This window comes from Eretmochelys imbricata, chromosome 16, assembly GCF_965152235.1.
Source record: "Eretmochelys imbricata isolate rEreImb1 chromosome 16, rEreImb1.hap1, whole genome shotgun sequence".
Taxonomy (NCBI): Eukaryota; Metazoa; Chordata; order Testudines; family Cheloniidae; genus Eretmochelys; species Eretmochelys imbricata.
In genome coordinates, this window is record NC_135587.1 from 16,999,212 (window position 1) to 17,118,457 (window position 119,246).

General features: G+C 45.1%; 3 protein-coding genes across 11 annotated transcripts; 2 read left to right on the top strand and 1 right to left on the bottom strand.

Moving 5' to 3' along the window:
• The first annotated feature begins 1,256 nt into the window (after positions 1-1,256).
• On the top strand, positions 1,257-69,350 carry PRRC2B (proline rich coiled-coil 2B). Of its 6 annotated transcripts, XM_077836105.1 has the most exons (33): positions 1,257-1,398; positions 14,543-14,637; positions 18,479-18,646; positions 20,541-20,718; positions 21,107-21,209; positions 22,175-22,247; positions 25,117-25,260; positions 25,949-26,190; positions 26,689-26,810; positions 27,322-27,464; positions 28,133-28,223; positions 28,775-28,967; positions 29,382-29,697; positions 34,443-34,627; positions 41,034-41,241; positions 42,382-42,604; positions 43,355-45,421; positions 47,569-47,768; positions 48,778-48,923; positions 51,659-51,800; positions 52,493-52,575; positions 53,244-53,435; positions 53,584-53,778; positions 54,208-54,294; positions 55,305-55,409; positions 55,924-56,116; positions 56,764-56,861; positions 57,589-57,716; positions 59,345-59,585; positions 61,513-61,689; positions 62,413-62,504; positions 63,164-63,245; positions 64,589-69,350. In XM_077836105.1, exons 3-33 carry the CDS (start codon positions 18,532-18,534, stop codon positions 64,727-64,729), a joined length of 6,705 nt encoding a protein of 2,234 aa, XP_077692231.1. In that variant the 5' UTR covers positions 1,257-1,398; positions 14,543-14,637; positions 18,479-18,531; the 3' UTR covers positions 64,730-69,350. The 6 variants fall into 6 exon arrangements, with proteins under 6 accessions (XP_077692231.1, XP_077692230.1, XP_077692234.1 ...); XM_077836104.1 differs by lacking the exon at positions 14,543-14,637; XM_077836108.1 differs by lacking the exon at positions 14,543-14,637 and having other exon boundaries at positions 59,345-59,459.
• Positions 69,351-70,295: 945 nt separating this feature from the next.
• POMT1 (protein O-mannosyltransferase 1) lies at positions 70,296-88,757 on the top strand. Of its 4 annotated transcripts, XM_077836081.1 has the most exons (20): positions 70,296-70,583; positions 71,305-71,451; positions 71,815-71,921; positions 72,694-72,744; positions 73,524-73,670; positions 74,420-74,531; positions 75,990-76,055; positions 76,690-76,783; positions 77,579-77,734; positions 78,988-79,118; positions 82,170-82,265; positions 82,919-83,011; positions 84,059-84,155; positions 84,243-84,335; positions 84,860-84,980; positions 85,380-85,477; positions 86,144-86,257; positions 86,910-87,036; positions 87,533-87,710; positions 88,043-88,757. In XM_077836081.1, the coding sequence occupies exons 2-20, from the start codon at positions 71,330-71,332 to the stop codon at positions 88,215-88,217; spliced, it is 2,178 nt and encodes a 725-aa protein (XP_077692207.1). In that variant the 5' UTR covers positions 70,296-70,583; positions 71,305-71,329; the 3' UTR covers positions 88,218-88,757. The 4 variants fall into 4 exon arrangements, with proteins under 4 accessions (XP_077692207.1, XP_077692208.1, XP_077692209.1 ...); XM_077836082.1 differs by lacking the exons at positions 70,296-70,583; positions 71,815-71,921 and having other exon boundaries at positions 71,368-71,451; XM_077836083.1 differs by lacking the exons at positions 70,296-70,583; positions 71,305-71,451; positions 71,815-71,921; ... (3 more) ...; positions 75,990-76,055; positions 76,690-76,783 and adding an exon at positions 76,534-76,647.
• UCK1 (uridine-cytidine kinase 1) lies at positions 86,444-97,325 on the bottom strand. Its single transcript, XM_077836085.1, has 7 exons — positions 97,206-97,325; positions 93,747-93,906; positions 91,871-91,967; positions 91,493-91,635; positions 91,290-91,384; positions 90,003-90,051; positions 86,444-89,712 (listed from the first exon to the last, which is right to left on the bottom strand). The coding sequence occupies exons 1-7, from the start codon at positions 97,302-97,304 to the stop codon at positions 89,525-89,527; spliced, it is 831 nt and encodes a 276-aa protein (XP_077692211.1). The 5' UTR covers positions 97,305-97,325; the 3' UTR covers positions 86,444-89,524.
• Positions 97,326-119,246: the final 21,921 nt, after the last annotated feature.

A 119,246-nucleotide genomic window follows, 5' to 3' on the forward strand; every position in this document is an offset into this window, starting at 1 on the left:
TGTGCCATATCTTGTGTGTGACAAATCTCCACTGATAATCTCTCTCTCCTCCCTGACTGTATATGCCTCTTGATTTGCTTTTCCCTTTTATTATTATTCCGGGGCCTGATCCTGGATGCAGAGCTCCCAGTAACGTTGGTGGAAGCCCCAGGGCATGGCCCAAATGGTGGCACTGTGGGGGAGGTACAGGTAGCTAGAGAAAATAAAGCTGTTGGGAGGTGATGCTGGCTCCAGCAATTTGTGGCATTTGTGGGAGGGTCTGAAGCCCCATCAAGGTCAGGGAGCTACGGGCAAGGCTGTGACTCCCACAAACCCATAGCTGAGGTGTTTAGGGGGCGGTATCTTTGCCAGCTTGGGAACTGATTTAATGTGTAGAGAGAGGGGTGAAAGAGAGAGAAATTCCCTGGCTTCTCACCTTACTGAGAAACTGCTTCATCCTTTGCACATTCTGGGCTTGATCTAAAGCCCTTGAAGACAAGGGGAAGACGACGTCTCCTCTTTCCCTAATTGCTTCCTCCTCAGCTTTCATCCCATACCTGCCGCAAATGAGAAAGGGGGAAGTCTGATATTTCCCTCTTGACTGCTCCTTGACCAGGCCTCCTCCTGTTCAGCCCAGGTTTCTCTCTCTTGTTTGCATGCACATCTAATCAGGGTTTTTTATTATTACTATTATTTAAAGCAGGAGAATAATTTCTGCCTGGCTGTAAAGTAATCCTGACAGCAGCAAGGCTCAGGGATCCTAGAGCTGTTGCTGCTGGAGCCTGGCTTGGCCGGACCAAGCTCACAGGCTTTCCTCCTGCAGTCAGTTTGATGGTCTGTAACCATGGCACAGACTGTGCTGTCCTCCCCCAAGATCCCTGAGGTTTTGGAATCAGACTATAGAGAGCTCCCCAGAGCAGAGCCTGGGGTTAGACAGTTGTGTGGGCCCCTCCCCATCTCTCCTGTTTCTCAATCATTCTTTCCCCTTTTTTCTTATCTTTGACTCTTTAATCCGCTTTCATTCTTTCTCCTCCTTCCCTCCTCTCCTCTCCGGCACGCTCCCTCCTTTCTTTCCCTCCTCTCTTTTTGCTTTCTCCCTCCACGCCTCTGTCATTAACCCCTCTGTGCAGCGGGGCGCCTGGCTTTCCCCCGGGGTCCCTGCAGGTGTCGCTGTCCGGTTTGCAGGGCTCTGGCTGCGGGATGAGTTGCTCACTCCAGGCCGGGGATTGACAGGCCGGGCGGGCAGGACTGGAGGAGGAGGGGCGGGTAGACACAGAGAGGCAGCCAGCGAGCGAGAAGCCGCAATCCAGCCAGCGCCGCCTCTGCCTTTTCAATCCGCAGCCATCCGGCTCCCCGAGCCCCCATCTCCCCTCCGGACTCGGCTCCCCAGGCAGACCCGGCTCCCGACAACCACCACAGGTGGGTATTGGGGCCGGCTGGCAGGGCGGAGGGGGTTTATTCGGGAGGGGTTGGGGCGGCGGGGGGATGGGACCAGGCAGCCCTAAAATGGAGCCTGAGCCGGAGGCTGCCTGGAGCCCTGAAGGAACCACCCCTCCCCCCCCCCCGTTTTGTCTCCGTTTCAGCCCCCCCTGGCTCTCGAACCCACTGTGCCTTCTCCCCCCAGCCTGGAGCGGGGTGCACGCCCTGCCGCTTGGCCGAGCCCAGCCCCCCCGGATGCCGCTTGGCCGAGGCCGGCGGTGCCCGCTGTTGGCCCAGCCCGATCCCCGTGTGCCCCGGAACAGAGAATGGGGGGCTTACCCCGCCGGGGGGCTGGGGTTGACGCCGTGTGGGGCGGGCAGGGCCTCTGGTCCGCCCCAGCCGAGGGGGCTGTTTAAGTCTGGAGCTAGCCTGTACGTCGGTGGTTTGGAGTCTGCAAAAACCAGTCGGTGATGGAGCCTCCCTCCGTTAATAGCAGATGCGGGGCCTGTTCGGCCACCCCCACGCCTGGCTAGGGGGGAGAGGGGCTTAGAGGTGGGGGGGTCGGTTTCCAATTTCAGATCCCTAATAAATATGGGGGTGTGTGTGTTTTAAACCCGTGTTTAGCCCCATTGTTTTGGTTCTGCGCTCCGGTCATGGGAGGCCTGGTCTGTGTGTGTGTTTTGCTGCTGCTATTACAAACTGCTGAACCCTCCCCCATTTGGGATTATAAAACTAGACATGCTACAGAGCATCCTGCCCACCCCGCATTGCTCCGCTACGGCACAGACAATGGTGTATGGAATAGTTTAATTGAACAGTGTGTGTTTGTTATTAACTAGTCGATTTTTGTTTTTCTTTTCTACAAAGGCGGTTGAAAATAGAAATAACTATCTTGATTTTACAGTGAAAAGATTCTTGTTGCAATGTATGTTTCAACACAACATTTGGGATCTCAGTTTCGCAGCCCCGATTGTTTTGTTGTTGTATTTATTGTAGCTGTGCAAAGACCAGACTAAGAGCTGAAATGCAGCTTGTGGGGGAGTGTTTACTGTGCAGCTTCTGAGGCTGTGAAATGCAGTGGGGATGTTTCTTGTGTTTTGATGCTGGATCTTGGAAGATGCATATGGTTTTTAAAAATATATATATTTTTTATTAGCAAAGAATTTGCAACCTCTGGGCTCTTGGGGCTTTGGGCTGGAGGAGATGAAAATCCTGAAACAGGTCTTGGCTCGACATGTAATGTTTTTTCCATGCATCTCATTAGAGTTTGTGGATGTTTTGGTTAGCAGAACTGTGTGGGCTTTGGTTTGAGTGATTGCAAACATTCTTTGATCCTGAGATTTGGGTTTTGTTATGAACATTTTTCTTCTTAGCTCTTTATGTAGAAAAGGTGATAGAGGAGCAGAAATTTTGGAGGCAGTGATTGTATTTGATGGATTAATACTTTCATATAATGAAGCATTTTAATTTTAATGGTACTAGTGTTTGGTATTATATAAACAGGCTATGTAAATATTTAAGGCCCTGTGTCTCTTTCAAGAGACATGGGGGGAGGATGGCCATTGATCCTGAAAGCTTCGATACTCCCTCTTCAGTACTAACAGAGGATGCCTCTCATCTTGCAGAACTGAGTCCTGATTAAGGATTTATAAGTTAGTTTAAAACTTTCATTGCAGTAGTGCCTAGATGCCTCAACTAGATCAGTCCCCATTGTGCTAGGCACTGTACAAATATAGAAAATGACAGTCCCTGTCCCCAAAGAGCTTGCATTGGAGTGTTGGCATCTGACAGGTGGATTTGCCAAATATAAACTTGGAGTCAAAATGACCTGGGGCAGAGAGGTTGAAAGTGGTGGGTGGTGCTGCTCTCACTGTGCTGTCAGGCCAAGTCCCAGAGTACTTAACAACTTTTAACTGCACTTTTGCTTCTATAAATGAATGGGCCCTGATTCTGTAAGGAGCTACAAGTGGATGAAACCTTGGGCCTATACAGAGCCCATTGAAGACAGTGATGTTCTGGGTGGGTGGAACGGTCATGTTGCTCCTCACAGGACTGAGATCTTAGAGATTTTTTTCCATTTGTTTTTATATTTTTGAGGTGTGAAGGATTAATAACAGAACTTCATTGTCAATCTCTATTTTCATGATGACCTGTCTGAAATGTGTTTTCTCTTTAAGGCCTATGAAGGTGTTGTCAGGTTAAAAATTACATTAAAAAAATCCATAGAGGATTTTGCGAAATTTGAGGAATTAAAACTAAATTTATCTTTCACCATTGCTTCTGAATTTTTCTTTTTGGACTTAATTTGGCTTGGACATTGAAGATAAGCTGCTCTGTGTCCCTTTTTAGTTACTTTCACTGTTTGGTTCTCTACCCTAGTGCAGTGGATGGACACATTTCAGGACAAATTTTAAATGGAAATAAAACAGTTTTTTGAAATATATAAAAATATGATTACACAATTTTGTTTTCATTTAAAGCATAGTCCTGAGATGCAGCTGGATGGAGAGTTCCTTTTATAACTCCAGTCGGGAATTTAGTCTGTGACTTGTGGTTTTATTTATTTAACGTTTCACAGAATCTATTTTGAGTAGAAATGGCTACATTAAAGTTTTCATAATTCACTGAATATTTTATTTTATTTTATATTTTATATTCTATTTTATATAAAATATTTTATATTTTATTTATCAGACTGGGATAGTGTTAGAGTCCATGTTTGCACTGTGCCCACTACCATGGGGCCTGATCTCTCTGGTTGGAGTATTTGAGTGCTCATGTAATATAAAAATCTCTAAGATCTCTGTAGAGTGCTGGTATTTTTGCATAGCCACCAACAGCATATTGGGTCCTGCTCCTGCAAGTTGTCCCACATGAAGTACAGCTTGCCAGATCAGGGCCATAGTTTTGAGTGTCGCAGTAGGACCTCTTGTGCATCTAACCTTTGAAATACAATGTGTATTCTATTGTTCCTTGCAGAAATAATCAGCTATTTAGGGTTCACATTGATCAGTTGCCCAAGATTTCCATTGTACTTATCCAGGTAATTTAATGTACTGTAGGACCAGTAGGGTTAGGACTCAAGTTGCAGTAGTACTTAAATCATGACAACCTTATTATTTATTATTTTTTCTCAGTACAAAGAGATCTCACTGTAGCAAGACTTCATTTTGTGACTGCCAAAATTTAAGGGGTGGGTGTCGGGAGGAACTTCTAGGATAGTAAATGTTAATTTGAAATAGGGGAGGGACGAATTTTTAGAATTGCAGGAGTGGGTGACCCCCTTCTCCATTCCATCGCCAGTGGACTTTCCATTTGTTCTGTCATTGGGCAAAGGAAATTTTGTCCCAATTTTATTTTTTTGTTCTTCAGATAATCATACCTTCTAAGTGGGTTTTGGTTTTCATGTAGCACTGACTCATTCCTCTAATAGGTTAGTAATCTCACAGCTCCCTAGCTTGACTAGCTTGTCATTGGGAACAGAAAAAACATAAATGTAGGTCTTTCAGATAATTGTGTCATGGCCACATAGAAACATTCTGAACAGGTAAAAGCTGGTGAACTGTAAATCTCTTCTTCCTAAAAACAACTTTTTGGATAGCTATTGAAATAAACTGACTTTTCATTACTAAAACCAACATAATCCACTACCAAAAGTTTCTTCCAGTGGAAGATGTCTGCAGATTTGTGACTGCAACACAAGTTTGTTTGGATAAAACCTTTTTTCAGAGAAGAATAAATGTGGATAAAGCAGAGAGCTATAATATAATGTTATAACTCACTGAAACATGACTTGGTTTCATTACGAGAGATTGTCAGAAACTTCTTATGTAGCATTCAAGAGCTCTGTGTGTGTGTACATGTAGGTTTAGATTAGGAAATCGTTTTTTGTCATGCTGGTGCAAAGATAAGGGAGCTGTATGTTTTGCATTAAAATTGTTAGAAGGTTTGTATGTGTAAAACTTGAATTTGTCAGGAAGCTGTAAGACCACATCTATAGTAGCCTGAGCCTTTTCCACTAACAACAGTGCTTTTGTATTTGACTGTGGAACTGGAGGGGGCTGGAATCTCTTGAGTTGCTGTGCTAAAAGATCTATAGGTACAAGACAGCAAGGAAACTAGTGCAATTTTGGAGCTGCAAATGCAGAGGCATGTGGAGGTGATCATCATCCCCTGTGACTCTGGTGCAACTGCATCTCGAATATAGTGTCCAATTTTGAGCACCTGTATTACCAGGGAAGTGCTGACCAATTAAAGGGAGCAACAAAAACTCTTAGAAGGCTGCAGGCATTGATTTAGGAGGAAAGATTAAAAGGGCCGCACCTTGGCTGAGTGTGGGAAAAGGTGATTACAAAGTTATCAGAAGGATGTAAAAATCAAAGAGAAAAAGGAGTTCTTTTGGGTGGTACATAAGGGAATAATTTGGAGCTATGGGATGAAATTAAGGTGGGGGACTCTGGGAAATCTTTCTGATAGGGAGATGAGCTGGTAGCTCTTGACAAATCATCCATTGTCACTATCAGGAAGACTTACTCTATTGTATGCTGATGCTTGACATGAGTAACAGGGCTTGTGGTTGGCTGGAAGGGGATGTTTGAAGCCTCCCAGGAGTTTCAGATCTATAGCAGTAAAGCTAACAGACTGCAGAGTTAACCCATATGGGGGAATCCTCCTGTGTAGCTGCACAGGACTCTTTTCCAGTGGAGCTGGGATAGATCTACCGCAAGGAGTAGTTCGGGACAGGGTTTAGGAAGCTTGCTTTGGATATGTATGTGTCACATACTGTTCATGAGCTTCCTGCATGCCTTTCTACAGTGGGGATTTAGTGCCAGGGCTGCTGCTATGTAGATTTGTCAGGTATCTCCACCTATGTGTGGAATAAGGGCAGGTGCAAATGTGCAATAGGCTACTCCAGTCTTGAGGCGGGCTGGGGGCCAGGGAGGAAGGATTTATCTCCTGCTGTGCCAGCATTTGGGCCTAGGCAGTTCACATGTCTCTGGTTCATTATGCTTTTCTGAATTTACAGAAAAGCAATGCCCCATCAAGTCGTATTCTGGAGGGTTTTCTTCATAGCCATAAGGGTCAAGAAGCTTAATTTTTGGAAAAACTGAATATCAGGCCCCCAACTAACCAGGGGCAGTTTCTTGCTGGTCATTGATGAGTGCGCCCATGATACTGTGCTAACTGTGTTATTGTTCTGTATTCAAGCGAAATATAGCATTTTATCATGCCACATGATTATACCAAATACTGAGGGCAGTGTATTGATGAGTGCAGCCAAACCTGCGGACGCGGCAAGTAAAGAAACCGGCCCGGCCCAACAGGAACTTTCCCTGAACAAGCGGCGGACCGGCTTTGAGAACCACTGACTTAGATCCTCTCAGTTTTCGTATCTGTAAAGTTGATAGGATGCTTACACGCCTTTGTAAAGTGTTTTGTAAATCCACACATGAGAAGTATGAATATATGGGTGAGATGTTTCTCACTTTCTGTCCCGCAGTGCTCAGTCCAAACGTCCTGCATACAGAACACAGCTGCTTTTCAGAAGACCTAAGCAGGGAATTCATTATTCCAAGCACGTTAAAAGTGCTACTCACACTATAATATGATCACTTATTTCCTTGTGGTCTGTTGCCTTTTCCCTATTAAGCACTTTCTCTAATTCATGGTTGATAAAAATCAATCATTAATTTTTAATTTAAATTGGATTTTTTTAAATTTAAATGAAATTCAAGTTTATTTTTAATATATTTTTCAAGTTTAAAAAAAGTTGAAATTTAAAATTAAATTTGAAATGGACAACTTTTATTAAGGCTTTACTTTATTATAATCTACTAACATCATCTAAATTAAACAAAATTATTAAGCAGTACATGTTTGCTACCAAATTTTAAAGAAAGTCAAACCAGTGAACTGATGGAAGAAGTCACTGGTTAAGTACCTGGCGCCCAGAGTTTGCTGAAGTGCTAAACCAGTCTTTGACAGCAGTAGCCTCTTTTGGAGGTGCAGAGAGAATAATTGCTTCATTTTAGTTTATATAACTAGTTCAGCTCAATGGCTAATTCATTCAAAGTTGAGAAACTGGGAGTTGAAAAAGAAAGAAAGTTTGTTTTCTCTTCCAACTATGAATACAAGCTAGGCATGAAAGGATGAGATCTTCTAGTTCTAAAATCTTGAAGGACATGAACATAAAAATGGCTATCCTGGGTCAGATCAATGGTCCATCTAGCCAAGTGTCCTGTCTTCCAAAAGTGGCCAATGTCAGGTGCTTCGGAGGGAATGAGCATAACAGGCAATCGTTGAGTGATCCATCCCCTGTTATCCACTTCAACAGATTTGATGAATGTGGGAAACAAGAAAAAGTTGATATAGAGAATGATTTATTCATCTCCTTGCCAGTGCAGTATTGTTTCCTACGGTACACGTACTAGTACTTTGTCCTATCTAGTTCTAAAGGTGGTAGGCAATGGGACTCCCACCATTTCCTGTGGAGATGATTTTATATTCAAATCAACAGGGACTTAACAAATCCACTCAGCAATGACAAGTAAGAAACTTTCCCTTGTATGTATTTTTGTTGGGGACTTGGCCTTTAATCTCTGCGGATTTGAAACTTTCTTTTTTTGTCTTTAGTCATTATGGTTGTGAATGTAAGTCAATTCAGTGTAGTCAGGAGACAGCCTGAGAGGGTGGAGGGTATAGGCTACCTAATATCCAAATCCTGTGAAGCTGAGCTCTTTGGTCTATAGGAGTGGTGGGTCATATCCTTGACATGGACTCCCAAAATCCTACCTCAGTTGTGTGCAGAGGAACCAAATTGATTTTGTGGGGCCTCTAATGATCCCTTTCCCATTTGTCCCAACCCCTATTGTGCTAGTGTCATACGTGATAATTTTCCAGGCTTGTCACCTACTGAAAGACGCATCAAGAGTTGTGTTTTATTAGTTTACTACTAGCTAAAATTTGCGCTGTCCCATGGGTGTAGTAATTCATAAAGTTGGGTGGGGGGAGCTGAGAACTTCAAAAATTAGACTGAAACTATTCTGAACAAAAAGAGCTGTCCGCTATGCTTGTAGCTATTTCCATCACTTCACATTGACTTACGACATTCTAGGTTTCAGAGTGACAATTCTGAAATCTCATTATATCGGTTTTATTTCTCTCTCTATGCCATAAGTGCAATTATTGGAGTGTGGCTTGTCTGTCTTCAAAACATGCTCTTCCCTAGGTTAAGTGAATGCTTCCTCTTTTCCCACCCACCTCAATATACTGCCGTACTTACAGACTGGTACCTCATACCTCTGGTCTTCAGCATGTATCAAGATCTCCAAGGTGACACTGCATGTACAATGAATATTATGGACGCTACATTCAAGGCCTCCATAGGGCTTTAGCTAGTGCATGGGCTTTATTTGTGTTTTGATGTTGGAGATGTTGTTTTGTTGTTTTGTATTCAGTTACTTAAGTAGACCAGTTTTATCATAAAGCACCTGGGTTACTTAGCTGAATAGACTCTCTCTGTAATGATTTTAAAGTAGAAGGAAATATGTGGGCTCCATGTGGCAGACTGGGAGAATTTATTAGCTTAAATTATTGCATTTTTAAAGTTGACTTGTCAGTCGTGGAAATCACTCTGTGACTCTGAGTTGATGATAGGTGTAACAACCTGAGCAATTGTGCACCTGTCATAACTTGAGATCAGTTCATGCTCACTTTTAGTTATGGGAGCGCTCCTGCTGCCTTCAGTGAACTACTTGCATGGGGAAGAGGAGCAGGCTTTGGTCCATTGTCTCTATTTTAGATTTTCATACAGTGTGATTCTCTTCTGAAGGACATTGTTGTCAGATACACAACAGAACTACCATCTCAGTATTTCTCTCCTCTTCCATTTTTCTTTACAACCATTGCTCCTTCATGGATTTTTCTCCTTTTCTTTCCTACCCAATAGTCCCCATGCTTCTGAGGCCTCAGCAGTGAACAGTTAGTGTGATATTATTTATAAAACTATAAGTGTTTAAGGTCCTTTGGAAGGGGCACTGTAGTGAGAATCAGGAGACCTGAACTCTCTTCCTTCTGCAACTGAAGTGACTTGCCCAAGATCACACAACACTTCCCTCTGTGCCTGAGTTTCCCAAGGGATAATGATACTAACCCTCCTCTGTACATCACTTGAGATTCCAATAAGCGCTAAATATTGTTTGTTATTGAAATGTTCAAATACCTAGATACCTAATTAAAAATATTCTATAGTCCATGTGAAATCTGGGGTTAAAGTACGGTGACTCCATCCTAATAGGTTGTGTGGGAGAAGCTTATAAATACAGGAGGTGCTCAGCTTGGTTTTAATTTGTTTAATCATGAGACGTCCTGTCCTTTTGGTGCTGAGGGAGTGAGGCTGTTGCATCTCCATGAGCTCGTCCCTGCGTGTTCAGCTGTCTCAGGAGTTTCAGCAGGGCAAGGTGGAAGGCAAATGACTTTTAGAAAATACAGTAGTACCTGTGCTGAGTCCTCCAGGTGTTAGCTTTGAGGGAGCTCAGAGCATACATACAATTGTAAGTGTAAACATTTGCGCTTAAATAACACTCCTCTTCTTTGCGCTTTAAAGACAGCTTGCAAAACCGTAGGTCACTTCCCCAGGTACAAAAGGAAGAGGGTGATAAGTCTGACTTGTCGAAGTCACAGGTGGTTCTCACTTGACTGAGCTACTCTGTCCTTTGTGGTTTGAGTTCTGAATGTGAAATGTGTGCTTGTTGCATTTGTTTCCATTTGGGCCTTGCTAGCTCGCACTAATCAGATGGTTTCAGAAAGTCACAGCTTCTAGCCTAGTAATGTTTCTTATGTGAATAAGATTTGTCAGAGGTTGGTGTTGGGTCCAGTTTTATTTAACACCTTCACTGTCTAGATGAGGACATAAACCGCATGTTACTGACATTTGCAGATGCTGCTAAATTGGTCCATTTTATCAGACATCCCACCTCCAGCAGTAGCCAATTCCTGATGCTTCAGAGTAACGTGAAACCCCTGTAATGTATCTGCCCAACTGAAATTAGAGGGTAAGAGTCCCCCTTTCCTGACACTCTGATAACTAGGTCATTCCTTAAAGCATGAAATTCTTAGTGCAGGACACTAGTTCTTTTTCCCTGCAAAACTGAAGACTGGTCCAGGTCTACACTTTTGTACCGGCTTAGCTTTGTTGGTCAGGGTGTGTGCGTGGGGGAAAAACACACCCCTTAGAAACCTAGCTATGCAGACAAAGCCACCAGTGCGGAAGAGGGCTTCTGTTGGTGTAGCTAACATTGTTTGGGGAGGTGGTGTTCTTATACTTGGAGAACTCCTTCTTTTGGCATATGCTGCATCTACACTACAGAGCTATGCTGGCATCTGCTCAGTAGTGTGCCATAACCTGAGTTCCTGACTGATTGATTGCTCTCAGGGAAGGAAGGATGGACCTTGAAATCTCTATCTCAGGATCTTGTATGCACCTCTTTCTCTGTATGAGCTACAGACCAACTCACAGGCTGGATTTACCTAGCTTTTCCTCTTCATCTTAGCCCTCAATTACTGGAGGCCAGGGCCTTCCCATGTGTAATACTGTCTGTCTAGTCCTTGTGGAGAAGCAGGATCCTCAGAGGTTACTAATGGACCTGCTGTGCTTTTTGTATAGATATTGGCATGCTCCACTGCCAGACTCTTCAGTCTGCGCAAGTAACCCTTTATTGCTCAGGTGGAAGGTGGGCTGTGAATCAATGCACACAGACTTCTCTTCTCAGTCACAAGTTTGAGACATTGGCCAGTAATGGATGTTTCAGAGGAAAGTGCAAGAAATCCCATGGTGAACAACGATGGAGTCATTTGCTCATAAGGGAGTTTTGTTCCTGATGCACTCAGTTGTCATGAAACATGAGGATTTACATGCTGCTTTATACAAACAAATAAAAAAAACCCACACAAAACAAAACGGATGTTGTTATGCATGTCCTCATTAACAATATCAATGTCTATCCTTTTTTAATCCCACTAATCTATTATCTTTATTATTTTGTGGCAGTGAATTGCAAAGTTAGGTATGCACTGTGTATAAAGGTATTTCCTTTTATCAGTTTTCAGTTAGTTGCTTTTGAGTTTCATAGGCTGTCCCCAGGCACTTATGTTATGAGAGAGGGTAATTAGGGGCACCCGATTTACCTTTTCTGTACTATCTGTTATTTTGTATACTTCTGTCACATCTCCTCTCTGAAGTGAACAGTCCCAGTCTTTTCAATCACTCATCATACAGAATTCCCTCCATGCCTCTAAATCATTTTGATTGGTCACATTTAAGCCGCCTCCATTTCTGCAATATCCTTTTTGAGCTATGGTGACCAATACTGCAGGCAGTATTCCAAGTCAGGTCATACAGTTGAGATGTAAAATGGCATTGTAATGTTCTCAGTATTATTCTCTATCCTATTCCTTATGCTAGGTTTTATGACCAGTGTTGTAAACCAAGTAGAGGTCTTTGTTGAAGTGTCCTGATGTCCAGGTTCTTTTCTTGTGTGATTATACATAGTTTAGAACAGGGGTTCTTACAAGAAATTTTTTGATGGCCTCAGAGTGCGACCACCAACTCTTGCTGGAGGCTGCTCTGACAATTTTTCCTAAAATATTTAATTAACTTCAGGAAAAGCAAATAAATATGCACCTATCCAAGTCCAAATCATTGTAATTTATTTATGTAGGTTTTTTGGCAGACAGTAATAATAAAAATAATGTACAGTTGTCTCTATTCTTTACTTGACCTAAACAGAATAGAAACAAAATAAGGTGCTTTGCACAGTCTTGTCTTTTTGTTGGTTTCTTTTACTTTTTTGGCTGCCCCTCCCCCCCCTTTTTTTAAAGACTTGCTAGCTAGTAAGGCTGCTGCTGTGAAAACTGTTATTTGTATGTATCACTTTTCACAGCAGACTTACTAGTTAGCTGGGAGGCAGTGAAAAGTGATATTAACGAACATACAAATATTGCTTTTCACAGGAGACTTATGCAGCCCCGCGGGGCAAGCCAGGGGACAAATTAAGCTGTGGATGGAGAGGAGGGTAGGGAGGCAGTAGGAGCCTGGGGGGGTGGGACGGGAAAGACCCCAGGACTGGAGCTCGAAGCCTGATGCCCTGCGGCCGGAGCCTGATGCCCACCGCTCCAGGGCTGAAGCTGGAAGGTGGGGAATTCTCACCAGCTGCCTGCTCCTCTGGCATTTGTGGCTCCAGTGGAGGTCAGGAACCAACCCCTGCTGGCAGCCCCGGGAGAGAAGCCACTGCCCTCCTCCCTCCCTTCCTCAATCACTGCCCAGGAGGCTGTGGCCGCAAGAAAAGCCTCTGGTGGCCGCATTTGAGAAACGCTGGTTTAGAACTTGGTGGTGTGTCTGAAAGTAATTGAAAGTGTGCAATACCTTCCATAAATCTGTTTGCTCAAATGAGGCATGCTAACTTCCAGGTATTCCATCTCTATTGAGATGTAGTGAATTAAACCTCAGCAGCTCAGTCTTCCTCATACAGGTGCTCACAAAAAGCCCACCAGACACTTCTGTATGGCAAGAATGTTGCTCATTGGCTTTGTTTTCAGCCCAGAGGTTTCTCAGCACCAATAGATCAAGCTTTTAGTGCTGGCACTTTCATTACAAGTTCCCCCCCACCTGGGGAAATTTCCTTACTAGATGACATTTCATCGTGATGTCAGATCATTTGGGGCAAATAACCGAGGGAAAGGATGGGAGAAGCAAGTACTCGACTCTCGGCCTGTTTTGATAAGTATAAAGGAAAGTCAGTCGCGATCAGAACTACTGGTGGCCCACACCTCAACTTCAGTGTCTTGCATGTTCTGTGATTTAAAGCAGCATCATTACCTTAGTTGGGTAGAACATGCTCAGTGGAATGGGAAGTAGGCAGCACTGATGCCTGGATGCTGAACGCCGTGTTTAAGGCTGGTTGCTGGCCAGATTGCTGGCTAGTACAGCACAGGTTTTCATCTAGTGATCTGAGTTTGGTGTAACTGTTTGAAGCCTGGGGAGCCCTGATTTAGACAGACATCTAACAGAGTGTTCTGTTTCTGTTGTGACACTGGGATTTTGTAGTCTCTTATTATCATTTATTATTTGTATTACAGAAGTGCATAGGGGCCAAGCAAAAGTAGGGGCCCACTGTGCTAGTCATTGTACAAATACACTAATAGACAGCCTCTGCCCCAAAGATCTTGTGATTTAAATAGACAAAACACAGAGGATAAAGGAAAGGGATATATAACACAGATATAATTATTTAATTGGCTTCTATCGTCTTTCTGAGCAAGACCATCCAATAAAATGGCTTTTTTTCCCTCAAGATTAGATATTAGAGTAGGGAAATGTGGGTGTTTTGAGATCTTGAGTTCATTGTAACTACTGTATCCTACGTTAATGGCCCCAAGCAGAGGCCAAAGTAAAGGGCTATAGTCAGGCAGCCAGCTTTCAGGTGTTGCAGTCAGCAGGTGCCAGCTGGCTGCAGCATGGGTTTTAATAACCATACCGGAGGGTAATTCATTTCTTCATGTGTTTGGATTTTATATGGGAGAGCTTCAGTCCACCAGGCTGGGAAATCTTTTAAGATGCCCGTCTGGATCCCAACTCTGTCTGTCTGATTGGAAAATACAGTTGTCTCAAGGTAGCTTTTGGAGTTACAGCCAGGTGCACTCTTTCCAATGTACAGCAGAGGACCCAGCTGGGTGAGCAGAACCAGAAGAAGAATTTAGCAGGGTAAGTGGGCAAAAATACTCAGTTTCTATGGCCTTTGCACAGACCTTAAGGTCTGAGGGTCGGTGTTTGTCTTCCGTCTTAGATGGAATGCCTGTCAGTTTTGTTCAGATCAGCAGCTGTCCTGTAGCAGGGTCACTTACAGTAAGAGGGGAGGCAGTGTGGTCAGTGGTTACAGCAAAGGTCTGGATGTTAGGAGAATGGGATTCTGTTCCCAGTTCTGCCATTGGCTCGCTGTGTTACCTTGGTTAAGTCCCTTCACCGCTCTGGGCCCCTATTTTCTGTTCTGGTTGCATCCGATGAAGTGAGCTGTAGCTCACAAAAGCTTATGCTCAGATAAATTTGTTAGTCTCTAAGGTGCCACAATTCCTCCTGTTCTTTTTGCAGATACAGACTAACACGGCTGCTACTCTGAAACCAGGGTTAATGATACTTAGCACTTTGCAAAGGTTGGTTTGAGATCTGAGCTGAAAGTCGTTACAGTAAGTACAAAGTACTCTGTAAATGTCACTTGTCGAGATTCTGACTGTGGTTGCTCCATAAGGCTTGACAACAGTCTTTTCCTAGCATGCTCCTAAGTTCTCTGCTTTGAAGTGGTTGTTTGTTTCTCCTTCATCCTTTTTAATGATACGAGATGTGATCAAGAGGCAGCTAAGACTCAGTTACATAACTCGTTGCTAGGGTTTCTCTTTGGCAGATCTACCCTGTTATCTCTTTGCATGCTGACTTTCAGGAACGCAGGGTTTTTCTGTTAAGCAGCCAACTCCCAAGCCAGCGAATATTTCCCCCCCCACCACCATTATCATTTAAAAATTCTAAATGGGTTTGAAAAACGTTATTGCTCTCATTAAAGTGAAGGATTGATACCTAAACTGCAGAGTGGACAGGTGTTTAGCAGACTTCCACCTCAGAGGGTTTTGCTTTAATACACCTCAATCCTGATCTCCAACACGCCTGCTAAAATAGTCCCGGGGTCCCACAAAGCATTGCTAGTACACCACAGTCCTGATTTACAGCATCGCCTCTTATTCTACTCCAGTCACAGGGCTCCCTACAGCTCTGCCAGAGCAAACAGAAAATATTATCCTCAGTCCAGCACCATATTGCCCTCCACACTAATCGGGACACAATTCTCCTTTCCTCTTTCATGCCTGTCCTACTAATAAAATACTGTGGAAATAAGGGAGGGACCATTGTTTTCTTTGGCAAAAGATGAACGTCTGAGAAAATACTGAACCAGAGAAGGTGCCAAAGATGTGCCTGCTATGCCAAAGGAGAATGTGTCCCAAGATTTTCTTTAAGCCTCATTGTCTGTGCAAGGCCCCACCCTGCAGCCCCATCAGTCTGTCTGTGAGGACTGCATGGGACTCCTTTCAGAGCATGTCATTATTCATCGATCAGCCAGTGGAAGTTGTTGCTGAGTGGTACCAAATTCTTCCCACCTTCTTCAGACTAAGCATGCTGAGTCCAAAGCTCCAGCCTAGGATTTAAACCTAGCAGCACTGTCATTCAGCCTGTAATGCCAGTTTTATTGGTCACAAATTTGCTTCCTGGCTGCTGCTATTAGATATGCTTTGCTAGCCTAGAGGCAAATGGCAGCACAGTATCAAACTGGTTGTGTTCAATGTGTGTGGCCTATGCTTATTTTGTATATAATATGTGGTGAATTTATCCTCTTACCTAGAAATAATGTTTGATAAGGGATTACTAGTGGAAGTTGTTGCCTGTGGTCAGAGGCTAGTCTCTTTCAGAACTAGTGATTACTTCATCCGCCTTGTCTCTCTAATATCCTGGGACCAACATGGCTACAATAATGAGAAAGTTAACATTTTTATCCAGTAACTGTGTTTATGATCAGCTTTTCCATACTAACCCTTCCACCTGAGTTGTTGTTTGCCAGATTTGTTATATTTTGTGTTTTGGTTCCAAATTGTAGTTAATTAGTTTTAGTGGCAATTATTGCTTTGGAAGAATCAATTTAAAATTACCATGGATTAGCACCTCTTCAAATTCCCCCATCTCCATCTGCTGCCTAGGAAGGAGGGTACTCAGACATCAGGGGCTGGTATAAAAATGGCTCAAGAGAAATGGGTTTTGACTCTTTAAAATGCATATAAAACGACAGTTTATCAATTATTCTGTCAGCTCTGAAAGCACATTATAATTGCATTTTCTCTGTAGTCACTTTAGATTATTAGAACAAAATATTAAAATTATATATGTACTTTCCATAATTGATGCTATTTGTTTAATTTGAACTCTGAACTCAGCCTGGACAATGTAACCTAATATATTTCTGTCAAATCAGCAGTCTCTGATGATTTTCACTTTTTGTCTCTCTTGCAGTAGAACAAAGCTGCAACATTAAAAGTTCCAAACACTGTAGAGGAACATTTTAAATCCAAAAGAAAAGAAACCAAGCCTGTTTTCACTAGATATTTGGCTTAGTTTTATTGTTCGCTTTAAAGATTACTTCACTGATCTTAAATTTTATTAAATCTAAGGGTCTAGCTTAACTTTTCAAAATCTGTTTCTTTTTGCAAAACCTCAATTTGTGGCCTAAAATTAGTCTGACAACATCACTAACATCCATTAGACTGGTTTTCTGGGTACAACATCCTTCCCTGGCAAACGATAGACTCGATCTAATGAACCTTTTTGCTCTCTTACATTTTATGATTCTCACTAAGCTAAATCGATATTTCAAATGCACAGAGAAATATCTTTTATTGGACCAACTTCTGTTGAAAGGTTTCAGAGTAACAGCCGTGTTAGTCTGTATTCGCAAAAAGAAAAAGGAGTACTTGTGGCACCTTAGAGACTAACCAATTTATTTGAGCATGAGCTTTCGTGAGCTACAGCTCACTTCATCAGATGCATACCGTGGAAACTGCAGCAGACTTTATATATACACAGAGAATATGAAACAATACCTCCTCCCACCCCACTGTCCTGCTGGTAATAGCTTATCTAAAGTAATCTTCAGGTTAGGCCATTTCCAGCACAAATTCCTTTTTCTTCTGTTGAAAGCTTCTCTCTCTCACCAATAGAAGTTGGTCTAATAAAAGATACTACCTCACCCACCTTGACTAACTTTTTCGTTGGTTTTCTTTAGTAGTTCTGATACTTAGGACACTTCTGAAGTAGTAGACTTCATTTTTAAGGGAAGGCTTCACTCTTGATTGTCTCTTCCTATGTTCTTCTACCAAAAGTAATTAATCTCTTTCAGAATGTGACTGTTTAAGAAGGTACATTGTCAAGGGGTGGTCACTGGGCACATGTGCATTGTAGGAAAAGCGTGTTCCTGGAGTTGTATATCTTTATCTTAATAATTACTCATGTGTTTATTTTGATGCAAAAATCACCTTTTTACTTCAAAAAAATTTCATGAACTTGAATGTACTTAGAGTTGCTTATAGAGTTTTCTAAATCTTCCATAAAGATTTGAACTTTCAGTTATGTTGCTTATTCCTCATGTCCTTTTAGTGGTGTTCAACTGATATCCTTAAACCTTTTGTAATAAATTCTCTTGAAGCCCAAAAGCTTGCACTGTATACTCCTGGGGGAATTCTGCGCCAAAAAAAATTAAAATGCTGCACACAATATTTTAAAATTCTGCAAATTTTAGTTGTCAAAATAACACTACATAATCACGCCAGTTTCAGTTATTGTGGTAATTTATTTCAAAATACCTGTCCGCAAGTATGTCTGTAACAATACACAGATACACACAATTTCCCCCAGGGGTAGAGAGTTAAAGAAACGCCTGTGACAACCCAGTTCCTGTTTTTCTGCCACCTTTCTGCCCCGCCCCGCCCCCCCCCGAGCCCAGCATGGGGGGGCAGACACCCACAACCCCTCCCCCCCTTGGGGTCCCTCCCAGCCAAAACACCTGAACCCTCTCCTCCCCAGAGCCCAACCTCAGGGCCCCCCTGACACCTGAGCCCAGGGATCCAGAAGGAGAAACAGCCTGATGCTCAGTCCCAGGCTTGCACAGAGTTTCCTGTGCATCACCCTTCTGCTTCCCTCAGGGCAAGCTTGGAACTGCAGCTGCCAGGAACCCTCTAACTCCCTCTCCCTCCCCCCAGCAGCCCATTTCTGTGGGGAAAAGGGAATTCTGCATGTACAACGTGAATTTCTTCAGAATTCTGCATTGTGCAGAATTCCCCCGGCGTAACTATAAAGTGAGAGATTAAAGTGTCATAGTTTATCTTGTTTCCCACTGAGTCCTAGCAACTATCATGTTGGATATTTTGTACTTTCACTTATCAAAGGATAAATAATTGTTCTGATGCTTTTTCCCCGACTCTCTCTCATTAAAAGGCAGATCAGAAGCGGCGCACAGAAATTTCCTTACTAGATGACATTTCATCGCAATGTCCGATCGTTTGGGGCAAATAACCAAGGGAAAGGATGGGAAAAGCAAGTACTCGACTCTCAGCCTGTTTGATAAGTATAAAGGAAAGTCAATAGAAGCTATCAGAACTACAGGTAAGAAATGCCAGAGACAAGCTAGTCAATGTGTCTCTCGTAGGGTGTGTCTTCACTGCAGTGTTCACGCAGTTGACTGGCACCTGCGTGTGAGCTGCCACACTACAAAGCCAAACTTGAGTTAATATGTCCTCCCTGGTGCTACACTCACCTGTGTATGTCGCTACCCGTGGTTCTTTGCTACAGTAAGCTGCTGCACTCTGATGGTTGCATGTAAGATACAGGAGGCAATTGTCCCGCTCTACTCAGCGCAGGTCAGGCCTCAGCTGGAGTATTTTGTCCAGTTTTGTATACCACATCTTAAAAAAGATGTGAACAAAGAGGGAGAGTCCAGAAGAGAGCAACAAAAATGATAAAAGGTATAGAAAACCTGACCAATGAGGAAAGATTAAAAATATCTGGGCATGTTTAGTCTTGAGTAAAGAAGACTGAAGGGGGACTTAATGATAATCTTCACATTTGTTAAGTGCTGTTATAAAGAGGATGGTGATAAATTGCTCTTCATGTCCCTGAAGGTAGGACAAGAAATAACTGGCTTAATATGCAGCAAGGGAGATTTAAATTAGATATTAGGAAAAACTTTCTAACTCTAAGGATGGTTAAGTACAAGAATAATTTACCAAGGGAAGTTGTGGAATCCCTGTCATTGGAGGTTTTTAAGAACAGGTTCGACAAACACCTGTCAGGGGTGGTCTGGGTATACTTAATCCTGCCTGAGCACAGGGGACTGGACTAGATGACCTCTTGAGGTCTCATCCAGTCCTGTATTTTTATGGTTCTTTCCCAGTTAGTTGTGGGAGAACTTGTTGGTTCTTTGGGCACATGGGGGAATTGTGGGAAGGCATTGGGAGACTATCAGCACTCAAGCAGGTTAGCCTGTGTCCTCACTGCAAAGTGAACAGGTTACCAGTTTGGTTAAAAGCCTCACTCAGGTTTTAGCGTACGCCCTAGGACAGCTAGCCCAGGATGTAAACCAAACTAAACTCTGGCTAGAGGTTTTTTTATGTGGATTGGAGCTGGATTAGGAGCCCAGGTGAACTCTGCAGTGAAAACATACCAGAAGTGGGGATATTGAGGTCAGAAAACTGAAACTAATAGGCTGGGTTTATTCTGAACTCAGTGTGGGATGGAAGAGTAGATAGAAGGAAGATTATTTCAATCTGGTAAACTAGGTCTAGCGGTTAGAGCAGAGGGGACTTGGATCCAGGACTGCTGGATTCTATTTCTAGTGCTACAGATGTGTGGCCTTGGACAAGCCACTCACTGTCTCTGTGCCTTTACCTAGGTGTGAAATGGAGATGATAATTCTATTTACCTACCTGATTATAGGTGATGAGACATAATGCACTGTTTGAAAAGCACTGTGAGATCCAACAGAAAGACAGGTTCAGTCCCAGCAAAGTTAACTGAGCCCTTCTTCCTGCTGGAGAAGATAAACTTGATGTTTTATGTGGTTTTCTAGGTGAGGTTTTGGGCTAGAGCTTTAAATAAAAACCCAAGGCCTTGTCTGTTCTGCATGGTTACTAACAATCCCAGGACACTTTCCATAAGAGGAAGGTTTTTGCCTCTGTCCTTGGCCAATATCTCCTGTCTTCCCACTGTTGTGTTTAGGTTACATGCCAGCTGATTGTCAGTCCACCACAGAGGTGACAGCATTGCAATGGTTCTTTTGGAGGAGAGAATCTGAATAAATATGAAATACTAATATTATAGAAGTGCATATTAGCATTGCTGTTGCAATGTGCTTCTGCAGGTTAGGATCTGATTTTACTCTCATTAAGTAGTACCTTACTTCTATTCATCCCAATAGGACTATTTGAGGGGTAAGGCACTAATTGAAGTAAATGAGGGTGGCAGAATCTAGCCCGTAATGACTTGCTGTCCCTCTCACCAGTTATTCCTAGACATGGCTTACAGAGTCTTGGGAAAGTTGCTGCTGCCCGGCGCATGCCACCTCCTGCAAACTTGCCAAGCTTGAAGTCTGAGAACAAAGGAAACGACCCCAACATCATTATAGTACCCAAGGACGGTACAGGATGGGCAAACAAGCAGGATCAGCCAGACCAAAAGAGGCAAGTGGAGCAATTCTTATGCTAAACCCTCTTAAAGAAGAAACAGAAATTATACTCGGTCATGCTGAGTATTCTCTTTGGGCTTTACTAGTGACCTCTCCCCAGGTGGGATTGGTTACGATGTAGATTTAAGAATACTGTTGGGCTACTAGATCCATGGAGCCCTGCGTGTATACAATATTTGTATCTGAATCCGATCTGCGGTCTGCAAACATGGTCCGTGGATATTCCACAGATTCTGAGGGCTCTTTTCATTCCTTTCAGCAGGAAGCACTCTGAATCAGTACTGAGCCAGTGCACACGCTTCATATGAGGGGCCACTGTATTGCGAGAGCTGATTGTCTCCTTTACCCCACCTAATCTCCGTTGTTCTGTTGTCCTTTCCCAGTTCCAGTGTGACGGCTGCACAGCCGCAGGAGTCGCTGCCGCAGCAGGGTTTGCAGAAATCTGTCTCCAATTTACAGAAGCCGACACAGTCAATCAGTCAAGAGGTAGGTGCAAGTGGCGCTGACGACGACTCCTCAATTTTTCCCAGGCCCATGCGGCCTAAAGATTGACCGATCATAGTTCAGAGAGCAGCTCCCAAATAATCAATTTTGTTAACAATAGTCTGTCTTGACTCCAAGTTACTGTGCCTCTGGAATGTTCTGCTGCTGTTAAATTATCAGTCTAGGCATATTCCTATATACCTTACAAATCTGTAGGAAGTGTTTAGCTGAAACGTAGGGAAAATGGCTGAAATATAAGGAGCTTGATTTGCATTTGTTAAGGCACTTTATTTTGGTTCTCATTTAAAGGTAGTTAGGTGAGAACAGATCCAGTTGCTACTTCTAGCGAAAGGTTTCACTTGATAAGAAGTGATTTGGTTGCGCGTGACAAACAGTGAGTCTCAGGGCCTGAAAAATCCCCTGACAAGTGAGACGTTTCCCCTGTCAGTGAACGTTCTGACCTAACCCATCTATAGCTGCAGAATTTAAGCTTCTACTGTAGCTAAAAATTCCAAACCTGTGAGATTTTTGGAAAGTCAGGGCAGGAGAAGGGAGGGGGTTGGCTGTATATGAGAGAGTGAAAGTCTTCCAAGCATAAGATTTGGCGTAGAAGGCAGCTGAAAGATGAGTGGAAGAATGTGTGGGAAAAGTGGCAGAGAAGGGAGACTTTGGCCGAGGAACAGACGGGGAACAGGCAGAAGAAATAGACAGGGAAGCCAGTGAAAGTATCCAAAGCAGGAGATGTCAGGGTCGGAGCGAGGAAGAGGATTTTAACTGCAGCATTTTGGATAGATTGGAGTGGGGGAGTTGCAGAGAGGAAGAGGTGGTGGTCTCAGTTGGGGCACTAGCAGGATCTAGTAACATCTGGCTGATACAGAGATCTGACCACGATAGCATTGTCTTGTTTTACTTTCACCCAGAAGCTGAGGAACTTTCACGAGGGTCTCCTGATCTTTTTCTTTTTTCAGAGTACAAATTCAGTGCCAGGTGGACCAAAGTCATGGGCACAGCTGAATGGAAAGCCAGCAGGACAAGAAGGTGGTGAGTATGATTATGAATAATGGAGCAAAGTACGTGTACACTGCTTTATTAATACACAGGATGAGGTCTCTTCCATGATGCACTCCCAGTCTAAGGGCTTGTCTAGACATAGGTAAACTTGCACTAGTATAACTACAGTGAGGTCATTATTGTCTATGCTCCTAATGGCTTCTGCTTGACTGAGGATCCTGAAACCAAGGTAACATTTTTAGCAGAAAAATTAACTCCTTAAATTGGCATCTCAGTTTGATTGGGAGTATTGCTGTTTTTATACAGGATGTAGGTTGTAGTTGCCATGAATATTGATATTTAAGGCTCAGAAAGAATAGCAGTAGGCCCGTGGCACTGAGCTTTTAACAGACCAGGAGCCACTAGCTCTTCAAATAAAATTGCAGGGAGTGTCGAAAGAATTAAATAGATTTAGAATGCAAAAGTGGATGTAACAAGCTTATGAAAGCTGTCTCAAACCTCAGTCATCAAAGCAGAAACTTACACTTGCCTAAAGTGACTACCAGCACAAATACGTATTTAACCTTTGTATCTTTTTTTTTTAATTGCCACTTTCTTTGAGATTGTTGCCATATGGACCCCATGTAGGGTAGGTTTTAAATCTGTGGGCCAAATTAGTATCTCCTAGAGAACTGTGGTCAAACATTGCCCTCTAAGAAAGTGCTAATGTGCTTTGAGAACTCAGTGTAGATCAGGCCATTGTTAAGATACATTACTTAAACCTGCGGAAAGAGCTACATGCAGGGCTAAGAAGAGCTTATTTAGAGGATAATTGAATCATAGAAATCAGGCTGCAAAGACTTATTAGGTCATCTTGTCCTCTGCACCTGTTCTGCAACTGCTTTGAGCAATTGCATTTACAGTCTAGTTAAAGCAACAGTTTCCAGTATTAACAAGGATTGAGATCTTTGCCCATTTGCTCATTTATTTTAGTTATTGTGTCTTCCTTAAAGATGTCATTTTTGTTGAAGCATTGGGGGAAGGGGAGAATTTTGTAAATCTGCTGTACTGTAATACGGTATGTGTGTTATGAATTGGGGTGTGAATGCAGAAACTGTATGTATTTCCTGTCCAAAGGAATCTTCAGGGAAGGATGTTTACACTGCATTGCAATTATCCCAGTGCAGTGCATGCTGGGGAATTAGGCTCCATGCCGTTGGTACTGGCACACAAATAATCCTTCTGTTGTGCAGCATTATCTGTTTGGGAAAAGCTTGCTTCCCCATCCCCCTTGCCGAGTCATAATGTAAATCTGTCCTGAAAGATGCTAGTCAACCTTAGCTGTTCATGCTATTAGAAGTCTCACTATTCAGACAGATCAGTGCAATAATGCAGTACAGCTAGGAACTCTGGTACTATACATGTTTCAGTTGTAGCCCATGTTGTACATTATAAGACTGATAACTTTTGCCAGATGTTTGTTTGGAAATGCTACATATAGTACTTTTTTATGTATAACTTTTTAAACTGGGAAACGATTCTCAACTATGGGATGAAGAACTACGAATTTGATCGTGCAAGATCCTATGCTGTGAAACAAAATTTATGAACATGTTACAAAGTAACATTTTTTTAAAACAGTCTCTCCAGAATTTAAAGGGACACTGTTAAAATAGGTTATGCGCTAAATTTTGGTAGTCTGTAAATGTTTTTTGTGCTTTTACAAAAAGTGATAGAAATATTTTCTTTAAACTGATTTTCAAAAAAATTGTAAAGAAAACGGTAGGGTGGATTTTGTTTTGGCTTTTTTTATTGGTTTTGGGGTTTTTTTGTTTTTTTTTGTTTTTAATTGACATATCCTTTCCTTTATTGGAAACATGAACACAACAGCACTGAATTAATGTATGAGTTCCAGAAAGTGAAACTGAGTAAACAGGCCAATTTTGCTTCACTCTTTGGTGCAGAAATGGCAGAGATCTTCCGGTGTGTTTAATAAACACAGGTGGGGTGTGTAACACAATTTTGAAATGGACTTTTTATTTGGACTGTGCCCCTTTAGTGCAAGGAAACAGTTATCAAAACAAAGCACACACTACTCAACAGGCTCAGGATTTCTGTGCGTTAGTTGCAAAATGACTTTCTGATTAAGTGTTTTTTAATATTGTGTATGGTTGTAATGCTGGCAGTTTTCTTCTACGCAGTGTAATTTTGCGAATGGGTTTAGGATGAATTGTGGTGCACTGCTTTCTGTTCACCATTACATCTTTATAACAAACAAAAAACCATCTTAGAGTTGCATTTTATGATAGCTAGAAACTCAGCAGGGTAACTCTCCAGGAAGAGCAACTGAAGCCGGGCAGATTTGGTCAGTGATCTGTATCTTAATGCTATGAAGGAGGGCAGTGTATATACCACATTGTAACACTTGATACTTATTTATAACTTCTCACAGAGAACATTGCAGGGAGCATAACAACATAATTCTGCAGTGGACAAATAATAAAAGTTGTAGGATTCTGAATATAAATGTTGAGTGCTTCATAGCATTTCTGAAGTGAGCTTGCTGCATTTTCATTTCCAGTTCAGTGTGAATGAACATACTGTACAAAAATAATCAGGGAGCTGCACAACTTTAATTAGTTTTGTTGAACACAGCAATTTAAATGAAACCCGTGCCTTATTAGTGGCTAGGTACTTCAGTATGGACGTGTGTTGTCATGTTAGCCACAGCCAGGCATGTCATTAACTAGTTAGCAAATGCTGAGACAGGCAATAATTTGTGTTTGTGCTAGAAACCGAGATTTTCTTGAGAAACGTTTTTGTGCTATGGTTGGTTCCTAGGTGATCACAAATGAGGCAGGGCTGTTGCAGGGCAGAAAAGCCTTGTTCTATCTGAGTTGTGCTCTTATTTCCTCGACAGGTTCAAGGGCCTCAAGCCGACTGTTATCCTTCTCTCCCGAGGAATTTCCGACGCTGAAAGCAGCTGGCGAGCAGGACAAGGTTGGCAAAGAAAAGGGCGCCTTAGATCTGTCGTATGGGCCAGGACCAAGCCTCCGCCCCCAGAGTAAGTTAATGTCAGCATATTGCTTTCCTGCCAGCCAGCCACAACCCTTTAGATCACTTTGGAGAAATGGCCATCAGGCCAGTCTGCAGTAGTTTCAAATGCCTCCTCTTCCATGTTGTCTGTCAGTCCTACAAGCCTCTATGGTCTGCTTGGCTCAGCAAATAACGACAGAATCTTGGGGCTGAAATTGGGTACCTGAGTTCTGCAGGACAGGCAGCTGAATATTTACTGTCATCTGCCTAATAATGACTTTAAAATTGCTCTTTGTGTGAGGGAAGACAGTTATGTTGGGCAGTGGGACACAAATGAAATATGTTTGGTTGTATCAGTTCTGTTCCCTAATGAACATTTGTCCCTAGCACAAACTATCACGTAACTGTAGCAGTACTTTTGATAGGAAATACCCACTATTGGGATAGCAGAGATGTTGTAGGTCATTATTTGGGCGCACTGACAGCTAGGTGCATGTGTAAGTTTGCACAGCCACTGCTGCAGCAATTCCTTAGTAACAGTGGATGCTACCAGTCTCTTCTATGAAATGTCTGTACATTTTTCATTGATTTGTTCTTTCTCTCCTCTGACTTTAATTACGAAGCCACCAGGTTATTCTGAGTCTGGAAACACTTTGCTTGATGACCGTCTACATGTGCCCCCACACACTCTCACACATATATTATTTCATTTTCAGATGTCACAAGTTGGAGGGAGGGCGGTGGGAGGAACATTACCTCTGCCACATCTCTGACCGCCTCCCCTCCTGAGCCGGGCAGCAAGACCTCTAGCGCAGGAGATGGAGCCCCCTCCTCAGCGAGTGCCAGCGACCCTAAGGAGCCCTCTCTCCGCCCGGCTCAGCCTATACGTAAAGGGGCTTCGCAGTTCATGGGAAATGCGTATCATCCGCCTACGTACCATGACATGCTACCTGCTTTTGTGAGTCTCTCCGCTCCCACAAGCTCTGTATCACGTCTCTTTCTCCCTGATTGTGGGGTGTCACCGTTCCCACCTAAAGGAATTAATAGTGTATGAGGGGGGAAAATGTTATGTTTGACTCTGCTAGCAGAGGCACTAAATTTCCAGACCCTCCCCTCCCAGGTATTGCTCTGGGACAGCTGAGATCTCTTCCCTTATTTGTCTTTCCATTCCCATCTTGTAGATTTCTCTGCCATTTGTCCTTAGTAGCTAACAGTAATGCAACACTGATCCCCTCCATTCAGAAAGAAATGTCTGTGCCCGCTGAAAAGCCTCATTACCTCTCAACTGGCACCATAAAGAATGGTGTCCAAGATGACACCAAGCCTGCCAATCAGATAAATCTGAAATGTTCTCCCTCCCTTCCCAACCCCAGCACTAAAAGGCCCTTGTAATATAGTTTGAATATTTTTTTCTTGGCACTTTAAAACCACAATGTTTATCATTGTTCTGTTTCAGATGTGTCCACAGCAGTCATCTGAGGTCCCTGGATCACTGGACCGTGGGTCTTACCCCCTTCCTCAGCTTCGGCTTGAGCCCCGTGTCCCTTTCAGACAATACCAGATGAATGACCAAGATGGGTAAGGCCTCCAGAACTGACTAACTTGCAGAGGAAAATTAATATAGGATAAGTTCCTTATCTTTTGCAAGAATCTTATGAATGAGCCACCCTGGTGGATAAAGCTGTATGCCTGGCTTCACATAAAGCCTCAGTGTTTTGCTTCCTCTGCAGCAGGGTCTGGGAGTGTTACAAAGGCAGGAAGCTGAGCTTCTAGAGGGTGAGGGAGTCCTGCACATTGTTCAAGGAGCAGAAGAACCTCAAAAGGAATCCTGTCCAATTCTAGGTCATAAGGATGGTGTCTGTGACCTATAGGCTTCAGGGAGGGGCTATTGGAGGCTCCATAATAAACAATGAGGGCAGGGGAGGGAGGATTTAAAGGGCAATAATAGTTGTTTGTAGGCTCGCTGTGTAAGCGTGCAACACACAATGTAGCTTAACCTGGTGCATTGTTATAAACTGAAGGCACATAGATTCCCTGCGCTTTCCACCCTTCTCTTTTAACAGCAATCTCTTTTTGTCTCACCATATAGAAAAGAGAATAGACCTGGGGTATCTCGCCCAGCTCGTCCGGTTCGGCAGCAAGGAGAGCGGGCTCCCCGGCCCACCATTATCAATGCAGAAAACTTGAAGGAGCTGGATGAACTTGACACTGATGCAGATGATGGTTGGGCAGGTAAAGTGCCATTATCCTCTTGCGTCGAGCAAGCTGTAACCACCCACGGAGTGAAGAGAATGAACTGCTAACCCCTCCATCCCCAAAGACACTATTCTGGTAGCTTATTCCCGTGCTCCCCCGCCCTCCACACAAAAGAGGAGAGTGTTCTATGCAATCTGGCAGCTACTAGTGGTGTAAATGATGGTTCAATAGATCCTTCAGGTCCTCCCATCATGCTCTACCCAAGGAACTGGATCTGAGGATTCACAAGCTTGATAACGCCATGTAACAGAAAGGGAGAGGCTGGAGCTGATCTTCCCTTCTGGGAAGAGACTGAGTCAAAGTTTGCCCCAAATCCTGAGAGTCCCATCATCTCAGTGCATGCAGCTGAAGTCTAGCTATGTATGATCTCATGCACAGGATGCGTCATCTCAGTTTGCTTCCTCCCTGTCTGTAATGCATGCTACCAGTCTTCTGAAGTCTGCCCTGCTATGGAGATGTGTGGTCAATACCTACGCTGCTTGTTTTCAGTGGTCCTGATAATGGTGCTGTGCTTGGACACTCAGTTTTTCTAAATTGTGTCTGGTTTATGCCTAAAGAGCGGTGCAGCTCACGATGCTTTTCAGTTTGTTATAGGGCCTCTTTCTTTCCTTTGATGTATCCTTTCTTCACTCCTGCCACCATAGGCATACACGATGAAGTGGATTACTCCGAGAAACTGAAGTTTAGCGAAGATGAGGAAGAGGAAGAAGCTCTTAAAGATGGAAGACAGAAATGGTAAGAGGTGTCTGTCTGAGATTCCATTGATGCGGCATTCATACCTCTGGTTTCTGTTTCAATGTGTAAAAATTATCATGAGCTACTTAAAATTTGTTCTAATCATCAAGAGCAAAGGCTTAAAACCCGCCCCCTCTCCCCCCAACTTTATGGTATAACCTCATGGATTCCACTTTTCAAAATCTACATTGAAACAGCTTTGTGGCATAGATAGGGCATGTGACTGGGTCCCAGGAGACCTGTGTTCTGTTCCTTGTTATGCCATTGACCAGCCTTGTGACCTTGGGCAAGTTACTTCATCTTTGTGTACCTCATTTCTTCCACCTGTAAAATGGTGACGATAATACTTACACATCTTTACAAAGTGTTCTGAGATCTATGGATGAAAAGCCTAATATATGTGTCAAGTATTTTTGTTGTTAGATTCTCTAGTCCTGCTTTCCATTGTATTGTAGCTTCTATAACAAGCCTTCTTATGGCTTGACGAATGAGTTGAAAATGTGTTTTGAGCTTATTTGGAAATGGTAATATCAATGGCATTTATACAACAGGAACAGCTGGGACCCCAGAAGGCAGCGACAGCTGTCCCTGAGCTCTGCAGACAGTGCAGATATTAAACACACCCTGGAGGAAGGAAAGAACTGGGGTGACCCAGTTGGTTTGTCTCGGTCAGTCCTCAAGGTGCAAGGCCCCCAGCAACCTTCAAGGAAGCTGAATGGCTGGACCCCTGCATCAGAATATCAGGTATGTTGACCTTGCACAGATTGGCTTGTGCTGACAGGATGCTTGATGTAACAAATTACTCTGCTTCAGAAGCAATGTTGAATTATACTAACAGCAGTCTAGCTCGAAGTACCCATTGTGACAAAATGAAATCTGAGTAAAGCATGAGTAGTTATTGAGCAGCTAATCATAACATCAGAACTGCCTGGAAGACTGGGAGAGGATATTTTTTTGAGCCTACCAACTCTGCTCCTAATCATTTGGACTGAACCAAATTTAAGACTGAACCAAATGGGATCATGGACATACTCTCAGCTAAGAAGCTCTCTGTAGGTGGAGTGGCGGGGTTGTACCTTGTGTGGGATTAAAAAGGTCAAGCTGCATGAGGCTAGTGTTTTCAGATGATGCTCAGTGGGGTATTCCTTCCTTTGGCAGAAGCCCCCACTGGGATGTATTCTCAGACAGCAGTCCTTGGAGGATAAAGAAGAAAAAGTTCCCCTGAGACAGAAGTTTGTCCACTCTGAGATCTCGGAAGCTGTTGAGCGAGCCAGGAGGCGACGTGAGGAGGAAGAACGACGAGCCAGAGAGGAACGCCTGGCTGCCTGTGCTGCCAAACTCAAGCAGCTGGATCAGAAATGCAAACTGGCTCAGAAAACAGGAGAGACCCAGAAACATGTGGAGAATGAAGATCTGAAACCCCCAAGTGTGGAAAAGAAGGTGGCTCAGGAGAATGGTCATACGTTCCGTAGAGGTAGGGAAATGTTACTTATCTTGCTTCATAAAAGTTGCTTTTATATTATCATAATTGACCCCTTTCAGCCAGGCAAGGATGTAACTACGTGTACTGGGCGGGCAAAGAAAGTGGTTGTAGACTGCTTTGAGTCACCTCATATGGGATCAATTTTTTCTAGTTTTCTAAAGAACATTTATTTTGGGACAATAGCCTAGGGCCTCCTTTAAAGGGACACAGTTGATTAAAAACTGTATTAAAAAGACAAAAAACCCTACTACCCCAATTTCCTTATCAAAGTTACAAACAACACCTTACTTGGTTAGACAGAATTTTTACAGTCTGATTTACTTATGCCCTCTATTTACTTGTCTTTCAATTTAGATGAGAACAAAGTTTCAAATTCCATTTTTGTCTATATAGTCAATTTTGCTTTCAGGTTTTCATGCTTTAATACAACACTGCAATATTTAGGGTGCAAATACTGCAGGAAATGTTTAGAAAAACTGTTTGAATTTGGATGGTATGCTTTTTCAGAGCTTAATTTGAAACAAATTAATTTAAGATGAGATTTGATGCAACCAGTGACACTTAAGTAGGTCCTTAAATACACATGAAAAGCAGTGGGACTGTGCTGCTTGGCTCTCGACAAGGGGATGCTGTGTATGTACCTGCGCTAAAGCAGTAATGCAGCAGTCTGAACTCGCTCAGCTAGCAGAGTCTTATTTTTTGTTTATATCAAGTGTTGGGTCTTAGTCTCGTTTCTTTTCGTTTTATTCCCACAATAAAAATAATTCTTCTTTGAGTGCTTGTTCATGTCCATTCCAATCAGGTGTGCATTCCCCTAGCAGTATCAGTAGGGTCAGCCTGGATAACCCCTGGAGTTGTGCCCTCATGGTGCTCAGTATATTGCCCACCCGACCTGACCCCTCTTCAGTTCCTCATTGCCTGTGATGGCTAGCTGGAACTCCCCATTGCTCTTGCTTCGGCAAGTGCGTGCTTCGCAGTATCGTGTGTGTGTGTGTGTAGTTTAGTTTAGTTAGTATAGATAGTTTTCTCTCATAAGTTTCCTTTGGGGGTGGTTCCTCTCCTCTAAGGACCCTCGGCGTCACCACGGTTCCATGCACAGGTCCCAGGCATCAGTCAGGCACCGGTCTCATTCCCTGGTGCTCCATAAAAGAAAGAAGGTCTGATAGAGGGCGTTCCCCGACCAGGACTAAAGACCAGGTGGCCAGCAAGCCCACATCAGGCGTCCAATTGGTGGGGCCTCCATCAACTCCTGCCCCAGGAGGGTCCAGTTGAGTCCGGACCCACACTACTTGCCAGTCCGCCACCACGAGGACCTACACCTTCTATCTATATCAGAAGTGTTTGAGGTGGCATCAGACAGTGGTACTGACAGTGCCACCTTCCCCTCCAAGGCGGGAGAGGTTGCTGGCACCGGTTCCTGGCCCAGTCCACTCTGTGGGCAAGCGGCGGTGAGGGGAAGCCACTCCGGTCCCCCAGTTGGCATTGCTCGCCGGTGCTGAGTGGCTCCGCTCATCCTTGGTCTTCACAGTTGGAGACCTCGGAGTCGGAAGTGGAGTCATCACGCTCCAGTAGGAGTAGAAGATCCCGCTCCCACCATGACCGACGGCCCTACCCAGCACAGGGGCCGGGACAGTGTCAGACTCCTCAGTGGCCTTTCTGGACACCCTGGGCCTATCCCCTGAGCCAAGATTCCAGACTGGCTTCGGTGGCCTTGGTGTCCTTTGGGCCTCCCCACACGCCCTCCGCACTGCTGCAGGGGACCCATCCGGCAGCCTCACTGATGTCGACGATCTCTGCCCTTCCACCCTCCTTCCCTGTCCGTCTCCAGAACCCTTCTCACGAGCAACTCCTCATATAGGAGGTGCAATCGCTCCTCTCGCTGTGGGCAGTGAAAGAGGTTCCTCAGGCGCAGATGGGCAAGGGCTTCTATTCCCGGTATTTCCTAATACCGAAAGCCAAAGGCAGGCACAGGCCCATCCTAGATCTGCGAGATTTCAACAAGTTCATGAAGAAACTCAAGTTCTGCATGGTCTCCTTGGCCTCCATCATCCCTTCCTTGGATCCAGGGGACTGGTATGCCGCCCTCAACTTGAAGGATGTGTACTTTCATATAGCAATCACACAGTCCCACAGAAAATACCTTAGGTTTGTTGTGGACAACAACCACTTCCAGTTCACAGTCCTCCCGTTTGGCCTGTCAGCGGTGCCTCGAGTATTCACCAAATGCATGGCAGTCGTGGCAGCATTTCTGTGCAGGTGCCGGGTACAGGTTTTCCTGTACCTCGACAACTGGCTGATCAAGGGCCGCTCCAGGGCTCTCCTATACGCGTTCCAGCCTACCCTTTTCGTTCACAAGGTGCTCCTCAAGATACGGAGGGATCGAGTGGTGGTAATATTGATAGCTCCACCCTGGCCCCAGCAAGATTGATACACATTGCTCCTGGACATGTCTGTGGAAGCCCCAGTCACTTTGCCGCTCTTCCTGGACTTGATAACTTAGGATCATGGCTGTCTCCAGCATCCGAACCTCAAGTTGTTGCACCTCACAGCGTGGAAGCTCCGTGGCTAAACCTGGTGGAGCTTTCCTGCTCGGACCCTGTTAGACAAGTCCTCCTTGGCAGTAGGAAACCCTCCACCAGGACTACTTATCTTGTCAAGTGGAAGAGATTCTCAATCTGGTCAGCACAGCATCATTCATCCTCGCCTCTGTTCCACTCAAATCGGGCTACCTTCTCCATCTCAAGAAGCAGGGACTGTCCATGTCATCAATAAGGGTTCAGTTGGCCGCCATCTCTGCCTTCCATCCAGGTGCAGAGGGCCGGTTGGTCTTCGCCAACCCTATGGTCAGCCGTTTCCTCAAAGGTCTCAACAGGCTATATCGGCTAGTTTGACAGCTGGTCCTGGCCTGGGATCTCAGCCTGGTCCTTTCCAGACTCATGAGACTGCCCTTTGAACTGCGACGTGCTCCCTGCTCTCCTTCTCTACAAGGTGCTGTTTCTGGTAGTGATAACTTCAGCCAGGAGGGTGTCTAAGCTCAGGGCCCTAACATCAGAGCCTCCTTACACAGTGTTCTATAAGAACAAGATTCAGCTCAGGTCCCACCCGGCTTTCCTCCTGAAGTTTGTCTCCCATTTCCACATGAACCAGGACATCTTCCTCCTGGTGTTCTATCCGAAGCTGCACTCAGGCGGCAGGGAGCAGAGGCTTCACACGTTGGATGTCTGCAGAGCCGTTCTGAAAGTCCATCCTACTTTTTGTGGCTGTGGCAGACAGAATGAAAGGTCTTTTTGTCTCTTCTCAGCAGATTTCCTTGTGGATCACGTCCTGCATCCGAGAGTGTTACAAACTGGCAGAGGTGCCTGTCCCTCTGCTCATTGTGCACTCCACCAGGGCACAGGCTTCTTCAGCAGCGTTTCTGGCACAGATTCCCACCCAGGAAATATGCAGAGCAGTGAAATGGTCCTCCATACACACTTTCATTGCGCATTATGCGATTACCCAACAGGCCAGAGATGACATGGCCTTTAGTAGAGCAGTGCTCCAATCAGTGAACAACTCCGACCCCACCTCCATAACTTAGGCTTGGGAGTCACCTGATTGAAATTGACATGAGTAAGCACTCGAAGAAGAAAAAAACGTTACTCACCTTCTCGTAACTGTTGTTCTTCAAGATGTGTTGTTCATGTCCATTCCAATGCCTGCCCTGCTGTCGGAGTAGCCAGCAAGAAGGAACTGAAGGGGGGTCCGCTCGGCTGGGCACTATATTGAGCTTCATGAGGGTTGCGACTCCCAGGGACGCCCAGGCCGACCCTACGGATACTGTTAGGGGAAAAATCTTCCAGCTGTCATGCATGCAGCGCGTGCACACCTGGTTGGAATGGACATAAACAACACATCTCGAAGAACAACAGTTACGAGAAGGTGAGTAACCGCTTTTTCCTTGTGTTAATTTAGGACCCAGTCCTGAAATCACTTATGTGCATCGTAACTTGAGAGTAGGGTCATTGAGTTCAGTGTATGTGTAGGATTGGGGCCTTAGCACATACGCTTTTAGGGGCAGTGTGGGCACTTGCTGTGTGTGCGTGCAGTGGGGCTCTGTTGTGACAGGGGCCTCTGGTTGCTAGTGTAACTTAAATAATGATGAAGGGGTTATAATCTCCTGCATAAAAATTAATGCACGGAATAGGGGATCTTGACTCCCAGTGTCAGCATTGACTCCTCATTTAGTTAATGTGGAAAGGCCAACTGGATGATTAGTGGCAGTGTCCTGTGCGTCCTGCAGGAGATCTGTGCTCGAGAGCTCTGCCTCTTGCTCCACCAAGGGTTAAAAAATTCTAAAAAGTGTATTTGAATCATAAGGGCAGAGGGCAAGCGCCTTGTCATTAAAATGACCCTTGTGGCCAATATAAGGCGTGGCATTGGGCTCAAAATGGATTATTGTTCATTTCTCCATGGTCAGAAGGATAATGTAGCATTGGAAGGTCTCGGTACGACGGATGTGTGGGCAGAGCAAAGAAAATGGAATGATCTTTAGGGCAGTCTAAGGAAGATAGCAGCTGAAATACTGTACATATGGTAGAGCATAATAATGAGAGTGGAATGGCGAGTTCACCTGTGTAATACAATCACAATGTATGTGCAGTGTTCTCACAGGTAGCCTAAGCTAGCTGCTTTATAATGTAGGCTATTCTTGTGGGCAGCAGAACTGAATCGAATCTTGTTTTCATCCCCCCCAGCTACTTCTGAATTTCATGCACAGGATGTCTCTGTTGGTTATCTAGAAGAGGAAACCACAGTCACAACTGTAGCTGCCCAAAGCAGCAGTGAGGAGGAGATTAGAGAAGTCACATCCCCAGCACAAGAGTTCAACAAATACCAGAAATCACTTCCTCCAAGATTCCAGAGGCAGCAGCAGCAACAGGTAAGAGGTCTGAGAGCTCCTCCTTCCCCCCCTCCCCAAACACACACACTCTCTCTCTCTTCCACCCCCTTCAAATATTGTTGTTTATTTGGGGCCAGATCTTATGCTCAGCACCAAGTAATCAGGCTTTGTGCTAGGGAGGTCCAAGGGGTGGGAAACAGGAATCTTCCTCCCAGCTCTGCTCTGCAGCATGCTTGGACACAAGAATCCCCTACGGAACTGTACTTGGAGACATAGACTTTCTGTGTAGACTGCACACATCTTTCATGCCCTTGTTTGTAGCTTCTGAGATTATAAGGCTGGAAGAGACCATTGTGATTATCTAGTTCCAGTATGACATCCTGCAGTCCATGGGACTTTTCCTGATTAGTCTTAATGTAAAATTTCCAATGATGGAGAATCCATCACAACCCTTGGAAAATTGTTCCAGTGGTTAATTACCCTCACTGTTTAAAAATAAATAAATAAAGCCTTATTTCTAGTCGAATGAGCCTAGCTTCAACTTCCAGCCATTGGATATTTTAGACCTTTATCTGCTAGATTGAAAAGCCCATTATTATGAAATTTTTGTTCCTCGTGTAGGTACTACAGTCTGTGATCAAGTCACCCCGTAACCTTCTCTTTGTTAAACTAAACAGGTCATTACAAAACTTAAACCTAATTTCCCCCAAACTAATTTCCCCTTTCTGTTACTCACACCTTCTTGTCAACTGTTTGAAATGGGCCACTCTCATTACCACCACAAAAGTTATTTTTCCTCCCTCGGTATTCTGCTGTTAATTGAATTGTCTAGTTAGATTGACCACACACTTGGTAAGGCAACTCCCATCTTTTCATGTATTTATACCTGCTCCTGTATTTTCCACTCCATGCATCTGATGAAGTGGGTTCTAGCCCACCAAAGCTTATGCCCAAATAAATGTGTTAGTCTCTGAGGTGCCACAAGGACTCCTCGTTGTTTTTGCTGATACAGACTAACACAGCTACCACTCTGAAACCTAAATAAAATGAGCTCCTTGAGCCTTTCACTGTAAGACATGTTTTCCAGTCCTACATCTACAGGCTTCTGTGGGTGGGAGAGCAGGATTTGCCCCTTTGTCTCTGCCATTCACTTTAAAGAATAGAACTATACAGTGATGTGTGAAGTGTTGGCTTGTATGCTAAATTTGTCTTGTTGCCTCCTGGCAGTATCAATTTAGGGTTATGTAGTTTTTAAAACGGAGCTCTGGGTTGTAAGATTGTTGCCAGGATCATCTGAATCAAATACACAGGGGTGGGTTCCTCTTCCCATGGCCAAAATTAAAGGTGCAGCAGTGGGGTCTTCTCGTATCCATGCAGTGCTGCCACTGTGGGCCCGATCCAGCATGGTGCTTTTCACCCTTGGCTTCCATTGCCTCCAGTGGGATCAAAGTGTGCTTAGCACTTTGCTGGATCAGGCCTTTTGTGAACATCTCCCCTAACTCCCACTAACCAAGATGTATGTCAGCGATATCTCCGCTCCCTAGGGAATGGGTGGGTGCTAACAGGCCCAGGCATGCATGGAAGGGGAAATAAAGGAGGCTGCAGGGGGGGCAGACCCTTGTGCAATAGGTTTATTTTCTTAGTAGACTTGGACTCTAATATGCAGTACATCTACTGAGAGTCCCTCGCTCTGTACCCTTTTCTGGAGGGTGTGGTCAGCTGGCTGCTTTCTAGAAGAGCCCACTGTTGCATCTTTGGTTGGCAGGTGATTATGCCCTGCCTCAAATGGGTTTCAGGGGTGTGGAACTGGAATGTGTCTCAGTCCTCCACCTCCCTGTTCTGTGTAAAGATGGTGTTTTCAGCTTGCCTGCTACCTGCCTTCTATTACTCCGCCCCCATCCCTTTTGTCCTGTATTGGCTCCTTCAGTGAACCTTATTTGTTTGAATTTTAAGCGTGTAGTTGGTTTTAAGTTTTCATTTCATTACAGAATGTTCATCAGTGCCCTGCCCAGCCTGGATTGGTCTATAACTATGATTTCCCCACCTCTCCTTTATAACTGTTGCTAGCCACTTCTGTGTGAGCAGCACTACAAGAATGCATCCAGGCTTGGTATGATTAGGTGTTCGTTGTAATCCTTCTCAGCGTAGCCATTTGTGCATCGGTCTCACGGGGAGCATCTATGGTTGCAAAAAGGGTAAATTATATCTGGGCTTGGAAGGATTATATTTTTTATTGGTAAATCTCGGTAAAAATTGATTTCACCGTACACAAACACACAACACACACACAAACTGGCAAGAAAATATACAATATGTGAAATGTACAGATAGGAAAGGTAAGAAAAATGACTGAGAACCAGCTTAAGGATATTTTAACGTTATGTTGACAATTTTGTGTTTTAACGGTTATAAAGCTTTTTACTTTTTGAATCTCATCTGCTGTCATTCAGTAATTGTCTGATGCCCTCATAATTTCTTGTGACTATGCAAATTTAATTTGATAAAAATTGAAAAAATGCTTAATATCAACATTGATGTTTTTCCATCAAAATTATTAAAAAATAAAAATTGAATTCTGCCAAGCCTAATTATATGACTAAATTAATATAGCCCTGTTGTTTAGCTTGGGGTTTTAATAATTACTCTTCAGTGCCATGTTACCCCATAATTATTATTGTGGTAGATAGGTATTTTGGAGACTCAAAAGATTCAGCACTAACGGTTGCTACAGTTACTTTATATAAAATGGAGGCTGTCAAGCTCAAAATCCAATATTTCTAAATGTCCTCCCTGTCATACCAATAACATCTTGAATTATTACCACTGGAAGAATATTTTTTTTAAAAGTCTTGCTTTATTTTTCAACTTTTGTGTGGCTAGTATAAATAGGTTAGTTTCACTTGTGGTTCTCATCTCTTTGTACTGCTTGCTATTCCATTAGGGATGTTGCAGTCAAAAATGAGGATACAACCTGCTGCCATAAACTTTATTTTGTTAATTTTTTTTTTCAAGATTCCAGTGCAATAGATAAATGTAAAGCTAAGAATAGTCATCTTTCCTGTTTGGTTACTTCCGCACTAAGGCGGGAAGAAAGCAGCTTTTAAACCTCAACCAGCTTCTTCTGCAAACACTTCATGCTGGGTGTAGTACTTTGCTCACCTCCAGTAGGTGGTCCCCATAGAAGTCAGATGTCAGCATTCTTTCTGGTAGGAATCGTTCACAGCACTGACATGCTTTTCAGCCCCTAACCCCTACCAACAGCAATAAAAAAGAAATTAATACAATCTTAAAATTCATAACCTAAGAAGAGGTTTTTATTTTGTGAAAAGGGAGAAGTGCCGGTGGTTCCTTTAAGTTCACTGGGCACTTCGCTGTTGCTATTGATTTTACATGGAAGGTGCTCAAATACTACTCCTATTTATTATTTGTATTACTGGACCCCATTATACTAGGCTCTGTACGAACCACAAAACACAAAGACGGTCCCTGCCCCAGGGGGCTTACAGACTAAGTATAAGACAAGAGACAACAGATGGATACAGTACAATGGTGATGGACAGCAATATAAAGCCCTACAGGCTTGTTTTCACTGCAGATTTGGCTCAGGTTATCTACACTTGGGCAGCCTAACTTAAGTGAGAGTAACCACACCTCAGAACAGCAACACAGAGTGATCAGATATGCAGCAAAGAGTAGCTGTATCCCCCCTGTGTTCCTAGCTCGAGCACTCAAGCTTCCACCTGTATCTCCTGACAGGCTAGCTAGCTCGAGTGTAGAGAGCATCACTTAACTCTAGCTAGAGATTCTTGTTTGCGGATGGGAGTCAGATTAGGAGCAGCACTTGAAGTGAACGCATTAGTGAAGACAAGACCAAAGATGGATGGAAATATTTTCAAGATCAAGCCCTTAGGGGGGTAATATTCATATGGAAAATCACCACAATAACTGCTCAAATTTATTTATATATGGCTGTTAAAATGCCAACACCTATTTTATTTTGTTGTTTAAAATATCCTGTCTTTTCTGTTTGTATTTTGGTTCAGTGCAACCTTAATCAGGGCCTAACTCCTGGGCCTAAACTATTTGGCTGGCCTCCTTTTTGAATTATAAAAACAATATGAAGAATGAGACCAGAGTTCAAAGGGTATTTAGGTGCAGTCATGTTAAAAGCAGGGCCATGACTACGTAGGTTCCCAGACCATTCCATTCCCTAGCTATATGGAAGTCACAGTGGCTACTGCAGCCTTGCTTTGCTTCATGGGCTGGAAGAAGAGGATTCATTCCTTCTGCAGAATCTCCCAATACACAGCTCATGCTGTGAGCTGGAACGAGAAGCTGACTCCATTGCAGTGGCACTAAGTACCTTTCTCAGATCTGAAGACGAGCTCTGTGTAACTCCAGATCTTCTCTCTTTCGCTAACAGAGGTTGGTCCGATAAAAGATATTACCTCACCCACCTTATCTCTCTCCTGCAGTGTGACAGATTTGAATGGTGAGGAAGGCATTCCCTGTTGCCGTGGTGTTGTGTCAGGGTCAGAACTTTAGGGCTTTGTGACTTGTTTCTTTCTCATCTGGTTGTCTCCATGGAGGAAATAGAATGCACTGGCTAGCCTGGAAGGTTCCATCTCTGTCATTTAGACAATATTTCCAAAGTACTTTTGTCTTTATAGTGGATAATTCAGTCGTATGCATAGCACATATGGTGTTAGTTGTGGCTAGTGAAGTATGGTGTGAATCCCACAGAATGGCTAAATGCGGCTGCTGAAATGGCCTACATATAAGGTTGGTGGAGTGGCTTAGCTTCTAGGGAAAATAAGTTCTCTCTTTTCAAATGACAGGTTTCAGAGTAACAGCCGTGTTAGTCTGTATTCGCAAAAAGAAAAGGAGTACTTGTGGCACCTTAGAGACTAACCAGTTTATTTGAGCATGAGCTTTCGTGAGCTACAGCTCACTTCATCAGATACATCTGATGTATCTGATGAAGTGAGCTGTAGCTCACGAAAGCTCATGCTCAAATAAACTGGTTAGTCTCTAAGGTGCCACAAGTACTCCTGCTCTTTTCAAATGTAACTCTTTGATGTGGCCTGATTTTATTGCAGCTGTGGGATGGGTCACTTTGTCCATTATCCTGACTCGGGTTGCCTGGTATTAGTCATTTAGTTTAGAACAAATGAACTGAAGTCTTCAGTGCCTTTGTTATCAGGGAGTCTGTTTAAGTGAAATGTTAGGCTCCCTTTGATGTTCTCCTTGTTGATGATTTGAGTAGCAAGAAGCAAAGATTCCCAAGATTGTAGTGTTTGGTATCTTTTAAAGGCCTTTCACACTTAAGCATACTTGGAATTGAGAGCACATTGTAGAAAAACAACTTACTTAGCTGGTGTCCATGTTCCTGATGCTTATTATTAAAGAGATTTGTCTCTTTAAATACATATTGCTTTTGTTATTGTCCCTCCCAGCCTCTCTTCTCCTAATGCTGGATCCTGCAGAGAAGTTGTAATCTTGCTCTGGGATACTAAGCTGTAGTGGAAACTCTTATACTGTGACAAACACTCCATGATGATTTCAATGAGGGGTTCAGTGAGAGAAGGGAGCTGACCTTTTAATAAACATTTGCAGCATCTGGTAAACTTTGTAAATATAATTTTTGGTTTTGTTTTTAAATTGAGTCAAGTTTGACGAATAAATATAACTTGTTTTAATTGTTTTTTTTACATTTTGAAGGTTTTTCTCAGAATATAAAATTCCTTCTGTGTGTAGTTTCTACCTGGACTTTTGGCTAAGATCATATGTTAAATCGGATAAATATATGTTATGTTCCTTTATCAGGGGATTGTATCCTGCCCTGTCAGGGTAATAGAATAGGATGACCTCATGGTTGCTTCATCTCTCAGAATAATACATAGGAAATACTAAAAGATTTTAATGTTCTCTTAACTGAACTTATTTCCCTTTTAATGTAATCTCTCTGGTTAATAAGTTTTAGTATTAATAGTATTATCTATATGCACTAAATATCAAGTGATCAAATTTCCTCCAGTGAGAAGCAGCATCTACAGTATTTGAACCAGATTAATAAATTATGTTTGAGAGAAAAATGCTGTTAAAAATCTCCTGTGTCTCCAATGTGTTGCTGTGAAATGTAATGCTCTGACCTAGCAGCATCAGGAATAGTTGAGAGAAGAAGAGAGCAATTCAGCGTGAGCTGACGTGTGCATCTAAAGAAGCACAGGCTGCTCCCTATCAAACCTGGTAGTGAACTGCCCACATCTGTTGTTGCTCCTACCCAAGGCGGAAAGATGCTACGTTCTTTGGTTCTTTTGAGTTTACAGTGCAAGCTTGTGTGCAAGCTGGCCTAGGCCAAAGAAAATGCACTCATGATTCATGGCCTGCTATATTCAAATGTTTGAGGTCTGTGCTAACCTGTCTCATTTTTCTGCCTACCCAGGAGCAGCTGTATAAGATGCAGCACTGGCAGCAACAGCAGGTCTATCCTCCACCGTCCCATTCCCATCCTCAGCGTACGTTCTACCCGCCACACCCTCAGATGCTTGGCTTTGATCCTCGCTGGATGATGATGCCGTCTTACATGGACCCTCGTATGGCTCAGGGCCGCACACCTGTGGATTTTTACCCTTCGGCCCTTCATCCTTCAGGTAAAGTTGTTGGGTTTTTTGTTTTTTTTTCTGTGCTTTCTTACTCTCTGGTGCTATCCTGACTCAGTTTCCGGACCATATCTGTGGCCTTTTTCCTAGAACTTGGATTCATGAGACTGAGAGTTGATAGGACCTTTACGTTCAGTAACCTGGAAAAATTAATTGCAAAGAGCAAGCTACGTTCTTTTGGGTTCTGACTAGTCCCCAGGTGTATAATGCCTTGAGGACTGATCACTTTCCTAAGGTTTCAGGCCACAAAGGAGTGCTGTGCCAGACAAGAAGGTGGGTTTTTGGCTACTGAGATGCAATTTAGGACCCCTGGAGAGGGTGGAGCTATCCCAATTTGCTTTGCCGTCCTGAAATCCTGTCTTCTGCATTACCAACCTTACCTTGGCCTAGACTTCTCATCCTTGCTTTCTGTTGTCGACCCTCTCCATGGTTTGGGAAGAGTCAAAAGGGAGGTAGGGGACTGATGAATGGGCAGCACTAGGATGTGTACTTGGAGTTTGGGGTGGGATAGGGAATGCCTAAGAATACCCCCACATGTAGTCATGTGCTGCCTGGGGGCTCTCATTTCATAGCAGGGAGAGACCCCCCGCAGGAATGGAGGGGAAGGGTCTGGTGTGGTAGAGAAGGATGGGAAACGGTGGGCTGGAGATGGTTTTACTCACAAAACCTTATTAGATCTCCTAAAGAAAGGTAGGACAAGCCAAAAAGTCCTGCCTCAGGTTATATGCTCCTAGCACTTGTTAATTCTTATTTAATCTGCCAGAGATGGGCATGTAAACAGTAGGATGAGTAAACCAGTGCCTTATGTTTGTGGTTATTTTGTATTTCTTACCCCCTCTTTCCGCTCCTTGCTCCCAAGCCAGTGAATTTCTGTATTGCTATGCTTAGGCTTGGCTATGAAAGCCGCTCTAAATAGCGGCCCTAGGGATCCTTGCTTCCCTTTCATTCTGAGGCAGTTGCTTTCCTCTTTATATATCTCTTGATCTCAGTTTTCTTTTTTAAAAGGAGGTTTCCATGGGTGCATTCATCTACCATCCAGGAGGGAGAGCGAGATGACCTGCCCTAAGGCTGTAAACTTCTGCTTGGCTGTGCGCCTGTAGTGTTACGGTTTGAATTCTTTCTTCTGTTCAGGAATCATGAAGCCCATGATTCAGCAGGACTCCATCAATGGGAATGGCTGTAGGTCTGAAGAGCAGAACTGCCAGCCATCGCTGCAGCAGGAAAGGAAAGCTGCCTCAATGGACCCTGCCTCAGTGTGGGGCCAGGAAAGCTACGCATCCCTGCAGAACAAAGGGTACCCATTACCACATCAAAAACAGACTGAGAACATGAGCGTGGAGGGACTGCATACCAGGTGAGGGCAAAACCATGCCATTCTGCCATGCACGCTGTGCTGGAAGCTCCTCTTCCCTTGAAGAGTGGGTTTGGGGTTATCCATAAGACTTAAGAGCAGGAGAAGGTATTTTTGGTTACCTGTGTTCCCTTGAGTGCTGGTACTGTGTAGTGATAGACTAAAACACCATTGAGTTCTTGCATATAAGAAGATTACATCCAGTATGTGTAATCAAAGCTTTATAACTTTAAAAACTAAAGAGACGTTAACTGATTCTCATTGCACCTTACCTTTCTGCCCTGAGGCTTTGCAGGAGCTGCCTCAGTTGGGAGAGACAGTTTTTGCTTATGTAGACAGCTGTCAAAAATTCTGGCTAACTCATGGGTGTCTCACTTTTATTTTATTTCATTTTTTAATCATTGGTCCTTACCACTCTGATGACTCTGAATCAAGCTGCTAATTTTGAAATCACTGCAAAGATTGGAGGCTGAATCCACATTCAGTTCCTGACTATACCTCCCTTGTTTTTATTTTCTGTGCAGAAACCACTTAGTTTTGTTCATCAGCTCTGTCTGACCGGGTATTGCAGACAGGGGCCATGGCAGATCCATAAATCCAGCAGTGAATTTTACAGGCTTGATCTGTCATGATTTAAAGTAGAAAACTAAACTGCATTTATTTCTTTATTTTTACTGTGTTCAGCCTGGGGACCTGGAGCTGTGCTTCAATCTCATTGACTGACTGACTGACTTTGTTCTGGTTCCTTTTCAGGAGTGACAGCTCTTACTCTGCCTCATCTGGAAGGTCAGAGGGCATAAATGCCCAGCGAGATCTCTTTGAGGAGAGAGGGGAGGAGTACTTAAACACTTTTGACAAGAAGGCCCAAGCTGACTTTGACAGCAGTATATCTTCTCAAAGAATAGGCCAGGATCTTTTGTTTCAGCACCAGGAGGCCGTGCAGGATGCATGCATTTCTGGCACCCGCCATGCAAGCTTACGGTGTTCTCCCCTGGAGTCTGACTTTATACAAGCCGATAAAAAACCTGAGTATAATGGTTGGGACATCAACCATGATCAGAAATCCTTGGAGGCTGCAGCAGAGGCGGATGAAGAAGTGCCCAGGGACGAGCAGTCATTTAGTGCTGACCCATGGAAGAAAGAAGGTGCTGCTAGCAAGCAACCTGCTGAAGGGACAGATTGGGCTCCTGAGAACAGAAACACCAACAATCAGCACCAGGAGCAAATGGGGAGGACCCGGAGATCCGGCCCAATTAAAAAACCAGTCCTGAAAGCCCTCAAGGTTGAGGAGAAGGAGAAAGAGCAGGAGAAGATTAAACTAGAAGGAGAAGAGATCTCCCATCCAGCAAAAGAGAAAGCACCTGTCTATAAGGTGGAGAATGATACAGAAGATTCATCAACCTTGCTAAAGTCCACTCATTACCTGCTGGATGAAAAGGGTTCTTCCCAAACCAGCTTCTCCCAAGATGCTGAGAAATCTCAGGAGGAAGAGGAGGAGGAGGAGGAAGAGGAGGAGAAGACTGAAAGGGCATGGGAGAATAAGCTTTCCAGAGAGTCTAATGACCTCCCTCCCACAAAAAGAAACAACTGGATCTTTATCGATGAGGAGCAAGCCTTTGGTGGGAGAGGCCAAGGCCGAGGGAGAGGCAGAGGCTTTAGAGAGTTCACTTTCAGAGGCCGTGGCACTGCTGTTGGTGGCAGGGGCGTCTATAACAACCAAAGAAGCAGCAGAGGGCGGGGCCTGCGGGAGTTCAATCAGCCGGAAGACTTCCCGAGGGGCAAGCCCAGGCGTAGGATTGCTAGCGAGACACATAGTGAAGGTTCTGAGTACGAGGAGCTCCCCAAGCGACGCCGGCAGAGGGGTTCTGAAAACAGCAATGAAAGCTCTCTCCTAGAGAGGGAGGAGAGTGACCTGAAGAAGGGAGACTTCAAAGATTCTTGGCGGTCCAATAAAATCTACTCTGATGATCACAGCAGCCTGGATGCCAAGGTGAGGGCCCCGAGAGCCTTTGGGAGGTCGCTGCCCCCACGACTGAGCAACTCTGGGTACGGGCGAAGAGGCTTCATGGCAAAGGAGCCTTCCCAGTGGCAGGGCAGAAGCGGGGGAACCACATGGCAGGAGTACAGCCACTGCCCTTCATCAGACACTTTTGGGATCAGGCGACAGTCTGACAGGGACTATATCCAAGATTCTTACAAGCACGTGGACTCCTTCACTGGCCGGGGTTTTGAGGAGAATCACATTGACAACCGAAGGCCCTTGTTCCAGGAGGATTACACTGCAGATCAAGAGAACATAGAAAACAGGCCATTCAGGAGGCGGCGTCCCCCTCGTCAAGACAAGCCACCCCGGTTCAGGCGCCTGAGACAAGAGAGAGAATCTGTCGGCCAGTGGAACCCCGAGGAAGGTGGAACCAGCCTGTTGCCCAGCCAGTGGCCTGGGAGACCCAAGCTGACCACGGTGGAGAAGAACGGTGTCTCTGGCCAGAGGTCTCCTGAGCTGTCCTATCAGAACTCGTCAGATCATGCCAATGAGGAGTGGGAGACAGCGTCCGAAAGCAGTGACTTCAGTGAGAGGCGGGAGAGGCGTGACGGTGTTTTGGAGAGTGAAGCGCAGCTGGATGGCAGCCTTGCCAGTGGCAGCTTGGGAGAGAAGAGAGAATTGGCAAAGAGGAGTTTCTCAAGCCAGAGGCCCCTTGTGGACAGACAGAGCCGTAAGGCTGAACCAGCAGGGTTTGGGGAGCAATTGGTAAGGGCCAGTGGAGGAGCTGCTTCCCGGTTTGAGAGCCAGCAGAATGGGATGCCAATGAAAAGCAAAAGGTAAACTCAAAGTCTGACATACAACAGGTGCTCTGTGCATGCGTGTCATGCAAATATCCCTGTGGCAAACTGGACTTGCAGGCAAGAAGGGGTTGACTCATGCAGAGATGTTGGCTGTTGGCTGTGCTTCCTTTCATCACACACAGATGACTTTTAGCACCAGTTATCCATCTGTGTGGTGGTCATTGGCTTCACAAACATGTATATACATTTTGAGCCTGCTGCACCTCTGATGCCTTTGCTAGAACACTACTTGTGGGGGGAGTTCCAGCTTGTCTTTGTTTCAGAAGAGTGGTTGGTAATGGCTGTGCTGCCTGAGCTGCCACCCTTCTTTAACCTCTTTAAATCCTATAATGCAACGGCAGATCACGCTTGTGCCATCCCATCAATTCAAGTGCTAGAGGGTTAACAGAGACATCTCGGTCACAGACTCCAAATTCTCCAACCCTCCTCCAGTGAATCCCAGCTGGGGTATGGCCTGGCAGTGGTGGAAAGTTGGGAAGGCTTGTTTCCTCTGGAATAACCTGATGGGAATGCAGAGGTGAAATGTCATTTATTTAAGTAGATTTCTCTACTTCAAAGCTTTTCTTGATGCACTGCAGTAGCTGTGGCTTGTGCGCAGTGTGGGGAGTTCCTGGGGCTAGCTATGCTTGAATAGACTTTTTCAAAACCATTGTTGCTGCTTGGCGATGAATGGAAGGCAGCACTCCTTTCAGAGAAACGAGTGCTGCATGGTATGGACCCGCTGGTCAGAATACTCCCGTGAATACTTACTTGGGTTTAAACCAAAGTCTACTGGGGATTAGGAGGTTCCTTGCACCTTCCTCTGAAACATCTGGTGGTAGCCATTGTTGGAGACAGGATACTGGACCAGGTAGACCTCCAGACTGGCAATTCCTATGTGATCTCTTTTTCTTAGCAATAGCCTTTGGAAATACAGGCCTCCTGAAGATTGAACAGATGCATTGTATTGGAATTAAAGCTTTGAAGTAGACCAGCGGTTCTCAAACTTCATTGCACCGTGACTCCCTTCTGACAACTAAAATTACTGCATGACCCTAGGACGGGGGGGACTGAAGCCTGAGCCCACCCGAGCCCTGCCACCCCAGGCCGTGGGGCCTGTGCAAAGCCAAAGCTCGAGCCCCACCACCCCAGGCAGAAGGGCCAAAGCCGAAACCTGAGCCCTGCCTCCCAGGGCTTTAGCCTTTCGACTTCAGCTTTGGCCCTGGGCCCCACCAAGTCTAGCCCTGGTGACTCTATTAAAATGGGGTTGCAACCCACTTTGCGGTCCCGACCCACAGTTTGAGAACCCTGAAGTAGATAATTCATGCTTGGATGACACTACTTGATTGTTTTTTCCCCCCGGCTAATTATTAGCAAGTTGCTCCATAATTACAGAATAATGGTTATGCTGAGATACTAGTAAAAGGGACTGCATGTGTGGTGGGAACTGTACTCAGGTGAAAAGAGAAGTGAGGGAAAGTGGGAGGGGGAGACAGATGTGCTGCTAAATATTGCTGCTTTTTAAACCAGATTTTTTTTTCTCCCTATCGTGCTGCTAATCCTCTGCACTTCTTCTCTTCAGCTTCCCAGTGCTCCTTGTCAGTTGAGCTGTAGGGAATGATGTGTAGCCTGATGGTCAGAGGTGTGAAGAATTGCCCAGAAAAATAATTTGGAAGAGGCATTTTTTGGCTCCGTGTTTCTCTCTTTCTTGCCTCCCTTTCCCTCTCAGCCACCTAGCTGACCCTGCTGGAAAATATGCATTTATTGTAAAGAGAATTCAAGGAAACTTTAAAGCTTTTGTACAAGGGTAGTAGACATTGGTAGCACGAGCACACACAGAGAGAGAGAGAGGCCTGTAAATCTTCCTGTGAGACAAGCTAAGAGTACAAACCATGTGCAGTTCACCATTGCAAATGCTGCTGTTTTGTTTCCATCCCATTTCCCACAACAGTGTTCTCATAATCAGGCTTTTGCTCTAAAGCAGCATCTACATCAATTGAGAGTGGGGGGGCTTGGGGAAGGGAAAAGTGCAGGTTGCCCAGCTTGGTTAAAAACGTAGTTAGGAGAAGCTAACCCATTTGTGTTTTCCCCCCCTACCTGCCTTGTCCTTTTGAACCTAATCCCCTTCTCTCCTTTTCTCTCAGATCTCCAGAAGAAGGTGGGGGCCTGGGTAACGCCAAAAGTGGGAGCAGCCACTCTGTTTACAGCCTAGAGAGATCATCGTGCACCAGCTCAGAGAGTGCTGAGGGGCCAGGTAAAAAGCAGGAAAAAGAGCCTAAATCCACAGCCCAGAGACCAAGTGAAAAGGGAGAGACCATGTCACAGTTCGAGTTGAATTATGGAAGTAAGTGTCTAATTTAGTTTGTCTCCTTAAAGGGATGCTATCCAGTTAAACATCACATTCCAATGTCTTCCTTTCTGTTACTGGTAACACCAAGCATGATTCAAACTGAAGTCATTTTAAATGTCAGGTTTATTCTTTTCTCTCCATTTATTTATAACAACAAATTTCCAGGGGAATTGACCAAAAAATATTATGGAAACATTTCTACTCGTCTTAAGTATTTGCAAAAGCTTTTAATGTTTTCATTAAGACCCAGTTTTGAGCCAAACTTGATGTTGGTGTCCCTTTAACATTTCTTCTGTGGGAAGAGTTAGGGGAGTGCTTATAGAAATGTCTCTCTCTACACAGCGTTACAGTCTATCTCAAGTCAAGAGTAAAAAATAGTCTGGTTGGTTGGAGAGAAGTTGAGAAACCATAGCCATCTAAAGCAGAGGAGTGTGATCTGAGCTCAGGACTGAAAGTCAACTGAGTTCCAACCCTGGTTCTGATACTGGCTCTCTGTGGCCTTAGGCAAGTCACTTAACCTCAGGGTTAATAATCCTTCAGGGGTGGGTTGTAAAGGTTAATCAGTTAATCCTTGTACAGCACTTTAAAGACTGTGGGTTAAATTTTCAAAAGCACTTAAGTCACTTTTGAAAATGGGACTTAGGCTCCTAACTCTTGGGTTCTTTTGAAAATGTTACCCAGTGCTATGTAATTCAGCATTAGGGGGAGTTTCTGGGTTATTCTCTAGAGTTAATGCCGTTGGTGTCATATGGAAAGCCCAGATTTTGGCTGCCGGTCCCAGGCTGTTATTCTCGAGGCCAGGGATAGTGTGCTCAGATTCCATTGGAGAGAAGTGATGCAAGGCACTTCAGAGTAACCCTGCCGGTAGATATCAACAGGCTGCTGTTGTCTAGTTTCTAAAGTAAATTTAAGTTGCTGTTGGCTAAGCTATTTCACTCCTTAGCTTGGATCCCTTTTGGAATACATTTTTAAACAACCTTTTTAAACCGTAAATCTTGTTCAGATGCCATCATTGACAATCGGGTTTCAAGCACAGCAGAAGAGAATGAAGTGGGCTCTATCGTAGGAGAAGGCTTCATTGAGGTCCTCACTAAGAAGCAACGCCGCTTGCTGGAAGAGGAACGTAGGAAGAAAGAACAAGCTGCCCAGGTGAGGAGTGGGAGTTGGGAATATGGAACACAGCCTGATCCCCCGTAAAGCCTGCAGTGGTCTGAGAAGGAGAGGCGCACAAATACACACTCAGAACGTTTTTGAGAAAGTAGCAGCATGTGTGGTTAGACTAACCCTCACAGTATTAGGCATAGAAAATGTGATTTGTAGCTGGACAGGGGAAGTTAGCCTGTAAGCAACATCTTGTAGCTTTCTGGCTGTTGCTATGTTTTCTTTGGCTCCCAAAGCTTTTGCTGGCTGTTTCTTTTGTTACTAATACGCAGCTTGGCATGCAAATGAGTGAGCAGACCCAAAGAAGGGATTTTGTAAAACTTCACACAACACACAGTCAACCTGTGGAACTCATTGCCAGGAAATGTTGTGAAAGGCCAAAACTATAGCATTAATTAAGTTCATGGAGGAGATAGGTGTATCAATGGGCAATTAGCTAAGATGGTCAGGTATGCAACCCCAGCCTCTGATTGCTAGAAACTAGGAGTGGACCACAAGGGATGGATCATTCAGAGATTGCCTGTTCCATTCATTCCCTCCAAAGCATTTGGCATTGGCCACTGTTGGAAGACAGGATACTGGGCTAGATGGACCATTGGTCTGACTCAGTATGGCTGTTCTTACTTATGTTCTTAGGTCTGGGTGGGTAAATTGAGCATTTCTTCTTCCATTTGGAAATGCTTATAAGGGAATTGTGGGAGTAGGCCAGTTTTCCTCTTAGGCTGACAGTTGAACAATCTTTCTTTAAAGGTAGAGTTCTTAAGTCCAGATCAGAGCTTCTCAGCAGGCGTTGACTAAAAAAAGCTCACTTTCCCAGATTAAGGTTTTGTACTTACCTCCTGAACAGTAAGATTTTATCTGGCTAGGAGGCAGCAGAAATACACATACAGAAGGGTGGTTCTAGGATTAAAATAATAATTTGTAGCCAGACCATTTTTAGGGACTTAAATGTCCCTTTTCTAACTGCTCATTAACTCTTAAGCAGTGTTCTGAGACTGGATTGCTATGGCTGAATTGTTAGTCAGGGTCTTCTGTCAGTGTAAATGATGTTCCAATGGATCCTTCTGACCCTTCTACTACTCTGTTCTTGAGGAGTGGAGTATGAGGAGACATATCTAAACTGATACGCTGAAGAAAGGCTCTGATTGCTCCCATCACCATCTCTCCAGTCTCCCATTGTAGAGAGTTAGTACATCTAGAACTGGAAACAAGCACCGTATGAAACTCCTTGGTGACTCTAAATGAGGAGGAATTGCAAACACTAGTGAGGACCGAAATACAAAGGGGCCTGGAGTTTGTCTATGTTACAAAACGTTATTGTGTTTGACCATGATTGTGAAGAATAATGACATGATTCTAACCACAACTCATTGGTCCATATGGACCAGGATAAATTGGGTTCAGTATTGTGTTAGCTAATTGTGATTAAACTGCAGGGTGATGCTATGCAGAACACAGTTTATCCTGGTCTATACTGACTACCAACTCGGGCCAACATTGTGTCCTGTGACTTGCTTGTATTTCAATATTTTACCACCTTTGAATACTATTCTCCAATCCCTTAAAAGGAGTAGAAACATGGGCATTAAGCACCAAAATGAAATTCAGCTTGGAAAACTGCAGGCTAATACATTTGATGGGAGAGGGGAATAATCCAAACCACAACTATTCAGTAGAAGGAAGAATTCTGGGAAGCAATAATGCTAAAAGTGAACAGCCCATTCCTGGAGTTCTGCAGAAAAGACAAGTGCAGTTATGGGCTCTGTATGCCCAGGTACCATGTCATAGGATGGAGAGGGAATAGCTTCCCTGGGGTGCAGCTGTACCTGGAATATTGTGTGCAGTTTTGGGCACAGTATTGACCAGAAAGACAAACTGAAGAGAACTCTAACAAATTTGTTGGTTTTTTAGGTGACTAGAGGAACTGAGGAAAGATTTAGGAGCAAACTTTGTATAGCTTGGCTAAGTGACGACTAAAGGTGCAATGGGGACATGAATCTAGAAGTATTTGAAGACTGTAAGTTCTGCGGAGAGGGAGAATTTATTTTAGCATAAATGGGGACCTAACTAGGAGTGGAAGGATTAAATTCAGCAATAAAATGTTATTGGGAAATACTTTGAGACAGTCAGATCTATTGTGTGGTGTGTTATCAAGAGATGTGATAGAAGCCTAGTTCCTTGGTGCATTTAAAATTGGGCTAGAAAGAGTCTGAGTGAATGTGCAATAGGGAACAATCCTGCAGTGTCAAGGAGATGTGCTAGGTAAACTAACAGCTGGTTTCCTCTCTGGTGTCTGATTCAGTGAATTATCAGTCTCTTTTTTACTGTGAACTAGTGAATTGATCCTGCTGTGTCAACAGGACTGGGGAAGGATTAAGGAAAAATCTGAGTTGGAGGTTTAATTTTTTTTTTGCCTGTCCTTCTCCCTGCTGCTGAAGCCAGCCGTTCTTAATAAATACTGAAGAGCTCTTCTTCAGCATTCCTGCTGTGCCACCACAGCGGGCCTCCCAGCAGCAGCTGGAGACAGGAAACAAAACACTGTGGCAGTCTCCTCTTATGGTGTCCCTTGCTGGGATTGTTTTGGTAAAGGCAGCCCCAAGCTTGGATAACTCCGGGGGGGCACATCTGCTTCAAGAGCTAAATAAAAGCCTGGAAAAGAAGCCTGTCAGCAGCAGGTTAACCTGAATCAGTAGCAGGTCTTATAGCCTGAACCTCTCTCTCAGGGACCAACCAAAGGACGTGTCCTTCAGTCTCGCATCCCGCCTCGATTTGCAAAGAAGCAGAACAGTATGTGCCTGGAGCAAGGCGATGTAACTGTATCCGGAAGCAGCCTGGGCACAGAGATCTGGGAGAGCAATAGTCCAGGTAAGAGAGGGTCTCCATTATTTGCCAGCACTGGGACACTTCATCGTTATGGATCTGGGAATCCTTTCATGTTGAGGGGGAAGGGTGAGTGTGTGCATACGTGCCTGAAGGAGAAGGGCTTCATCTACATTCCACCCTGAATCCAGAGGGGAAAGGGATGTAGCAGATCTTCTGGGCTCATGCGTACAAGACATTGGTGTTAAGATCATCATCCTCCCACTGCTCTGACCATGTCACCCTTCTGTTCAAATCCCTTCCCTGGTTTCTTCTTGTACCATATCAAATTCTATCTCCTTGACCTTATCTTCTAGGCCCTGCACAATTCTAGCTGATCTACATCCTGGTTCTAATTTCTTCCACGTTCTCATCCTCTTGCTCCCTGTGGCCCTGAGCCTTCATTCAGACTGTTTTCTTTGTACCCTTCTCCCACTTCTCTGCAAAGCCTCCCCCTTTCATCCTTCTAACTTTCACTTCTCCCTGAAAATCTTTCCACCTCCTCTCTCACTTCATACTCTGTCTTACTTGCATTGGAGTGCCCTGGCTCAGCCTGTCTGTCCTGGAGTGTAAACATTTTGGGGCAATGAATGTGTCTTGCCCTGTTTTTATAAGTAGAATGTGAATTCACAGTACTATATAAATGATGTGCTCGATGCTCCATTTCAAGCATCTGAATCTTGTCTCTGCTCTTCCAGCCCTCTCTGTTCAGTCACCTGGCAGCGATTCCTGGAGCAAGCCTGTAAATGCCTTTAATGGCACTGAATCCAGTTCCACTGAGGTAAGGGGCAGCTAATCTACTGTTCAAGTGTTGTGTGATGTGTATATATAAAATATTCATGTTAGGTGGCTCACGCTTCTCATTGCTGCTATCGCGTTTAGCAGGTCTGTCAGCTCTCCTTGTGCAGTTTTAAATTGACTGTCCACAATTCTGATTAAGCATGGTGCTGTTCTAAAATGGTGGGACAAATTGTGCTCTGTTACACGTAGGTGTAAATCCAGAGTAACTGCATTGTAAAACTCAGAATTGCACTCCTAACTGGGAGCAGAGCATGGCCCAGTATGTGGAATTGTGTTTGTGTGCCTCACACCTGTGAGAAGTGTGTCGCTGTAATGTAGTGTGGATGTCTCTGAATGCTGCAGTGACCTTTCACCTGTAGAGACCGGAGTTCAAATCTGGTTTGGGTCATAAGTGAAATGAGTTTGGCAGTCTCAGCATAGTAGCCACGTGGGGCATTTTTCATTGTTCTAAAGCTGCAGTGGGATTGGTGACCTGGATGGTTTCTGCTTCAGGGTAGCCTAGAGCTGGAATAGCAAGGGGCACTGCAGGTTAGGACTTACTCCTTGATAGTTGTGGTTGGAAAATGGGAACACGTTCTCGCTGTTGTTTTTCTCCCTGTGGAGTTGGGTTTGAATCTGGGGCTTTAACACATTTCGTGCTTTGCATAGCAGGGTTTTAAAGGCAGCCAGGGGGATAGTGGCATTGACTTGAGTGCGGAGTCTCGGGAATCTTCCGCTACCTCCTCTCAGCGCAGTTCTCCGTATGGCACCCTCAAACCAGAGGAGATGAATGGGGCTGGCCTGGTGGACCCAAAAGCTGACTGCCAGAAGGAGCAAGTTCAGAAGCAATCTGATAAAAAGGTAATCTGGATTTGCAGCCAAGCCAGAGCATGTAGTGACTGGTACCAGAGACCTTGTGAAATTGGGTTTTTGTTTTTTCATAGCATTTTTAAGGTAGAGATCGGGTTATTCAGTCTTTGTGTCTCAGCCTCTCTGCTTTCCCATCAAGGATTCAGATCAAGGCTCAGGACAGAACAAGGAACACAAGCCCGGACCAATCGGCAATGAACGCTCCCTGAAAAACAGAAAGGGTTCGGAGGGAACGGAACGGCTGGAAGGGAATATCCCCCCTGTTAATGGGGTGGAAATTCACGTGGACTCAGTTCTTCCTGTGCCACCCATTGAATTTGGAGTAAATCCTAAAGTGAGGATTGAATTTAATTTTATCTTCTTGGTGGTTTGAAATCCCTCTTGTGAGCTTGTAGAGATGCAAAAGGTGGTTTAGCCAGAAGGATTATCTAGGGCAAGCTTCTAGCACGTGCACTGTAGATTTGCCTTATAGATTTCATTACTGACGCAAACCAGGTTCTCAAGATGTCTTGGTAGATATTTATTATCCTGAATGGGGTGGGGACAGTAAGGGAGAAATTAAGGCCTGTTGTCCTGTGTATGCCATCAGGGATGCCTGTCGCTGAGTATGGAGAGCTATTTCGTTCTTGTCCGTCAGTAAATTTTGCTGAAAGAAAATCTTTAGTTTCTATCATCATGATCCAGGTAAATGTTCACTAATCAGGAGCAACTTACAGGGGGCCCTTGGGCCTGGATTTGAATGGTGCTTGTTGCCTTTTTTCAGGACTCTGACTTTAGCCTGCCACCTGGCTCTGTCTCCAGTACTGCGGCTAACCCTGTCACCAAACTGCAGGATGCCTTGGCCGGTAATGTAAGTAAATCTTCATTATTGAAATGGAAAAAAACATATTTATTTGCAACTGGTTTGATGTTGAACGCTGTAGTACCCACTTACATGGTTTAAAAACAGCAGTGAACATACAGGCCCTGTCTCTCAAAAATTTTTGGTAAAATCAGTGCCTGGTTAGCTCAGACATACCCAAGCCTTTAAACAGTGACTCAAACACCATTCATCAGCCTGTGTAAAGTAAAAAGGCTTGCATATGTCAGAGGTCACCAAATTCCCCTCTTTGGGGCACCTGCGGGGGAGGGGAAGACCAGCAAAGTTGCTTAGAGAGTCCTGTTGCTGGACCTGGAAAGTGGAGTTCTAGCCACTGGCTGCCAGAGTGCTCAGGGTGTTGTCTTTGCCACTGGCTTCTGCTCCCTATGGTTCACTATTAGCCAGCGAGGTTCCATGCGCTTTTAGAGCTCATAATAAAATGGGTAGATGACTGGAGAACAGACTGTTAAAAGAAAATGGATTGAGAGCCCAGTATCTGCTTGCGGTTCAGTTGTGTTCAGTGATTTAAACAAAAAACTTCCTCTGAAAAATCTTTATTTTGTAGCCCCTTGTATTTCTTGGAGGTTTGCCATTTTTTTCCTTACAAGTGTTTTATATAAGCAGACTTACTCTGCTATTTACATAGGTTCACCCAGTGTGGAAGGAAAAACACTCTTTACAGCTGGTGCTACTGTGTACCAAATTCAGCTCTGGTGTAAGTACAAGTGCAGCTCCATGGAGATCAGGGGAGTTACGCCTGCTTACACCCAGGTTGCATTTGTCCCAGCATATCTGTTGTGTTTATGGTTAAGCCACCTATACATTTTTACAATGTTGAGGCAACTCCATAGTCCATTTAACAAGCTGAGAAACGACAAAACAGTTTGTGCTGCGGTTACTTAGATCTTCTTGCTGAGGTTCCATTTGACTTGTTGCCTTCCTAAATTCCTGTGTTGTTACAGACATTCTTAGTGTTCAGCATTTTATAAATCTCCTTTCAGGCAGGGTTAACGCAGTCCATTCCCATTCTGCGAAGAGATCACCATCTCCAGCGGTGCATCGGCCTGAACCCAATGTCTTTCCCCACTGCAGACCTCACTCTTAAGGTAATCAAGGCATTAGCTGTGCTTGTGTTCACTTTGAAAGTACAACCGTCTTTGGCCACAGTAGTAAAGAGAGAGAGAACCTTCACAACAGTCCAGATGTTTCACTGGTCAGTTGCAAAGTCTGTAATTGGCCCCTTTAAAAACAGTGTGTGTACATATGTGAATTCAGCAGAGGGGAGAGGATGCCATTTTGAGGCCCTTGATACTGACATCTTCTCCAGCCATCGAATGGGTAGAGCAAACTTCTCCACCTCAACCCTGCCCAGTGCAAGAGAACAATTCAGTATTCCTGGCCTCTTTGATCCTGGGCAGTCTGCTGTGCCTCCCAGCAAAGGGGCCAACTAGTGCCAACTGCAGTGGGTTTTTTGTGAAGTGGGCACTTATTCAACAGCCATTAGGTGGTAATAGTTTTTAGTGACTACCAGCCTCTACAGGTGAGTGGCTCCCTATCCCATTATCATTTGCTTCTGTTGAAATTGCCTGTAGTAATTGCTTTCTCTGCTCACTTCTATAGATGGAGTCTGCACGGAAGGCTTGGGAGAATTCCCCTAGTTTACCAGAACAGAACTCTCCAGGAGGTGCTGGCTCAGGCATCCAGCCTCCTTCCAGTGTCGGCGCTTCCAGTGGTGTCAGCTACAGCTCTTTTGGCGGTGTTTCTATGCCTCCTATGCCTGTGGCATCCGTAGCACCTTCTGCATCTATTCCAGGTACCTGCCTCTGTTTGCCAGAAGCTGGGAATGAGTGACGGGGAATGGATTACTTGATGATTACCTGTTCCGTTCGTTCCCTCTGGGGCACCTGGCATTGGCCACTGTTGGGAAACCAAATACTGGGCTTAGACGGACCTTTGGTCTGACCCAGTCTGGCCATTCTTATATTCTTGTTCTAGCTCCAAAGATCTGATGGCAACAGGGCAATCCAAACTGACCACCTTGGCACTTAATAGTTTGTAGCTCAGCTCACCTATTCCTGAACTGCCAACCTTTCTGCAGGTGGCATTAAAATACACTGGAGAAGGATGGGTGATCATTTAACAGCCCATAATACCTACCTTGGAAAAGTAATACTCAGGATAAGTGGCTGATGAGTAAAACCTTGTCACTAAGGTGAAGGACAGGCAAGTAGATTTTGTGTATAGTCTGGTAATTTTCCTATTTTGCAATGCTGGCATAATAAATCTGTGTAGCACTGTTGAGCCAATTGCTTGCTAAGATACTGATGAATGGCCTTGGTAGGTCTATAGATTTCTATCCATTGTATTGTGCCCATTGACTGTACCCCTGGGATCTGCTTTTGCTGAAGTGAATAAGGTTAGCTTGTCACATTCTTCCTTCCCTTTTATTTCAAATTCTAGGTAACCACATCCCACCCCTGTATCTGGATGGCCATGTGTTTGCGAGTCAGCCACGCCTGGTCCCTCAGACGATACCTCAGCAGCAGAGCTACCAACAGGTAAAGGATCAAGGCAGTTAATTATTTTCTGGATGGGGAGGTTCTCAGAGTTTCCCATTTATTCTTTCCTCTTGTAGTGAGCCAACTTATTTCCAGCCAAGGGGACCTAGATTGTGGCTCCGTTCAAAGTCTATGAAAGCTACTCCCCAGTGGGTACTACAGGCGACTAACAGGGGAGCAGGCTGATCGGAGAGGGGAAATACCAGTTTTTGCACCAGTATCTTTTGACTGGGTTTAAGAGGGGTGGGCTCTGTAAAACTTGCCTTTGAGTGACAGAGTGTAAATTTCCCAGCACTATTCTTAGCAGAACATGAAAACCAGTTTGAACCTCAGACCAGTTCCCTATGGACGAGTGTCTGTCCCCAAAACCACCAACTGGTCAGTACTAACTGGGAGCTCTGAAGAATCCCTTCAGAGCCCCATGAGAGATAGGAAAATCACTGACGTGATGGGCCTGTTCTATATACAGAGAGCTTCAGTCCCCTAAGGGAGTCAGTCTGATCCTTTTTTGAGCATTAAATTCCTATTCTCTCTCTCTGAGCCATCATTCACTTTCTATTCAGTCATGTACTGGCCAGAGAAATGACACTGGGGGCATTTGGGTGGAGTTGCAGCTTGGATAACTTTTTGGTGGAGCGACTAGATGAAGAAACAGATGGTCTTTTAACCCCACAGGAGAGTTTCTGACCGCCTTCGTGCCTTTCAATCACCTTCATTTCCCCTGCAGGCTGCTGCTGCTCAGCAGATTCCGATTTCCCTTCACACATCTTTACAGGCCCAAGCTCAGCTTGGGCTGAGAGGAGGCCTGCCTGTCTCCCAGTCCCAAGAGATCTACAGCTCCATACAACCCTTCAGGTAACAGTTCCTGGGTTTGTTTCCCCATCGCCAGAGCTCTCATGTTTTGATCTGCAAAGTACATCTGCAGGGATGTTCTTTCACCCTCCTTTTCCCCTCTTGCTAATGTCCTACCTTTGCAACTTTCCATCCCCTTCCCGCCCACACCCATAAGCGTTTGCACAGTACTGTCTCTTCTCCTCCATCAGATGTAGAGAGAAGGGTTCTTGTGTAAATAGGAGAATGATTCATATATTCATATGGTAATGTTAAAGCCAGCCAAATCCTGTGTGAATCACTTTCACTCTTGCCAAACTATTGTGAACTTGTGAGGTATGTCCACTCGGTGTTTTAAAACCCCTGGCAGTCAGTCTCAGAGCCCGAGACTACAGACTTGAGCTCATGGAGCTCACACTACAGTGTTATAAACAGCTGTGGAGACATTTGGGCTCAGACTCTGAAGCCTGAACAGGGGATTGGGTTTCAGACCCCGAACCCTGGCCCGAGTCCGAATATCTGCTCAGCTGTTTTTTGCACTGGAGTGTGAGCCTGAGTCTGTAGACCCAGGCTCTGAGGCTCACTGCCATGGGTTTTAAAATGCAGTGTAGATGTGTCCCTGGCGACCTGGATCCTCCCTTACCACAAGCATTTCTACAGTTCTGGGCCCTAACACAGTGCTTTGATTTACACTGTTTGGGTGGGAAATCGCACACCTCTCCCCCCCAAAAAATACTCATGCAAATGTGGGGATGAAGACTTCAACATTTTCAGGGTTTTTCTGTCTACTAGTCATGTTACAAGTAGCTCTCTCTTTACCTTTCTGCCGCACTGCAGCACAGTGGCCTTTCCAAGACACCATCTGTGGATAAATTAACTAGAATTGGTCAATTCTAGTTGATTTCACACTGCTCCTGGTGAGGGACAAGCACCATGGTGCTGGCTCATAATTTTGAAGGGACTTCCCAGTGTGGGTGACTGAGATAATGCAGGATTCCTGCAGTTCCCATGGATGTTTGTCCGATCCCACAGAACACTTGCACAATGCATTTGATTGCCAGCCTATGCTAAGAAAAGTCCCAGGTTTGGGAAAGCAGGCATGTTACAAGAAGGTGCATTTGGCAGAGGGATGCAGGGATGGTGGCTGCATACTGGTCTTCATTTGGTGCCCTTGGCCTGACCTTTAGATAAAAGAAACTGATCTGCTGAAAGGTGAACTTTTGGCCAAGAAGCTTTGGTTCTCCCCTGCTGATGGAGATCACTCCAGTACCCTAGGATACATTCAGTGAAACAGTTTTTACCATCCGGGGTGGTTTGAGCTATTTACCACTACAGTCACTTCACTGCCACTATATGACTGAACTTCGTAAAGAGAGAAATATTGATTCCATTGAAGTCAGTGACAAAACTCCTATTGACTTCAGTGAGATGGGGACTTAGCCCTAAAAGCTTTAGGATTTGTATGAAAGGAGCCGTACAAAATTAAATTCTAGAGCTGAAAAAAACGTGGAACTACAGGTTTTTATCCCTTGTTGATCTTTGTAGTAGAGATTACCTTTTAGAATGCCGTTTGCAACCCAGCAGCCAAATGCAGTTGTATGCAGTCTCTAATAGGCTTTATCATTGTGCATTAACCTGTTTCTCTTCTTTAGGTCTCCGGTGTACATGCACCCCAGTCTGTCCCAGCCCAGTACCATGGTCCTGACGGGAGGTGCTGCTCTGAAGCCCCCATATTCTGCCTTCCCAGGCATGCAGCCCTTGGAGATGGTAAAAACACAATCTGGGTCCCCTTATCAGCCAATGAGTGGAAGCCAGACACTGGTTTATGAAGGCCAGATAAACCAAGCAGCCAGTATGGGAGCCTCACAGATGATGGACTCCCAACTTACACAGGTTAGGAACAAAACTAGCATGCCCCCCCTGTTTTTTTGCATGTGTTCACAGAAATGCAGTTTCTGAGACTGGGTCTTAGTTGCTGTTTGTGGTGCACCATATACTTCCATCAGTAAGCCCTTCATAACGAGACAATAGTGATGTTAGAAGTACAGCACAACAGACTTTGAGGTGCTTTACTTGTTACGTGTACCTCTGTTTAAAACTCACAATGGTTAACTTAGTGAAATTAAGTATCCTCTTTCTGCTGATGGCAAAGGCCTGTGATTTGTGTGTCCACTACTGATGTGATCGCCGCTTTGCGTTTTCTTAAAGCTCTTACTGTGCTTTTGGGATCTGAGGCCATGACACTGCAGTGATAGCTGCCCTAAAATCCCCAGCTTCAGTAGGCCACCACCTCCCCGTATCTATAGTAGTAACCATTTTAAAATCATCAGTGTTTTCAGGGTAATTTTGTTTGACCTTTAATTAAAGACCCATCTCTTTTTATTTCAACTAATTGAGCGTTTTGGCCTAATTAACAATTTTGGCTAGTCTGTTGGGTGGTATCTTAATAGAAGTTTCACTGTGTTTTCATGTCATCCTCTTGCTTTTTTCTTTATTAAATATAGTTCAGAAAGGCACAATAAATCCTACTGTCAGGGCAGCTGTGTTTATGTGGATACTGAGCACAACTATTGAGTTGCTTCAGTGGAGAAGTATTGTAGTTGGCTGTAAACTTTGCTTATATTGCGCAATACAGTAAATGTTTAAGAAATACAATAAAAACCAGAATATTCCTAATCTTTTTATCTTAAAGAGGGACTTTCATGCTGAGGCAGACTCAAGAACAAGGATTGTTAATTACAGAAAGTAACTTAGCTGGGGAAAATGAAGAGGTTACTGGCCAACTAAGTATTTGAAGAAGTGCTTTATCCCTTGTTACCTGGTCTTTCCTTCCTGGATCATGTAATGAAGCTGTAATCCTCTGTCATTACAATGTGGTGTCATGGGAAGTCCCAAATCCAGCAATTATGCGAACTACCTGATCGAGTAAGAGGGAATGAGAGGCTGCGAGGGAGAGAAGTCTTGTTTTAAAGATCTCTGATAACTAGCAAAAGTGGCAAGGAACAGAAGGAAAAGCCACATGCAAAGTGAATAGGTTTCTTGGACAGCATGATAAGTATGGGCATCCACTTCATTTAAAAAAAAAAAAAAGAAGGGCAGCACGGCTTGCTAAGGATCATGGCAATGTATGTGAACTGTGCCTGAGTTTGTAAATGGTAGCCTCTTCTTGCCTCTTGTCCTCCCTCCATGTTTTACGAGCCCTTTTGAAAATTTGGTCTTTTTTAATAGCCATTGAGTCCTGAGTTAATTTTTTTAATCACTTTTAACCACCACCATCATCAATTGTTTCAAGAAGGGATTGAAGCCTGTCATGGAACGTAAAGCTGAGGCCAGTGTGAACCTTCCTGATGTTCCAGTCCCTGAAATCACACCAGCAGAGGAGTATAGCAGATTTTTAGATGTGGACATCGAGCTGAAAACAAAAGGTGAGCTGTCTGACGCCATTGTGGCTGCCATCACCACTCAGAGGGCTTGCCATGCAGTGACCACGAGGAAGACTGAAGAAGAACCGATGAAGGCTCCAGGCGATCAGGAAAGCCCTGTGTCTGAGCACAGTCTTGCTAGAACAGCACTTTATTAAAAGAACAGATGGTGTGGTTACAGGGTCTGGCAACTCTATCTTAAAATGATTTTCAGGATGAAAGTCCCTCTTTAATGTTCACATCTGCATTTGTTCTATAGCAGTCTGTCAGGTTTAAGATGTTTCTTTTAGGTATGCTTTTAAGCATAAAATGCTGTGCTTTTAAGGTATTAGTAGGGAACATGTTGAGACGGACCATTGTTATTTCCATTAAGTAATCACATGTAAATTATCATGCAGCTAACAATGCCTATGCCTGGGTCCCAGCTTCCTCTGCCCCGGTATGGTTCTGGCCAGCAGCCACTGATTTTACCACAGTCCATCCAGCTTCCTCAGGGGCAGAATCTGTCTGTAGGAGCTCCCCGCAGGATTCTTCCACCTGGATCTCAGCCTTCTGTCCTCACTACCAGCAGGGAGGTAAGGGCTATGTACTGCATGAACACCTTGACATTGTTTAAGGAGTCTTGCATTTGGGTTTGGTCCCTCCATAGTTTTAAAAAAAAAAAAAAAAAAAAGGGGAACCTCTTGTGGGGATACAATTTGTCATTAATGGGGAGTAATGCTTGCTTACTGGGTCCTTATCTTCCAAACCAGTGATTGGAGTGGAAGCAAAGGGGCACCATTCCTCCTGTCTCCAAAGTCCAAGCCAGCAGTCTCTCCAGTTCTTCTGCTGTTCATGATTCCACTTCCAGGAATCAGAATCCTATCTGGATCCAGTTTGGAATTTACATTTAAATTAAATGTAAACTCCAAGTTTTCTTAGAGATCAGATGGGTGGTTAACCGCACACACACCTGGAACACAGTTCATAAAGTGCAACACAGTTGTAAAATGTCTCCATCTGAGTGGACGTGTCAATGTTGTGGCTGGTTAGATGTAGCCTTATATAAGGAGTGTTTTCTAGTGGAGAGAGCATGGGTGGCTAGAAGTCAGGCCTTTGTGTTCTCTTCCTGATTGTGCCTCAAATTGGGGCAAATCATCTTGCCCGAGTGCCTCAATTTCCCCATCTGTAAAATGGGAATAATGATATCTGCTTCATAGGGGGTGGGGGCAAGGCTAAAGATTGATTGAAGTGTTTGTGAAGTGCTTTGAGATCTTTGGATATACAGAAGATATTTTCTAACTCATTTCCCTTCTCAGTCCTCCCAAATGGAAATGAAAGGGTTTCACTTCACAGATGGTAAACAGAACATGTCCTCCGGAGGATCTGTACCATCACCACATACTTACAGGTAAAGGATCCAGAGCATAGCCCCATAGCTCCCGAATGACGTCTTGGTTGAAAAGTGTTGAATGGGACAGGGTATAGTACTTAGCACTTGCAGAGAAATGGTGTTTGTATCATGCTTTCTTCTGCAGGATCTACTGATGTTCTTCAAATGTAGAATCTACGTTAGTCCAGATACTGATGTAAAAGTGTCATTGGGACAGCTTTGTTGTTTGGGGGGAAAAATCCCCACAAACCACCCTAATTAGCTCTGTGGCACTTCGGTGAAATGCAGAAAGTTACTGGGATTGCATCAGAGCCTTGAGATTCTAATGGAATTAAATTGGTGCTCCTTGCCGAAGTGGAAATGCTGGGATGTGGAATAAATGTCAGGATTCTAGTTTTGTCCTCACAAGCCCAAGGAGCTGAGGGACTAATGTCCAGAAACTCTAAAACCTCAGATTCTGAGCCTCCTTGACTCTTAGTTGCATTTTCTTCCCCATCTAGTGAATGTGCTTTCACTTGGGTTGGCATTTTTAAGAGCTCAACTGGCCATAAAAGGATGTTCTAATGCACAACTGGCCCTGCTTCTTGCGTACTCTGAAGGGACCTTGCTTTCACACTGACCGTGTTCCTGTTCCATTGGTAATGCTCCATGTATGCTCTCATCCCTTTGATTTCTAGGCCTAGCTCTGCCAGCCCCAGTGGGAAACCATCTGGACCAGCAGTCAACATGGGTTCCGTGCAGGGACACTATGTACAACAGGTAGAGTATGTTAATATCTTTTGAGTCTTGTCCTGAGAGTATCTGCTCTTGCATGCTGCCCGATTCATAGAGATCCTATCATTGTGTTTTGAGCTGGCAGGCAACTATGTCTGTGCTGTTGGCAGTGCTAGGATGTGGAATTTGCTTCCCCTTGACATCCCTCTGTGTGTGTGTGTTTGCGTGCGTGTGCTCTTTATTTAGATATCTATGGTGTTCCCATTAGCAACACTGACTGATTTTTCCTTAACATGATTCTGTTCAAGGGCTTTCTCTGCGTTTATGCTGTTTGGTATTTTTATTTGACTAACCACAGCAACTAGGAACCCTGAGTCATTGACCAGAACCCCATTTGCTAGGTGACCTTGCAGTTCTAAGTAATCTGCCCCACTCCAGCGTGTCCCCACTTCTTATCTATGCGTCAGTTTTCTCATAAGTGTGTACTGTTACGGTAATGTTGGATCCTTAATTGTTACTGTCCTTCTGACTTGGTTTTATTTATTATACATTTATTATATTATTATTGAGCACTCTAGTGGGAGATAAGGGCATATCAGAAATAAAATATATTACCCCGTCTATTTCTTGGTCTTTATCTACCCACACGAGACCAAATTACTGAAAACTCCCTAGGGAAAGCAGGTGAGAAGTTACCTTGGTGTAGCCAGGAGGTTTCTCACTAAAAGTTGAGGATGGCACATAACGGGGAGATGCGGATACTGTTCCCAGGCCTGCCACAGACTTGCCGTGTGACCTTGGGGAAGTCAGTGTCTTTTTGTTTTCCCTGTCCGTAAAAATTGGGGAGGGGAAATGATGTTGAAGCTAAAATAGCTCATGATTGCAAAGCATTTTGGGATACTTACATGTAAAGTGCTTTAGAAGAGCAAAGTGCGTCAAAAACAGGGAATACTAGAATTTTGGAGCACATTTGGGTGACTATCTTAGTCTTGTAGGGGGAGATACCAGCTTCAACACACAGCCAACAAATTCACTTGCTTGACAGGTTTTAGCAATATTGCTGGGCCACACAAGTATCCCTATGTATCCATGAAGGGGTAATCAGAAATGAGAGGGGAGAGTAATTGAGCAATCTGTGGCAAAGCAGTAGCCTAAGAAACCTTCTGCAGGTTGCTAGACCTCACTTTAGGGAAGCTGGTGTTAAAATTGCTGCCTGCTTTTATTGCTTTGGGTATCCTTTGGGTGGGAACTGACTAGTAGTGTGCCAAATACTTACCAGTAAGAAGCCTTTATATCAGAGCTGCACAGTCAGTTATGCTATACACCTTTGTTTTTGTTCGTTCCTAGGTCCCCTTGCTAGCTAATTCTTTGTTTCTCTATGTCAAAAGGCAAAGCAGCGAGTGGATGAAAATAAAACCAACCTGGGAGCTGTGAAATTGCAAGAACCATCCTCTGCAAACCAGATGAAGCCGGTGCGCACGGGAGCGATCAAACCTCAAGCAGTAAAAGTGGAGGAAAGCAAGGCCTAGGAGAGCCCGTGATCACCTGCTGTTTCTACTGGCTGAAAGAGGCATTGCAGTTCAGCCTGTACCCCACTGGAAGTTCTGAAAATCTGGCCAGATCCACCACCAAACCAACACTTGACTAAAGCGACATAATCCGAGCCCCTCTCCCAACAAAGCAGTTTGAAACAGTGGATATGACATTGACCTGCTTGCTCAAAAAACAAACCAACCGCCTGCCCCCACGTGACTGTTGAGTGGCTCAAGCCATTTTTATTTTCATACCCCACCCACAGGGAGCCAGGATAGCTCATTTGGCAAAGCCCATCCTTCTCCTTCCCTACTTCTGTGTCAGCAGAATGGCAACAGGGGGAGAGGGTTAGTTGGAGGTTTTTCATTTTAAAGGCAGCTGAGGTTTTTACAAAAAAAAAAAAAAAAAAAAGCTATATCTTTGTTTATTGCAAAACTTTTATATGTTCTCTCATTTCCCCCTTCTCTCTGCCCCCTCATTCCTCCCAGAAAATAACTCCTCAAACAATATCATGTTCTGAGACAGAACTGCTTAATTTTATATACAGTTCTGTGCTACATTGACAGTTGTGACTCTCTTAAATTGAATTGCTTGGGTGCTCTCCCCACAGGAGGTTTAGCCATCCAGATTATTTGATTAAGAGAAATACAGGACAGTTAAGGCATTCAGTAATTTTCAGTATTTTGGTTTTAAGCTAGAAGCAGTGCTTGCTTTAGAAGTAAATGTGTAACACAGGTATATAGTAGATCAATGCATTAATCTTGAAACTTGCACCACTTAACTGTAGCTTTGGGGTGCCCTGTGCACAACAAAATGTGGCATTTTTGTTTTAAGGAAAGGCACTGAATTTCTGTTGCAAGCTCATTTGGATCTAGTTGTTTTTGTGGGTTGGGTTTTGTTTTGAAGACTGCCAAATGTACAGCAAAAGGTAAATCATGGATTTACAAAACGTAAAATCTGTTAATGAATCTCCACACCTTGCATGGGTCAGAAGAGTTGGTTAGAGCCAACAGGTCCATTTGGACTACTTTTTGTAGTTGTGATGCTCTCTCTATGCTCCTCCCTTGGCCGCTCTAATTCTTGCCTCCTTGCCTCATGGGGCTGCTCTGTTTCCCCAAGGGCTGGTCTCTGAGCTTCTCTCCCCCTACTTCTCCAGGTCTTGCTCTCTGCTTCTTTCTCATCTTCACAGCTTTTTGCACAACTCCCATGGACACAAACCAGTGGGAACCCCAGTCGTACAAAAATTCAGTTCTTTTTTTTTGCATCAGAAGCATATGGTTACATAGAGGCAGTTTTGATTCATCCCTGTGTTCTCTCCTTCCCCAGACTAACAAGAAGTGGTTCTCTCCTTTTGGTGCAGTTGTATCCAGTGGGTATGCACTTCCTCAAAAGAATTTGGGGGCATGTCAAAAAAAGGTCCCAACGGGAAGAGTTTTGGAGGTTGTGTTTTGGTTTTTTTTTGTTTTGATTGGGTGTTGTGTATCTATCTATCTATCTTACAGGACTGACTTGCCAGTTCCTGAAGGTGCTTGGGTTAAAGCTGATATTGGTCTTAAGTAAACTGAACCACCTCCAGCTAACTTGTTTGTACTATTTAGCTTTTAAAAAACAAAGAATGGACTCTGTTACTCTGAAATTAGGGAAGGAGAATGTCACTTCTCTGGTAGATGATAGCTTACTGACTGTACCATCTACCTATGCTAGATGGCAGCAGGTAAATTGCTGGTGGTTCCAAAGAAGACACTTTGAACAAAGAATGTAATTGGGAAGTCGTCTGAAAGTGTTTTTTCAGAAGAGAAGGTTCTCCAGGATTTTCTAGAGATGCATTTGAAGTTTTAAGCTAGGTATAAATCAGGTTTTACAATAACATTAGAAAGAGTTTAGACACCTGAACTAACTTAGACTTAGTAATGTCCCCTCAGAGCATGGTAAAGAACCCTGAAGGGATTGGGACAGGTTGGTACTTTAAAAAAAAAAACAAAAACAAAAAAAACCCCAGAACTTTCTTTTTAATTTTGTGGATTTTTAACATTACAGCAGTGTGTCACCATATCTCTAGCACTCTACAAAGTACAGACCTTGAGAATTAATGACACACAGAGCCTTCAGAAATCTCCTAAACTTGTTTTCTCATCTGCTAGTCTTCATTCCTGCTCCCGACATTTTCCAAAGGCTCCTCCACCAGTGAGTCATCCAGCCCCCTTCTATCCCTGTCTCCCTCCCCACCTTCACCTTGAAATATTGTGAGCAACTGAATTGGCTAAAATGTCTTTATTACATTGTGGGGCCCTCCTGTCCTCCCTGCCCCCCACATTCTTTGCCCAGCTGGCCCAAGGTAATATCAGACTGGAGTCTAATGGCTAAAGACTTATCCAAACCTCTCTTCTCTTTCCTTCCACCCTAGACACACTATTTAGTCTTTTCAAAGACTCAGACCTTTTTCCTTCATCCTATAAGACCTCTTGAATGGTCCTATGTGTTGGAGAAATCAGGTTATTGCTAGATATGAGATGTTTCAGTCCCTCTGGTGTAAATGCCATCAGAACTATAGTACTTCCTGTTGAAAAAGGTCATCCCTCTTTCTCCTTTACCCCCTTCATCCCCAAACAGAATAAAACACTAAAATTTATTTATATGTATTTGATGTTGTAGGTCTAGGTGAAAAAGTAAATGTTTCACTGCTCTATTTATATATTATGTCTGAATTATTCTGTGCAGGAAAGGCCAAGAAATGCATGAGAGCTTCATTCCATTCATCATCATTGCGTAACTGTCAGCTGCGGTTTACAAGACTCTTTCACTTTATGGATTTTTGTCTGATGGAAAGCAGTTTTAGAGCCCGAAGTTTTAACTTCTCTGCTATGTTGTTTGTTAGAGCTAGTACAGGGTTAGTGCAGTCTGTGATGCTCTTGGAGTCAAATAAATGGAACGGTCTCCAGTCCTCAAGGTACAGAAATGTAAAGGTCTCTGGGCCCTATGCCAATTCATCTTTGGGAGGGAGAGGTTGGAGATGCCTGGAATGTTGATGGATTTATAGGTCGTTACTTCTACTTGCCATCTCCACTGCTGAAATGTGGGGCCCCATAATGACTTCTTTGCTGCTGAAATTTGCTTTATCTGCAGACTGGCTGCCAAACAGATACAGTATGCAGTGGGAGGGAGAGGTGGAATCCATACTCTCACAATAGTGGGTTAAGCAGAAGTATTCAGAGGCTGACTGTGTTCTGCAGTTTAACCAGACTGTTTAGCGGAAAGCCTGAAGCATGTAGTTGGGTAAATATTATCCTATTGTGCACAGTGAGTACTGGCCTGTCAGCTGCATTCAGTGCTACCTGCTTTCCTCTGTGTTCAGTCTGCTTTTAGCTCTCAATTACAAAAATTAACGTGAGTTTTGAAAAAGATGCCCTGTACATTTTAAATGAAAGGTTAAATCAGCACAGTCACCAGTGAAGCAGGTGGTGGTGGTGATCTTTCATAATTCACTGTTGGCTTTCCCATTTGACAACTGTACAGCATTCAGTAACTCTGAATGTGTTCTCAGCCCATTGAATCTCATATGTGTTTGTGCACATGCAGAGAGGCACACCATTTAACAGATTTCCATGTGAGAATGCTGCAAAGCTACAAGCTGCCCTGTGGTTCATGTATATTTATATAGATATATAAAAACAGAGCTTAGCATTTCTGCTATGTCTCACTTTTTGGCAGGCTACTATATTCACTTTTAAATGAGCACCACTCCATGCTAAGAACTGTTCTGTTGCATTGTTATCCTTCTTCTGTTTTGCTCCTGACTGGTTAAGCACAGATTAATTTTTTGGAATGTCAGCTATTTTTGGCAGACCGCCCCCAGTTTCCTTGTATGAAAGATTTCTCTTATGAGTAAGAATTATATTTACAATAACAAGCAGAATCCTTGTAATGTAGTTGTGGCCCAAAACTAAGAGATGAACAGTTACTAAAGCAATGGAACTACTGGCTGTGTGAAGAGGCAGAGCCAGTCCAACTATGTATTTTTGGATTTTTTTTTTGTTTTTTAAATCCAAAGGCCACCAAGACATCCCAAGTGACATAGAGAATCTCTTGGATTTAACGATTTGTCCCTAGCACCTCAAGATGTCTGCAGGCAATAGCTAACCGGTAGTTCTGGGAATCACAGCAGCAGCCGTGGAGGCACTCATTCTTTAGCATGTCAAGGCATTGTCCTTATTTGGAATCCTTTCTCTGATTCTGTATCAATTGCATTCATTGTTTCTAAAGGGGATATTGTACTCCTTAAAGCTTATAACCTCATGACCTGTGTAGTAAAATTTTTTTGGCCTTTCCTCTTTGTCTTTTCATGTAGACCAGATATTTGAAAGGGCAGACGATGGATAAATGTGTAATGTGCAACCTGTTTATATTTTTTGGAAACTTTAACTTGGACCAGAACTCAAATCACGAAATCACCAGGCCAGTGGTGGCGCACTCTATATTGCCCTTTTTCCTTCTTTTCCATACCTTTTGTTTCTCCTTTCAAATATGTGATTGTATTAGCTCTTTCCATATGAAAGAATTCTCCTTATTTAAATAAAAAAGTTAAAAAAAATAAATAAAGCAGATTATGCTTTTCTCAAATTCCCTGTATGATTTTGTTTGGTTTATATTTTTAGGAAGAGATTTATTAGCTAGGTTTTTATAGTGTGCCTATTACCATGCTCTCTGAACACTTAATGCTACACTTTGCATTCTCTACCCTAACTAAACAGATGTTTTTGCCTTTCCTAATGGCTTACAGTACACACAATTCCTATTGTTTCTAATAGCTTATTTCTATCATTGTGATACCTAGAGCCCCCTTGTGCTAGGTATTGTACAGGCTAGTAACGAGGACTACAGTCCTTCACGTATAGACTAACCAGAAGATTGTAAGCCCCTGTTGCAGAACTACTTCGGCCTGTGCTGTTTTTCTGCAGAGTACGGCTCCATCCATGGAAGCTGTAATGTAAACACCACGGGGGCCTACAGGTGCCTGCCTCCCTCCAGCAGTAAGAGCCATGACCGTGTAGGGAAATGCTGATAAAATTTCCTACCACGATCTAGCCATCTGACGCCAGGAAGCAGCTTCGCCTCTATGCCTCCGTTTCTCCCCTTGTGAAACCGAATCCACTCCTCCTGCCCCCGGTGCGGCTTTACTACGTGGACGATGGAGCCACCCGGCCGGGGCTTAGCTGCTGAAATTTGCATTTGCGACTCCTGCCCTCCCACGCCTCCAGGTTGCTGCTATGGCAACTGGGCATTTCCGCTGTGCCTCTGATGTTACGCCGGGAGATTACGCACGGCAGCTTCCGGATCCCGTGACCACTGACGGTGGCCCCGCCCTCTCCCTTGGCCGCAGCTGCGCACTGGGGCGGGGAGGCTGCGCCTGCTTTTCAGGGAGCCGGGGGCTGTGATTGGTCGGCCGTCGGGGGGCGGACCCGAGCCCGGGGGGTGGCGCGCGGCGGGGCGCGGCGCGGCGGCGGGGCGCGGCGCGGCGCGGCGCCGGGGCGGGTGACGCGGGCGCGCGCTCCTGCCCGAGCCGAGGGCTTAGCGGGCTGGGGCTCTCCTCAGCGCAGCGCGCGCAGCCGAAGGGGGGGGAGCGGTGAGGGGGTGGCGGCCCCGCCACCCAGGTTCCCGCTTGTGGGGTGTCCCCGCCAGCCTCGGAGCGACCCGGGGCCGGCCCGCCAGGCGTGAGCATGGGCCTCGGCTCTGCCGGACGCAGGCTGGGGAAATACCGGCCTGGCGGCGCGGCCTGTGGGGCTGGCGGTTGTTTCGGGCCTAGTCTCTCGCCCCAGGCGGAAGGGACGCACACGGATCTCTCAGTGTATTGAGGTGAGCACCAACCCCGCTCTTGTCTCGCTCTCTCCGGGCCCTGCCCCCAGCCCTTCCCCGGGCCTCCAGGGCTGTTGCCTCGTTTCATGGGTGTTCTGCACAAGCACTCGGTTTGTTTCCTCTCGGGACTGCAATAAAGTCCCCTCATCAACGTGTCTGATTGACTCTCCAAAAATGACACCACACGGTTCGTGTTTGTTGTGCCTCTGTGTCCAGAGCAAATTTCCTCCGTCTGCAAGCGTCCACACTAAGTGCCCGGACGGCCGACTCCGCCCCAGGTCGGAGAGGCTGGATCACGCTTAATCAGCAATAAAGCCTCTGAGTATGAAATTTACTTTTACAGTCATGCTGCTGGTGATGCATGAAACAGGTTAAGTATCCAGAAGTCTCTCCTTGAGCTGAGTTGTGTTGGCTCTGCAGGGCTAATGAGTTAGAAATAGGGAAAACATATGAAACTAGTAAGGACAGGTAATAATGACTGTGTGCGTGGAAGCAGACTGAAACGGTATCTGCCATTTTTAGGTAGACACTTATTAGAGTAGAGCAGCATTTTAGGATTATTGTTGCACAGGTTGCATATAGAAAATACTTCACTTGCAGATTGGAAAAGAGAATACTGGAGATGCTGCTGTCCTAAACTGCTGGCAGTGCCTTAGATAAGTGACTCATTTCTGATCTGAATGGTAACTGCAGCTGTTTTCTTCTCCCGCTTTGCTTTCAGAGGCTTGAACAAACCATTCTGCAGGATGTTGGAATTCCTGAAGCAGCCTGTTGTGGTCACTGCAGAGATCAATGTGAATCTGGTGGCTCTGACTGTGATGGGATTAGTAAACCGGCTCTGGGCACTCTCCTACCCACGGGCTGTGGTGTAAGCACAGTGCTTCACTTCCTACTTAAAATACCTGTGATTTTTTTTTTGATTTTTTTTTTTTTAAAGTTTGCAAGTGAGTATGTAATGGTGATGATAGGTTCTGGGTTGCTGACTCAGGATACTTGCATCCCTGGTATGGATTCAGCACATGCAATGGCAATGCAGGCATCCTCACCAGCATGCCTCAACCCTGACCTATAGGACTGAAAGGGATGCTAAATCTCTATGCTCCATTCAGTCCTCCTGCTGAGATTGCTAAAGGAGGAGTCAGTTAATGTCCCCATCACTAAGGTATGGGGGGGTGCGTTGTGAGATGTTTCCAGTTAGACTTGACACATTTCTTTCTCTGTGGTGTTTCAGTTTTGATGAAGTTTACTATGGCCAGTTTGTGTCTCTGTACATGAAGCGGATCTTTTTTGTGGATGATAGTGGCCCGCCATTTGGCCACATGCTGCTAGCTTTTGGAGGTAGGGACTCCATTGAACTTCAATTTAGGAAGCATTTATTGCTCGTTGCTTTGGGGAAAGAGGAACAGGTTGCAGATATGGTTTCAGTTCTCAAATTCTATCCTTGTGGAGAAGGGATAGGGCAGAATTTCTTCCACAGAGACCTTGCTGATTTCATTTGCTTTAGAATGACCACATGGATTTTGGGCTAGTGGCTTGAGGTGCAGGAGGGGGGAAAGTGGTGTAACTCTGCATGTGTACCATTTGCCATGACCCCTACCCATTTCCCTATTATGATGGACGTTTCACCCACACTTTTATCTTACTCCCAGACAAACAGGAGGACCGAACCAAACTGTACAATGACCTGGAGAGCTTAGAGCACTGGGAATAGTAGGCAACAAGAGAAGATTCAGGCCCCAAAAGTGTGAAGTCCAGGGAGAGGAAAGGGACAATATAAAATGTGGGGGGATTAACTAAGCAGTTGCCCCTTTCATGTCAGTGTGTGGTTTATTTTCATATTGTCTCCTGCATGCTATCCTAAGGTAACTTTTTCATGTAATAAAACACTGCTGCAAGGGAGATGTGTGTCTGGGAGAGAGAGTCCATAAGACACTGTCTTCAGAAAGTGGTCCGAGTATAAAAATACTGAGGAGGCGCTCGTGGGGATGCAGTGGGAGGCTAACTCTGATTACTCTCCATAGAGATTTGGTTTTTAATTAATCTTCAACATTTTATCACCCATTTCCATGTGCCACTCACTCCAGCCATATCTGCTGCTGTTCTTTTTCAGGTTACTTAGGAGGCTTTGATGGAAACTTCTTGTGGAACAGAATTGGGGCCGGTAAGAGCTGTTTTTAACAGTGGCTCATTCTTCCAACAGAATAGAGGTGCATTTCAGAGCTTATCGATGATGTTTTAGTCACTAATAGAAGCAGAGGGTTTTTTGTTTTTGTTTAGTTTGTTTACTTGATCTTGGTGATGTTTCTTCAGAAGAGATGTTACATCAAAGTCTTCTGTATGACTGCAGCGAATGTTTCAGAAGATGCTAAAGATCCCATAGCACAGAGGAGAGTAGGGAGTAATTATAGAAGGCAGCATAGTCCAGAGGATAGGCTAATGGGGCTGGGAATCAAGTCACCTCCCAGCTCTCAGACTGACTTGCTGTGACACCTTGTGCAAGTCCCATTTGCCTGGTTTTCAGAGGTGCTGAGTATCCACAGCTCCCAGTGATTTCTTTTCGAGTTGTGGAGACTCATTTTTTCTGAACGTCATGCTTCACTTTACCTGCCTTTAAAAAGGGGAACAATGATACTTGCCCAATTTCTGAAGCCCTTTGAAGTCTACAGATGAAAGCACTGTATAAATGTGAAGGCTTATTATTATTAGCCTACGTTACTTCAGATAATTAGGTTCTAATGTTCCCTAACTGAGAGTAAAAGAAATTGCAGGATGGAGCTACAGTCTTAGCTGTAATATCTTTGCTCTGTTTAAAGACAACATGGGGAGATACCTTGAGTCTGAGAAGAGCTATATGAAACCAAATTCTATTCTCCCTGCAAACACCGATGCAATAAGCAAAGGCTTCTAATGCTCTTGTCCTCACACTGTTTTCTGTTCTAGAGTACAGTATGAACGTGCCAGTGTGGTCCTTGCGATTGCTGCCAGCGCTAACTGGTGCCCTGTGTGTGCCTTTAGCGTACCAGATTTTGGTAGAGCTGCACTTCTCCCATTGTGCCGCGTTTGTAGCTGCCCTCCTGATCCTCTTTGGTAAGGACTGTGCCTTCAGCCTTACTCTCCATCCAGAGGGGGAGTGATCTGCTTTCCCCTAAAAATTCTTCTACGGTGACTTTTTAGTGGCAGTTAGTAAAGCAGTGCTGAGAGTTAGGGAAGTGGGTGCTGCAGTAGCTTCTCCCACACAGCTCTGACAATGCATCAATCCTGATCAGCATATCCTACTATTCAATGCTGAGCCCCACTCATAGCTCTTCCCATGCACTTCAATCCTGACCTGCAGCACAGCCTGCGGTTCCAGCCCTGCTTCTAAATGGACACTACTAGGTCTTTCTATTATTGAAGAAAGAGGAAGGTTCGACACAAGGAACCTCACAGCCATGCAGGCAGCTTTATTTCTTTGCCTTTGAGGAGCCTCTGCAAGCTCTTCCTCAGATTTCTGTAATATACTGGGAATGAGTGTGCAGGACAGAAGGGCCATACCTCAGCTTTAGATTTCAGCAAATCTTTTCTTCTTCCCCTCACCCATCTGCCATTTCCCATGCTTGAAAGGTTTCTCAAACACAGAGTATGGCTCTGTTTCTCATCTCAGGCTTATAATACTGTGAAAAGACCTTTGTTTTGCTTTCTTTGGAAATGTTTCTTTGATTCTCAGTTGATCATGTCTTTAGAAGTCCTTATTGTTGATGGTATTATTGCTGCCATGAGTATTGCTTGACAGTTTTCCTACCAATAATTTATGCCTAATTTGGTGTGTATATATCTTCTCCTTCTGTTTCTAACAGAGAACTCGCTGATCACTCAATCCAGGCTGATGCTCTTGGAATCAGTACTAATCTTTTTTATCCTGCTTGCAATTTTGTCCTACCTGAAGTTCTACAATTTACAGAAGTGCAGGTACAGCTGGTTTTCATTCCTGGGCCCTCGATAACCTTCCAGTTAGTTGTAATAAGCCATTCATCGTTTAAGTATAAAACATTTGTGCCTCTTGGGGTTTTTTTAATTGCCATATAGATAAATACATTAAAGGCTATCTGGCACCAATTATAATAATCTTGTGTGTGGTGTACTGCAAGCCTTATTTGCGTTGTGAGCTAGTGGTCCAAATTCAGGCTGGGGAGGCAAGAATCCTTAACTAATCGTAGCTGTGCCTTGGGCAAGTCACTTCATTTCTCTGCGCCTCAGTAAAATGGGGATAATGATACTTGACCACTCATAGTGATGTTGGAAGGATTTTATCTTCCAAGCAATTTTAAGGTTTAAATCTATATTGGCAGTGGAAAAGGTTCAGAAAAGGGCAACAAATTATTAGGGGTATGGAATGGCTTCTGTATGAGGAGAGATTAATAAGACTGGGACTTTTCAGCTTGGAAAAGAGACGACTAAAGGGGCGATATGATTGAGGTCTATAAAATCATGACTGGTGTAGAGAAAGTACATAAGGAAGTGTTATTTATTCCTCATAACACAAGAGCTAGGGGTCACCAAACGAAATTAAGAGGCGGCAAGTTTAAAACAAACAAAATGAAATATTTCTTCACACAGTGCACAGTCAACCTGTGGAACTGCTTGCCAGATGATGTTGTGAAGGCCAAGACCATAACAGGGTTCAGAAAAGAACTAGATAAATTCATGGAGGATAGGTCCATCAATGGTTATTAGGCAGGATGGGCAGGGATGGTGTCCCTAGCCTCTGTTTGCCAGAAGCTGGGAATGAGCGACAGGGATAAGGATCACTTGATGATTACCTGTTCTGTTCATTCCCTCTGGAGCACCTGGCATTGGCCACTGTCGGAAGACAGGATACTGGACTAGATGGACCTTTGGTCTGATCCAGTAGGGCTGTTCTTATGTTCTAAAGTGTTGTTTAAATGATAGTGGGGTTGTCTTGGCTTCCTTGTAATTTAAAAAAATCCCTTGGCTGTTTCTCCCTCATTGCCAATTCCTGGTCTGGAAAATTTCCCTGTGCATAGAAATAAAGAGGGTGACAAATATCCCTATTAGTCATTTGTTATTGCTCATGGGCGCAGAGTCAATTTAGAAATCTTTGTGTCTTCTCGTGCGGCTTTGTGTGTTCTCTGATTCTTGCAGAGCCCCATTTAAAATAATAACCTTTAAACTTACCCCAGCCTGTGGCCTAGCCCATTGCTTTTTTGTGGTATTGGAAGCTTTGCAGACTCTAGCTGCTCAGAATGACTTTTCAGGGTCAGGAGAAGTGTTTAACATCCACACCTAGACCAAGGATAACAATCGCTGTCCTGGGAGGCCTAATATAAACTACTATTAGCATAACAGAATTCTAGCTGGGTGCCTGTATCTTACTGTGTTTTCTCTCCTTTTGTCCTTTTATCTAAGCCCCTTCACTGCAGGCTGGTGGTTTTGGCTTTTGCTGACTGGAGTTGCTTGTTCCTGTGCAGTTGGGTAAGAACTGACTTCTTCTATCATGTTGTTTTACTAAACTCCCAGATTGCTTTAGTGTTCACCATCTCAGCCTTTGCTTTGCTGTGTTCTCAAGAGCTCAGCTTTTCAAGACTGTCTCTTGATGCTGCAGCTAATTGTAGCACTTCTGTCTGTAGCAAGCTTCTCCAGGTTTTATTCTTCTTTGAATACCCTTGAAATAATCAATGAGCCAATGACATCAATCCACATAAAGCAATGACAGACAAACTGATGGTGGTTGTACTGGAAAGAATGAAATACATACATTGGTACAAGCGTCCATCAGAGAAGGGCCTTCTAAAAAATGAGACCTGGATTTCAACTCCTGCTCCCAACTTTGTGTTTGTCTGAGTTCAAGGACCCTCCATATTCTACCTTGTGATATGCTGCCTTGTTATCAACAGCCTTTCTGCCTTCGTCATTAGCAAGTAGCTACTTCAGAGACCAAGTCACAAAGCATCTGATTCAGCCAGCGTACAGAACTGGAGCACCAGTGTCCCTGGGCTTGGGAACTCCTTGCTCAAGAGAGAATTTGAATACTTACACCTTGCATTAAATCCTGTCTATAGTCTGGGTATGTTTAACCCAGTTTGATCTTTGTGTGCTGTCTTCTCAGGGTAAAATACATGGGGCTTTTCACCTACATGCTGCTCTTGGCCATCGCTGGAGTCCACTCCTGGCACTTGATAGGAGACCAGACCTTGTCAAATGTAGGTAGCCTAATGTACTCGATAAGTAGCATGTAATTACATTCACAGCATGCATCCAGAGAAGGAGGTGAAAGATAAAAGCCTTCTAAACCATCAGCTAATAATTCAACACTTGAAGAAATCCTAGGTGTGTGTTACAATTAAGCCTGCTGTTATGGTCTGGAAGCCCTCTGCTTGCAGAGCCATGGCCCAGCTATGTTATAGGAAAAAAGCAGGGTCAAGTTTGAGATAAAGTGTACGTGTGTAGCTTTTCTGGTGCCGAACTGTATTTCTGAATGGGAAGTGGCTTGCCCTCCTGCGCCTGCTGCTACCCATCTTTAATATGGTTTGACAGGGTCTGCAGGTCAAAACGTATCCAATTTCAGTGTATCCTGTGCACCCCAATCTGACCTTGCAGGAGAAGTGATTAAAGTGTCTGCAGTGGTAAGTCCACAGGGAAGTTGAGGAATTTTTTTTTCCTTTTCTTTTTCAAAAATAACCAAGTACCTGGTGATCCTCAATAGCTGGGACAGGGGTGAGGGAGCAGGGGAATAAGCAGATCTGCTTACTTTTTTCCAGCTCTGCTGCATGACTGTGGGCAAGTCGCTTCATCTGTGCCTCAGTTTCCCCATCTGTAAAATATGAACAGCCCTTCCATATTTCAAATAAATGTTGTGAAGCTTGATTAAATAACACTTGTAAAGTGCTTTGAGATCCTGAGCTGTATTAACCTTATTACCTATCAGTGGGGGAGAGCTACACAAAGCTGGGACTTACCTGAAAGGATGTAACAGTGAGTTCTTTGTATTCTGCCAGGTTTCTGTGTTGTGCCATTTGCTAGCGAGGGGACTAGCTCTAGTAGTCATCCCAGTAGCAATGTACCTGTCTTTCTTCTACGTTCACTTGACTTTGCTATACCGCTCAGGACCTCACGACCAGATTATGACCAGTGCTTTCCAGGCCAGTTTGGAGGTAAGGAAAGTGGGAGTGATGGAAATGAGATGTTGGAAATGGGTCGTGCACATACCCTCTGTTGTGGAAATGGACTAAATTAGCACCATGAAATACTTGCTCCTTTGTCCTCATCTTGCTGCTATTGTGCTATAAAATGGCTTTAAGATGAAATAGTGAGGAAGTGCTGAGTCCTAATAGTAAGTGAAAGCTCTGTCCCCATCTCTATCCTGGGGCTTTCCTTTGTACCAAGAGAAATTTTTGCTGTCCCACACAAAATATGCCCATTCTTTTACATAAGAGCAATGCTACTGAAGTCAATGGAATTAGTCTCACAAATAAATGATATAATGAAATCACAAGGGGGTTTTAAAAATACCCAAACTCAGAATTGGAGGGAAACCATCTAGTCAGGCCTAGATCAGTAACATGCCCCTAACACAGTGGGTCACCTATAGATAGAGCCCTGTTTTATTTGCAAATGCAAACCAACATGAAATAAAAATGAAAAATTCACCCTCTAGTGGCAGCTCCTGTCCCGCCACTTACTCAGCTTTGGCCCCTATCATCATGATGGCAGGATGGATGGGTCAAACATGAGTGGTACTGCGAGCCCATGCAGTGCCCAGAGCGGGGAGCCAGGGCCACCTCCAAGGGACAGGAGCTGCTGCGTGAGTGTGGGGCAGGCTTGCTCTGTAACACCTGTCTCCCCCAGGCCTCCCTATCTCCTCAGGCAGGGCCCAACCCTCCCCCTGTGCCTCCCACTCCCCTGGGGGCATGACTCAACCCTCTTCCAATACCTCTGGGGGGCAGGACCAGCCCAACTGTGGATGGGGGAGTTGATAAAATGAAATAAGAAATTCCATCCCAAATCCCCCAAAATTATAAAAATTTATTTTACGGGGCTCTATCTACAGGTTCAGTAGAGGCAGATGTTAGTCACATTGCTTAATCCTCAGACTGCGGTGCTGAGCGCAGTGTAAGGACCTACATAGAATAGAACAGAGCCCATATAGAATAGTTCCTTAGATTATTGTTGGTGCAGGATTGCTTTGGGGATGTTCCCTGAGACCCTGAAATCCTGCAGTCTTCATTCTGTAACCAGATTACCTTTGAGCATAGTGTTGCAGGATCTGAATTTTATAGCTGTAATGAGGACAGCAAGCCTTATACTAACATGTTATATTACACATTAAAGCTGTGAGTGATGCTCTTCAGAGTTAAACAGCTTCTGAGGTTTTTTCCTCTGGTTTATTATCTTCTTACGCTTTTAGGGCGGGCTAGCTCGGATCACACAAGGCCAGCCCCTTGAGGTGGCCTATGGCTCCCAGATTACCCTGCGGAATGTCTTAGGCAAACCCATGCCATGCTGGCTCCATTCTCACAAGAACACTTATCCCATCAGGTGAGGAATCTGTTTTGTTCTGTAACACTAGAGTGTAAGGGTGGGGGTCTAACTGTGCTCCTGTTCTTGAGCTGTCAGTTCAGATCTCACAGTCTGTGTCTATGCAGCATCATAGTCTCTCTTTACATCAAGCTTTCAGGGTATGTTATCTACTGCATGTCATACAAAACCTTGTTATTACTCCACAAAGCCCATTAATATTCCTGTTAAAGCATCGGGGGTGTGTGTGTGTGTGTGTGTAAACTTCCGTTGAGCAGTTCGTAGTTATAATACTGACGTTGTTCAAGTCTGGTGTGCTCCATTTCTAAACCTCAGCAAGCAGACTTGGTTTATAAAAGTGTTGATAGAATCCAAGGTAAAGAAATGCTTGAAAAACATAAATATATACTAGGCACAATAGGATAATGTGTGATTCATCCTTAAAAGAATTTTGTAATCAACTTACTAAACCATTGGCAATTAATTTCAACCTCATTGAGAAGAGGGAAGGTACCACAGACTTTCAGGGGAAATAAAATGTAGGGGGAGAAGGGAAAATCCTCGTAATTACTTTAGATTCAGTCTCACTTCAGTCCCTAGTACAATAATAGACCAGATTATGAAAGAGAGAATTTGTAAGTACCTACAGGGTAACAGAACACCAAACAGCATGGGCTTAAAAAGAACAGATCAGACCAAGAAAAGGGCTTGCTTTTCACAATCTAATTCCAAAAGGAGTGGATGAAGGGAATGTGGTAGTGATGTGAGGGCTCTAGATTTCAGTAGTGTATTCAGTGTTATCTGATGTGATTAAATTAAGTTTTAGATTAAATCTCAGAAAAAAATTCCTTCCTGTAAGAATAGTAGGACAATGGAACAGACTGCCTAGGAAGGTTGGGGAAGCTCCTTCACTGGAGGTTTTCAAAAGGAGGCTGGAGCCATCTGTCATGGATGGTTTAGACACCACAAGTCCTGCATCTTGGCAGTAGGTTTGATTAGATCAGCGGCTCTCAACCTTTCCAGACTACTGTACCCCTTTCAGGAGTCTGATTTGTCTTGCGTACCCACAAGTTTCACCTCACTTAAAAACTACTTGCTTTCAAAATCAGACATAAAAATTAAAAAGTCACAGCACACTATTACTGAAAAATTGCTGACTTTCTCATTTTTACCATATAATTATAAAATAAATCAATTGGATTTAAATATTGTACTTACATGTCAGTGTATAGTATATAGAGCAGTATAAACAAGTGATTGTCCGTATGACATTTTAGTTTGTACTGGCGTCACTAGTGTTTTTACAACTAGTGTAGCCTGTTGTAAAACTAGGCAAATATCTAGATGAGCTGATGTACCTCTGGAAGACCTCTGCATAACCCCTGGTTGAGAACCACTCGACTAGATGACCCTTGTGGTCCCTTCTAACCCTATGAATCTATGATTCTAATCGTCCTTGGAAATGTTAATTGGTTGGGATGTGAGCACTGTTACATGGCCTGGAAATTGGTTAAAGAATCAAGAAAACCAGCACTGTATTGAGATGCGAAAGGCATCCAGTGGGATGCAACTGAGATCACTGTTACTACCATATTCCTTGGCAATTGGGAAGAAGAGTACTTTTCTGGGTATCAATTGGGACGTTGCAAATGCCGAATGAGTAGAGAGAAAAGAAACAGAGAGAGTTTAAAAGCTGGATGGGGAGACAAAATCACGTTGATTTGGCCATATGGAAGCTAATATATATGGTAGGGAAATAATCTGAAATGCAGATATTCAGCTCATTGAGAGGGGAAAGTGGTATCTGGAAAGCTGTAATTTACAAAAGAAATCTTGGTAGTGGAGAGAAAACTGAATGAATGAGTTTCCCATCAGATGCTGCAGCCAATAGACCAATGCGATGTTTTGGCTACCTATATAGAAAACATTAATTTTTCCCAGAGTAAGGAGATGACAGTCCTTTTCAGACAGCTCCTTGGCATGGTAGCTAGAATACTACATATGATACTGGGCATCACAATACCAAATTGATGCTGACAAACTTGAGAGGATTCTAAGATCAGAGCAAAATGAGTCTAGCTTGACTAAGGCCAGGTCTACACTGCACACTTAGTCACTCAGGGGTGTGAGAAATGCACACCCTTGAGTGATGTAGTTACTGACCTAACATCCAGGGCAGGCAGTGCTATGTCTTCCATTGACCTAGCTACTGCCCCTCACGGAGCTGAAGTTACTAAGCCAACAGGAGAGCTCTCCAGTTGGCTTAGAGTGTCTTCATCACAAGTGATGCAACTGTGCCAATGCAAGTTTGTAGTGTAGAATTGCCCTAAACAGTGACTGTGGGGATGAGAGAATCATCTACAAGAATTAGAAGGACGGAAACACCAAGGAGGGAGAGGAATGGTTTAAGGTGCATTATGGGGTATATGTAAAGAAAATGAAGAAAAATTACCTCCATTGATTTCCTGTATTGTTGGATAGTAGTCCCAAGGGAAACAGTGGAAGCGCCGTTGTTTTTGGCGTTTCAGACTATATAGGGTAAACCTCTGGGGAATATACAGCAGTGATGCATCCTCCATTAGCCTGGAGGGCTGGAAAAGGAAGCTACTAGGTCTTTTCCCTATTCAAGTCCCATGCTTCAATCTTTCCACCTAATTCATTTACCGAAGCACTGGCCAAAGCCATTGATAGCCCAACCCACTCCATCCCTTCATGGAAATGACAGCACAGTTCACTGCATGGAAGAGAGGGTCCAAGCATTGGCTTGTCAGGCACCCCTTGGAATGGAAAACAAGAAAACACGGTGAGTGCTGGGTGCACTCTGCTCCTCGGAAGCCTTGGCCTCAGCATATGTATTACATTACATCTGATGTGCTGGGAATCCTGTGCTTTGCTCTCTATATTTTGTCTCTTCAGCTGCCTTTGAAAGAACAGAGCCAGTGGTGTAGTGCCGATCCAGGTCACTGAGTGAAACTTGCTAGTTTAATCTGAGGCCCCTCTCTGTTCCCTGTGACTGTGTGAACAGAGATGTACCATTCCCTCAGAGTTCTGTCCTGTTACCTACCCATATAGGTACGAGAATGGCCGAGGCAGCTCCCACCAGCAGCAGGTGACTTGTTACCCCTTCAAGGATGTCAATAACTGGTGGATCGTTAAGGATCCTGGGATGTGAGTATACAAGAAACATGCTTAAATACCATAACGTGAGCTCCGTGATGAAAATTGATCCCAAAAGCTAAGCAGGACTAAGCTTGATTAGTACAGGGACTGGACACCAGCTAGGAGTACTGGGTTCCACAGGCTGAGAGAGGTAACTGTGGTCTAGTTGGATTGAGCACGGGTCTGGGAGTCAGGACTCACAATCTCAAGTTGTGTTCCCCACACTGCCACTGACTCACTGCATGTCCTGGGGCAAGTCCCTTCACTACTCCATCTCCGTTCCCCATCTGTCGAATGGGGATGATAGTGCTGTTGGATCTCGTGGGTGCTGGAAGGATTTAATGAATATTTGCAAATGCTTTGAGATTCTGGGATGGAAAGTATTATACAAAGGCTGGATTCAGACCAGCCACCAAGAGGCTAAAAGCTGTCTCCCATTACTGATTCCCTGAGTCAGCCTGTTCCTCCCTCTGCTTAATGTCCAGTAACTTTCTCTGCATCCAGCTGTAACCCAAAAGAAGCTCAGATTTCTCATCTGACTGTCCAAATGTTTCTCCCCCTTCCTTCTGTCCTGGTCTCTGGACTTTCAAGCTAATGGTCACAAGTTGGCACTAGCTGTGATGGGGAATTGAAACATTTCTTTCCGTTTGTCACTCTGGCAGGCAGCAGCTGGTGGTGAGTAACCCACCACGTCCCGTCCGACATGGGCATATTGTGCAACTGGTCCACGGCATCACAACTCGTTACCTCAACACGTATGTGCTTCTCCCAGCCTGTTGGCTCATTCTGCTTTGTTGCTTCTCTAAATGTCTGTGTAGGGATGGAGGGACACTAGGGAGTGCTGGTGTTCTCCCTAAGACACTCTTAAGCTCTTGCAGTATACTCAGCCATAGGCCTGGATACAACTGGTCCGTCACTGAATGAATGGTTTTTGGTTAGGATCACAAATGGTTCTTCTACTGCCAGACCAACTGCAAAAGGCAAATGACAGACCATATATGGTATATTTAGAAGTGTCAGAGACCTCCTGGGTCCCAGCTAGTCCAATATATATTGTGACAATGTTGCACATTTCTACATGCTCACTCCTCTGGGTAATTCGCCCCCTTCCCCCCCCCCCCCCAACAGGCAGGTCTTTTTAAATTTTGCATCAGCACCACCCACACCATTATGGTAAGGGTGGGTGAGTAGACTTTCGGTGGGATTTCCAGAAGTGCCTAATTGACTTTGCAGCAAGTCCCATTGAATTTCATGGCATGTGTCTTTCAGCTGACTTGGTGCTCCCAAGTCATGTAGGCACTTGAAAATTTCACCCTGTGTACCTGGCTGCTGTGTGTCTGACTGTTTTGTACGGCTGCATTATTATAAAAATTGTCTCTTAAGTAGTAGGCAAGAGTCCACATGGACTTCAGTCAGAGCATCTGAACCCTGAGTGTTGGTTCTCTCTGTGCTCATTCCAGGCCCAAGGGGGTCATAGGAATGCCAGTTGGTTCGTTCTTAGAAACCCCACTGAAGACCGTTACTATGCCAGCCACGCTTCTGTTTGCCCCAGTTGAGATGCCTGTGCTTTGCCAAGGATGGTAGCTGGCAAAATCAGCTTCCTCCAATGCTATTTTATGGCCCTTTATAACAAGGAGCCCTCTCCCTTTCTTTGACTCCCCAAATGTGCTGCTTGATTTGTGGCAATAGGTTGTTTGGCTTGTTGCTTGCTGAATTTCTCCACTTCCCTGAGGAGCTATTAAATAACTCTATGAAATGAACAGAGAATTTAGCCCAGGACACTTATTTTATGGATCTTGCAGACATGATGTTGCTGCACCTCTGAGCCCACACTCCCAGGAAATCTCCTGTTACGTTGATTACAACATCTCCATGCCAGCACAGAGCCTCTGGAGAGTGGTGAGTGGAAACTGGGGTGAGGGGCAGGGAGGTTTTTCTCCTATTGGGAAGACAAAGTAAAGATCAAAAGACATCCCTCCCTTGCAGGAAATTGTAAATCGGGAATCGGACACAGATGTGTGGAAGACCATTTTATCTGAAGTAAGGTTTGTCCATGTGAATACCTCAGCAGTGCTGAAGGTAAGTGGGTTTATGTACATCAGTCTTCTCTTCCCTTGTAATCATCCCGAGGGTCCATGCAATCTCTGTATCCAAAACTAATCCTCCGTAAAGGGAAAAAGCCCTGTATTTTTATCAGCTTGGCCTGACATCAGTCTGATGAAAGAACTGTGTTTCTGATGGCAATGAAGCACTGTAATGGCTTGATCTGTTACAGACTGAGCACTGCATAATTCCATTGGATGTTGCAAGTGCTTAGCTCATTTGAGGATCAGCCTGTGGGTCAGAAGTGGAGGCTGCATCATTAATGGCTGGTGGTGGACAGACATACTTAAGAATCCCTCTTCACAGGTAACATTTAAGACAGGTGTCTGAGACAGTATCCACTGAGCTCTTTTACCACATTCATCACTGTCACTTCTGAGCACTTGCTCCACTGGCATCCTATTAAGGTGGGGTCTGTTTAGCTCTTGCAATAGGTCTGAAATTCAGGAACAACCTGGCAGGATTGTGCCTTTTTTTAAGCCTTCCTTTTTATTTTTCAGCTCAGTGGTGCATCTCTACCTGAGTGGGGCTACCGGCAGCTGGAGATCATTGGGGAGAAGTTGTCCAAAGGGTATCACCAGAGCATGCTGTGGAATGTGGAGGAGCACAGATATGGGAAAAGTAAGACTCAGTAGAGTTCTATAGATTATAATGTGGGCTTCCCCTTCAGGGGAAAGGGGCTATATATAGTACAGAAAGGCATTTATAGGTGGTGCGAGGGCCACAGAACCTACCCCAGCCTGTGGGTTGGAGTAATAGCTATAGGACAGCTCTGCCATCACTCCCGCAGCCTGGATGGTTGAGTTACGTGGGCTGGACATGGAGATGAGGGATTTGTCCCTAAGTGACTGGGAGTGTTCCTCTGAACACTAGGAGCACATACCCTTTGAGCAGACTGTGTCCCTCCTTCCTTGCACATTGGAATCACACCAGTTTCGTTGCAGAAGGGCCCCTCTGAGCAAAGGAGAGGGCAGGGTTATGGAATGTTGGATGTTTCTGAGCCATGTGATGCATTTCCAGGCCAAGAGCAGAAGGAGAGGGAAATGGAGCTGCACTCACCCACGCAGGCTGACATCAGCAAAAACCTCAGTTTCATGGCCAGATTCACAGAACTGCAGGTGACTGGGCCAAGGGAACAGGGGGGTGGGATGTGATGTGATTCTTCCCTCAAAGTTCTCCCCTAACTGCATGCTAGGCAGTGGATTCTAGGCACCATTTCTGTGAAGGGTGCCTCGGACTGATAACAGCCATTGCGTAGTCATTAAGGGGAGAGTTGTTTTCTCACCTTCCCCATGAAAAAAGACACATGTGAACAAAACTACCTATTGAAACAGATGTAGGGGCCACTGCAGTGTTTTTTATGGCTGTTTCTGGAGGTAGGACATGTTGCCGTGAAAGATAGGAAGAGATTTTAGGGTCAGTAGCTGACCAGACCGATTGTGAAGTTCTGAAAACATACGTTGCAAAGTGTTTTTAGTTTATCCAGCATGCTGATCTATGGCATGTGCTTAAAGTACCTCCAGCTGTGTAACTCAACTGTTCGTAATAATTAATGTAAGTAAAGGTAATTGGGCACTCCAAGGCTCAGCCTTAACATGGGTGTTTGCATTATGCTTGATGTCCCTTACTAACCTTCAAAAATTCAGTAAGGAACTAGTATTCATTTAAAATTATAATCAAATACAGTAATGAGAACCCCCTCTGGCTATTGTAGGTATGGGACTGCTCATCCATGCCAGGTGTCTTCATTGTAGTTCCAAAGTCCTCTGATTGCTTTGTTCTAGTGGAAGATACTAACATTGAAAAATGAAGACACAGAACATAAGTATAGCTCCTCCCCCCTAGACTGGATCACTATGGATACAAACATCGCTTACTGGTTCCACCCTATCTCCGGTGTAAGTATGTGTGTCATGTATTAAGTCTGATTTGCTTATTTGGATTATGTGAAGTCTGAAATGGAAGATATGAAAGGGGTGAGAATGTTTGAAAGAGATCAGGCTCTATTCTCCTGGTGTCTCCTCAAGGATGTCTCTTATGGGTAGTGGTGGGTAGGAACCTGTTGTGAGTTTCAAATCAAATAATTTTCTTCTCTAGTAAAACAAACACTTCACTTTAATAGAAGCTTTCCTTTCCCCCTCCCACAATGTTCCTTACAATGCCAGATAGGACAGTTGGTATAACCTGCTGCTCAACAGTAGAAAAGTAAACTGGAGAGTTCTTTAGGCACTTGATACAGTTTTTGACAGCTTTAAGTAAATAACTCTCTTCTGCTAACCCTTTAAAGGAAAATTGCAATTTAATATTCACTTGATCCAGTGTAGAGTATCAGTCCATCACAGACAGCTTCTTTCAAATGCCATATATAAAAATGAATTATGAAATAATACAGCAGCCCCAGTCACTAGCCAGATGGACAGGGGATTGCCACAGCTCTCGTCAGGTAAATTCTGAGTTTTTGGATTCGGGTGTATACAGCTATGTAATAATTAATTTTTGGCTTCTCTCTGTAGTAAAAAATCACTGCAGTTTTCCACCTCTTATCTACAGGCTCAGATCCACCTCATTGGGAATGTTCTCACCTGGGCTTCAGCTAATGTTGCAACTCTTGTATACGTGTGTCTGTTCCTGTGGTATTTGCTTCGACGACGGAGGAAGATTTGTGACATCCCTGAAGGTCTGATCCCTTAACCACAGAAGTATCCCTGTACAGAGTAGTTTGACACCTTGCTGCATAGCCACTGTGAGAATTCTAGTTGGGGTTCAGATACTCTTGATGGGACAGACTGTCTATGGACAAAGAACTAGAGACTTCCCCTGGTTAGCTTGATGAGCTGTGCACTCTCCTGATAGAAATTTTTATTGCAGGGCACCATAGTCTCTTTGGGAGATTACCCTGCATTTCCTGGATGCTTTAATGCTCAAAGGATCAGATTTGGAATCCCATCAGACCTCACCTGCCATGGGTATTTTAGAGGTGCCCTTATACAGACAGGTCCTGTCTGCTCTGCATGACCACTACACATCCTATGGACAGTTTTACACAGCGTAACCTTTGGCCAGAGTGGCTAGGGAAATGTTATTTAGCCATTCCCCCCCCCCGTCCTTGCAATTGCTAGTTTCCAGGGTGTTTGGTAGGAGTCCTGATTAGTGTTACCCTTTCTGTCTTGTAGATGCATGGAGGCTCTGGGTATCAGCTGGAGGACTCTGCATGGGAGGCTGGGCTGTGAATTACCTTCCCTTTTTCGTGATGGAGAAGACACTTTTCCTGTACCACTACCTGCCTGCTCTCACTTTCCAAATTCTCCTGATTCCTGTTGTACTGCAGCATCTGACTGATCATCTCTGCAGGTACCCAGGACACCCTTATGGTGACCTGCAGCTCTAATTACTGGGGGGGAAGGTAGTGAAATGATGGGGTTCTTAGTCCCAGCTCCAGCACTGACTTTGGGCACATTGCATTATCTGTAATAATGCTGCCCTGCCTCCCAGAGGGGCAGGGGGAGAATTACTCAGTTAATGCTTGTACAGAGCCAGGCAAGCTACATGTTAAATTGGAGCCCTGTTTCCTGGGGTCTCCATTTCTCACAGGTAACAGAGTGCAAAGTTCCCAATTGCTACTAGTCTCTTGCTATTAGAATATGTGGGTAGCTTTGCTTTAACTTCATTTCCTTCTCTCTCAGATCCCAACTCCCTAAGAACGTGTTCAGTGCCTTGATGGTAGCCTGGTTCTCTTCCGTGTACTTGGTCTATCGCACATTCAGCCCACTGACCTATGGGGAGCCTACCCTCTCAGCAGCTGAGCTGAGGGCCCTGCGCTGGAAGGAAAGCTGGGACATCTTGATCCGCACACACTAGTGGAGCCAGTCAAGATAGAACTGATCATGCTTACAAGTAACTCTGCTCTCATTTCTTGATAGGGGTTTAAGGTAAAAAGCCTTGTAATTTATGTTGGCAAGAATTCAATCCCCATTGGGCAGATGATGTAATGGTAAGACTCAGTTTTTGTTCTCCTCTATAGCACGAATTAGTCTCATTGCAAATCTACAGTATTATAGATTAGCTGCATTGTGTAGAACAGGTGCCTAGACTGATCTTTTTACTATAGCACTTCCTCATGTTCTACCTACCAGCCTGCTGCTCAAGGCTGCCACCTTTGGAGGAAAGAGACTCATACCTGACACGATGCATTCAGGGGAGACCCTAGTGACACTTCACTGAAGCTTTAACTAACAACCTCCACACAGAGCTCACAGCTATATGGCTGAGAGGAGATTACACAGGGATTTGTTTGCTCATTCCTGCTCCCTGTGCTGTTTAGACACCCCCAGTGAGTATGTCTGGGCTGGGGTGGAGAAGGGGTGTATGAAAATACTTAATATAAAATGGTTACATTCATGTGGCTGTTGTTTCTTCATTGGTTTATTAATTAAAGCAGCACAACCACTCGAGTCAGGCTTTGCTTTTATAAGAGATGAAAAAAGTTCATCTTCAATAATAACCAATTCTTCCTGCTAGTCTTAAGCCTGCATTTACAGAGTATACATGACAGATAGTAGGTACCAATTGGTGTTTGATGTTAGGATGCCACGCTAAGCTTTGCTGGAACTACTCATGGGCTGAATGCCTGAGCTTTAACACTGCTTTGGGGAAGGAATGAGAACTACAAACCGTGTCCTCCAAGGTCAGCCTATGCTACATGGAGTGTAGCTTGGCTAGTAACAAAACACCTCAACTAGATGATGGAGCCCCACTGCTGCTTTGTAAGTTGCCCAAGAGAAGCCTAATTTTCCTCAGCCCTGAGTAAAATAGACTTCTTGGCAGTTGTGCCAATGAGAGGTCAGTTTCTTCTCCACAGGTCTGGCATTGCCATGGACAGAAGGGAAAGCTGGGAATCTGACCTGCTTGTTTAAAAACAAGGCTCTTTGCTCCAAGGAAAAAGCACCATGAGCAGAGATAAAGTATCCTATACCCCACTGGGTTTACAGCACACAATGCCATCTAACACCAGGGGCAGGGTCAATAGTCCAGCTCCTTCCTCTCCTCGTGAGAAGACACATACCTACCTCTTGAATCTGCCCCTAAGCTGCTACGGGCATGTCACAAACCAGTTTGTTAAAAAGATTGGTCTGGAACAGAGGTGGCAATTTCAGACCCCAATCTGGTTAGTGGGGACGGCTGCTGGACTCCAGATGAGATCGTTTGCTAGCTATCAGCATGGTGCTGCCCTCTGCTTGCTCAGGGAAGGATCGCTTGTATGTCCGACCATGCCCATTCATCGCCCCTCGCTGCCACTTGCAGATGTCTCCATTCAGAATGTCCTGGATGTGCTGCACAATGAGGTTTATAGCAACTGCAAAAAGAACAGACACCTGCTCAAAAAAAATAGTGGAACAAACAGCCCAGTCTGATTCAGAGTGTGAACCAGCTACTCGTCATTGCAATGCTGCCGCTTGCATTTGGAGCCACTGTAGTACGGTCAAATCCTAACAACATAATGCCAGTCTCTAAAACCTATAGTCCTGGTTCAGAAAAAGTCAGGGATAATCCATATCAGAGTCTATCTACACTTTACAACAGTGTGCAGTAGGAGAACTTGGGGAATCTGACTTCATGTGCAGAATTCAATTAAATGTCCCTTACCCATATTGTCGACTCCACGAGGAATAATCACATCAGCGTACTTCTTTGTCTGCAAATAAGAAACAACAGTAGGGCTTGGCGTTTCACAATGATGATTACCACTATCCCCAGATCTGAAAAAGGAGCCCACAGCTGCACTCCTCCATTGTAGTAGTATCTATAAGTCTGTTACAGTGGTGACTGCAGTTGGGACTAGTTGCCTCTATACTAAAAGCACTCAAAACATTCCTCTCATACTACTCCAGTGACCTGAGGCTGACGTTACCTTCATTGAGCCTTTTTCAGCATAGCCTGACTCTCTACAACAAAAGCAGGTCAATCCAGTTAGAATTGGTTCTAATCAGAACACTACAAGCTGCCTGTCTCTGATCCGTCCATAACCTCTACTTTTTATAAAAAGGCACTTCCTAGTAGGGATGCTGATTGCACTTACGTTAAAGACCAGACCTCCTGCTAGATCAAAGTAAAAATAGTTGTTTTTCATTCTTAAGCATTAACACATTTATTTATATGGTCACCTAAACTGGCAGCCTCCTTCTCTCCTGTACAGTTACATGCAGGAGGGAAGGGAAGCATTGCCCCTAGGTCATACTGCAGTGGTCAAAGTCAACAGAAACCAATTTCTATTACATACATGAAAGGCTGGGCATGTCAGCCAGAATACCCATGGCAGTAATCAAAAAAACCATTCATACAGCACTGTAAGTACCCACTGCCTGTAAAGCATCCTGGAAAACAACCCTGACATGTCTTTGAGAGGGCAGCTCAGGTGAGAAGCAGGGAGGAGAGATGGCATACAGCCAAAGAGGACATCCTAGGTGCAACAGACCTGTTTTTAAACCATTGAGTCACTCAGCATAACCCCTGTGTTACAAAGATGTGTAAATAGCACAACAGTGGCCACACTTTGGGAAGGTTCCAGCACTACAATGCATGGCATGCTGGGTAGGACCTCACATCTGAGCCAAACTTAGCTACACCAAATTGTGGTGTTGTCTGCAATGAAAGGGAGACAGGCTGGATGGCTCAATAGTTTGTTTAATATCTAGAACTAACTGTCATGGGTTAAACTACTGGGAATTTTATTTTAAATACAATGCAAAGATTTAATCTTATCACTAGGATCTTAAATAAACATTGCTTTTTGCTTCAAGCAGCTATGATTTTATATGGTTTATATCAATCAGCGGGCCTTAGCCCCACTTCTCCAGCTACAGTATAAATAGCTGTCACTGCCTCTCCAGGTCCTTAAAATGTGTCTGATCAAACAAGTGAAAAGCTTGGTACCGGCAAGCAGAACTCCTCAAAGGCAGGTTTGACGAAGGTTGTGTACTGAGTCAGGATCTGCTCTAGGTCCCTCCCACGCTTCATATCTCGAAGAACTGGGGCAGAGGGAAAAACAAGGGGCAGTGAGTTTTAGCGTATTCATAGTGACGACTGCCACAAGGCAAGCAGGGGGCTGATAATGGAGCAGAAGCCCAGGGTATTACCTCTGCGGGACAGCCGGACATCAGAGTCTGTGTCAACGAAGAGTCGGAGATGGAACATGTCCCGAATGTCTTGGTTATAGAATACCAGGATCCCCTCAAAGAGAACCACGTCTGCAGGATAGACCACTGTTGTCTCTGCCAATCTGCCAAGGGTATATGGACAAAGTCTCAAACAAATTGCAAAGTGGCTTTCAAACTGAATGCTAACGTGCAGTTCCATTCCATTAAACACGGCTAACCCAGTCCCACCTCTTCTTGCTCCCGCCAGCCCTCTGCAACAAGACCACACACATTCAGCTAGGGTGGGCCAGGGAGACAGGGCAGCCCCCACTGACTCTGCCAAGCACTGTGTGGAAGATGTTAGGAACTGAGACTTACCTGGAATGGGTTACAAAATCATAAGTTGGCACCTCTACAGTTTTTCCCTCCACAATATTTTTCAGGGTTGTGTGCATCAAATCATTATCAAAAGCACCTGCAAGACGAAGGCATAAAGAGACACGGCCCAGGTGTTGTTATGACCAAACTATTGCCAGTCTTTTCTGGTACTGAAGGATTTAAGTCTACCACCATTCCTCTGTCTGACATTACCAGACCCAGGAAGTAGGGGAGGGAGGATATTCCTGGCTTATTCTTTTCTATCTACAGCAATCCACTCCCTAAGTAATGTTAAAGGAAAACTGCTGCATAATCCCAAAGATATTGTAATCCCTGCATCCAGGGACCAAGTATTTTAGACACAGAAATGAAGACTAATCCAAATAGCCATAAAAGCTACCGTCTGGACTGCCTGGTAGTTTACAGATGGACATAGCAACTACAGCTCAGCAGGCGAAAGGACAAATCGTACATTTTTTGCATTTTATTTCTAGCTAATTCAAAAAAATGTTAAATGAACATAAACCAAAACAGAATTACGGTTTGGAAAGTCTTATAGATTTGTCCTGCCTTTGAAAAGAGTGAGCAATGCTGCTTAACCTAGAGCAGGTGTTCTTCCACTTTTGCCCAGGATGGAGTGCAGGGAATGTCTCCCATTTGCAATCATGTAACACCCCTGGGGCAAGGACAGCTGTTGGTTACATAGAAAATAAATATATTAGGAAAGTATCTGATGTGTTCTTAGCTTCTTTTAATGCATTTTAGCAGCTGGAAACCAGGAGGTGATCAAGCATCATGTGAGCATTAATGTTCCACAGACCGACAGCATTATGTTAACTCCCACTGCAAAGCAACAGTATGATGGCATCTCACTCCAGCAACAACACAGGCACCACTCACAACATGAGGACACTGTACAGTTTTTCTAAGAACTCGGTTGGAAATTAATTTTGTTCTTTCTTCCCTATTAACTGCCACTGCCGTTCTCCCTCCCTTTCACGTGGAGTTGATGTACAGGAACCCAAATACCCAGAGTTGGGGGTGTTCAATACTTTCCATGCTGCATGTTCAAAGCTCTTTACAAACAATAATTAAACCGTGCACTAAGTCAGGCTTATGCCCCTTTTCAGATGACTGAAGCATTTAAACTCTTTGGGACAGGGACGATCTATTCCACATTTGTACAACACCTAGCACAATGGGTCCTGGTCCATGACGGGCTGAGAGGTGCTACAATAATAAGAAGAGAGCAGTAACTTGCCCAAAGTCACCCAGAAACGCAGTGGTAAAAGATCCAGGGCCTGTTCCTAGCTCTGAGTCCTAGTGCTGTGCTCTATGCTCCGAACCCTCTCATCGGAGCCTCAGGAAGGCCACCCCTTAGGAACGCTGAGATTTCCCACTGGAATAGGTGGGAGGGGCCATCTCATTATGCTTAAAGGAAGCATCAGTTTCTGCTGGCTCTTCTAACTAATGTGCCCAGAGGAAATGCTTTCTTTGTATTCCTTTAGAATTGGCTCCCTCCCGGCACAGCAAATGTCTCGCAATAGGTTGCGGGAAGCTCTGATTCCTGGTGCTACCACACTGGAAAGACCCTCTTCTAAACACCACACAGAGCAGAGCTGTGGCAGAACAGACAGAGACTGGTTAATGAGACTGTAAGCTCCCAGCAGCAGGGACCGGTCTTTTTATTTGCATGGAAAGCACCTCACACCCCCACCCCCATTGCTCACAGTGAGGAGCTTTGAGGTATTTGCTGAAGCTAAGAGCAGTAGCTATTTTGCCCTTCCAGTCTCCCATCAATGTCCTTCCCTATACACACTTCCTCCTTCCTCAAAGGCAAACATGAAGTGGGGTGGGGAGATCTTTAAAGCTTTACCTGGGTGATCAAAGTTGTACTGTCCCTTCAATGCCTTGGCTTTCTGCTCTGCAGTGAGGACCTTGTAGAACCTATCCTGGCTCAGAATGATGAGCTTTCGTTGGTGATGATCCACCTCATTTTGTCCCAGGAGTTCCATGATCTTCTCACATACTGTGGACTGAGGAACAACAAGCGTCAGTCACAAACAACCACCCTCTGCAGCACCTTCCGTCAGGACTTCACCAACATTCAACTTCACAGCAGTCCTGGGAGGTGGTGGGTAAGAACCATCCTTATTTTATAGTGGACAAAACAAGGCAGATTAAGTGGCGCCTACTTCCCCCCCCACACCCCCCCCGCAAATACAAGTCAGAGCCAGGACCCAGTCCTGTGCTTTAAGCACTTCATTATATCGCCTCTCCTGACTAATTCAAAACCCATCCACCAGGCTGTAGTGAGCTTTAAAGAGGAGAGATGTAGCTACAGCCTGCTGCAAGAAGCAGTCAGCGACATGGGGCAGAAGAATGCATTCAAGGGGGCACAGAGATTATGGAGTGGAACTGAGCTCCCGAGATACAGTTTTTGGTGAACAGAGCCATGGCAGCCGTCTCAAGGAAGGTTGTGTTCACAAATCTAATTCCAGACCTGCCACTCACTGTGCTGGGAAGACTCAATTTAGGTTTTGCTATAGCCTCTAAGTCTGAGCTTCTCTGAGGCTCCTATCCCTGTAGTATTCGAGGTTTCCTAGGTATCCGATACACAATGCTACTTTGTAATGCTAGAGCGCCATCTCTCCAGAAATGCTTTACAAACATTTATTCATCATGTCTGCCTACCTGAGGGCGGGGGAGGCAGGGGGAGAAAGAGATTTGTGAGATATTCCCATTTTACAAAAGCAAACCTGAGGCCCAGAGAGATTAAGTAACCAGCCACGTAAACCAGCAACAGAACATGGACTAGAACCAAGGTGCATCTTAAGAACATAGGAATGGCCACAGACCAATGGACCATCTAGCCCAGTAGCCTGTCTTCTGACAGAGGCCAGCACCAAGTGCTTCAGAAGTGTGGACAGAGCAATTAGCCATAGATCCATCCCCTCTTGTCCAATCCCAGCTTCTCGCAGTCAGAGGTTTAGGGGCACCCAGAGCATGAGGTTGTGTCCCTTACCATTTGGGCTAATAGCGGTTGATGAATCTACCTGCCCTGAACTTAACTAATGCTTTTTTTAACCCAGTTATACTTTTGACTGGGCACTGTGTGAAGAAGCACTTCCTTATATTTGTTTTGAACCTGCTACTTATTAGTTTAATTGGATAACTCCTGGTTCCTTTGTTATGTGAAGTGGTAAATAACACTTCCTTATTCACTTTCTTTCCACTGTTGATGATTTATCAGACCTCGATCATATCCCCTCTTAACTGTCTCTTTTCCAAGCTGAACAGGCCGAGCCTTGTACTCTCTCCTGGTATGGAAGCTGTGCCATACCATTTATCATTTTTGTTGCCCTTCTCTGTACTTTTTCCAATTCTAATACATCTTTTTTGAGATGGGGCAGCCAGAACTGCACACAGTATGCAAGGTGTGGGTGTACCATGGATTTATACAGCGGCAATACGGTATTTTCTATCTTATTATCTAGCCCTGTCCTCAAGTTCCTAACATTCTGTTTGACTGCCGCTGCACATTGAGCCAGTGTTTTCAGAGAACTATCCCTGTGGTGGTTGTTTCTAGCTTCCAAGGCCCTTTCTCCAACCACTAGATCATTCTGTCAGTCCATTAAAGTTGACATTCCCTCCTTGGCAACTTAGTTTCTCTGGAGAAAGCATGTGCTGACAGCCCAACAAAGAAAAGAGCTTGGAATAGGTTGTGTACAGTGAAAAGAGCTGGGAAAAGGGTTCTCAGACATAACATTTATAACTGGATCTTGCCCTAACTAAAAGACCGTTTCTCAGAGAGTGGGCACATCACACAGAGTATGGCTGAACTGCAGCTTGGAGCAAGCCTTCGAGCCTGGGGAAACAGACTCTGCAAACAGTCTGCTTAAATTAGTGCACTAACAAGAGCAGCTCAAGCCAGTGACCTGAGCTCAGACCAGGGGCTTGGACTCAGGCAGCTAGCCTGAGCCACCCTGCATCTGCCCAGCTGGGCTGGGAGGTTGCTCCCAGCTGCAGTACAGATGTACTCACAGAGGCCAGACAAAACAGTGGCTTTTCCTCAGCTCCATCCCTCGATCAAAGTGGGGGTCACCTTTGGAGCTGGGCTGGGTCAATATTTGTGCTGAGAGCAAAGTGCAGGTTCCTTCTGCATCTCCTGTTAGGCAATCCTCTACCTTTTACACAAATCATCCTTCCCCAAGACTCCCCAACAAACATCTCTTCTCCCAGGACAAGGTAACTGCAAAATAAAGATTATGCATGGACAAGCAAATCAGAGAGAGAGAGATTGGTGGGTGTGTGGGAGGCTCATTCGCTAAGGCTTCTGGTTCCAACCCACTTGGGAGTTTGCTGAGCTTGCTATGAGAACTGCACTTCATTTATATCCCTGTTTACCTTCAGCTTTGGTATGTGCTCACTTTTATCACAGTAAATCACTGATGTCAGAAATGTTGCCTCACGCAACTGTGGCAAGAGAGAAGAAAACTGCTGCTGAAGTATGGAAGCCTGTGTCTTTTAAAGCACCTGCCCTTTTCTCATGTCTCATTTTGCCACGAGCTTGAGCCGTTTGTGCTAGGCAGGATCACTCAGATGGTGAAGGGAAGTAGGTGTGACGTTCTGGTCTCTAATAATAATGCTGCTGATACTTTGGAACAAATGTACTTTACAAATATCCCAACCTGGCAGATTGGGGAACAGAGATGCGTGAAGTGACTTGCCCAAAGCCACACAAGTTGGTGACAGTGCTGGGGATAGACCCCCAGGAGGCCTGCTTCCACCTCTAGAGGCTTATCTATATGCAACCAGAGACGAAAACAACAAACTCCTTTCACTTGGGAGTCTGGGAATCCCACAAATGGCACCCAAACCCTCCCCCAGAAAATCATCACGTCAGGGGTATCCTCCTCGTAGACAGGGACCCACCGTGCTGCAAAACTGATGTGGGGCTCCACCAAAAAGACCCTGACGCTAGACCTTCCCCACCCACTCAGGGGCCTTCACGTGCACAGGTGTCCCCAGCACCGAGACAGCATGCCCCGTGGGTGGGGAGGACAGCACCCCTAGGGGCGTACCTGGCTATCCCTGGGGAGGGTGCCAAGGGGCTCTGTGGGGCGGAGACTGGGCACCCCCTGCAGTGTTGTATGGACCCGTGGCCCCGCACAGAGCCCGCAGGCACCATGGTTGAGCTGAGACCGGCCACACTCATCGCACCCATGGGCTCCCGGCCGGGGCGGGCAGGAAACAGGCTGCGCCCTGATCGGGGCCGTTCCTGGGCTCCCCCGCCCCGGCCCCGGCCCAGCCCCGTCCCGGGAGCGGCCCCTACCTTGCCGCTGGCGGTGCCTCCGCTCACCCCGATCAGGAAGGGCCTGGGGTGCGGTCGCTCGGCCTCCCCCCCGCCGAGGCTGCTGCCCGCCGAAGCCATGGCTCGCCAGTCGCCACTGCCCTCGGGGGACTACAACTCCCAGCAGCCACTGCGCCGCGCGGCCCCCTAGCAGAGTCGCCGAGCAGCCGTGAGGCAGGCTGGGAGCTGTAGTCCTTGCGTCCGCAGCATTCAGAGCCTGCGCAGTCGGCTCTGCAGCCCGTGATAAGAGACCAGCTGGACAGGGCTGTGAAAGGAGAGGGACTGAGGGTGTGGGGGTGACCTCTTAACACGGGGAGGGTTACAAAGCAGGGGCGGATGGATCACCACTGCAACGGGCTGGGAGCAGGCCATGGCAATGGTTTTTCAGATGGAAACCGACCCTTTCATAAAATCATTTTCCATGGGAAACCTGCAATTTTGCCAAAAAAACCCACCCCTAATTTTCCGCCCGGAAAATCACGCTGACAACTCCCCTGCTGCCCCAGTGCTCAGCCTCCCCTCCCACCCTAGGCTGACCAGATAGCAAGTGTGAACAATCAGGACGTTGGGTGGGGTGGCTAGGTACTAGGCTCCTCTGTAAGACAAAGCCCCTAATATTGGGACATCTAGGCACCTTACTCCCTCAGCTCCAGCGGCCAGACAGGCAAAGCCTAGGGACCTAGGCTGGAAGGCTCTTGTCAATTGCAGTTTCTCACTGAGAGCAGGCGGGGGCAGCTAGAAAGCTGGAAAACTCCATTTCAATCCTCCAGAAAAGGATTTTTTCTAGATGTCTCTTCCTGCAAACAACTGTTGCGTTTTTGACTTTTCACCCCCATTCAAGAGAAAACATTTTCAAAAAGGTGAAATTTTTCACAGGGAGGGATTTCCATTTCCCTGGCCAGCTCTAATCAGTACACCAGCACTTAGAGACCAAAGGATCCGCACTGGATTTACCAGGGAAAGGAATTCCATCATGTCTAGTATATGGAAAGGTGGAAGCAGCTGGGAGCTCCCCCTGGGTAGCCTTGAAGGGGTGCACGTACTGTCATGCCACTCACTCCCGCGACTGTACCTTTAACACTACCTTTTGCCCTCCTCCTAAAGAATTATGACAACACCCTACTGCACTTTCAGCAAAAGCACAAGGAAATCCAAGTGCAATGTACTACTGTTATATAACATGTCCTACTTGCATAGCCTACACTTCACCAACGGGCAAAGTACAACTAAAGTCAACGCTCTGTAAAAGCAAAAAGCATTAAGTCAGAGCAGCACTATTTTCTTTTATCACAACAAGCTGCTTTTATATGTTGAATATTTCATCCAAAATGCTATTCAGCACACGTAATGCTTTGCACTTTGGATGACAGATTGCAGAACAAATGCAAGATGGTGTAAAAAAAGCAGCCACCTTGGATCTGTCATCCAAAAAATGCATGATACTTTGACTTTAACAAAGAAATGCTAATACAGAAATTTTTCCTAACTCTCTTTCTTTGGCTGACTTTCCCTTCCGTGGGCTGGTCAACATTAGAAAATTTGGCAGCAATAAAAGACAGTATCAGCTGGATAATGCAGGTAATACATGGATACAAAGTCCCAATGAAGACATACAGGCTGCACTGATGCAAAGCAGGGTTTAACTCCACTTGATTTTCCAGTAAATAACTGGTGTAAGCCCCACTTTATACAAATGCAGCACGTCTGTATTCAACTGGTATTACTATAGTGCCTAGAAACTCCCATCATGGACCAGGACCCCATTGTGCTAGGTACTGTACAAATACAGAACAGAAGCATGGTCCCTGCCCCAGAGATCTAAGACAAGATCTACAATCTAAGACAAGAGACAGTAGATGGATACAGACAAAGGGGGAGCGTCAATGCAGTTACACTGTTGTGAATTACATTAATAATAAAGAGGGCTGTAGTTACACGTGTAAACATTTTCAGCAATTCTCCGTATGTAGACAAGAGGCCCTTATTTTCTTCCTGCTTTTGGGGGAAGGAGGTTACAAAAGTCAGGAGTCCACAGCAATTTCCCTGGCAGCAGTTCAGTTTTACTTTCAGCCTAAAAAAGTCTTCACGGCCTCTCCTTTATGTGGACAATTTCACTCCTGAAAGAAACTAGCAGATTCCTTTTCCAATCTGTCTGGCTGCACCTTTCAGAAGCACTTAGCAAAGGCCAAACAAAGTTTCCAGCTCTCCTTTGTCTCTAAAACGTGAAACTAGGGAGAAGTAATGTGAATTCACATTTTCTTTTGTTTTTTTAACAGACAGTTCCCTGAGTGAGTGGGGCTCTAGAAGAGACACCTCAGGGGCAGGTTCAGGGAAGCCTGCAGGAGGGGAAACAGGCTTTCTAATTTCTTAACCTTTGTAAAGGTTTCCAGCCTCTCCCCTCATGTTTTACACTCCCCCTAGTGATTTGAAACTTAAAGTTGCTGCGCACTGCTGCTTGTAATGGTTCTTAGCAGCAGCTGCTCTGGCTTTTAGCTTCCAAAGGCTGGGAAAGGGACATGTTTTGGGAGCTTGCTGTTCAATTTTCTCCCTTTTTCATTGTTTTTCTCTAAGGCCTTACCCAAAGCCCACTGAAGTGTTTCAATTGAAAGGCTCCCGTTGATTTCAGTGGGCTTTGGATCAGGCCCTACATGAGAACAGAGCTGCTGAAAGATGCCAGCTTGACACTACTGGAGAGTAAAAGCCTTTTTCCCCTAGAGCAGGTGCAGCATGGGTGGAATTTAGAGGGACAATCACTCTCCATAGTGCTTTCAGTCACCGTCCTCTCTGCTGAGGCTCCCAACAAAGGGGTCAACATGCCAATGGTATTGCTATTTTTTTATACCTGCCTACCAGAAACAAGGCCGAGACCCCTCAAAACTCACTGGCCAGACATCTGTCAGAGGGTCACTACTTTTGGTCATTACTGACACGGGGCAGATTTAAACCAGTGATCAAGAACTGTGAGTTCTGTGTTCCGTTCCTAATTCCCTGAGCAGATAAACCTTAAATATTAACAGTTTGGGAGGGGATTAATCTAGACCTTGGGTCTCTCCCCTCCCTCAACTCACGTAGCTATACGAGGAGTGTTAAATTCTTGAGTAAGCTTTATAATAATTTCTGATAGTAGAGACCTCAGTAATTTAGCAGACAAAGGCATAGCAAGATTCAATGGCTCGAAGCAAGAAAAACTCAGACTAGAAATAAGGTACATGTTTTTAACAGTGAGGGTCATTAAGCACTGGAACAACCACGGGTTGTGGTGGAATCTTTGTTACTTGAAGTCTTTACATCGCGATGCTGCAGCTCAGCCAGAAGTTACAGTCTTGATGCAAGCATCAACTTGTGAAATTCTCTGGCCTGTGTTATGCAGGAGGTCTTACTAGATGGTCCTAATAGTCCCCTCTGGAATCTGACCATCAATCTACAATATTACCAGGCTATCTACAATGCACGAGTATTATCTACGTAGTAGAAACAGACAACAGATTGTATGGAAACCAGTATCAGAAGATAAACATCTATCAGAGAACTAGAAAATAGATGGCAAACACGAACAGAGCAGTCTTGGGAGGAATTTTTAGACAAGATCACGTGTGTGAAAGAAAGGCGGGGAGTTGGCGTTCACTACAAGGAGAAAGAATAGTTTATTTGCCATGTAAAATCAAAGTCCTGAAAATTCCAAAGGACTTTTTTAGGCTAGGCAAATATTTCTTTCCATGTCCCTGAAGTGGTACAGATTTGTCTCAAAGCAAAAAAAACTGGATGGGAATATCTTGGAAGGTAGCTGGGTCAGCGGCCCATTCCCCTCAGAACATCATCCAGGCAATTTCACAGGAACCTGCCTCTAAAAACAGATACAAAAACCAAAGATTTTATTAACTACGTAATAGAACAAATGCGTCAGAGAGACCCAGAAAGGCCAGGTTCAAGTATGGGATTTATATATAAATTTATATATGAGAAGTGCAACCACAGGACAGTGTAGCAAAAACTACCAATTATATGAACAAATTGGGGTGGACAAAGCAAGAAGTGGATTAGGAACCGTGAGACATTTAAAAGAAACTGCAGTGTAATAACACAGTTCTGCCCCTCGGTGGGACTAGTGTTAATGGTCAACCATAAACCCTGGTAGGAAAGTCGGAATCAAGGTCTATATTACTCTCTAAAACCCTTCTCACAAAAACTGGAGGGAGGGGGCACATACTTTAATTGCTACAAAGAGAAATAAATCAGTCAAACTTAAAAATGTGTAATCATTAAACTATTTACACCCAGAGAAAAAAGTTAACAATGCAGCTAGGGGGTGATATGGGAAATTATTAGAATTAATAGAAAATGAGAGATTTTCAAACCAGACATAAGGTAAATTCTGCTGAAGATTTTGCTTATATGGGAAATTGTTTTAATTGCTCTTAAATTAACACAGACAATTTAACGGCTAACTGGAGGTCTTTGATTGCCTGGTCATCACAAAAGGGAGCTGCATTTCCTGGGTCCTCATTAATTCTTTGCAGTCTGATGAAACCTCAGGAAAAAAGGCCACTCTCCCTTTGAATCAGACAGCAGCACCCTCTGCAGCCACAGACATCAAGAAACAGCCACAAGTGTTAATTAACTCCATATTTGGAGTCAATGATTCCCAGGAGAGAGGGGTGCAGACTGAAGCCAGCACTGCAATTGTGCTGCGGCCCAGGTATAGCAGCAGAAATAACTGCCCAACAAAGCAGCCTGGGGGAGGGAAAGGACAGACTTCTGCGGGCACAACTAGGTTGGTCAGGGGCATGAAGAGGTGACCGACATAGCTGAGGTGACAGAAATCTGGAGTGTAGACATAGTCACTCGTGTCACTAGACTAGTGCGAAGTGCAGCTTTGCTGGCATAGCTCTGAGAGCTTTGCTGGTGTAATACAACAGTATTCCTAGTGCCCCTTGTGTCAACAGACTCCTGAGAGCTCAGCTACTCGCCCAGGCTGTACTGCCTTCCACACTAGAGCCCCTACCAGTATAACTGTATCCATAACAAATCACAGTTAGACCAGCACAAAAGCTGTGTGGAGACCAGGACCCGAGCCTCTTGGCCCCCCGAGGGAGGCAATATAATGACCGCTGCTGCTTAGAGCCGGACAAGAAATTAAGCCTATTTTCACGAGACGTTACAAAGTTGTTTTAACTTCAAAGGGCTTGAAACAGATCCAGTTTGGGTCTCCCTTCGCCTTTACAATTTCCCAAGTTTTGCTCTCTACAACACTCTTACTGAAGACGTCGCCGAAACTTTAGAGAACCCCAGGTTTTGGTAAAATGTTTTAGTGAATGAAGGGGAAGGCATGATATTTTTTGTGAAAAAAAAAAAATGACATTGGCAACTTTTCACAAAAAATATTTTTGCAACAAAAAAGCCATTTATGACAAAATGCACTTCATTTGAAAAATGCCAAGCATCTCTGCTTGTCTGGGGTTGGAAGAAGAGCTCCAACTCTACATAGCTCCCAAAATCAGTGTCCACCCATGTCAGCTCAGCCACAACTGCCATACATGTAGCATTGCTGTGCTCTGTTAAAAAAAAACAAAACACAAAACAGCAGCTGTGTTTCACCCCAGAGGTGGCTGCAGTTCAGTGAGGGCTGCCTGGAAATGAAAGATGGTGGCTCCTAGAAGCCACGTGATCCCCAATTACTCTAGGGTGCTTAGTGAAGAGAGAAGACAAGTTCATCTCACGTTTGTTCATTGACTGAGTGGCAGCAGCATCTGCCACTCAGAAACTAAAAGATTCTCCCCCAGTGCGCTCCCCAAATGTTTATTAGTTGTGGGGATCTGTATCGTGATGTTATACAGGGCTCCATGCCAGGCGAGCACTTTACAAATGTAAAGGACGGGCTCCTGTCCCAAAGAGATTACAGACCTGCAAACACACATGAGTAACTTTTATTTGGTGAGGAGTCCCATTGGAGTCACTGGGATTGACTATGTCAGCAAAGTCACTGATGTGCACAAGGGTTTTGTAGGATCGAGTCCATGACAGACAATAGTCCCCTCCCCCGAGAGCAGGGAGAGGCTGCAACACAAGATATTAGGTCTGTCTTTTTACCTCGGCTCTATTTGAACCCTTGTCTCACTGAATCTATTCATTTGTCAATAGTCTCTTGTGGCTGATTTTTTTAATCACCACCTATTTCTCCAATTTATTGTTTTTCATTAAACGGCTAATGGGAAACACAAAATTAATGACAATGGCCTCTGCTGCTCCAGCAGCTTTCCCCCAGACAGTTCTAAGAGCATTTTATAAACTGTATATAAAAGGGCTCACTTCACACACCATGGAAACGCAGCCATCTCTGGGGTGGAACATAGTGGCAATTTAACAGCTCACAGCAACACTACTCAACGTTCTCACCACCAATTCACTGCTTAGTAAAGGTGAAGAGAGTGGCTTGCTCCCTCACTGAACAGGGAACACACCAGGCTGCATTGTGTAAAAAGCCCCCTTTCCCAGACACATTTCACACTAATGCAAGGGGCTGATTTAAGGTGATTCTTTTGTCCATATTGGGGAGATTGGGTTTTTTAAAAGACAGTCCCTCCTTTGAAGTGCTCTCAGGCAGAAACCCCCCCTTCCCCTCCTCAAGGCAGCAACACCACCCCATTCCAGGTCTAAATGCTAAGGAAACACCAGCCCTGGCTCCCAGTCACAGTTATTTAGTATGATTTGGCTCCAACAGGTATTTACAGTTCAAAGGGCTTTGTGGCCTGTTTGGGGGGTGTCCTCCCCCTCTATTGTATCCCCTTATCTGGAGCAGGCTCTGACAGGCTTATGCTCATTCTGCCAGGGTAGATAGGGAAGGCTGGTCTCACTGCATCTGGCCTTCATCCCCCCCTCCACCCCGCCCCCAGGAGCAGGGAGATACTGGTACAGCCTGGCCTGGCTGGGAACACCATGGCACGGGAGCTGCGCTGCCCTTGTGTACACAGTCATCTGCAAACAAGCTTGTCAATTATTAATAAAGCTCAACTCAGCCCCAGGAAACTGAATCCGAGCAGGGAAGGAGGCACAGGGCTTAGTTCACGGGACAGTCACTCCCTAGGGAAATGCAGGAAGAGGACTCTCTCTCTAGATCAGGAGCATAGATAGCTCAATAGAGTTTCCTAAGAACAGCTGATTCCACTGAAAGGGAATCTTTGCTCTGCTTTGGGTCGCTCACCAGCATGGTCTGAAGTGAAACTGACTAAGAAGCGAGAAGAATGACCACTGATTCAGGTAACGTGAACTTTCATTACTTTTGGGCGGAGTAAACAATGCTTGGACATTGCACAATGCCTGGACATTGCTCTTCATACACTTGGGTGGCTCGAAGGCAAGTGCTCAGCTCTATAAGGGCCAGTTCAACTGCATTTGGTTGTGTCTGGAGGTGGGAGACCCCTGTAGTCTGTGCAGTTCGTAGCAAACTAGGGTCTACCAAGAGTTATACAATCTCCTCTGTGAGCTAAGAAAATACCATAATCTCCCTGCCACGGATGGGGAAACTGAGGCACAGGAGGAGTTTGGCAACTGACTCAAGGTCATATAGCAAGTCAGCATCAGAGCCAGGAATAAAACTCAGGAATTCCAGGTTCCCAGACGAGGCTCAGAGCATGTTACCTCTTACATTATTAGTTCATGTAAAGAGAATGCCCCTCTGGAGAGTAGCACATTAGAGACTAGTACCAGCTGCCAGAGCTCTTTTCTGATTCACAAAGCGATGCATAGTGTTTTGTGGGGAAGGAGGAAGTTGGTCTGTGCATGTTTGGGAGAGTTTCCATGTGGCTGGGAGCTCCCAGTCACCAAAGAGGGGGAGTGACTTCTCACACTGTCGAGCTGCAGCAGATTTCAGGGCCTTGCTAGTCAGTTTCCTAACAGGAGAAACCAGTGGCATGGAATCTGGGTATTTACACTATCTACAACAGCCCTTGGACAAAGGTGGTCACAAACAGCATGCAGGCAATCCCCTCCCTCAGGAATTGCAGGCAATCCCCTCCCTCAGGAATTGCAGCCAAAACCCAATGCCTAGTTTCCAAGAGGAAATTCTGCCCCAAGAATTGGGGCCAGATAGGAGAGCAACTCAGACAGGTTCTTTCTCCTCCAGGTCTATATGGAGCCTCAAGGAGCTGCAGCTTCAAGCATAGGCTGTTTGTAGGTGGCTCTTCAACCACCTGGTGGGTCACGAGCATGGGGACACATGTGAACAGGTGTATCCATGAGGCACGCTGCTAAGCCAAGTGGGAATCAGGCAGAGGTCTAGCTGGTTTGGAGCTATACGGAGTTCCCCCCAGAGTTTTGGGTTTGAACAAACGTCACAACTTTTGAGCAAAACTCAGTTGAGACAGCTGGGTTCCAGCTGCTCTCCTGGGGAACCCCTGAATTTCATTGGATTTGGAGAGAAAACACGTGAATCCATTCTGTGTGGCACTGAACATCAAATATAAGGCCAGGTGCCGAGGAGCAGGCCCAGTGACATCCCAATGCCACGATCACACTGCAGCCATGGTACACAGGTGCAGCCCCTGCAGTAGCCAGACTGCTGTAAGGTGTGCGCAGGATAAGGATGCTGTGTCTCCCTGCAGTACCATCTGAGGATTGCCCTATCTACAGCCATTCTGCAGCTTGGACCCACTTGCTATGGGGGATGCATGTGGTCTTGCTGCCAGAGCATCATGCTTCCCCCAGAGGGCCTGAATGGAGAAGTCAGCATAAGCGACCAATTCCTTCCCTGGCACAGCTGGGTGTTGGGGGCACCCTACTGCTGCGTCTCATTAAGGAGGGTCCCAAGGAGCTCACTCAAAGACCAGAGGACATACAGTCTGAGCAAATATAACTTTTTTCCTCTGGGGGGTGGGGGGAGATTCGAGTCAATTGACACACTTCACAAATTCATGTTGATGTTGGCAACTTATTTTAGCTGATAAAAAAATCTGCAAAGTCAAAACATTTTTTGTCATTTTTGAAACAAAACATTTTGACTTTTTGATTGGAAACACCTTTTTAAAATTACCTTTATTTCTTTAATTTAAAAGGAGTGGGGCGGGGAGCTCAAAATTGAAACAAAACATTTAGCTCGACCCCAACTGAGCTAAATTTATTTATTTACTTTTTGATTTGCTGAACTGGAAAATTTCACTTTTGGGTTGACCCAAAATGATTCTTTCTCTGATTTTTCAGAACTACCAAAATATCCATTTCCCCCACTGTTCTAGTTCCAGAGAAGCGCTCTAGTGTGGGGTGGGTGGCTGGCAGGCAGGCGTCTCTCTCTCTCTCTCTCTCATTTGGACATTGTTTTCAATTAATAGTCTGACTCCTGAGGGCTAGTCCTAACTTTGACACTGACTCAAGCACTGACCTTGGGCAAGTCATGTAGCCTCCTTGCTTCGGTATCTCCATGTAGGAAGGAGAGTCATTGCTGCCTTATCTCTCAGAGGTCTGGAGGAGAGGGAATAGTCACTCACAAACCTAGCAATAAAAACCACTAATGAAGGGCTGGATGTTACTTGGATTTCTTTACAGTTGCTCTTCTTCTCCAAAGGGGAGAGTCAAACCCCAGGAGTAGGTTCTCTCTTAGCAAAAGAACTAAAGATAGAAGCTACAGCTGGACGGGCCTAGCGGCCATCCAGGGGTGCTCCCTACTCTGCCCTGCTCAGGCAGCTGACCTGTCACTCTGCAGAACACACCCAGCCTTGGGATACTTCTCCCTTCAGAAGGAGCCATGGATGTTTGTTGGCCTCTGGTACTGACACGAAATCTGGTGAGCACCTCCTCTTTGGCCTAGGAACAGCTACTCCACAGGGCCTGCTCTGCTCTGACACGCCTCCCCCGTCAGGCCAGATGCTAACCTACCCCAGCTCTTTTGTTTATTTCTCTATATCAGCCCAGCATGTGGTGTTTATAGTGGCTGAACCGCAGGAAGGCTGTGGTTTATGTTATGGTAGATACTGAGCAGGAAATCCCCCGACGGAGAGCTGAAGGTGCGTGGGGAGATCCAGTCAGCTGGGATGAGGGTTTATCCTGCTTGACCAGGCCACAGAAATTGGGCAAGGCCTAAAAATTTTCTGAGTGCTAGGGAGCACGGTTCTAGGCCCTCTAGGGCTTTAATATTCAATGCAGAATTTCTTACAGGGTCAGGCCATTTTCAAGACATTTCATTGCACTCGCAGGTCCCTGGGGCAGGAAGGGTCACTTCTGTCTTGACCCAAAGCTCTTAGGGTGGGTGGTTCTGCCCAGGTCCCTCCTGCTGAAGTGCAGCCAGAACAGACTCTCACTCTCAGCACAAACCAGCAACCAACTCTAAGTCCTGGAACCTGAGCCAAGGACTGACTAGGATTTCACACCAGGGAGGTGGCCCAGTTTGGACAGGTGCTGGGCCTTTCACTCTCCTTGGCAGGTCCCAGCTTCAGGTGAGAGACCCCCAATTAGACATGCTCCAATGGCTGTGTGTCCTGCTAAGTGTGGAAGCCAGGCTCTTCTGCCATAGCTGAGATTGATGCCCCGCAATACAACTTGTTATGAGGCTTCTGTGCTGTGCTGGCAGCCACTAGGGAGGGAGGAGGCAGGCAGCAGCCTTAGGGTATGTGCCTGCCTTGGTTTGGTTTAATTCTCCTTAGTTGTCTGGAATCCCAGGCATCTAAGATGGGACTCTAGGGGCTTCCAACTGATGGAGAATTTCCTGCAGGGGATTATTCAGACAGTGATGGCATTTTGTACACATATAGCACCCTTCTTCTGGAGATCTCAAAGTGTGTCACCAACCCTCCCTAGACCTCCCACCCAAGTAAGAGATCATTCCCTCCATTTTAAGAATGGAGAAACCAAGGCATGGAGAGGGTGCAACTTGCCCAGTGTCACACGGGATGAGTTCATGTCTTCTCTCTTTGAGAACACAATGCCAGACACGCCATTAGCACAGACCTCCCCTTAACAGCAACAGTGACATATTGGCCAGAAGGTTTTCTTCCTCCTCTAGATCCCCTCCCACCCCCTTGGAAGATCAGTGGGATACAACCCCGCTCAGCTGAGACTCAGCCCACCCACAGCGATACTCAAACTTAATTCTTGTCTTGAGACACCAAAGGCCATGAAGAGTAGAAACCCATTGACTCACAGTAAAGTCAGTCGCAGAGCAGGGAATGGAACCCAAGAGTCCCAGATTCCTTTCAACAACACTGCCTCATTTTAAAGTGTCACATGCCCAGCTATGCTCTCAGAAACCACCAGCTGCAGCTGGGCCCACAGCGACATTTCAATAGCCCAACGCATTGCACCTTGGACCAAAGTGCCATTGCACTCCAGAGCAGCCACTGAGAAGGTTTTTGCTCTGTCAGGTCACTTCCTTTTTCAGGCATTTGCTTATGGGGCAGAGCATTATTATTGCAGACACCCTTCTCCTAGAATGGGGGAAAGGAGATTTACAGATACTAATCAGCAGGCCCCAAATTGTAGTGATCTTATCGGATATGTGACTGACTCACCATGTGGCCTTGCACAAGCTACCTCGCCTTGCTGTAGCAGCTTCCCCACCTATAAAATGAAGATAAAGAACACTTATCTACCCACAGCATACGGGCATTATGGGAATTATTTAACTGTGCAGTGCATTCCATTTATAAAAGCATTTATATATGGTAAGCGTTAGTAATTAATGTATAGGCGAAGCACAATAATTTATGCCCATTTAAATAAAAACAAGTATAAATGCAAACACTGCAGGCGAGAGCAGTGTGTGAGTCTCCTGTGCAACAAGCTGCAGCCCCTCAGAGTCAAAGGACAGCTGTCTTTGTATGTAGGCAGAGTCCTTTAAAATCTAAAAGGTGCACTACACGAGAAGGTGGCGTGGCAGCGTAGCTACATAGCACCACTGTCCTTCTGCCGTCTTGAAAAATCACCATGAGCTGAGATTTGGTGCACAATGGCAGCTGACAGAGTTGTCCAGGATGGTATGGACACACTGGGTTTTTTGGTATAATATGTTAATTGGATCACCCCCAGTAATATTACAAACCACCATAACATGTTGTCCCCATGTATGTAGATCATATACATGAAGTCACGCAACTTTCTGTGCTGAGTCACATGTAAATAACCCCATCATGTTTTCAACAGCACTTTTAATTTCACATATCAACAGGCTATGATAACAGTTTCCAAAAAGACACAGATTTTTTTTTCGTTTGTCAACTCCCTTCTTCTCCCCTCTCCAAGAAGAACCTGCGGTTATTTCCTACTAAAAAGAAAACATCCCCTGGTATGCAGAGCCATGCTGCCGTTAGCAAGCCTCCAACAAAAAAACAGGGCAGAGGAAAAAAGGCAGTAAGGCCACCAAGCAGTGATTAAACAACAGATCTGGTATGAAATAAACTCTACATTAGCGGAGCCCTTGGAAACAACAGGCTGATGCTCAGTTCAAGGAGCGAATGAGGTGCAATTACACTGAGATTCTTCTGTTCTTGTCAATCAGTATTTACAGCATTGTAACAGCCACCTCTGTCTTTGCTATTCGCTTGGCCTGAGACAGGTACACAAACACCATGTTGACGGCAATTCTAATGCATTGGGCTGATTCATGAGTACTGAGTAAAAGCAGAAGTCATTGTGCCCAGCCAGGCCTCTAGAGGTTCTGAGATTTGAATAAGCCCCTCTCCTGGGCCAATAGGGTTGAGCTGGAAACCTCCAGAGAACAACGTGTCACGAGATTTCTGAAGCCTGTTGCTTCTGGTCTCCCAGTGCCCCCACAATATCTCAGCACAGCTGCTTGTGGCACAGGAGAAAAACAAAGCTAATGTCTCACTGCAAGCTGACAGTCTGGGTCAGTTCAAGGGTGGCTCTTATTTGGCTGAGCCTGTCTGTGGAAGGGACCTAGGAGGCCCACAGCATGAATGTGAGGATGAGCTGTTTTGGCTGCCCTGCTCCATGTAGAGTCGTTCTTCTTCGTGGAAGTCGCATTAGTTTGCAGAGGCATGTCTGAGCACTTTGGAATGAGGAATCTTCACTTCCTTAGACCAACAATACCAGCAAGTGCCTGTCACTCACTTTAACCTTTGCTGCAATTTCTTCAAAGGGCCAGAGATGGAAGGTGACCTCTCCTGCACCTCGACTGAGGGACTGAGGAGCTGCGAGCCCCTGGAGGGAGGCAATGCCAGCGTGGAGGGAGCGATGGGGCCAGCCTGGGGTGCCACTCCAGACCACAGCGGAGGAGGGATTACAGGCCTGGGGCAGCAGGGCTGTGCTGGCAGCACCTCTTCTTGTGGACTCACAAGTACAGCGGTCGAGCCCAGCCTCCCTGCAGGTGATGGGCAAGAACCCAAGTGCACTTCAGGAGTCACCAACACAAGCTTTGTTGGGGATCCCCCACCCTATTCTCCTCCAGATCCAAAGACTGCTCACTTGATGTACCCACCTTTCCAGGCCGTCTCAGGACAAGTACCCATCATGTACCAGCCAGGACCTTTGCAGCAGAATTTACCTCCTGGCTCCTTCCCATACACTATTGTATGTAACCACAGTAGCACTTCTCATTACTATTGAGTGTAATGTTCGTCCCTATCCTGGAGTCCCCCCATTCTCTCTCACTGGTTACCAGCATGCTACAGATTAGTTACCTAGGCTGTCATATCCCATGCATGAGCTTCCTGCCTGGGGCCAATCTTCCACCAACGCATGGCCTTTGGGGGGAAGGAGAAGGCAGAGAATCCACATACTGCCCAAAGCAGACAGCTGGGCCAGTCTTGAGTACATGCAGTGCAAAGTGACTGCATGGACTGAGCCACTTGTAGGCTAGTCCCAGCTCAGCCTCCAGCAGCAGGGTCAGAAGGGGAAGCCAGCAGATGGTATGTAAACAGGCAGGTCTGTAAACAGGCAGGTCTGTACATTGCACAGAGAGTTCCCAGAAGTCCTAGAAAAGGATGATGCAGAATTGCCTCCCAAAGGAAATGGTGGAAGCCCCAAGGCTTGAGACCTGGAAATCTGGAGTGGACAATGAAATAAATAGCATAAGGAGCAATCTCTCAGAGGGAGTGGGTTGACCTACATGGGTCCTCTCCAATCTGCAACTCAAGCAATTCCACAGCAAAGGGATACCCAAGGCAGTGACCCTTTGTCCTTGGATCACTCTCTCCACATCACCTGTGTTCAAGAATTACCAGAATCCTTTGCTCTGTGTTGCAGTACAACGGGCTTCCTGCCAGTCAGCTTCCAGGAGCAGCAGAGAGGAGGCGTCCGCCCAAAGATTATATGGTGGAGTCGGTGCTGGTGACGATTTTCTGCTGCTTATTGACGGGGGTGATCGCCCTTGTCTACTCCCATGAGGTAGGATGTGCCCTTTCCTCCCTGTGGCCTGCGCTCTCTGACCTTGGTTGGAGGAGGGATGAGGGGTCCCTGTGCTTAATATAGTTTATTCACCTAGTTAGGGATGTGGTTGGTTACACAGAACAATTGGCAGCACTGACAAGAAGCACTCCAGTTGCTAGGCACCAGTTACATGTTCATTTCACTGAGATTCTTTCCCCATGCCCCACTTTATCCAAGGGACATTGATTGTCAGCTGTAAGGATATGCTCACATGATCCTAAGAAAGCTCTGCTTAATGCCCTAACGGATGGCCGTACCGGTCAACAAGGCCCCTGTCAACAGGTGCTTGGGATGTGGGAAGGCAGGAAGAATTCCTTTCCTCTCCAAATCTGGTGATCAGTTCAGCATGGTGCATGTGACCACCCAGCTTCATGGTTAAACTTCCAATTCCCATTTATACTAGGAGTCCCAACTAATTGTCTATTTGCTCCTTGAATCCTAGTAACATGGATTCTGCAAGTACCTCATGGGGCAGAGAATTCCCAATGCGGACTGCGCTCTGTGAAGTAAAGCCCTACACATACTTAGCCCAGAGCTCTGGAAATAAAATAATGCCCTGGTCATCCCATGGCTGCTTAGTTCATACATATCTGTACATGGGTCATTATGGCCAGACAATGTACTCCTGTGTGTCTGACAGGGTGAATAAGCTGGTGGTTGAAAGACAGCCTGGTGCATCTTGCTGCACTTTGGATAGATAACCAATGCTCTTTCTTATCAACAAAAGGGCTTTTGGGAAGGGTGCTGACCGTGCCTGCTGGTTTTCTGCATGGATCCATAGTCAGAGCCTTTGATGGTCTGAAATTTCATCCGTTTTCTTCTTCATTAGTCATAGTTAGTGCCTTCGGTTTTTATCAGATATGCTTAAAGCTTTTTACAGGGAAACAGGGTCCTCTGTTTGGGAGGCCTCAGAACTGTCTTTGAAGTGCAAGAAACTTGCATCTCTCTTCTCATTGTCCACATTCTCTCCCCCAACCCTAGACACGAGCAGCCCTGAACAGAGGAGACCTGATCCAAGCCAAGCTAGCATCCAAAAAAGCCCGATCACTGGTTCTCTTCAGCCTGCTCTTTGGAGTGTTTGTGTGCATCAGCTGGGTCATCTATGTAGTGGTGGTCCTTTATGTATGATAGAGCACCCCAGAGACGACAAGCCGCATCATGTGAAGAGCTCACCACCATCATCAGCGGCACCTGGGGGAGCGTGGCAAGCACATAGTCGTGAGCTAAGAGAAGTGCCATGATACTGCAAGATGGCATGGAAATCAGAGGGTCTCTAAGCTGCCATACTTTCTGCCAGCAGATACCGTGCAGTACAAGTGTATGCTTGCCCAGCCCGTGGGATTGTATTTCATTCTGTTCCTCAAGTGCAGTGACTGTGGGGTATTGTGCCAGGCCCAGCCAAACCAGCAGCACCACGGCAACGACGTAGATGCTCTCCCAAAGCTAGCATGGAAGCAACCCACCTGCCTCATCCAGCCCCAGGGGACTGCAAGACAAGTGAGCAAGCTCCACCGGACTGACCGCTGCGTTGCTTCAATAACTTGGGGCAATCCAAAAGCTGAACATCAGCTTCACAAAACACTATGTGTCCCAGGGCATTTCCATGATTTATCAACATCCAACACCTCATTCACAGCTTGTGGCCTCCAGTCCCAGAACAGCATCTTGGTGGGAAGAAAACGTGCAATGTTGGCAAGCTGAAGACAAAGAAGCTGCCAGCACAAGAACCCGCCAGCACAAGAACCCTCTCTCCCCTCTGCTAGGATATCCCAGTTTAGCTAGAATTCCTTTGTGGCTTGTGCTGAACAATGATCTACCTAGAAAAGGCAGAATCACGTCAATCATTGGAGAAAACAACCCAGACACCTGCAGGAGAAGAGGTAACGTCTCTCCTGTTATATATTATCCGATGGCAACACATTTTGTGATTGTGTTTTAGGCACACAAAATCTGGAGGTATCACTCCAATTCATAGGACTTGAATAAGAAGAAACACACCTTCCTGATGGCCTGAATATCGCAAGCTTTTAACATCCAGAATCTATGTTTGAAACAGCCAGCAAGGAAAACAAAGGCTGTGTTATTTCAGGAACAGTTTAACCCGTTCTGGGGATTGTGGCCCAAGAAAGGTCAATATGAAAACACTTTAATAAAAAAAGAAAGAAAAAGAAAAGAGACCCATATATCCCCCATTGCTGCTTCTAGATTTCAATAAAAAAACAGGTTTGTCGAAATCTCATGTTTCCATATGTAACTATACGCACATCATAGACCCCCATTGACCCATTTTAAAATCAACCACTCTCTTATGGGCAGGCTTATTCATTATGGCATTTCCTGTGCCTTCTCCTGGAGCAACTGGTTCTGGCCACTGTCAGAGACAAGATCTTGTCTGATACAGCCTAGCATTTCCTATGCTCTTCATCCCGAGAAGGGGACCCTTTAGGCTGAGGTGGGAAAACATGGATGGGGCCCTCCCAATGCTGGGGATATGCTGCCAGTCCCCAGAGCTGTCAATCCCCTTGTCGTGTTCACATGAAACATTGTTTAAATAAAATCCTTGCATGTGACTTGCAGGAGGACAGATGGCTCCAAGGGCATGGGTAGGCCCAAGTGCAGGCTCAGGATAAACAGCTGGCAGTAAGCCATGGCCTAAACTCAGACTCACCTACGCAGCCTGCTGTCCTGCCAGCCTTAAGGGGAAAAGCCTGTTTGTTATTCAAAAGGTTCCAGCAATCACCACATGCTCAGCTCCCTACTGCAGGAGCCGAGGTCTCCCCCTCCCCTAGGGTCGCTGGGCTGTTTACTGAAGCGTCTGCACACATCGTGTGCGTGCAGAGGCAGATGGACTGGCGGGGAGGTCTGTCCCACATGGGCCTCCCAGTTGTTTGCCACTGTGTCATCACAGATGTTGAGAGACTGGAATGAACCAGAGAGATGCATGTTGGGCTGTCTGGTTTGGTGACCACGACAGAGCATGATGAAAAGAAACAGCATCAGCCACTCTTTGGACTTCATAGGCCTTAGCCCTTTTTGCAAGCTTCCACAGAACCCTCCTCCTTTCCTGCAGGATGACAGGCCCCCTGCACACAGCCCCATCCCAAATGTTGTAGTCTCAGGATTTCTGCTGCTCCATTTGCACTTGTACAGTGTGACAGGGGTGTGAATTCTGATGGAATAAGTGGGTCCAGAGAGTCAAGGGTGTTTACATGATCCTGACTCTGTATGACATTAAACAGTTAAACATGGTTTGGGGATTTGAGTACAGAGACCTTGGCCTGCTTAACCCCATGGCAACAACCACAACTAAAAACATTTGTAACCTTTCATTAAAGAGACAGAAGAAGAAAAAAAACATTTAAAGCATTTGAAACGTGAAGTATTAAGTAAGGCTGTCAGTATGCCTTAAACCCTTTCCTTTAGCTGGGGAGAGTTTTCATAAGGACACCCCCGTCTGATGGTCCATTAGAGGGTATTAAAGACTGTAACTGTCTTTTTTGGGAAAAAGAAAAATAGTTGAGATGGGCTGGAGCGGTGGTTGATAAAGTCCAGTCAACTCCTTGCTTTAATACAAAACACAACAAATGCATAAAAGGGGACAGAAAAGAACAGCAGAGATAGAACATGCAGCTTCTGTCTCTGATGCGGACTTCCACTTGTGAGCAGGCTGCTGCTCTTAGCCTCACTCAAAATCGGGCCAATTTGTTCAAGTTGAGGCATTTCTTTTAGCTGCCGTTTCCGATGGCGGGCTCATGGCAGTTTTGCAAAAGGCAGAGCTGTCTTGGCCAGCTAAGCCACACATCTGCTAGATAGAGGCAAAGAGAGACAGGAAAGAAAAGAAATAAAGTGGGGAAGGAAAAGGACATGAGGGAGGGGTGACAGCAGGAACCCAAGCCTCATGCCAGGTGCTGTTCAGGATTTAGCCGAAGCCAGTAGAGTGGGGATGTCATCTGGGTCCCCCTCTCTGGCCTGGTCTGATCAGGATATCTCGGGATCAGGACAATGAAGGCCCAACAGCATCATGGTGGATGCCAGGGGCGGGGCTCATTCTTTTCAATCTACACCTGATGTTTTGACATGCCCCTCTGAATCTCTTTAAGGGCCCCAAAAAGGGAGTGATGGGCGGCATCGCCCATCCCCTTCCTTATTTTGTTCGCCAGCTAAGCCGAATTCCCAACATCAATTTGTGGTTAATTAATTTCCAATTCCATTGTCCTTGGTTTACCAGTCATGTCTTAACACAGTCCTTGGGTGGTCTCAGCAGACCTCTGTGTTTGGACTAATCCAGTCTAACTTTTGCAAGCAATGTTATGTAACTGGCTGAGTTGGACTTTTATTACTTTGGACAAGTTAGGGTACAGGCCTCCACACAAGGTAGGCGTGCCCAACACTGCATCTCCCCACAGCTAGCTTGTTGGAACAGGGAGCACGTCAGTAAGAAGCACACTTGAATTGGATACTATTAATTTAGGCTTAAATAGAGACTGGGAGTGGCTAAGTCATTATGCAAGGTAGCCTATTTCCTCTTATTTCCCCCCCCAGATGTTCTGGTTTAACTTGGATTTAAACTTGGAGAGTGGTCAGTTTGGACGAGCTATTACCAGCAGGAGAGTGAGTCTGTGTGTGTATGGGGGTGGGTTTTTGGAGGGGGGTGAGGGAGTGAGAGAACCTGGATTTGTGCAGGAAATGGCCTAACTTCATTATCATGCACATTGTGTAAAGAGTTGTCACTTTGGATGGGCTATCACCAGCAGGAGAGTGAATTTGTGTGGGGGGGTGGAGGGTGAGAAAACCTGGATTTGTGCTGGAAATGGCCTAACCTGACGATTACTTTAGATAAGCTATTACCAGCAGGACAGTGGGGTGGGAGGAGGTACTGTTTCATATTCTCTGTGTATATATAAAGTCTGCTGCAGTTTCCACGGTATGCATCTGATGAAGTGAGCTGTAGCTCACGAAAGCTCATGCTCAAATAAATTGGTTAGTCTCTAAGGTGCCACAAGTATTCCTTTTCTTTTTGCGAATACAGACTAACACGGCTGTTACTCTGAAACTTGAATTTCAGTGAGAGTGCAATGGGGTCACTATACCTGGAAGTCACAGTGATCGTAGGAAGACACCTTCCTTATAATACAGAGAAGTCTTGAAACTAGACAAATAAATGACATTGCAGGTTACTGTAGCAGTGACCTATCCAAGCTGGCCAGGGTGGGTCCACTTGCAAAACCAAGTGGTTTGCAATTGAAATGCAGTTTTCTGGCCAGCAGAGGGCAGGATTTTCAAAGACTAGGACACAGCTCCAGCTTTGTTTTTCGGAGCTAGCGTGTTCCGAAGTACTTGCAGGAAAAAAGGGGAAGACAGTGTTCAGTGGCACGTCACAAGCATCTTTTCGGCAATTTCTCCAAAGAGCTTAATGCAGGTAAAGCAGGATTGTTCGCATCACTCGCAACAAATATCTCCCTGTAAATCAAGATAATTCTAACTCCGCTGACCTGTACCACCCAGAAGGCAAAACTCTCCAGGCCATTGCTATGAAGCTTTGCATCCCCGGCCCTGTACAGCTGCGTATTAGGCAGCCTCCCAAGTCACCACCCCATAGTCCTGCGGTCCAGGCTTTACACAGAAACAGAACAGGAACTTTACCTCTTCATTATTCAGAATCTGCAAACCACCAGGGGCCGGCCTGTACACAGCAGAGCTACCCCCTGAACCATCCCCAATGGCTTCTCTTTGCCAGCTGGGATAAAGCACTTTTCCTCCCTGGCTAGGCTGCTTATTTAAACCACCTGTATGTAGGAAGGTGAGAGACAAAGGCTATTAATCACCGTGGAAACAGCAGCCCCCTCAGGTTTGCATGTTTCTCTCCTCTCTTAAAGCAGTTTTCAGAGATGCGCTTGGAAGGAGGTTATTTCGTTGAGTTTAACACAGGTGGGAAACACAAACGACTCCATTATCTGACAGAGGGCTGAGGCTGCCCCCATCTGCTTTTGGCAGCACTTATTTTAAACTATATTAGAAGGGTCTCGCCCAAACTCTGGGAGCCTCTAGATTATTACAATAAAATAAAAACAAACACCCACAATTCTAATGGCTGAATAGCCTTTAAAGCTCCCACACTGCCCTAATCATCCCGCTCAACCCCTGCATTGGCAGGCAGGACTCCTGGGGTCTCTTTCCAGCTCTGTGCCGTACTTGTTGCGACACTGAGCAAGTCGCTACAACTCTCAGCAGTCCAGTTTTCCCACCTGTGGAAGAGGCGCTGTAAGGCTGAGTTGTTTGGAGAGCACCTGGAGATCCTTAGCAGAGACTAAAAAAAAGTTCAAAAGGTGACACAGTCATCATGTGGCCCTAGGCCTAGAAACAGAGACCAGGTCCTTGCAGGTCCTGCCCTTGTTGTTTGTTAACATCTCCTGTATCCCCTTTCAATCCCACTTTAGACATTCAGATGTAGGAGGACTCCGAGAAACTGGCAACGACGACATGCCTGCACTGGGTAATCACCCAGTCACCACCACCCATGGAGTTTGCCGCTGTGCTGACACCACTAGTTGTTAGGCCAACCAATATCATCTCATTGTTTCCTTGTACGCCGCATCTGTCTAGATCTACCTGTTGTCTCTTGTCTTATACTTACATGTTAAGCTCTTTGGGAGGTGGGGGGACTGGCTTTGTTTTGTTTGGACAGCCCCTAGCACAATGGGATCCTAGTCCAGGCAGCAGCTTTATGTCAGAGTGAACCTAACTGCTAACAACTGAAAGCAAAGAGGGAAACACCTGAAAGAGAAATAAGAGCATATTTCAGCCCCTAGGGAAGCACTACTGCTATGCACTTCTACAGCATGGTTCATCACAAGATTTCACATCACCTCTCAAGGCTGCCAGGTGTTACCCACAGCTCCCACGAAGTGTCAGTGAGGGTTGAGAACACTTGGCCCCTTGCAGGATTAAGCCCTTAAAATGTCAATGAGCTCTCAACAGGGGTAGCCATGTTCGTCTGTATCAGCAAAAACAACGAGGAGTACTTGTGGCACCTTAGAGACTAACATTTATTTGGGCATAAGCTTTCATGGGCTATAACCCACTTCATGAGATGCATGGAGTGACAAAAAGTAGGCAGGTATAAATATACAGCACATGAAAAGATGGGAGTTGCCTTACCAAGTGGAGGGTCAGTGCTAAAACGAGGCCAATTCAATTAGGGTGGATGTGGCCCATTCCCAACAGTTGACAAGAAGGGGTGAATATCAACAGAGGGAAAATTACTTTTTGTAGTGCTAACGAGGCCAATTCAATCACGGTGGATGTGGCTCATTCCCAACAGTTGACAAGAAGGTGGGAGTATCAATATTTCTGTGAGGAAGTTACGGGATAAGACAGAGATCTCCTTTGCCCATCACTGAAATGTGGCCACTTCTGCAGTGGAACATGGCAACCGCCTAAAAGTGCTGAGCTCATGTTACACAGCCATTTGGGCATGAAATACAAGGGGCTAAGCGAACTCTGAGAAGCAAAAATTATTACGTTGTCTGAAGAACAGATCACTTCTAAACAGAAAAATGAGGCATGCATAGAAATGGGCTGCGATTCTGATTAGGACAGACAATGCTTGACGCTCCTATAGCGCTTTCCATCAGAGGATCTCCAAATGATTCATGA

Excerpts from the sequence above, each read along its gene's own strand:
- PRRC2B (XM_077836105.1), top strand. The coding sequence starts at position 18,532 with ATGTCCGATCGTTTGGGGCAAATAACCAAGGGAAAGGATGGGAAAAGC. Across the intron at positions 21,210-22,174 it reads CACAGTCAATCAGTCAAGAG|AGTACAAATTCAGTGCCAGG; the intron begins GTAGGTGCAAGT and ends TTCTTTTTTCAG. Across the intron at positions 22,248-25,116 it reads GCCAGCAGGACAAGAAGGTG|GTTCAAGGGCCTCAAGCCGA; the intron begins GTGAGTATGATT and ends TTTCCTCGACAG.
- POMT1 (XM_077836081.1), top strand. The coding sequence starts at position 71,330 with ATGTTGGAATTCCTGAAGCAGCCTGTTGTGGTCACTGCAGAGATCAAT. Across the intron at positions 73,671-74,419 it reads TGCCCTCCTGATCCTCTTTG|AGAACTCGCTGATCACTCAA; the intron begins GTAAGGACTGTG and ends TGTTTCTAACAG. Across the intron at positions 84,156-84,242 it reads CACAGAGCCTCTGGAGAGTG|GAAATTGTAAATCGGGAATC; the intron begins GTGAGTGGAAAC and ends CCTCCCTTGCAG.
- UCK1 (XM_077836085.1), bottom strand. The coding sequence starts at position 97,304 with ATGGCTTCGGCGGGCAGCAGCCTCGGCGGGGGGGAGGCCGAGCGACCG. Across the intron at positions 91,385-91,492 it reads TGTCCGGCTGTCCCGCAGAG|TTCTTCGAGATATGAAGCGT; the intron begins GTAATACCCTGG and ends CCTCTGCCCCAG. Across the intron at positions 89,713-90,002 it reads TCGTGGAGTCGACAATATGG|TTGCTATAAACCTCATTGTG; the intron begins GTAAGGGACATT and ends TTCTTTTTGCAG.